This window comes from Saimiri boliviensis, chromosome 2, assembly GCF_048565385.1.
Source record: "Saimiri boliviensis isolate mSaiBol1 chromosome 2, mSaiBol1.pri, whole genome shotgun sequence".
Taxonomy (NCBI): domain Eukaryota; kingdom Metazoa; phylum Chordata; class Mammalia; order Primates; family Cebidae; genus Saimiri; species Saimiri boliviensis.
Genome location: NC_133450.1, coordinates 92,584,565 through 92,728,743, shown reverse-complemented (window position 1 = coordinate 92,728,743; position 144,179 = coordinate 92,584,565). Strand labels below are relative to the sequence as shown.

General features: G+C 40.6%; 1 protein-coding gene across 3 annotated transcripts; it reads left to right on the top strand.

The window, feature by feature from the left end:
* The first annotated feature begins 54,858 nt into the window (after positions 1 to 54,858).
* On the top strand, positions 54,859 to 129,327 carry TMEM260 (transmembrane protein 260). 3 transcript variants are annotated; one of them, XR_005579357.2, is made up of 18 exons: positions 54,859 to 55,145; positions 60,268 to 60,299; positions 61,029 to 61,180; positions 79,531 to 79,708; positions 81,285 to 81,398; positions 85,732 to 85,911; positions 88,463 to 88,503; positions 92,249 to 92,332; positions 93,471 to 93,585; positions 94,905 to 95,074; positions 97,833 to 98,004; positions 101,925 to 102,073; positions 110,187 to 110,363; positions 112,560 to 112,613; positions 114,087 to 114,177; positions 116,127 to 116,265; positions 116,888 to 116,983; positions 127,029 to 127,118. XR_005579357.2 is itself a non-coding variant. In XM_003930497.4 (16 exons), exons 1-16 carry the CDS (start codon positions 54,986 to 54,988, stop codon positions 127,281 to 127,283), a joined length of 2,124 nt encoding a protein of 707 aa, XP_003930546.1. In that variant the 5' UTR covers positions 54,859 to 54,985; the 3' UTR covers positions 127,284 to 129,327. The 3 variants fall into 3 exon arrangements, 1 of the variants encoding a protein (XP_003930546.1); XR_012516306.1 differs by having other exon boundaries at positions 116,076 to 116,265; XM_003930497.4 differs by lacking the exons at positions 116,127 to 116,265; positions 116,888 to 116,983 and having other exon boundaries at positions 127,029 to 129,327.
* The last annotated feature ends 14,852 nt before the right edge of the window (positions 129,328 to 144,179 follow it).

The following is a 144,179-nucleotide window of genomic DNA, read 5'->3' as shown; positions in this document are numbered from 1 at the left end:
TATATGTATGTGTGATTTGTATATGTTATACATAGATTATTTCAATGCTTTTGGGGTACAAGTGGTTTTTTGTTCCGTGGGTGAATTATATAGCGGTGAATTGTAAATTCTAATGTACTCAAGTAGTGTATGTTATACCCAATATGTCGTTTTGTATCCCACATCTCCCTCTTACTCTCCCCTTCTAAGTCTCTGAAGTCCATTTTATCATTCTGTATGCCTTTGTGTATCCATAGCTTAGCTCCTACTTATAAGTGAGAACATATGGCATTTAGTTTTCTATTTGCGAATTACTTCACTTAGATTAATGACCTCCGCGTCCATCAAAGTTGCGGCAAAAGACATTACTTTGTTCCTTTTTATGACTGAGTAGCATTCCATGGTGTATATATACCATATTCTGTTTATTCATTGGTTGATGGGCCCTTAGGTTGGCTGCATACCTTTGCAGTTATGAATCGCGCTCAATAAACAAACGTGAGCATGTACCTTTATGTAATGACTTATTTTCTTTTGGGTAGATACCTAATAGTGGGATTGCTCAATTAAATGGTAGATCTACTTTTAGTTCTTTAGGGATTCTCTATACTGTTTTCCATAGAGGTTGTACCAATTTATATTCTTAGCAGCAAGGTGTATGCATTCACTTTTTACCACATCCACACCAACATCTGTTATTTTTTTACTTTTAAATAATGGTCATTCTTTTTTTTTGAGACAGAGTTTCGCTCTTGTTACCCAGGCTGGAGTGCAGTGGCGAGATCTCAGCTCACCGCAACCTCCGCCTCCTGGGTTCAGGCAATTCTCCTGTCTCAGCCTCCTGAGTAGCTGGGATTACAGGCATGCACAACTATGGCCAGCTAATTTTTTGTATTTTTAGTAGAGACGGGGTTTCACCTTGTTGACCAGGATGGACTCAATCTCTTGACCTCGTAATCCACCCGCCTCGGCCTCCCAAAGTGCTGGCATTACAGGCTTGAGCCACCGCAACCGGCAGTTTTAAATAATGATCATTCTTATAGGGGTAAGGTGGTATCTCATTGTAGTTTGAATTTGCATTTCCCTGATGATTAGTAGTGGTGTGCATTTTTATGTATGTTTGCTGGCCATTCGTATATCTTCTTTTGAGAAATTTCTATTTATGTCATTTGCCCACTTTTTGTTGGAATTACTTGTTTTTCTCTTTTACTATTTTTTTTTTAAACCAAGTTTCACTCTTGTTGCTCAGGCTGGAGGGTAATGGCGTAATTTTGGCTCACTGCAATCTCAACCTCCCGGGTTAAAGCGATTCTCCTGCCTCAGCCTCCCGAGTAGCTGGGATTACAAAGATGCACCACCATGCCTGGCTAATTTTTGTATTTTCAGTAGAGGCAGGGTTTCACCTTGTTGGCCATGGCTGGTCTTGAACTCCTGACCTCAGGTGATTTACCTGCATTGGCCTCCCACAGTGCTGGGATTATAGCATGAGCCACTGTGCTCAGCCTATTTGTTTTGTTTTGCTTTTTTCTTGGTGATTTCAGTTCCTTGTAGATTCTGCATACAAGTCCTTTGTGAAATGCATAGTTTGCAAATATTTTTTCCCATTCTGTGGGTTGTCTGTTTGCTCTGATGATTATTTCTTTTGCTGTGCAGAAGCTTTTTAGTTTAATCAGGTCCCATTTATTTATTTTTGTTTTTATTGCATTTGCTTTTTGGGGCTTTAATCATGAACTCTTTGCCTAGGCCAATGTCCAGAAGGGTTTTTCCAAGGTTATTTTTTAGAATTTTCATGGTTTCAGGTCTTAGATTTAAGTCTTTGACTGATCTTGAGTTAATTTTTTGGTAAAGGAAGAGATAAAATTCCAGTTTCATTCTCCTACATGTGGCTGGCCAGTTTCCCCAGCACCATCTATTAAACAGTTCACCTCTCTTTTTACAAAGGAAAAAAATTATTTTTTTCAGACCTCTGCAGAAAAACAGATGAATTAGCCATAATTTTCCACAGGTGGCAACACATAAATACATTGCAAATTCCAGGTAACAGTCTTGTAATTTAACAGAGTCTTTCCAAGGCCATGGTTTTTAGCTGCACGTTGGAACTTAGCTGCACATTGGAACTTAGCTGCACATTGGAGTCACCTAGGGAAGCTTTTAAAATGATGCCTGCCTGGTCCTACCTCCCCAGAGATTCTGATATTTTATTAGCCTGGGGCACAGCTTGGGCACTGAGGACTTTTTTTAACTCCTCAAGGGATGCTGATGTGTCTTCAGGATTGAGAATGACTTCTAGGACACCATCTGAGAAATTCTGATGGTAGAGTCTTCAAACATCCCGACAAGTCAGTCCAGGGAAAGGTAGCTGGGGGAAGAAGAGCATATCGTCCTGCTCTGAGCTGCATTAAAGGGTGGCTCAGGAAAGCAGCTGCTCAACACCCTGCTAAAGTGTCTCTAGAAATGTAAGGAGATGGAGAAAACTAGACTCCCTTTTTAGGGAAAGATAGGCAACAGGTTGGAAGGAATTCTTTAATAAACAGCTTTAAGTATAAGCTTTAAGTAAGCATCCCCAAAGGGCATGTGATGAAGGGTAGTGGTGACTGCTAATTGTCTTCTAAGAAGCACGAATGCATTTATTCACAGGAATTTTGTTTTGCTGGGCAAAAATGAGAAGTTGGGGGCCAAAACTGAGGTGTTGTCACCAGGAGTTGGTGTTCTCCAACCTTCTCTTCTTAAGCTTTCAGCCATTCCTACATAGTGAGCCAAAATGTAAGGAATGTCAGTCTGAAAGAGATCCAAGTTATGAAGTCCTCTTTTCTGAGCCTGGACCTGACCATCAGTTCCTCTACCTTTGAGTAAAAAGGTTCAGGTGCTCTGCAAAGACAGGGCTGTCCAGCCCAGGCTGCTGCTTGATAATAAAGGGGGACGTTCAAAAGCATGCTTTCTCCTGAAATAGCAGTCTTATTATAACTACTATAAAACGTCTAGCCAATTTAGATTAGTTCTTTAATTACGCAGTCATAAAATATTTTCACCATATTTCAGCTTTTTAAATATCTTGACTTCTAATATTTAAGCATTTTAAAAAACTTGACTTCTTTGTTTAGTCAGTTTTTTTTTGTTTGTTTGTTTTTTTTTGAGACGGAGTTTTGCTCTTGTTACCCAGGCTGGAGTGCAATGGCGCGATCTCGGCTCACCGCAACCTCCGCCTCCTGGGTTCAGGCAATTCTCCTGCCTCAGCCTCCTGAGTAGCTGGGATTACAGGCACGCGCCACCATGCCCAGCTAACTTTTTGTATTTTTAGTAGAGACGGGGTTTCACCATGTTGACCAGGATGGTCTCGATCTCTTGACCTCGTGATCCACCCACCTCGGCCTCCCAAAATGCTGGGATTACAGGCTTGAGCCACCGCGCCCAGCTTGTTTAGTCAATTTTTAACCTTAACAGACAGATGAGTGAAAAGGTGCATTACCTGAAGAGGGATCTTAAGTGAAAAGAAGCATCACGGTGGCAATTAGTTGGATGACAAGACACCTAGAAGCTCGTCAGAGTTCTTGTAACTGCCATCTAAAGTCAGCCTGGTACCTGGATGCAACCACACACAGCTAGTGCATTTGCAGGTTCATCATCTATGTGCATGGGGCATTCCCCACAGGGCGCGCTATCCTCACATACCATAAACTGCGAAGTAACCTAATTCAACAAGCACTTATTTAAGATCAACCCTGGGGTTAGGTGTCTGGCAGTTGTGACCTTTCCTTTCTAGGTGTTCATAAACTTAATGAGGTGAGAAGGTACATTTCTCCATATGAACCAGTTATTTAGTAAACTGTTTCTCAGTATTGATGAAAATAGCGAGAACACAGACTTAACGTTTTAACTCAGTTCTTCCACCCGCACAATGGGACGATAGTACTTACCCAGAGGGTTGTCACTAAGTCAAGTAACTATACATCCTTGAAGTAAAATATTTAAACACCTGACTGTATAGTAGTAGCTAAAGAAATGTTACTTTCTTCCCAATTGGTTGAGTATGTTCATTTTAGAGATAAGGAAACTGAGACTCAGAGGGGCAAAATAACTTGTCCAAAGTCACACAGCTAGAAAGAGGCAGAGTTAATAACCCAAAAAAGAAATTGTATTTTTCAGGCCGGGCGCGGTGGCTCAAGCCTGTAATCCCAGCACTTTGGGAGGCTGAGGCGGGTGGATCACGAGGTCAAGAGATCGAGACCATCCTGGTCAACATGGTGAAACCCCATTTCTACTAAAAATACAAAAAATCAGCTGGGCATGGTGGCGCGTGCCTGTAATCCCAGCTACTCAGGAGGCTGAGGCAGGAGAATTGCCTGAACCCAGGAGGCGGAGGTTGCAGTGAGCCGAGATCGCGCCATTGCACTCCAGCCTGGGTAAGAAGAGCGAAACTCCGTCTCAAAAAAAAAAAAAAGAAATTGTATTTTTCTTTGAATTTCTCAGAACGTAATTGCCAGAGCTCTTCATAATTCCACATTGTCCTCTAAATGAATGTCCCAGAACAATGGCCTGAGGTTGTTTACATGACAAAATACAAGTCCCCCACCTAGGTTTAAAGCCACATTCATCTGTTTTCGGTTGAGAAAGCTGCTAATGGCTCTTACCATGCCTTTCCCAGCTGAAGCATAGAACTAAAACATTTGCAGCCTGAGGATTCCCTCCCACTGTTTGTAGATCAAACACAAACAGAAACAGTGGGAGGCTGGGCCATCTCTAACTGAGAGAATCAATATCAATGAAACAGACAAAATCCCAAAATCTCAAAATAATGAAAACAAAGATATCCACGTAATAAAATCTGCTAGAATCACAAAGACAACGCAACTCCATCTCAGCTGGCTCAAAGAAAGTGTCCATTAACAAGGGATTAACACAAGGGAAGTACACGACTAGTCAATAGGAAATGAAAACATTTCACACAGCCGAGTTGCATTTGAGCCCACCCCAGGATTATGGATGAGGGTGTGTTGAGATTGTGTGGTGCTGACTAGAGAGTCTCCAGAAAACATCGGCCATGTGCTGGCTTAAAGAAACACCCCGAACTGGTTTACGTTGGACTGAAAATTTGAAACTGAAAAGCCAGAAGATGAGACAACGCACTGATGACCTGCCCTCTTTAATCCCGTCTAATTATCACCAGATCCTTGGGAAAAATGTCACACTCACTACAGTATCTTTTAAAATATGGGTTTTAGTTGAAGTTCCCACATGCCAGAGCTTTTGGGAAGGAGGAAGGGAAAGAAACAGAACGACAACAAAACCAAAATTGTATTAGCATATTGCAAAATAAGTCAAATGGCCCTTCCTGTGCCCCGTAGGAAGACAAGGCAGGTGCTATGGCTTGAATGGTTTTGTCCTTCCAAAATTTATATTGAAACGTCATTCCCGAGGGAACTTAATCACTTCCCCAAAGGTCCCACCTCTTAATACTGAGGTCCCACCTCTTGATATCTCTTAATACTGAGGTGGGACCTTTGGGGAAGTGATTAAATTATGTGAGGTGATTAAGTCGTAACATGTAAGCATGGGTTTTGGGATAAGACCATCCCAAAGTGCCGTAGTGAATGGGAAAATGCCCTTATAAAAGAGGCATCAGGGCCGGGCACGGTGGCTCAAGCCTGTAATCCCAGCACTTTGGGAGGCTGAGGCGGGTGGATCACGAGGTCAAGAGTTCGAGACCATCCTGGTCAACACAATGAAACCCCCTCTCTACTAAAAATACAAAAAATTAGCTGGGCATGGTGGCGCGTGCCTGTAATCCCAGCTACTCAGGAGGCTGAGGCAGGAGAATTGCCTGAACCCAGGAGGCGGAGGTTGCAGTGAGCCGAGATCGCGCCATTGCACTCCAGCCTGGGTAACAAGAGCGAAACTCTGTCTCAAAAAAAATAAATAAATAAAAATAAATTAAAAAAAAATAAAATAAAAGAGGCATCAGAAAGCTGCCTGGCTGTTCCATCTCTTCCAACCATCTGAGAACACAGTAAGAAGGTGTCATCTTGGAAGCAGGGAGTGAGCCCTTGCCTGACACTGACTCTGCTGGCACCTTGATTTTGCGCTTTCCAGCCTCAGAACTGTGAGGAACTCATTTCTGTTATTTATAAATTCCCCAGTCTAAGGTATTTTGTTAAAGCAAAAGGAATGAACTAAAACAGTGGACATATTTCAATTTAAAATAACACGTTTGGATGAGGTGAGAAGCAAACGCAAAAAAGAATATAGTTGGCCAGTGGGCACACATTAGTACAACTGTGATATCACTAAAATGGCTGCGATATTCCTAGTTAATAAACAAGCAGCCTATAGACTTGAATTAAATGTGTGCTGTTTATATGATAAAAGTCAAATGTATCTGCAAGGTTTAAACACTTAAAAAGTAAGAGAGTTCTTTTGCTTATTTTAGTGTAAAGCTATTGCTATATCCATTTGATGAGTACAACATAATCAGGTGCAACTATTTTAGATAAAATGGACTTTGCATGTGTGTTCGTTAATCATTGGCAATTCTAAGAAGTGTCCCAATTTTAAAAACTGGCCTCATGAGCACAGCAAGCCCTGTGGTCTGCACTACACAAGTGTAGTTCAGGCCTGGAAATGTTAGTTTCACCCTTGAAACTTCCTATAAAGAACAGAAAAGCAACAGGAAAAGACAGAGAACAGGGAATGGCCAAACTAAGAATCTCTCACGGAAGTTTAATCCAAGGAGGTTTAAACCACTGTAGTAGAAAATGATCGCCGGCAGCTTACAGCTAAAAGCAAATCTTTCACACATGACAGTTCATGACACATCATCAAATATTTGGGCTGCAACAGGACAGCATATTTAAAATTGGGACTTCCCTAGAAAATCTCACTCTGCAAGGGTTTCCTTATGATGGATTCTGCGGCTAGCCTGGAAGAAAGTCATGCTTATGATGTCTTCTCTGGCTCCCTCCTTAGCTCTGTGATTTTCAGTCTACCACATCAGCTGCTGCCCTCAAAAACTTTTCCTCCGCAAGTGTATACACACCGGCTCATGCACAATCACTCATTTGTTTTCCAGTTACTAAAATATCCTGTATCTAGTAGCATCCATGTCTCCTAAGGAGAAAATGTGAGTTTAGCAAAAATGTGAAGCTTAGTGCCAATAACTTGCTGCTTAAAGGCAAAGGATTGGAGGCAGGTCTTAGGGGCTAAAAACATATTAGTAAAAGCTTAGATAGAGGAAGAGACATGAGTAGTCTGGGAATTGTTTTCTATATCTAGCTGTTGGAGAAATCTTTTCATGTAAATGGTCTCCAAACCTTTTAAAAACCACTTAGCAAAGCAGTAAAGCTTAGCATCCCTGCCTTTTTTTTTTTTTTCAATATCCCTAAGCAGAGACTTTAATGGTGTGCAGATGAACTGCAGCCAGTTGTGAGGCATTTGCTGTCATCCAGAGGAAATTACAAGGAAGGTGCTTACCTAGGAGGATACTCAGACTTCTCTATTTGGTGGGATTTCACATGGTGCCTTGGGTGGCTTCTATGTGCTACTCTACTGGGAAGATGATTAATAAGATAGGGTCCTTAGGAGGCGGCAAAGCATTTAAGATGTGATCATGGGTTTTGGGATGAAACCATCCCATGGTAATAGATCCTATAGTTACTTGCCTAATCGTTCTTCCTTTACTCCTCGCTAAAATAATCCTGCTTTGGGGTCTTTGTCCCGATGAAAATACTGTTTCCTGGCGTTTCCTGCAAACAAGTAGCCCTGAGACAGGTTCTGGCCAATGAGATGCTGGATGGGTTCTGGGAAAGCTTTAATTAGGAGAAGCAGCCTGAGCAGTCAGCTTTCTTTGCCTGTCTTTGCTTCTGTCTGCTGGAGGTGTAGCGGCCATATGGCAGCGACAAATCCAAGGACAAAACCCAACACACTCTGAAGGACAGAGTGGAAAGACACAAAGAGCCTGGGACCCCAAGAGCTTTGATCCAATACAGCAACCCTAGATGGTCTCCTCAGGAGCTCTTATTGCATGGGTCAAATAAACTCCAACTTGCTTAAGCCACAATTGTCAGGAATTCTGTTATTTGTAGCCCAAGTGCTTTCTGAATGATAAGCCAGCGATCTCTCATTACTCCATTTTCCTCATGAATGAAATGTGAATCTAATCTTTACCAACTCTGAAGCTTTGCTGTAAAGCCTAGTTGGTATATGTATAATTCCTAGCCCTGTGCTTGGCTCACAGCAATAATTGGAGATTATTATTAATAATATATAATGATTATTATTATTCAGATGAAAATGAGCATTTCTTTGGGGCGGGGGGGAACTTAAAGAGCGAAGCCAAACTTCTCTGGAGGTGGGACTGTCTTCTGGGCAAGATTTTAGGGCCGAATATAGGAGTGGAAACCAGCTGGCTGAGCTCAGCTTCATAAGGACGCTTACCTAGGATGGTTTATAAATAGTCAATATCTGAAAACCGTGTCCCCCTGCTCTGACTTTAGGAGCTGTCTCTGCTTATGGCTAGTGCATACTCGCTGTTTCTGACACTTGGAGAGCAAGCTGTTGCTTTGTTTATAGTGGAACCAAATCCCGTGGCTGCATTTTATTCCTGAGCAGTAATCACACCAGCAAACTGCAAAATTAGTATCTATGTGAGCATTTCAATTAGAACACAGAGAAACATTGGATGGACAGTTTTTGTCTCTAAACACTGAGCTTCCCACCACCTGGCCACCCCTTTTTCGGCCAGTTTTTTTCAGAGTATGTAAAATGGTGCTAATTCCAATTTGTTTAGTGTTAGATGCTTTTGGTCTTCAATTTAGTAGACAAAATAATCATTTGTCGTTCATTTCTTTAATCTGTTACTCCTTGTTATTTGAAGCCTGCTGATATTTATATCCAGCACAGTCAAAGTATACGGGCTTAGAGATGTATCCTGTGTCAGATTCACAGCATCCTCTGCCACGCACATCACAGAAGCAAGAGACAGGATTAACGCCCTACCTGGCACCCCTTCTGCTGCTTTGCCATGACACAGTTCAAAAAACTGGATGGGGAAACCTCCTTTTTCTGAACTTTCGTTAAGCCAATTTGGAATGTAGTAAATGAAGGCTGAGATTCAGTCAGGACCAGGAAAATACCCCACCTGTTTGTGAGGGGCCTGTGTGAGGAGTGATAAGTAGAATTAGTAGCTATGATGAGCTCTTGGTCAGTTAAATAGAGGTTTTTTCATGCTACAAAGATTTTTAACCAACTGTTCCTGAATAATTTGAGTTTATCAGTTTTCTAGAGTAAGGTCTATGGGCAGTGTTGTCCAATAGAAACATAATGCAAACCATAAATATGAGCCATATATGTAATCTTCAATCTTCCTGTAGTCATGTTTTTTAAAGAAAAAATATATAGGTAAAAATAATTTCAACAGTATGCTTTTCTTAACTGAAAAATATGTCTACAATATCATTCCAACAAGAAATTGATTTAAAAAGCAGTGAATTTTTTTTTTTTACATTCTTTCTTTTACATTCAGTCTTTAAAATCTGGTGTGTATTTTATTCTTGCAGCATATCTCAGTTCAGACTAGCCACACTTCATGAGTTTAACAGCCACATGTAGCCAGTGGCTAATATATTAATATGTCCTGTGCTGTCTTGACATCACTGAAATTTCTGGGGACTCCCAGATCGTAAATGCAAGTTCCTCTGCCCTCTCCCCCCAAAAATAGGAACAGTTCCCTAACCCCCTAGTTCCCATGGCAGCCAGGCCAGCCACTCCCCACCTGGTTCTCAACCTATTGAGCCATTTCCCTGCCAGCCTGTGGAATTATCCAAACAGGCCAGTTGCATCCTCCCGTGAGAACCAGGAACCATCTTCCTGTCTTATTACTACGATAGTCTTCCACAGCCTCTGCTGGTTCACTCTGCTCCTGAGTGCAACTCCTGCATGGCCCTGCATGGCCTGCAGCATCCTCGTCCCTAAGCATATGAGTGTGAGTATATGGGATTAATAAGCTGTTGTCAGTTTCACCTATCCAGTGTCCAGCGTCACGTATTCAGCTCTCTCTAGAATCCTAGGATGGCACTTTCTTCCGCACCCACGAGGTGAGGAAACAAAACATCATCAACATGGCTCTCTACTTTCTAAGAGAGTTTTATGGTCAACTTTTCAAAAATATTTGGAAGAATTTGGGCTTGTCTCTTAGCCCTCCTACACTGACATTGTCTAAAAATGTTCATTTGTAGCTCTGTCCATCATTTTTCTATTTTTGTTAATATTTTTAGTATTTCATGGTGCTTTTTAGTATCTCGTGGTGTTTACTCTTCAGGTCAGCTTTGCAGCTGATGTGTGTTGGTTGTGCATTACCTTATTACACATCTTCTGGTCTTCAGCAATCATGCTGATGGTGACCAATAAAATTATTATTAGACACTAACATGAATTTAATTCAAAGACATAGGCCTGCTCCATGGATGGGTTGACCATACTTAACCAGTGTGTTGCCACTGCTCTTGCTGTGCCTGCAGCAAGATCACCCAGCCGGTTCTCCACCCCAGCACCTTCTCGGCATTTGAGATGAAATCTGATGGTCCTATCTGGCCTCGAAACTCTGGGCTATCCTGGAGCCTTCTTCTCGATCCCTAATCTACACGCAGTGATTAGTGGACTGTCTCTCTACTCCCAAGGGAATCCTTCCGCCGCCAAAACCTCCTTTGAATGTGTGTCCTTTCCTCTCCATGAATGAAGGAAATCATGTATATAGTGGTCCATTTCCAAGCCAAAGTGCCTTATATAAGCTCAGTTCAGCAAACTACGGAAAAAACAAGATGTACTAGGGCCCTGGGTTAGATAACTGACACCTGTTTGTCGGGTCTCCCCACCCTTAGTTGCCCTCACCCGAACCAAAGAAGTTTAGTCTAAGATAAAAGTTTACTAGCCTGCAAAAGATCTCGCTTTGTCTGTTCTTATCAGCCTGCCGAGCTACTTAGCTCATAAGTCAAATACTTAAAAGGCCCCTGAGCTGACTAGGTGGCAAGGCATTGTGGGCTGCAACAAAATGCAGCAAGACAACCCTAAAGAAAACATCTAAACCCCCAACCCAACAACCAATAGGCGACGCCCAGGAAGATTGTGACCCCATAGTACTCAACCTACGAGGCACGTGGACCTATAAGGGACCTGAGCACTAGGGGATAAATGGCTTGTTGTGACTGTGCTGGGTGTGATCCCTAATCCAGGTTTTCATTATGTCTGAGGTGCTCTATCAAACTCGAGTTCCAGTGGGTCTTTCTGCCTCCAGACCCCCTGGGTTCCCCCCATCCTCCACTCGGCTGCCTCTGTGGTCCAAACCCAGAGCTCATTGATGACTTTCTGTCTTAAGCACCTCCGTCAGCGCCTTGCTGCTACCTGATATCTAGGTATCTTAGCCCGAAAGTCGGGACACTTAATTAAGCTCCCATCTGTCATTTCATTTTAACCTTCAGCTACATCTTCTCATTGATTCCCCTTCCAAACTATTTCCCATCCTCCAAACAAACCTGGCACCTTCCTACCCCAGTGCCTTTATGGAAGCTGCTATCTACTTCATTTGCCCCTAGGTGCTGCCTCAAGGAAAGAGAGAGAGATTGAATTAAATGTGTTAAAGGAAAACCTCGCATAACAGTGAGGTATGCCGTCCATCAGGGAAAGATGACTGGAGCCTAGTAACCCCCTGAAAGGTAAACTCTGTGTTCCTCACTAAGTCCTACCAAGCACCCAGAAGGCTGTTGTAGAATTGCACCTTCAGCTCAGGAGACATCACCAGCCACAATCCCTTGAGCTATGAGCAACCCAAACAAGGCAGAATGTTTTTATTTCTCTCATTCAAGACACCAAAATAGGTAACATAATTAAAAAGAATCTAGCCTTCTAAAAGACAAATTATGTGTGACTTCCTATAGTCTAGGCCAGGCGTCCCCAAACTACAGCCCGCGGGCCGCATGCGGCCCCCTGAGGCCATTTATCCGACCCCCCCCCCCAGCCCCACTTCAGGAAGGGGCACCTCTTTCATTGGTGGTCAGTGAGAGGAGCACAGTATGTGGCGGCCCTCCAATGGTCTGAGGGACAGTGAACTGGCCCCCTGTATAAAAAGTTTGGGGACGCCTGCTCTAGGCCCTAATCAATAATAAATAGTATGTCAAAAAAAAGGTATAAGACCCTAGAGAATTTAATTAGTTAATTAACTAGTTAAGTGCTTAGTTATTTAATTAATTAAAAATATGAAAGCCAAAACCTGCTTCTGCGATGCTGTTTTCTGCAGGCATTTCAGTTACGAGGCCTTGGGCAGACACCCGTGGGCAGGACAAGCCGTGGCCGCACGAGGAAGCTGCCCAGGTTCTTGTGCTGTGGTTGTGCGCATGTCCATTCACCCAGCCATGCCGCTGGCGGAAGTCTGTGTAAGCCAGAGGTAGTCCTGAGTCATCAGGACTAACATCAGCTGCTCCCAACAGATTTGTGTGATTTGCCCTATTGATGAAAGTAATGTAAAGAGAAAGTCCCTCTATCGACACGTAAGAAAACACATAAAATTGCGTTTAACTTCATATAGTTTACTGAAGGCCAACTTTGTGAGAAAGGATTCCATAGCACTGTAGGGTACAGAATACCACCTTTGTATTTATTCCAAAGGAGCTATCAATCTGGGCAAACAAGTTCGTTGAGTTATTTAGCCTTTCAGGCCTCAGTTTTTTCATCTGTAAAATGCAAACAAGTTAACTACCTAGAATTTTTAAAGGCTGTAATGAGAAAATCCACATTACGTAAATACACAGCATATACAAATATTACCAGTACTGTAAATGTAATATGCTTATATTTATATATTTTTAAATATTTTTGGTTTTGTTTTTTATAACTATCACAAAAATTTGCTTTAGAGAGAAAACTGTCTCTGATTGGAAAAATACTTTAGTAAATGCCTGCTATAGAATATTGAACGTCAAATGTCTTTTTTTATATTTTGGTCTTGCTTACTTTTTTATATCACAACCACACCAGTAACTAGAGCCAGAGGATAGAGGTTTTTGATATCTCTAGTTCCTGGCACCTAATAAAAGCAGAAGGCTTGTCTATCCACAGACTGGTAGCTACATTTTAGAGTTTCATTTCCCATGTCAGTTATTTACTCACATTTTTTCAACCTGGAGAAATCTTAGATTTTTGTCCCTGATAGTAAGTAGGTGCTTTAAACAGAAGACACAGAAGCACAGCACAGAGAGAGAGAATGTGCCAAAACAGATTTCTCCCATTTCACCACTTTCTAAGAAGGGAGTAAATATTTATTGGGTGTCTAACTCACACAGGTAGTTTGCTGAGTACTTTATATATTAATAAAAACAGCATTTGCTATTATTTATTAACTAATAACCACTTGCCAGGCATTGCACTTACTGTATGCGTATTTTCAGTTCATTCTTGTGGCAATGTTATCAGCACGTAGGTAGGTATCTTCATTTTATGGAGGACAAAAATGAGTCTCAGAGAAGCTAAATCATGTGTCAAGGTCATGCAGCTAGTTCTGATTCCAGCTGGAGCTCGACACTGGAGCTACCTGACTCTGATGTGTCTGCCCGCTCTTTTCCCTGTACCACGATCTCTCCACTAGAAAACACCTCCATAGGAAGCGCTGCCATTTTCAGTAACCTTCTTGGGCCCAGCTCCAGGAGATCCCTCACGCATAGTCGGTGCCCAGTTAATGTTTATAGAAAGTATAAAAGTAGAGAAAAGGGCTGGGAACAATGGCTCACATCCGTAATCCCAGCACTTTGAGAAGTCAAGGCAGGTGATCACTTGAGGTCAGGAGTTCTAGACCTGCCTGGCCAACATGGCAAAATCCCATCTCTACAAAATATAAAACTTAGCCAGGTGTGGTCATGCATGTCTCTAATTCCTGCTTCTTGGAAGGCTGAGGCAGGAGAATCACTTGAACCCAAGAGATGGAGTTTACAGTGAGCTGAGATCAAGTCACTGCCCTCTAGCCTGCGGGACAGAGTAAGACCATCTCAACAAAACAAAACAAAACAAAAGTAGAGAAAAGATCAGAAGAAAGTGGGTTGGGGTGTTAATACATTGCAAACGGAGCAACAGAGGGAAACGAGCAGGGACAAGTGGGTGTCCTTGAGAGTGACACTATTCTTGGTCAGCTGCATTTAACGATGCCCATACCTGATTTACATGGTCAGAAAGAAACTCATCTGCAGTGACCATCATTTTGTGAGCCTGGTTGGACTCTTCATACCTGCTGATTTCCATTAAATGCTGTTTAGAAAAATAATTGTGTGACTCTGCCCTGTTGGCATTAAATATAAATCATCGGTTTGGCTGCTAAAATAAAACATTCAAGGTGAGCAGAGAGACAAGCAATCTTTTTTTCTTCCCCCAATATGCTTTAACTCAAGACAGGAACTCCCGGGTGGCTTCCCATCGCAATTCGCCTCGTGTGCACTGACGGCTCTGCTGGGCTCTGCTGGCTGTGCTGGGCTGCCGACGTCACAGGGCCATCAGTCACAGATTATGGCTGCAAGGGGTGCCCAGGTTTAATCTCATTTCTGAATGAATTAATATTATTAGTTTTGAAGAATTAATGGTATTAAATGTGCAAGGTTAGTATAAATTATGTCCACATCCACCTATTACTAAATGTGTCTCATTCTTGTGCAAGAAAGCTTAAAGGAGCAATTCAGTGGAATCCGCTCTCTTTTCTATTTTTCTAAAATGCCCTCTTAGAAGACTTAGAAAGATGGACTAATATATACGTAGGACAAGTGCTTGATGATATAAATCTGTACTTTAGTCCATGCTGAAGGGGACAACATAACTGAGTCAGTTACCAGAGGAAGACATAACTTCGTGGTGGTTTGTTATAGGCCCTTACAAATGTAGCCATAAGTATACACCATCCAAGAAAATCCTATATTTTAAAAGAGCCTTGAGCTTCTCCACTCTCATTTCCCCCTTCAGTATACCCATTTTGTAGCATTAAAAGTGAGAGAGAGAGGATCATATATTTATGTGTATCTTTTTCAATCTGAAACCAATTTTTGTCCTTACCTAAGTCTAAATGAAATGCATATTGGGCTGGGAGCAGTGGCTCATGCCTGTAATCCCAGCACTTTGGGAGGCCAAGGAGGTGGATTGCTTGAGTCCAGCTGTTTGAGACCAGCCTGGGCAACATAGCAAAACCCCATCTCTACAAACAGTACAATAAATTAGCTGGGCATGGTGGTGCATGCCTGTAGTCCCAGCTCCTCAAGGGGACTGAGGTGGAAAGATTGCAGGAGCCTGGGAGGTTGAGGCTACAGTGAACCCTGACCATGCCACTGCATTCCAGGCTGGGTGACAGAGGGAGATCCTGTCTGTCTCACACACACACAAAGAACAAAGGAAAGAAAGAGGGAGAGAGGAAGGGAAGGGGAGGGAAAGGGAATGGGGAAGGGAGAGAAGGGGAAGGGAGAGAAGGGGAGGGGAGGGGAGGGGAGGGGAAGGAAGGGCAGGGAGGAAGAAAGGAAGGAAAGAAATCTTTAAAAAAAAAAAATCTATTTTTAGAATCCTATGCTAGCAAGACCAATATTCATGTGTATGGTTGAAGCTTTTGGGGAGATGATGGTCAAAGGTGAATGACTCCAATGCCTCTTTTTTCTAAATGATATTTCTGTTAACTTAAGGGATCTATAAAGTTGAATCCTGTGAAATATACTTATCTTTTAACCTGGATACTGTGACATACACTGATTGTTACATAGGCAATTGTCACCTTCGTTGCCTGCTTAAAAACTCAAATTTCATTCAGGTATATGGGTGAGATGACTTGATTTTGAGAAAGGTGGACTGAACTCTTCACCCTGGGTCCTTGGGATAATCCTGTTATCCTTTGCTGTGATTAATGACCTAATTCCAGCCAATGAGATGTAAAGAGATGGATAAAGTTCTTGAACCCCTGTGTGTCAAGCACAATGCCTCGTAGTCAATAATGATTACGTTAACAAGATATATTCACGCTGTATGTTGTCCATGGCCTCTTCGTTCAGCATCCTTGAGTGGACATGAACTCTTAATGAGTATTTAGCAGAAAGACATTCTGCACACCTATACTTTTAATAACTCTTGAAACCTTTTTCCTAAAGTGTGTCCTAATATGTACTGAAGTAACCACATCATTCCCTTTCAGGATTTCTGTATCTTCTCCTTAAAACCTTTCACCATCCACGTTGCCATGTGGGTACCTATGCAACAATCCTGCATGTTCTGCGCATATACCCCAGAACCTAAAGTACAATATATATAAATTTTTACCATAATTCACTTCATTAGAGCCTTCTGTCAAAGTTCTGTAATAATGCTTTTTAGTAGAAATCCAGTGTGGGCCACATATGTAGTTTTAAATTTACTAGTAGCTACATTTAAAAAGTAAGGAGAAACAGATAAAATTAATTTTAAGGTTATATTTAACCCAGTATGTCCAATATGATTTTGTTTCAACACATAATCAGTATTTTTAAGGTATTGAGGTATTTTACATTCTTTTTTAATATTAAGTTTGTTCCAGTGTGTATTTTATTTTATTTATTTACAGAATATAGGCATATTTCATATTACTGTGCTTTGCTTCACTGCACTTCACAGATATTAGATTTTTTTTTAACAAATGGAAGGTTTGTGTCAACCCCGTGTCAAACAAATCTATCAGCATGATTTTTCCAACAGCATGTGCTCACTTCATGTCTGTGTCACATTTTGGTAATTTTGTAATTCTTTAGACTTTTTCGTTGTTATTAAATCTGTTAAAACGATCTGTGATCAGTGACTACCTTTGATATTACTATTGTAATTGTTTGGGGGCACCTCGAATCGCACCGTGTAAGATGGCAACTTAACCAATGTAAGTTGCGTGTGTTCTGTCTGCTCCACTCACCGGCCACTCCCCTGTCTCTCTCCCTCCCCTCAGGCCTTCCTACCCTCGGGACTGGAGGCAGCAATATTGAAATTAGGCTGTATTTGTCAGCCCTTTAGTATGAAGGCCACTTTGGTTCCATCTGGTTCTGTCCCCCAAAACCTCGTTCAATTCCGTCTTTTCAGTTCAAAACAATTTGCCTGTGTGTGCACCACATGGGGAGATGAGCGTTTCAGCCTCGGCTCTCTCACTCTCCAGACCTGTGATCCTAGGCAAATCTCCACCTACTCCTATCCATAGCCCATGATCTGCTCTAGCACGTCTCATTAGGGCTCTATCAGAATTCCAGAATTCTGCCAGTCACAGTGGCTCACTCCTATAAAACCAGCACTTTGGGACGCCAGGTCAGGAGGATGGCTTGAAGCCAGGAGTTAGAGCCTGGCACCGTAAGGAGACCCCATCTCTACAAAAAGATTTTCCAAAATTAGCCTGGTGTGGTGGTGTGGGATTATAGTTCCAGCTACTCTGGAGGCTGAGGTGGGAGGATCCCTTGAATCCAGGAGTTCAAGGTTGCAATCAACCATGATCATGCCACTGTACTCCAGCCTGGGTAACAGCCCCATCTCCAAAAAAAAAAGGGTGGGGGAGGTGGAATTTAAAAAATAATTCCAGAATTCCTAAGCTAATCTTTCTATATTTTGCTGGTTGGGGAACTAATCGGTTAACTACTGTATAGGTAAATTCTACAATTCTCCAAGGAAACACAGGCAACTGCTCATTTCCATGGCTGTCATCTGTATGGGCCGTGTGTGTGTGTGTGTGTGTGTGTGTGTGTGTGTATGTGTGTGTGTGCACGCGCACGCACACGTGTATTCATTTTCCCAGAGCTTTTTCCAAGCTTGGGTTTTGCAATTCTTAAAGCCTGATTCGGTTCTTCTCCAAAGATTCTGAGTGTTCTTTTTGTACCAGTATATTTGTACCACACCTACCAACCCCCAAATAGGTGCTAATCCCCCACAGTAATTAGCCCTAACCAATATTTAAGTGCTTATTTTTTTTCAAGTTCTGTTTATTTTGCCCATGACACTAATGTATGGTTAGGTTATAATGATGGCAACCATAACCATTTAAGCTGCTAAGAAATTCATAAGCTTTTAGGGACCTTATTTTGGGGAGGCAAAACCCCCTAGAGTGTTGTTTGTTTTATCATTATTTGTGTTTTAAAATTCTCCCAGGATTTCCTCTCCACACTTTACCTCATTCTAGGTATTTTAGGAATAACTAACAGGGAACTTGCCTGGATAAAACTGCCCTGAGCTATTCTTTAAGTTAATTATCACTTCTTTTGCTTCTGTGAATGGCTGTTCAATGACACTGTCAGCAAGTGGAATGAACCAAATTACTTTAATTATGGAGTAATTGCACAGAGTGATGGTAATTAAATCTTGATCAGTTTAAGTGAGTGAATTAATTGCTCTAACTTGGAATGCATACCACAGCAAAAGGAGTTGTTTTGTAGTTTAATTAACACCATCCACTAAAGGCGTATCATAGCTAACATGTAGACAATTAATGAGTTTGATATTATTCTCACCTTTGCAAGAACTAGGACAGCATACATGCTGAGAAAGGCAGTGCACTAAGGGAATGACAGGAAACTTAATATTCTTGTCACTTGTGTAGATATATTGGTTGCAATCTCTACTTTGCCTTCTGGAGAAATGTGCAAATAGAAATATTTCCATATAATTAGCTTCTGGCCCCATTTCATTTCGATATTCCCTGATCTGTGCAACAGTATACATTTCCAAATTTGTTAATGTTGTAAATTTCTGCAGCCCGAATTTCTTTGTGAATCTAGCCATCATTTACTTCCTTTTTGTTTGGGAGAGTCCAGCCCTTGTGAAGGTGTGCTTAAGGTCTTCATAAAATGTGATCATTTGCCAATCATAGAAATAGATGTTTGTGGAAATAGAGTTATTGGAAATGGAAATAGATGTTCATGCTTCTTCTATTACCCATTCCCTAGCACTGGGAAATGCTTTATGTTTTTATAGAACTTTTCTGCCTTTATCTAGATCAGCAGTGCTCACCCTTGATGTTGCATTAGAATCATCTACGGAATTTTAAAAAATTGCCAGTGCCTAGGCCTCACTCCAGAATTTAGAGGGGTGAGTCCCAGGCATAAGTATGTTTTTAAAACTCTTTAGGTGATTTTAGTATACCTCTCCAGTTGATAACCACTGATTGAGAAATTCCATCCATCTCATCCCATTAACCCTTAGGGGAAGATGGTATTATCACAGATTTCCGGCTGGAGAGCACGCTGTGGTCAGGACAGAGTCTGAGGCTTGAGAACCGGACCTAATCCTCAGACAATCCTCCACTGCCTCTCTCTCTTAAGAGCTGATTTATCAGAAATATTTCACCACCATGGTCCAGAATAAGTCAAGCTGGTAAGTCCTAGTTTATAAACTAGAGAAGGAAAGAAGCAAAAGAAATAAACGTGATTTATTTAGCAGTCTTAGGCATTGTCTTATTAAGCTTCTAATAAGAAAAAGGTATGTTTCTCCCTGCCCCACAACTGTGATACGTGTACAGTTGCTTTATTAAGTGTCAGTGGGTGGTAATGACTGAGTAGAATTGATGGGGGACATGGCCTTTGTCAGTTCCGCCTGATATGAGTAATAAGTGAGCTTCTCAAGGTTGTATGCTGTCAAAGCCAGCAGGAATGAAGTCTTCTCTGATTTCTGTGTCTGTATGCATTGAGCCTCTAGACTATAGACTCCATCTCAGAGTAAACACAAGACAATGGAAACCTGACCCAATTCTATGCGTAGGTTCTTAGAAGTGTTCACATGTGGGCCGGGTGCGGTGGCTCAAGTCTGTAATCCCAGCACTTTGGGAGGCCGAGGTGGGTGGATCACGAGGTCAAGAGATCGAGACCATCCTGGTCAACATGGTGAAACCCCGTCTCTACTAAAAATACAAAAAAATTAGCTGGGCATGGTGGCGCGCGCCTGTAATCCCAGCTCCTCAGGAGGCTGAGGCAGGAGAATTGCCTGAACCCAGGAGGCGGAGGTTGCGGTGAGCTGAGATCGCGCCATTGCACTCCAGCCTGGGTAACAAGAGCGAAACTCTGTCTCAAAAAAAAAAAAAAAAAAAAATTAGAAAAAAAAAAGAAAAGAAAAATGAGATTTTTCTATGTGGACAAACAGAGAAAATGTCCTACAAACCAAAGACACTTCGGTATGACCAAACCATGCATGTCTGGGAAGCCTACCTCGTCCTCCTATGACTAAAGCATGCATGTGGAGGGAAGAAAGCTTATAAAGGCCAACAGACTGAAGCTGACAAAGACCCACTTCTAGGCTGAAAAGGTAAAAGTATTTAGCTTGTGGTAGCAAGAGAGAATAAACGGCAGAAAGTTTGTGAAGCAGCTCAGTAATACGGAGTTGGGAAGGACTTGTGGCAGGACTTGTGCCTCAGCTCAGTGGGTCTAAGGTTTAAGAAAGTGCAGGCCCGTTCCGGAAGGAGTACCATCAAGGACAGAGGCAATTCAGTCACTGGATATTTAATCATTTTATTTAGGAGGTAGAATAATGAAAACGAGGATAGCATCACCAATAGTAAAGTCTTTTGTGTTAGCTGGGAGAGGGGTAGGATTTTAGTCATTTTTGTGGTTGCAGAGTATCCTGGTCTCTGTTTGCTTTCAGACATGGTCATGGGGGGGAACTTTCTGATCCTTGTGCTGTGAGCGTAGTTTATGTTCAGCTGGGACGTCAATGCAGATGCTTTTCACTTTCTCAAGGGACCAGGCTCTTGATTGCTATTTTAAGGAGCTAGGACTTAAATGCCGAAAAGTTTTAAGGAGTGAAAAAACAAAATTCCTCAGGTGGCTATATGGAGGGTGGCTTTTAATATGAGACAAGATACAGATGGCCCCATAGGAACAAAAGAAAGAAAATGCTCCTGGCAGTGACCGTGGAGAGCAAAGGACTGAGAAGAGATGCTTTTGGGGGCAGAAAAGAGAAAACTTGTGCTGCTTAACAATTCAAAGAGAAAGAACAATACCAAGTTCCTTGGACAAGTCATAGGAAGCCTTTTTATCTTCATGATTTAATTGGGGAAAATTGCATTTTAAAGAGTTTTCTTTTTCTTGAAAGTAAAGCCCAGTGTTCACTAAGTTTTTGCATGAACAAATAGCTTCTGGGGTCACCTACAACTTCTGGCCTTTTGGTTTCAACTCTGGTAATACCCCTACAGTAGCCTTTTCCCCCTTAAGCTGGAAAGAGTTTGCCATATGTTCACCCTGGCACAATTCAGAGAAAATACACCAAAGCAAAGGGACAGCTGGTTCCAGATTTTCTTTGGGAGATAAAGTTTGTCTGTTTGTCCAGGGCTGTGAATCCTGAATCACCTGCCAGGAGCCCTGAGCAGCAGAGAGAGGGAAATGAGTCAGGTCACTCTGCTCAGGCCTGGTTCTCCAGCCCTCACTTCATCTGATTTTGCCCAAAAGGAAGAGTAAACGTACCTTTCTGGAGAAACAAGAAATTAGTAGAATACAGTAGAATCTTGGAAATGAGGAGAAAAAAAGGAGAAAACTTTGGTGCCAGGCAGGAGGTTGGCAGGAGCTGGGCATAGAGGAGAGGGAATGGCCTTATTTTTAAAAATAAGGACCTGACAGGGCGCGGTGGCTCACACCTGTAAACCCAGCACTTTGGAAGGCCGAGGTGAATGGATCAGAAGGTCAAGAGATGGAGACCATCTGGCCAACATGGTGAAACTCTGTCTCTACTAAAAATACAAAAATTAGCTGGGCATGGTGGCGGGCTCCTGTAATCCCAGCTACTCGAGAGGCTGAGGCAGGAGAATGACTTGAATCCAGGAGGCAGAGGTTGCAGTGAGCTGAGATCGTATCACTGCACTCCAGACTGGTGACAGAGACTCCCACTCGAAATACAGAAAACAAGAAGAGAAAAAAGAAATAGGGTCCTAATTATATTGTTTTCCTGATTTTTAAAAAATCCACATGATTGTCATTTACTGAGGTAAAAACAGACACATAGAGAAGACTCACAGGATAGACAGAAAAATGAGCTGAATGATGAAATCAGTAACAGCAAATCACGTAGTATTATAACTACTAATGACCATAAGGAATTTTAGTTCTTTGGGGGGTAAAAGGATATGAAGAGATCCCAAAGTCTTTTAGCATTTTTGGAGGGGGGTAAGGATTGCCTCAAGTCGCTTAACTATAATCTGTGATGGTGCATTTATGTAAATAGCTTTGAGCAGAGTGCTTCTCAACATTTACTTCTATTCCATTTAACATAAATGTTCTGAGGAGCAGATACTGGTTTGAGAGCAACATTTTATAAAATTTGGATGGCTTATTTACCCAGTACTTTTACAAGCCTATTCTGCAGATTAATTTTTCTAAAACTGTTTTTTTTTTTTTTAAGCCAAATGAAACCCTCAGAAAGTGCGGATTCTATTAGTTCGTGACCTTATGCTTTAGTGGCAAAAAAAAAAAAAAAGTGGCTTTGCAACCCATAAAATGTGTTAATGTAGGGATAGAAATCTTTATCCTTCCACTTATAGTAGGTCCAATCAACAGAATGGATTGGTCCTAAATAATCTGACATTAGTATTAAAACAAATATGAAAAACACACGTATCCATTACTGGTACATTATGGATGGAGCTTTAGTTCTTGGTATTAAGATACATCTTGACCCCAAAAACGTTCCGTAGAAACCATCGCTATATGTGAAGTTAGGTAGGGAATACAGATTATGATTTATATCAGGCTTTCAATTAATAGCAGAGAAAAGATTTGATGGCCATTTACGAATTGATTAGCGAGACACCAGATTAGAAATACGGTACCTTGTGGCATTCTTTGCTTTATTATCTTTGCCTGTGACCGGCTGCAGTGTTGAAGGATGCTTGCCATGAGCAAAGCGCGTATCAGTTTTCAGATTTCACAACTAAGAAATGCCAGCAGTAGCGCAAAAGGCCTGCCAAAGCTTCCAAAAACCATAAGCCAGTTCAGTAATCAACAAGGTGGAAGTAGCATTACCTGCGGCTGTCTGGTTCATTTTAATTGTTTTCCAAAAATACAGTTTTACTTATTTCAAAGTATATCCCACTTTCCATTCAGTTGCCCAGGTTTTCCAGCACCTAATATGTTAATTACCCAATAACTCAGAGGTCTCCAACCTTTTCCGCACCAGGGACCAGTTTAGTGGAAGACAATTTTTTCATGGTCTGAGGGGTCGGGGGGATGGTTTTGGGATGACGCTGTTCTGCGTCAGATCATAGGCATTAGTCAGATTCTTACAAGGAGCACATAACCCAGATCCCTCGCATGTGCAGTTCATAACAGACAGGCCAAGGACCAGTACCGGTTCAGGCCAGGGAGTTGAGGACCCCTGCAACAACTCGTTTCTTTAGCACAAATCATGATGAGCACCTGCCATTTGTTTTCATTCTGTCACACCCCGTGAGAGTATATACAGAGATGTGTAATACATGGCCCCTGCCCTCATGGATCTTATACTTTACATGAAGAATGATTCAACATCAAATGGTGGCCTGTTAAGAAGATAACACTAAGTCAATAACCAAAGCCACAGTAAATCGCTTTAGTGTCAAATAAGTGGAATAGATGTGCCCTCAGCTCATGTCAAGCAGGAAATCACTGTTGGGTTAGAGTTGTCAGCTGAAGCTTTATGAGAAAATAAGTAGCAAGCTGGTTCATGAAAGATGAATTGCGGCAGAGGTACGCTGGTAAAAACCAGCTCCTAGGCCGGGCGCGGTGGCTCAAGCCTGTAATCCCAGCACTTTGGGAGGCCGAGGTGGGTGGATCACGAGGTCAAGAGATCGAGACCATCCTGGTCAACATGGTGAAACCCCGTCTCTACTAAAAATACAAAAAATTAGCTGGGCATGGTGGCATGTGCCTGTCATCCCAGCTACTCAGGAGGCTGAGGCAGGAGAATTGCCTGAACCCAGGAGGCGGAGGTTGCGGTGAGCCGAGATCACGCCGTTGCACTCCAGCCTGGGTAACAAGAGCAAAACTCGGTCTCAAAAAAAAAAAAAAAGAAAAAAAAAAAAAAAACCAGCTCCTGGGCTGAGGAGCCTGATTTATAGCATTGGTCAATGTCCACGAATACTCCTACCGTGGCTGACTTAAAACTACCAAACACTAGTGAATGTGAGGTGGGAGGCCCACACTTGGCTCACATGAGCCAATGCAAGACAACTCCCACACCACTAAATGGAAGCTTGACAAGCGATCAAGATTCATTCAGTTCAACAAGTATTTTGAAAAAAACAAAGAATGATATGGTTTTGAATTCTCTCAGCAAGTAAAATAGCATTTGGCCTTACTTCCTTCTCTTCCCCAGTTCTCTCAGCTCAGTCCTAATTGTAAACTGAATACCTTTGAGAACTACACTGAGGACCTTTCGTATTAAAGGTGACGATGCTGACACAGCACCAAGCACGGCCTTTAAGGTGCTTTTCCCTGGAGTACTGGCCTCGCCCTAATCTATTTACTTCATCTTTCTCAGCATCTCTTATGAACAGGACGTACATTTCCAAGACAATGGGTCCAGATCAGAAGTACAGGCTGTGCCCCCGGAACCCATCAAAGTCGCAGACAAGCACAGAATTAGACCACATTTAAAACTTGGTAGAACTTGGCTAATTTGCTCCCTCTTGGCTATGCATTTAAAGTATGCAGTGAGGACCCCACGTTTTGATCTCATCATTCAAGAGATGTTAAAATGCCTGTGGTGAATCTGAATTTAATTTACCATGACTGCTGAAACAGAGGCTCTGGAAGCTAAAGCAGTAGCAAGTCCCCTGTGCGAGGCCAGAGCTCTTGAGGGGGCATATAGCAGCAGCAGATTTTACATGTATGAATCCAAATAAGTTACTGTGTGTTCCCAGTTCATGGCTCAGCAGGGGAAAGGCACGGGGCTCATTCGTTCATTCATTCACTCACTATAAAAGAATTAAAATAGACCTCGGTTTTTCTGGCTTCAACTCTTGTCTCCTTTTTCATTTTTCTTTTCCCACCCCTGCCCCACCCCCCACTTTTTTTTGCTACCTCCCCTCCCGTGAATCCTTCCTTACTAACAGACAACCCACATGCTTACAAAAACAGCTCCTGAAAGAACAGTCCTGACCATTACGGGGATGAGATTGCTCCAATGCTCCCAAGCAGGAGGCATAAAAAAACCCAGAGCCATCTCCAGCTGTTCCAAAGGCAGATTGTACAGCAGTTAGAGATACAGAAAATTGCAGCCTTGACCAGACCAAAAGGACACACCCCCACTCTTCTCAATCTTAGGGACCCCCAGTACTACTTCGTGTTGGGGAGTTTCTGAGTCTTCAGATCTAGATTCCCATCAGTTGAATAAAGCCTTTAACCTCTATTTGAATCACTCAAACTATTGATTTTTCCCCGACACTACAAGTGTGTATTGACCGTCTCTTCTCCTCAACTACTCATCCAGGTGCTTTGGGTATCTTGGGGCTCAAAAAAACAATATGCCAAAATGAAAACCTCAGAAGCAGCTCCAGAAGCAAACATTTTCCTCTGACCTTCTCCTGCTCTCTTATCCCTCAGTTCCATTCTTCCCCCCGGCAGGTCATAGAACCTAGAACCCCCTCTCCGCAGAGTCAGCCATATAACCTAAAAACCTAACTTTCCCTCTGCCTTTCTATGTAAAAACTGGCCATAAAGAAATTATCTGACTTACCTTGTTTAGGTCTTGCATGCTCAGAGAGGCCAAGAATCGAAACAGGCCTTCCCGGGCTTCCCAACTCCGTCTCTAGCTAGAGTTAGATACGCCCTTTCTGCCCAATCATATTTCTACACAGTTGTCCAGACTTTGTTGAACCTAAGCTAAAAATGGACAGTTTCCTCTGTATCTTTGAGTCTTCATTTTTAAGGGTCATGTATACACATTAAAGAAATTTTCATGCCTTTTCTCTAATTAATCTTCCTTTTGTGAGTTGATTTTTCAGCAAACTTTCAGAGGGCCAAGGGAAAGCTCTCCCTAGGTGCCCCCACTGCTCTATCGGTAAGCAGAGTAAAGAAAAGACTTCCTGCCCTCACGGAGTCTACCCCCTGAGCATCCACAAATACCAAGGGTTGCTGCTTTGGGTTGGGACAGCAGTTTATACAAGGGAGCCATAAAAGTGATGATTGGAAGTAGAATTCTAAGAGTCTAGACCCACAGCCCATTCCCCAAATATTGTTTATGACCATAATCCTCCCTCTGACTTCCTGTTTTCATTGTAAATTGGAATAATGACCTGGTCTTTACTAAACACTGCACATTTCAGAAAGGACTTCCAAAAGGACTTTTCAGAAAGTACCAGACTCAGCAATGGCATGAAGCGGGAAATTAAAAATACATTCTTAATTTGTTTGACAGGAGCAACGGGAAGGTCAAATACTTAAGACAGAAAGCTTCCTGATTTCTCTAAGTGTGTATCTAGATCACCCAATTCATTGTGTTTGCTAAGAATTAGTAAAACAACAAAGGATTACTAGCAGAGTGGTCTTTTATTGTCCAGCAGTTCCGGTATATGGTGATAATAAGAAGCCACTGACTTCTAGTTGGTTTTGTTTCTAAATTCTCTCCAGACAATGTACCTCTATTCTGCCTGCACCCTGATCTGACATTCCCACCCTTTCCCCTCCCTTGGGACACCACTGCTCATATTTCAAGTATTTTCTTAGATCTATGTCATCCAGAACATTTCTTCCAAGCAGCCCATGCCAAGCTGACTCCCAATGTCTGTTTCTTCTGTGATTTTTCTGTAGCTGTTATACTCTATATCTTTATAGCCCTTTTTTAAATGCAATAATAAATGTGTTTAATTACTCCCTCCTGCAAATCATGTTTCTCCTCAGACAGAAATTAATGAAGGCATGACTGGGTCTGACATCCGGCACCTACCAAATGATGAATTGTTGGTCAGTTGGTAGTGGATGAAGGTGTAGGTGACAAGTGCGAATCACAAACCGCTACCTCTCAAAGACCCTGCTCCCATCACTGCAGGAAAGCGTATCAATGCCCCAGCCTGGGCCCAAGTTGTGCTCCTTGCAGAGACTCAGCTTCATCTAGCAATGTCTAATGACCCAGCGCAGTAGCCCACCAAGTATCCCCTAGGAGGGCGTGGGGAGGCAGACCAGTGAGCATGATCTGGCAGCAACATTTCAGGAATAGCGGGCTGAATGATTCCGAGTACAGGGTGGGCACTTAGGCTTGGGTCAGAGGAATAACGGAAGGATGTCAAAGCTCAGTGAAACTTTAGGGCCCTGGTCCTACTGCTGGGGACCTCTGTAATGAGTCTGGCAAAAAGCTGGTTCTCTACCCTCCTTGGACACAAATTCTTGTGCATCTTCCACAGCGTGATCTCCAGATAATGATGGGAGCCCCGTGCAGAAGCAGTAAGATGGGGGAAAAAAATAGCATCAGGAAGGGGTTGTAGTGTCTGACAAAGGCAATGACTGGCAGGGAAGGTCAAGCCTGGTAGGTGCCACCTATTGATTGTAAAACCCTAATGTTTATTAAAAACATAACCAACCTCGCTCCCAGCACTAAGCTAGTGTACTTTACGCATGTTATTTTATTAATTGTTTACCATCCTATAAGGTAGTTTGATCTCATGGATACAGTGTTAGAGAATCAGCATGGCAGCTGACCGGATTTGTTCAAGAACACACATGAGGCACACCCCAGGAAGCAGACACACTTGTCGGGTGAGCTCTCCAGGAGCTGAATATCAGATGAGTGTTTTCAGTGGCTGTTTTATTCATGTGACCCCATTCAATTTCACAGGTTGTTGAACTCCTGGAAAATGTGGGTGGTAATAATAATGTAATCATACTGGGTTAAGGAGACGGTAGATAAACACAAATCATAAATAACACAAAGTAATCCGTGCTCAGATATCTGGAGGGATGGCACAGTCCTGATAACCCCAGGATAGCTCTGTAACTAGGAGGAAACTGATTAGCACTGATTGCTGGCAGATTACTGTTCCCTGCAGGGCCAGGAGAGAAGACAAGCCTTGGGGGTGTGCATGAGGGGTGGGAAGCCTCTGGCCATCCTCCCTCCCCTGGCTGCCACCTCTAGGGGAGGCTAATTAGCTGGTTCCTATTTCTAAGCCCCCCAAAAGTGACTGCTCCTTAGCTACACTTAGGTCAGTGGTTCTCAACTTCTGCTACTGGGTGTTGGAACCACGTGGGGGCTTTAAGAGTGGCCCCATTCCCCTCTCTCAGAGATTTATAATGCCGATTTATAATGCCATTGGTCTAGGGTATAGCCTGGGGACATCAGGAAGTTTCAAAGGTCCCCTAGCTGTTTCTAATGTGCAGTTGCCAAGATTGGAAACACGTAGGTTACAGTGAGCCCTGATAAAAGAGAATTAATTGCACCTACATTCATTGAGCAGCTGTTATCCCCAGTGGTTGTGTTGAGTGTTTTATACAGATCCTTTAAGACCCTTAAAATCAACTTGTAAGTGGCTATGATCATCTTCAAGTTGAGTCAAGGTCACAGACAGTGCATTCCAATTGCTAGTCCCCAAACCCAATCTTTATCTGCTAAATCTGCTGCCTCTCCTGGAAGGACAACATTCCAAACACGAAAGAGAGATTAGAAGAGACCACAATCTTCTCAAACACTCTTTGTTAAAGATATCCATGAAGGATTGTAAAGAAAGGCTCTATGACACCTTTTCCAGCAAGATTGTATAATTGCCCTTGAACCTGGCTCCTTCCTCACAGTTTTGCTGCCAATACCTCCAAAAAAGGGTCTGTCTCTGTTACTTGGTACTTACTTTTTCTCATCCTTATAATGGTGCTATGCTAGGTGCTAAGGGATACAGCAGAGATGGAGTACACAGTGCTTGCCTTCAGGAAAATCCCTTGTTGACTTGAGTGACAAGTATTAAATGAAACTACTTTGGAATAGTAATACAGGGCAGGGGGCTAATTATTTGAAAGGCAGTGAATTGCTCCAACCCCTTAATTAAAATGTGGCCCCTTAGACCAGCTGCACCAACATCACGTGAGAACTTACTAGAAATGCAGACTCTCAGACTGATTCAGAATCTGCATCTTCAACGATCCCCATGTGATACATTTGTACATTAACGTTTGAGAAGCCATGATCATGAGCCATAGCAGCATAATTTTGGTCCCATTTTGTTGCCTTAGGAACACCTGTTTTATCCTTTTTTTTTTTTTTTTTTTGAGAACAAGAACTCCTCTACACACACACACACACACACACACACACACACACACAAACACACACACACATTTTTTTAAGATCATAGTTGCAATTCTCCCTGCCCTTCTTAAAGAACAGAAAACCAAGATGAGTGGAGAACTGGGATCTTGTTCATAACTAAGTCTTTTGTCAGGCTTCCTTATATGGCCCCAGGTGCCATGGCACAGCTGCTGATATTTAGTTACGTTCTGCACCAGCAATTCTAGCATTTGGGAAGTGAAATTCATTTTTCTCTCTCTGGATTATGAAGGCCTGGGGCAAAGGAGGTGGAGAAAGCGGCACTCGGAGGAAATCAGTATTGGAAGTATCAGGTGTGGCAGCGAGGTCAGACGCATTTTCATTTTAGGGTCTGGCATTTTATTTAGGCCTTGGCAATCTATCCCTTTCAATGGAGATGGGAGAATTTCTTTAATAAGGACACAAAGAAAGATTTGTAGTTTAAAGGGCTCAACATTTGACTCACAAACTCTCATATTGAGTTACCCCCTAAATAGGGTTTGTGTTCTCTCTGTTTGCAATAATTACTCTCGGAAACATTCAGTGAAGTCTTCTCAATCATGATCTTCAAACACGTGTAATATTAATTGTTCCATTTAATAAGGAAATTGAAGCCCCATTTAACCTTATATCAGTGTGTGATTTTCATTTAGTCAAGTAATGAAGTGAATACATTTTTCAGATCCTGGATCTCTTTAACAAAACTGTTCCGCAACTTGTTTCACCATTAAGAATAAAGACCCACCTCTGTTATTGAACATAGCCAGAAACAAAACCTACTCAAAGTGAGGAATAAATTTTCACAGACTGGGAAACTCTGGAGTTCAAATGATGTGGGTGACTTTGTAACAAACTGGGTTGATTCTTGCAAAGTTGCAGAATTATGCTATATGATGTTTACATTTGGGAAAATTAATTATAATCCGAAGTCATGGGTTAGAAATATAATTAAACTGATTAGTGTCATAGGATAAAAATAAAAAGCGAGGCTGTGACAGCTTCCCGCGTCCCCCTTTCCCCTCCCCCAGAAAGGCTCTTAAAAGAACATTTAAAACATAATCCTTTGTTCCCTCCATCTATGGTGCCCAGGTCAGGTGGACCCTGCGGCGTGGCTAAAATATTTCAAATAGTCACTCACAAATGTGTCATTTGACCTGCTGTTCTTCCAAAGAGGTATGAAAAATATGTTTCTTGCTGAGGTAACTTGAAATCAAATAAACATAATCTCTTTAATTCTTTCTAAATAGTTCCATATTTTAAGTCTCAACACAATAGAACACAAAGCTTCTGGCTTTAAAAAAAGTTGTTTTATGTTTTACGTGGGTGGTGGTGGTGGATTTTTTTTTTCCTTCTAGTTTGTGTTAGTTTGAATTTAAGAGCATAATTTACATTCAAAATCATGGGAATATATTCCCCTCAGTTTGGAGACACACAGCTTATGGCAATGTGGTTACTTGGTTAAATGTGTAAGTTTGCTTTGATGAGTGCTATCTTCAACAACGGTAGATGTGATTATTTATATTAAGCATCACTTGATAGACCAGAGGAGTCTTCACCATGGCTTGCAACGAATTGAACAATATTTTCTTATGTAAAATTGATTCTGGTCCATTGTTTTTATTTATCTGAAATAATGGCACTCACTCAAGTTTGTAATAACACTGTCATGGCTGAAGGGAGTTTGCTTTAGGTATTATATCTATTATCTGCTCCCTCTCCTTTCTTTAAACAGAATCTCTAAGGGAAAAGTCTAAATGTGGCTCGGATTTAAGAAGAAGAAAAAAAACCCTAAAGCTTCCCTAAAACCTCACAGTGTAGGATGTTATTTCAGATTGTTTTAAGATTTTTAATAATTCTTGTTTGTTTGCCCTTGGCTTTGAGCATTGGATAAAACAGAACTTGCCTTACTCTTATGGGAGAATTACATGGCGCGGAGTTGCTACACAATGCTCCGTCCATTTTCTTTGCCGTTTTATGAGGCGAGCCTACCTAACCTTTTGCCCAAACAAGAAGTATTTACCTAGTACTCCCCAGCAATGGATACAGTCAGTAGTTGGGAAGTGTCTGCTTTTCTTCACCACCACTAGAGTATGCTCTAGTGCCATAAGATCTACGTGTTTTTTACTTTAGATCGTTGGCAAGGTGGTTGATGAAATGCCAAGAAAAAAAAAAAAAAAAAAAAAAAAACCTTTCCATCGAATTACAGAAATGTCCCTTTCATTGTCTTAGTAAGACTGAATTGCATTCGTCAGTTTGATTAAGGTGGAACTGAAGACAACGTCAACATTCACACACGACAATATTTTAAGTGAGTTTATATTTTGCATCTGAAGTTGCTCTACTTAGCTCCAATGCAGTGGTGAGAAATACTATTTGCCTTCCATCCACAAGCTATGTTTTTAGGCAATAACCCTTTTCACTTTACTTATAAGCATCACTGTGGTCCCAGCACGTGAATGTGTGGTGAGGTTACTTGGGCAGAATTAACTCCTCTGAAGAGAAAAAGGTGTCTGCAAGCCCAGAGGGATGTGTCTCCCATTTTTGTTAATCTCCATCATCTTTAAAACAAACAACAACAAAAACAACAACAGCAGCAAACCTAATCACTATCTGAGTGGCAGACCTTCATCAATGTTAATGCATTCTCTAGAATTAGAAGGCTTAGCTTGAGGGTCTGCTGTCCTCATCTCAAATCCCTGACAGATGCCCCTGCACTTGACCTTGGGTTCCCCGGGGCAGTGGTAAGAGCACAGTGTAGGATCCCCGTGGCGGCTGGCTATGCTGGAGAACTTCTCTATTCTCGTCACTGTGATTCCAGCACAGTTGAGCAGCGCCTCCTCCTTCATCCCTCTATTAGAACATCTTCATTTCTATCTTCCATCTTCCTTTCTCCCCAGGAAAAGGCAGGTCACTGAGATTCTCTCCTGATCCTGTGGACCTTCAGTTCCTTTTATGCCTCCAGTGACCTAACTCTTTTTGCTCCTGGACATTTAAACTGTTTCAAACCCGTAATAGCTTCCTCCCCAAGTACGTTAACTATAGTTTCTCCAGTGAAGGCTAAAACAAGGTCCTTATAGCGCGGACCATTTGTCTTCCTGGATGTCTAAGACTTCCTGCTCAGGGTTCAGTGACTCCGCCTCTGGATCTCACCTTCTCCTTCTGACCAGAGAAGGTAGCCCATGACTACTTCCCCAAAAGTATGTGACTGGGTCTGCCTGGACAGATGGAGGCCCAGCTCAAAGGGAAGCTTTGTGGTCAACTTGAACAGATTAGCTCTAGAGGGACCACAGCTCAAAGAGCCATCTTAGATGGCCCAGGGTGCCAGGCTTCCTTTGCCTCTCGATGGGCTGAAGGGATCCCCATAGATGTCATTTATCACCTGTGTGGTACTTGATGATCCTCTATGAACTTCAAACTGGATTCAGAGTAGACAGCGTTCCAGCCTGCTTTTCAGGTAGTGGTGGTAGTGAAGAGCCTTCAGCTGAAGCTTTCTCTTGCGCAATGGGTACACAAAGAGGTATTTTGGGAGATTTAGAAACACCCCTCCCAGTACTCTGCGCCCAGCTCCTTTCAAAGCCATCCCAAATAAAAGTAGATTCTAAACAAAAGCGGTGCACCTGCTTGCAACTTGAAGCCAAGTCACGTAAGTTTTAACTGCAGCTACATCCATATGGACCTCAAGTCATCATTCTTCCGGTGTGAAGACCGGACACTGACTCCTTCAGACTTCTGTTCCGGAGACTTAGGAGAGCCGACCCCAACTGGGCTCTAAGCCTCTGGGGACAATTGAGTATAATCTGCCCTATTCCTGATCCTGGGATTCTGTCCAGCCCAGGAGCCCCAAAGTGCCAGGTTCTGTGGACCTCAGAGGCCTCTGAGAATACTCATGAAGATGGCATACGTGGTTGACAAAGCTCCCACACTGACCCTGACTCTCTTCTTACTCCCTTGAAGTTTCTTCTGCCACTGTGCTTGTGTAATTTGCAGCCACTCTTTGGGCAGCAAAAGCAAAAGCAAACCCAGCAATCTACTTCCTCTCACCTGGGCAGCAGCGTAAAGTTATGCATAGAAAAACCACAAGCTCCGAATTCCTCCGCTTGTTAGTAGTGTCATCTAGGAGAATTAGTGCCAACTTGCCATGCCTCAGCTTTCTTTTTTTATAAAAGAAAGGTAATATGTGACAACAGGCTTAGTGTGGCATACTGCCATCCCAAAAGTGAAAATTAGTGCTACTAACTGAGGCAGAGAATTTGTCAAAAGTGCACTAACTGATCTATTCATCTGAAGTTGGTTTACTCAATCATATTTGTCAAGACCTCCTTTAAGAAGGAAGTAGCAGCCAAGTATCACTGATTACAGGTGGCTCACACCTGTAATCCCAGCACTTTGGGAAGCTGAGGTGGTCAGGAGTTCGAGACCAGCCTGAGATGGTGAAAATAATTCCTTCTTTTAAAATAATAATTATTATAATAATACTTCTTTTCTTGGGCATGCCTCTCTTCTCACTCTATTTAAAGAAATACCTCAAGAAGAATCAAGTTCAACTCATCTCTGCCATCACCTCCCTCACTCCTTGCTGACTGATTTCAGGACATGCTCCTTTGCACCTGCAGCCTTGGCCACACACGTCTGCTCCTCCTGTGTCCCTGGGCCCCTCCTCCACTGGGAGTCCCACGCTGTTCTCACTGCTTGGGTTCTGCCCCTGTAGCTCACTAATTCCCCTATCTGAAGCCACTTATCAGGATAAATCCAGTTCCTCCTGCCCCAGCCTCACCCCCACCACCCCTCTTATGTATACACTCAGGCTCTGGAGCCAACCCTAGCCCAAGGACACTTAAAAAACTAACTCCAGGACTCATATCAAATCAAGGGGTACAGATGAGATAGAATCCTATTGTGATTGATGTGTGGGCCCTGAGATGAAATTCCCGGGTTTGGATTCCTGCTCTGCTGCTCATTGGCTGTGTGACTTGGCCGTGTCAGCTAACCTGTCTATGGTTCCCTTTTCTCATCTGTAAATGGGAATGCGATGCTTTTCTATCTTTTTTTTAATCTTTTTAAAAAAATTTTTTTTAATCTTTTTTTTCTATCTTTTTTTTTTTTTTTTTTTTGTGATGGAGTTTTGCTCTTATTGCCCAGGCTGGAGTACAGTGGCATGATCTTGGCTCACTGTAACCTCTGCCTCCCGGGTTCAAGCAATTCTCTTGCCACAGCCTTCCAAGTGGCTGGGATTATAGGCACTTGCCACCATGCCCATCTAATTTTTGTATTTTTAGTAGAGATGGGGTTTTACCACATTGGCCAGGCTGGTCTCGAACTCCTGACCTCAGGTGATTCTCCTGCCTCAGCCTCTCAAAGTGCTGGGATTACAGGAGTGAGCGACTGTGCCCGGCCAATATTTTTCTATCTTACTGGGTTGCTGGGAACGTAAAATGAGATCATGTGTAACAGCTAAGATTTCTGAGTGCTTGCTTTGCAGCAGGCATTCTTCTAAGCATTGTAGGTCTATTAACCCATTTCACTGGTAGAGGTAGGTCGTAGACCCAGGCAGGCTCAGAATTCATGGTCTCATCCACTATATTATAATTTTTGCAATGTGTTTGATGAAGTACTTAATGTTAGTAGGAATGCAGTAAGTATGAATTTACAGAAAATCTGTCCATGTGTTTGTCCTGATTCTGATTCACTTTTTATTTAGGTTACAGAATCTAGTCTATTGCTTTATAAGTTATGACTATTCTTTTATCCTACAATCCAATTATTGGTAGACTCTGCAGTGTTCTCTGAGGCTCCAACTTACTACCGTGTCCAGGGAACCCAGGTTCCCTCAGGACCTGGGTTCTTCCTGTTTCGGCCATCTTCTTAAGAGATCCCTCATGGGAGGTCTTCCTTTCTGTCCCCTGTGTCTTTAATCCTAGCAATCTTTCTATTCTGGTTTCTGTCATCACCATGAGAAGGACATCGTTGTACTAATTTAATGGAAGATGAGAGATGCACAGAAGAGAATTAAGTCACTCTAGTCCTCCCAGCCAAAGTCGTCTTATCCCAGCTGGGAGCTAGCCAGCTGACCTCAGACAGGCCAGCAAGTTTAGCCAAGATCAGCAAAGTTACCTCGCCAGTTTCCCCAGATGTGGGGACGGTAATCAACCCTTCTTGTTGTATGCCGTTGAGGTTTTGTTATATAACATTGTTGAAGCAATAGATGCATCAATGTTCAAAGTGATATGACATGGATGCAATTGACAAAAACCAGAATGTGAAAAATTGTCCAGGATAAATAAAGCAGTTTCTTCTCTTGTCCTGTATATTCTCTTATCCCTGTATTCTGGAGGAAGAAATGTTATAGATTAAAGAAGACTTAAGAGACATATGAGCCAAAGGCAATGTAAGCCTTTGTGTGTGTGTGTGTGTGCGTGCGCGCACGTGCGACAGGCGACAGGATCTCACTCTGTCAGGAAGGCTGGAGTGCACTGGTGATGTGATCTCACTGTAGCCTCAACCTACTGGACTCAAGCAATCCTCCTCAACTTCCCAAGTCGCTGGGACCACAGGCTTGTGCCACGATGCCCAGCTAATTTTTAAAAAGTTTTTTGTAGAGACAGGGTCTCCTTATAGTGCCCAGGCTGGTCTTGAACTCCTGGGCTCAAGCAGTCTTCCTGCCTCGGCCTCCCGAAGTTCTGGGATTACAGGCATGAGCCAGTGTACCCTGCCAATGTCTGCAGCTTATATGAACCTTAATGCAAACAAAACTGCTATAAAAATATTTATGAAATAATCAAGGAAGTTTAATACTAACGGCTTAGTAGTATTAAGAAATTATTAATTTTTGCATGTTATAATTGTACCATGGTTATGTGTTTTTAAAGAAGACAATACTTCTAAGACATACATACTGAAACATTCATGGATAAAGTGATACGATATCTGGGATTTTCTTTAAAATAATCCAGTGAGGTAGAGAGTAGGAGAGAGGTATAAACGAAACAAGATTAGGCATGTATTGATAAGTGTTAAAGTTGGGTGATGAATACTAGAGACTCATTATACTATTCACAGTAGTTCTATGTATGTTTGAACATTTTTCTAATAAAAAGTAAGAAAGGAAAAAAAGGAAGGAGAGAAGGAAGGGGAGGATGGAGGAGGAAATCAAACTTCCCAGGGACAGAGGATGAGCCACAAACCGAGGTCAGGACTTGGGACTTGCCATGAAATATTACTTAGGATGAGAACTCCAAGCCAAGCCGTTAAGATAAGACCTACTTGTGCATCCTTTAGTGCTGAAGTAGGAGCAACCATGATACAGCCTAGAGTAAATGTGGGGAAAAAATACAGTAGGAAATATGCATGCAAGCAATAATCTTAAGGCCAAAGAAGATTTAATGGCACAAAATAGAGTCAGCAGATCTAACAAATGGGAGAATTCACACCTGAGGAAATAAACACAATAGAGCAATCCTTAAGACATTCAAAAGAAAATAGCAATAATACAATAAAAATAGGAAGTTATGAGAAAGAATGTGCAATTTCATATGCATAACATATAATTATGAAGTAAGAATTAAAATAGTGAAGAATAAGCAGCTAGAAATCATGCAAGTGAAAAATACAGCTGATTACTATACCACTAAAAAGTTCATTAGCTAGGCTAGCTGATTTATAACTGCTTACAACTGAAAAGACAATAAGCACATTGGAAGAAAGAACTAAGTCTCTCAAAATGTAGCTCAGAGAGAAAAGAAATACATAACAGATGTAGAAACAAGGAAAAGCTCAGAGTTCCAGAAGAAAAGGAAAGATGGCATGATAGAGAAACAATCTTTGGAAAGATAATGGCTGACAATTTTCCAAAACTAAAAGAAGACTTGAATCTTCAAATTGAAAAGAACAAATGAGTACCAAACAGAATAAATTAGAAAAAAAAAAAATCTATGCTCAGATACATTACAGAAAGTTTTAAAACAATAAAGACAAAGTGAAAAAAAAAATCCTAAAAGCTGCCACAGAGAAAAGGAAAAATAGCTAAGGGAATGACAATTTGATTAATAACAGATTTCTCATCAATAGATTCCACAGGGAAAATAAAATAGAGTGAAGAAAAAGCCCTGAGGGGCAGGGCACGGTGGCTCATGTCACGCCTGTAATTCCAGCATTTTGGGAGGCTGAGGCAGGTAAATCACCTGAGGTCAGGAGTTCAAGACCAGCCTGGCCAACATGGTGAAACCCCACCCCTACTATGGTGGGCACCTGTAATCTCAGTTACTCAGGAGGCTGAGGCAGGAGAATCGCTTGAACCCAGGAGGCAGAGGTTGCAGTGAGCCAAGATCACACCACTGCACTCCAGCCTAGGTGACAGAACAAGACTCTGTCTCAAAGAAACAAAAAAGCACCTAGGAGGAAAATAATGAATCTAAAATTCTATACCCAGCTAAATCATTAAAAATCAAAAATCAAGGTAAAGAAGAAAGAAGTTCAGACATATAGAGATTCAGAAGCTACTAAAGGATATATTTCAGAAAAAAAGAAAAATGAGCCCAGAAGGAAGTGGCAGATAAAATAAAAGTAAATCAAAAAATTGCCTGGAAAAGCAAAAGCATCTATATTTAAATATGAATATTATACTGCATTTAATTTTGTTTTTCTTCATTTCCACTACCGTTACCCTGAATAGGACCAAAGTCAGCTCTCAGATAACTAGGATGATTATTTCTAACCACTTTCCCTGCCTCTATTGTTACCTACCTTTTCTTCTCCACTCTGTAGCCACAGTGAACTTTCTGAAATGCAAATCATATAACGCTTTGAAAGTTTCCTAATGCTTTTGAGGATAAAGCTTCCAGAATAATATCTGACAAGATAAGTTTTGTTTTGAGTGTCACTTTTTGCCGCTCTAGGTATTTTTCCTTCCCCCATCCCGAGCAAGTAGTCAGATATTTGTGTTTTCCTGGGTTCTATGTTAAAGAACTAAAAGGAGAGATTACAAGAAGAAGATAACTCATGTCCTAGATTTTCTCTGTGACATTTGGGCTCATGGATGTTAGCTTGTCCCAGAGAAGGAAAGGAAGGGGTCAAGAGCTGGGTGTTCAAGAGAGACAGAAGTAGACAAACTGGAGGGCTGAGAGAGATTTCGAGTTTAATTTACAGATGGGTTTCTAGAAGGTTTTCAATCAGATGGAGACCCTGAGACACTTGTTAGTAACACTTGAGACTAAGGACTGATGGAGGATGTTGGAGTGGATGAACGGGAACTAGGACGAGGCTATCCCCTTGCAACCGGGGGGGTGAAATCTCTGCACGCCCAAACTCGGCACTGGTGTTGCTTGCACCTGCTTTGGAGAGACCGTATGAACACGGACGATGAGCACATCAGCATAGGCCACTGTGCAGATTAAGCCCAGAAAGCTGTGGCGGTGTAAGCTCCCAAGACTGGCATATGACCCTTGTGGGTTGGGGCTGGAGTAGAAAGGAGCCCCAATAATGACTGAGTGAATATTCTGATAACTAAGAGGGTCATGGATTCAAAATGGATTAAATTTGGCTTATTAAAGTCCATATGCCCTTGTGGTGTGAATTAAAATGCCTGTCTCTTCTACCTGGGTTACCATCTCTGCATGATGTGTCCTCTCACACCCTCAGCATCACCCTCGACTGCCTGCCCTGCCCTGTCCTTGGCACACAGGCCCACAGACCTACTGGCTTTAGTGCACCATTCCTCTTTAACTGTAAGTCTTCACGTGTGCTGCCCTCTCCGTTCTTCCCCTAGCAGCCCTTACCTGGTGAACTCCTGTTCTACTTTAGGTCTCAGCTTCTTTGAATCCACCTGTGATCCCATAACACCCTGCAATTTCCCAGTTATACCCTTTTTTAATACAATGTTGTCATTGCCAGATTGCTTATTATATCTCCCGCTGGTCTGTGAGCTCTGGGAGGACAGAAATAATTCATACCACACTTATAATTGTTTATCAGTGCACAGAGCCTGGCACGCAGTATACTCAACTGACATTTTAAAGTGAATAATGATAATAATAACCCACATTTGTTGCGTGCTTACTCTTTGCCAGGCTGCGTGTTAAACTCTGAATCTAGATTATTTTTATTTAATTCTCATGATGTCTCCATTTAATAGATGGGGGAAAATAAGGTAAGTGAAGTAACTTGTCCAACTAGCGAGTGATGGAGATGGGATATGAACTCGAAGTCTAACTCCAAAGCCCATAAATGTAACTATCACCCTACAGTCATGAAAGGAGCATAGCTCCTGGTAGGCCAGGTGCCTCCGGGCTGCTGGGCTCTAGCAAGAGTGGCATTCTGAGAAGAGAATGATCTTTTTACTAAGGACAGCTTCCTGCACCCCATGTGTGCTGCCCGCTCCTTCCCTGTTCCCACCCCTGCTGCTCTTGTGACCTTTCCCCACTTCTATAAACATGTGTGCTTCACGTACTTCTCTTGTGTCTAAGACGTTGCTTTTCAAGGTGAAGTCTCTAGAACTGACTAAACCTGTATTTATTCATGTACACAGGAAAGAAAATTCGCATGTGTCTCTTCAGTAGTATATTTGAATCTCAGTAACATTTGCACTATGGCCCCCTGGATTACCTCCACTGATTTATAATCTGCTTATTCCAGATATTCTGAGCCCAACCTCATGGTTCAACAGAATAACATACTCGATGTGAGGCATGACCACAGAGAAATAAAGCCCCTTTACTGGGTTTTTGGAAAAATAAAACATGAGGAAGGGCATTACGTGCGCAGTTTGCCATGCCCCTTCCAATGTCTGATAGAAGTCTTGCATATTCAGACTTTCTTCATTTCGGCATATCTCTGGTTTAATGCGGACTTGCTCTTGATATCCTTCCAAGATGAGGACTCAACTGTTGGCATCTCACCTTTCCCACCTGAGAAGATACAAACAGTAGGGTCTAATCTATGGCATCATCTCATATACATGATATAATGCCTGTCCCAGAAGCCTTGGTGTATGTGAGTCTTCAACCTCCTGAAATACTTCCCTCTCCCTACTCCATTTGCATTTGCATTCTTATTGCCACTCCCACTATTCCGAGAAAAGCCAGTTTCCCACTGGGCTCCGTTATGCAGGAAGTAAAGGGCTTCTCCCTCATTTATTCATTGCTAAGACCCCGGCAAATGGAAAATGATCTACCTTACCTTAGGAAGAGAAATTTCACTATGACACTCTTCCCATGGGCTATGAAAACACTAACTTGTGTTTTGACTCTTGAAACATTTTAGAGTCAGTATTTGCCTTCTTCTAAATCCCAACGATTAGTGTGGCTCTTTTCTAAAGGGGTAGGAAAGTATTAGTCTCAGAAAATCCTTAAAATACAGTCTAACACCTATTGTGCTTTTTTCTCTTCCCAACTTCCAAGATTAGGTAATCACAAGCAGACTGACACTTCTGGAGACAACATTTCCAACTTTGTGTTTAGTATGGCTGAATAATTCTAATCATAAGAATTCCAGGTCAGTGAGAAGGAGAGAACATTAGCATACAGCAACATTAACTGGCCACTGGGGTCTTGGATTATTGATGTTCAAAGAGCGCCATCCAGGAACTCCATTGCTGTATGGGTTGAGGCCACTGCATAGCCTATAGTAGCCAAACTTTAATTATGTGTGGAATTACTATTTGCATGCATACACATGAAACTATTGATTTTATCAACTACTTTAAACTAATCAAGATGTTACACACCTATCCTTTGGTTATTTTTCTTCACATCTTGACAGCATCAATGCAGGAAACATGAGACAGAAGAACATGTAATAGACCAGGAGCCATGTAACAGATCATTAACTACGTCTGTAATCCAGAGCACGTACATCTTGTTACATGGAAGGTCCTTTATTCTACTAACGAAATACTTTGATGATGTTGGGTCATCAAGGGTAATTTAGAGATAACTTACCCTAAGGTAAGCTAACATGTGGTGTACAAGGGAGGAGAAAAGAGAGATTGCAAGGGCAAGTTTGGGAGAAGAAATCAGGAGGAGAGTGAGCAGGAACCTGGGGAGATGGTTGATGGTTGAACACTCTTCTTTCCCACTCTCTTAGAAATAAGCTTGTTTGGAACCAGTGGGTTTCTCTGGTAACTGAAGAAAGGACTGAGTTTGAGCTGATGCAGAATAATTGAGGAGCTAGAGACGAATGGAACGAGGCAGCAGGATTTCCTAGAAATATTGGGATGGGGTTTGGACTTGCACAGACCACAGAAATGAAGTTTTATCCAAGGCTGACTAAGTCTCCAGGGAGCATGGAGCTTCCCAGTTCATGTCCTGGTTGCAAACGGATAGTTTGTCTGTCTGACATATTTTCAGTTCTAGCTAATTATCTTTGAAATGAAAGTAGAAAAGTATCAGTTTTACTTGCCCTGTTTTCAAATAATATCCAATAGAATTTCTTCTAAATGTTAGATAACAATTAATATTTATTGTGACTCACAGTGAGTCAAGTTCTGTCCTTTTTTTTATTTTACTTAATCTTCACGCAAAATTTAAGAAGATGGCACTGTCATAATTTTCAGTTTTCAGATGTGTCATATGAGGACCAGGTAATTTAGTAACTTTCAAGATCACCATGATAATTAGCAGAGCCAGGATTTGAACACAGGCTGCTCCTTGAATGACCATGAAAATGCTTAATATTTTATAAGTTCCATAATTACCTTCTAAATTACCATTTATAATTATATACCTCTTACGTTTCCTTTGTCATTTGGTTTATATCTTGGGTCTGGGTTAGGAGAGACTTTCCCTAGGGTGGGGGCTTTAGATGTAATCTTTTCTGAAAGCAGGTAGCAAGTCAGATACCCTCTCTGGGTCCCTTCTGCAGTCAGTCTTCAAATCATTTCCTGTACTTACTATGTTCTAAGTACTGTGCTAGATACTTAAATACATTCACAGTCTAGTATTCAATACTCATTTTCCATCTGATAGATTTTATGATCATTTTCTTGTTAAATGTAAAAAAACTTTATTCTTTGAACTTCAAAGGGAACAAAAAGATTTGGAAAGTAACACAAACCTTCTTAAACTCTAATTAAATAACTCAAATATTAAGTGCATCAGATTTTGAAACAGTATTACCTTAATATCTGTTAGAAGACTCTTCAGCGTTGAGGCCAAACAGTATTTATTTTCCAAACTGCGTATTGAGTTAATGATATGAATTTTCCCATAATCCTGATTCACATATGGTTTTTTCCCCTCAGGCAGAAAAAATTATTTGCCCCATATATTTTTTATTTTTGTATCATGGGTCTCGTTGGGGATGTATAAATTAAAGATAGCTGCAAATTCTTTACTACTCTCTTTGAGAGGTAAAGTCAAATTCCCCCCCACCCCTTGAATCTGGGCTAGCCTTACAGACTTGCCTGATCAAGAGAAAACAGCGGAAGCAACATTCTGGGTCTTCTAAGCCTAAGACATAAAAACCTTGCGGCTTCTGCCTAGGCCTCTTAGAAACCTCTGAAAACTTTGAGGTGCCAGGTAATTAGTTCAGCTACTCCGAGACTGCAATGCTGGAGAGCCGCATAGGACCACAGATCAAAAGTCTCAGCTGAGTCCGCATTCCAGCCACCCCACCAAGGCATCAGGCATATAATAAAGGCATCTTGGATTTTCCAGACTGGCCTGTCTACCAGCTGAATACCACCAAGTGACCTCAGTCAACGCTGCCACGTGAAACATAGGATCTCCTAGCTGAGCCCTGTATACGTTTTGGACCCATACAAACTATAAGATACAGCAAATGGTTGTATGTGCCACTATGGGGGTAGTTTTAACATAATAACAGAAAACTGGAAGAAAGATTTTTGAAATACTTTATGAACATTTAATTTCTCTAATGTAGAGAAAATTATACTTAGACATTGAAATAGAATGATTAAATAAGAGGATTTTTAAATGTAATTTGAACAGGAGAAAACTTTAGAGCGAACATTTTGTAGTTCCTACTGTTTCATGTCCCTCACATGCATTATAATGGCTAATTCAAAAGAGATGTAATTTGGCTTTTTTCCCTCTCATTTGCTACTTTACAAATATTTTACTTTTTTTTTTTTTTTGAGATGGAGTCTCACTCCGTCGCCCAGGCTGGAGTGCAGTGGTATAATCTTGACTTACTGCAACTTCCGCCTTTCAGGTTCAAGTGATTCGCCTCAGCCTCCCGAGTAGCTGGAATGACGAGCATGCGCCACCGTGCCCAGCTAATTTTTGTATTTTTAATTGAGATGGTTTTTCACTGTGTTGGCCAGGCTGGTCTTGAATTCCTGACAGCTTCTCAATATGTTGGGATTACAGGTGTGAGCCACTGGCACCTAGCCATACTATTTTTTATCAAAGTAACGCGACGCACATGGCAAAACAGAAGGATACAGAGCAACTTATAATGTAAGCAATATCTCCCATCTTTCTTTGCCTCTCCTCTTTTCTCAGGGGCAACCACTTTTAACTTTTCATGACTTTAGTTCTACTCATGATTACCTCCCTAAACAATAGACCCCCAGTGCCTCTAGTGCTATCTATCTCTTGATTTATCAATATAAGACATTATTTTTTAGGCTGGGCACAGTGGCTCACACCTATAATCCCAGCACTTTGGGAGGCCGAGGCAGGCAGATCACCTGAGGTCAGGAGTTTCACCAGACCACATGGTAAAACCCCGTCTCTTCTAAAAATACAAAAACAAACAAACAACAACAAAAAACATTAGCCAGGCATGGTGGTGCACGCTACTCGGGAGGCTGAGGCAGGAGAATCACTTAAACCCCGGAGGTGGAGGTTGCAGTGAGCCAACATGATGCTACTGCACTCCAGCCTGGGTGACAAAGCAAGATTCTGTCTTTAAAAAAGAAAAAAAAAAGGCATTATTTATTGAGTCCCCAGTGCCGGAGTTCATTACCACCGTCTTCACCTTCACCCCTAATTTTCATAGTTGTTATTTTGAATTTCTAATTGTATAGTTTTGTGCCTTTAACTAATATTTCTTTTTATATGATGTCTCGGAGTTTTATTTAGAAAAAAAAAATGGGTTTACTAAAACAATGAAGATTACTGACAAATATCAGACTATAAAACTGAGTCTTTTTTTTATTCACCAAAGTTTTGGAAGGGAATTCACAAAGTTTATGTCTGAAAAGTAAATTGGTTTTAGGAGAGAGTTTAATACTCAATTACATTAGATCACCACAAGGAATTTTGAAAGAAAATTTACTTTCATGCTGGAATCTACTTTCTTTGCATAGAAAACACTTCCACATAATCGCTTACATTAAATGGCACTAAAAAGATGCAGGAAAATTCATGAGTTATTTCATGTCAATTCAGGATAATATTCTGGTTAGTGTTCATTACAGGCTGGGCATAGTGCTTCATGTCTGTAATCCCAGCACCTTGGGAGGCCAAGGTGAGTGGACTGCTTGAGCTCAGGAGTTTGCGACCAGCCTGGACAACATGGCAAAATCCTGTCTCTACAAAAAAATACAAAATTTAGCTGAGTATGGTGGCACGTGTCTGTAGTCCCAGCTACCGGGGAGGCTGAGGTGGGAGGATCACTTGAGCCTGGGTGGGGCTAAGGTGGCACAAGCCATGATCATGCCACTGCACTCCAACCTGGGTGACAGAGCAAGACCCTGCCTCGAAAAGAAAAGTATTCATTACAAAACTCTCTATTAGATAACTTCAGAATCTTCCTTCACAGCTATTTTGAAAAATAAATGATATATAGGAGAAAAAAGTACATAAAGCATTTTTAAACGGTTTAAAGAATTATTATAAAAAATATACCCATGTGACCACTACCCAGGACGAGAACCCCAAAGCCCATGTGTACCCCTATCCAATCACAGCTGCCACTCACTCCCGAGGTACCGTTAACCTAACACCTGCAATCTTGATTTTATTTTCTTCATAGATTTAAACACTGTGGAGATACATGTTGAGAGATACATGATATATACAATTTTTCAATGTATATCTATTGTTTTGAAAAACTGTATATTGTTCAGATATACATTGTAGATATATAATATATACTACATAATATATGCTATATATATCACAATATATATCTAAACAATATTCTTTAGATATATGTAGCATATATAGTAACATAACAATAACAGTATTGTTATAACAATAACATACAGCATATATTGTTATAACAATAACAATATTGTTTAGATATATATTGTGTATATACAGCATATATATTATATAAACACAATGTATATCTAAACAATATAGTTTAGTTTCACTATGGCTCATGTCTGTAATCCCAGCACTTTGGGAGGCTGAGGTGAGTGGATCATCTGAGGTCAGGAGTTGGATCAGCCTGGCCAACATGGTGAAACTCCATCCCTACTAAAAATACAAAAAATCAGCCAGGCGTCGTGGCGCACACCTGTAATCCCAGCTACTTGGGAGGCTGAGACAGGAGAATCACTTGAATCCAGGAGATGAGGTTGCAGTGAGCTGAGACCATGCCATTGCACTCCAGCCTGGGCAACAAGAGTGAAACACCATCTCAAAAACAAACAAACAAATAAATAAATGAAATAACTAGAATAATTTCATATGTGTTCTATCATAACTTCTTCCTTTTGCCCAATATTTTGTTTGTGAGAATCATCCGGATTGTTCCACGGTTTGTTCATTCTCTTTGTTGTATACTATTTCATTGTATGCGTATGAGAGGATTTATTTCTCTATTCTGCTGTTGATGGATGTGTGAGGTTGTTCCTATAGGGGGCTATTATGAACCACACTGCTATGGACCTCCTAGCTTCTCTAGGTATACACCTGGGGTAGAATTACTGGGTGGTAGACTCTAAACAGCTTTGACTCTACTAGGAATGTCTGTTTCCCAAGTGGTTGGAGGTAGATTCCAGGTGGTTATACTCCTGGTAACATTTCTATTGTTCCACACACTTACCAACATCATACAGAGTTAAACTCTTAATTTTTGCAAACCTAGTAGGTGTGCAGTATCTCATTGTGGTTTACATTTATATTTCTCTGATTATTAACAAAGTAAAAGATGTATACAAATCTTCACTTACAATTAATTCTAGGTAAAATTATATGAATATTTTTACGCATTTTTATACACATAGATAAACTGACCTCTAAAATGTTATACCAAATTCCTTTATCACCAATACCCCATATTCGTTAAATACCTTTGACACTTGGAAAGGTGGAAATGGCCTTCTTTTATTTTTATTTCAAATTCTTTTGGTTACTAATACATTTAAATGTTTAAAATTACTTTTCTGAGGCATTTGACAGGGGTATGTGTATCTCTTGTATTTTCCTGTCATAGATGGATGACTAGATAGTATTCTAGGTATCTGATTTCTAGTCTAAAGTTTCTAACCTTAAATTTCACTGATATTAGAAATATTAAGACATTGACTTTATATCAAGTCAGGTGCGGGGGGATTAGACTTCTAAGTGGTAATTTTTAGGTGAATTTCTGTACATTAATGTTTGTGAAGCTACTCTGAACTCTCAGAAAGAATAAAACAAAGAAGAGTGACTTTTGCTTTCAGAAAGATAAAATAGGGGCATTTTTGGAATTCTTGCTAAGCGCAACTAAACACCCTGGACATTATATATAAAATAAAGATAACCAAACTTTGAAAGGTAAAGAAAAAAAGGTAGATGAGACAGGAGCTCCGAAATCTGAAGAACAACCCAGTGGTAAGGTCCCTGGGCTTCTTTTTGCCTCTTATATTGCAGATAGGTTACTGAAGAGCTGGCAACCCAGAAATGCCAATGGCCACAGATTTAAAAAAAAAAAAAAAAAAAAAAAAAAAAAAAAAAGCCCCAACAAAAAGCCTTCTCTATCTAAAAGACCAAGAAAGGAGCAAGACAGATATGTTTAGAAAACAGCCACTCTACTGTAGCCAAAACCAAAGAATAAACCATGAGAAAGGCTGAGTGGACAGCCCAGCCTTCTCCCCTCTCCAGGTGCCTCCGCATACTTACCAGGGTCATGACAAAGAAGGCAGAGGAAGAAGCCAGAACTTTCATTCTGGTTGGGTGATAAGGAGACTACTCTTCTCCATGGTGGTAGTGGAGACCACATGGGGATCCCAGACTTCCACCTCTGCCCAAAAATAATGAGGTATCCCTCTCCCTCCCTTCTGGGGCAGTATCAGAGGGAGCCTAGTGAGAGTCAGGACTTTTACCACTATCCAAAAAAAAGGGGGCCATCTCCCTACTCCCATAACCATGTGGTGCTAGTGGAAACCACGAGTGGAACTCCTTCCCCTCGCAGCAGGGAGGCAGCCGTTCAGGTCTTGTGGGTAGCTGGAATGCCCACCTCTGCTCAGCAATAATGAGGAGCCACTTCCTTGGTTTCAACAGAAGCTAGATGCTGGCCATAAGTCCCAGGAAGACTCCCAGAGTCAAATTGAGGGTACCATAGGGCCACAGATCTATGTATTTGCTGTCCATCAGTCTGATGTTCTAGATCTAATTCATGTGTTCCCTGGCCTCCATGATGCTCTTTGAATGTGTCGGCGTGGCTTGGCTATATTCCTCAGTTTTTCAATCAAACATGAATCTTGGTGTTGCTGTGATGGTATTTTGTAGATAAGACTAAAGCTCATAGTCAGTTGACTTTTTTTTCCAAGCAGAGTATCTTTCCTTCACCTAGGCTGGAGTGCAGTGGTTCGATCTTCGCTTACTGCAGCCTCCGCCTCCCAGGTTTAAGCAATTCTTGTGCCTCAGCCTTCTGAGTAGCTGGGATTATAGGCATGGGACACCACACCTCGCTAATTTTTTTGTGTGTGTATTTTTAGTAGAGCTGGGGTTTCCCCAGGCTGATCTTGAACTCCTGGCCTCAAGTGATTCTCCCACCTCAGCCTCCCAAAGTGCTGGATTTACAGGTGTTAGCCACCACGCCCGGCCTCTGTTGATTTCAAAACAGTGAGATTATCATAGTTAATCGGGTAGACCTGATTCAATCAGTTGAAATGCCTTAAGCAGGGGTGTGGGTCCCCTGATGACAAAAAACTGGTGGCAGTAGGCAGAAGCTTTCTGCCATGCCCAAGAGTTCCAGTCTTTCCTCCTGAGAGCGTGTGCTACGGGCTTCAGAGTTACTTAGCCAGCCCTCACAATTACATAAGACAATTCCTTGCAATAAATTGTATCATACACATCTCCTATTAGTTCTGTTTATCTGGATGAATCCTAAATTACTTACATATTTTTTTACTTTATGGTTTGTATGATAGTGACTAACTCTAGCCATCATAGAATGACGTAGAGCATAAACAGTAAGTCAGTACTCCTGTGTGTCTTAGCGGTCTGCCTCAAGATCGAGTCCAGCAGTCGTGTGTTTACAAACCATGTGTAAAGAGAGACATCATGAGATCTCTCTCTTTATCTCTAACATTTTCTCTCTTCAGTCCTTCTCCTCTGTCTTCCTTGATTCTGTCCCCTCCAATAAGTTGTACGTCGTTACTTCATCACTGTCTCTCTCCAAATCCTCCCTTGAGTCACAAACAAAACAAGATACTCAAAATGTTCACTTGACCCTTCAATCCCTGTGAATTTTCATGCTATTTCCCTCTTTCCCTTCACTGCCAAACTTTTTGCAAATGTATTCTCTTTTCATGTCTTCCATTTGCTCACTTCTTAGTCCCCTGGTACCTCGTTTTCATATCTCCTACTCTACTGAAGCTGACCTCTTAAACTTTCAAGGTTCAAATACCTCCAGGCCACCCAATCCATGCAGAGCCTACTAGTTGCCCCTCAATATCCATTCTCCCCTTTTTCCTTTGTAACAGAATTCCGGGTAAGGTGTCTAGCTGAGAACTCCATTTCCCAGCATCCTTTGCCCCTAGGAATGACCTGTTACTCCATTTTGGCCAATTAGATGTAGCATAATTGTGGAATAGCTTGAAAGGGGCTGTTTCAGCACTTTCTTTTTTTTTTTTTAAGGCTGGAGGAGACCTTCCTCTTCTGGTCCTTTCTTTTTCTTCCTGAAGAACAGATGTAATATCTGGAGCATTAGCAGCCACCTTGGATCAGTAGATGACCTTGAGGATGTAAGCTGAGTGGGATGGTGCAGAATGATATAAGGACTTCAGCTTTGTCCTTAGTGGAATCAGGGAGGTGCACAGCCAGTATTCGACTGTTTTCCTCCAGACTTCTGACTTCTTTCACATAGGAGAATAATTGTTTTAATGTTGAAGCCACTGTAGCAGGATCTGTCACTAGTAGCTAAATACAATCCCTAACGGATACACTGATGATCTCTGATTGTTCATGCATTCATTTATTACATAAATATTTGTTTAGCACTCATTTTGTGTCAGGTATAAGTTTAAATATGGTAGAAATTAGACAAAATCCATCAGGTTTGAAAGGCTAGATACAGAAATGGAGAGGTCAGGGGGCAGTTGGGTTAAAAAACAAACAAACGAACAAACAAAAAATCTGTTGCTTAAAAAAGAAAGACAGAGGAGGTGTAGTTTTTAGATATATTGCCCCATAGTTGCCCCCTTTTTTTTTTTTTTTGATGAAGATTTGCTCTTGTCACCCAGGCTGGAGTGCAATGGCACCATCTTGGCTCACTGCAACCTCCGTCTCTCAGTTTGAAGTGATTCTCCTGCTTCAGCCTCCCCAGTAGCTGGGATTACAGGCCTCCACCACAACACCCAGCCAATTTTTGTATTTTCAGTAGAGACAGAGTCTCAGCATGTTGGCCAGGCTGGTCTTGAACTCCTGACCTCAAATAATCCACCCGCCTTGGCCTCCCAAAGTGCTGGAATTACAGGCGTGAGCCACCACACCCAGCCCATAATTGCCTTTTAAAGCTTCAATATTATCATCTTCATAAAGAAGATAGAAAGAGAGGAAAGTGTAGAGCAGCCCAGGAGCATGCCGGCATTTGGACGACTGACAGAAGCAGAGCCAGGGCAGGGGGGCCGCTGATAAAATAAAAACCAAAGAGGGTGCTGTCATTGAAGACAGAAAAGAACATACTTCCGGGGGAGGAAATAGTCAGATGCTTACTGAGAGGTAGAATCAGACACAAACGGAGAACTGGCAGTTCTTAATCTTCAAAGGAAAACAACCGTGAAGCTAATGAAGCTTAGGTTTCCCCAGTTTCTCTCTAGCCCAGGCATTTTCCAGTATCTTGTGCTTAATTCTGTATCTGCAGTTTTACGTTAGTTTGCTTACAGACAATTCTCCAAGTTTTATACATTTGGGCGTCATAAAATCTAGATGTGCCTCTCTTCATTGCCCTTTGCCTCTCTGTGAACATCCTGACCACGTGTACTTCATTGACTTTGCTTTTTTAGTTTCCAGTGACGCCTCGTTCTCTTCCACTGTTCTCTCCTCTTCTCCAGCCACTCCCTAAATGAGAATATGGTCTGATGTTAGACCTCAACCTTGTTCTCTCTACACTATCCCTTTATCAAGTAAATCATTTATCTCATCTTTATATGAACAACTCCCAAATTTGTATTTCCAGCACTGAGCTCTATCTCCCAAACATAGACAAAGAAGTATTCCCCTTCAAAATAAAACATTTTAAACTAAAACTCATGAGCAAAAGAGGAAATGCATAAAATGCATTTCAGCATTTCTGAATATGTTCTTTCAGCGAAGAAATAAGAGACAGCCTATCTTAGTTATCTAGTGCTGATCACTAACAAATTTCCCCGCATTTATCAACTTAAAACCACTTAAAACTTATTATCTCGCAGTTTCTAGAGGACAGCAGTCTGAATGAGGTGTAGTTAGGTTCTCGGCTTTAGGGTCATTCACAGGGTGGAATCAACATCTTGACAGGAGTTCTAATTAACTCAAGGCTCATGTTGGGGAGAGACCCACACCCACTCACACGGTGCTGCCTGGATGCAGTTCCTCTAAGGTAGCAAGCCTCAGTTTCTTGCCAGCTGTTGGCTAGAGGCAGCTTTCAGCTTCTTGCCACGTGGACCTTTTCACAGGGCAGCTGACACCATGGTCGGTGGCTTCATCAGAGAGAACAAGTAAGTGGACAAGAGGGAGTGCCAGCAAGATGAAAGTTAGTCTTTTATAACCTAATCTTGAAAGTAACATCCATCACTTTTTTTTCTTTTATAAAAAGAAAAAAAAAGAAAGAGAGAGAAAGAAAGGAAAAAAAAAAAAAAGAATGAAGGAGAGGAAGAAAGAGGAAGAGGAAGAGGGAGAGAGACCAGAAGTGTTATTGCCCGGGCTAGAATGCAGTCTAAAGATGGGTATTGAAAAACTCTTTTATGCTTAATAATGGAAACAAAAAAAAAAAAATGAGGGAAGAAAATAACAAACAAGCAGCCAACCAATATTTCATTTAAACCTGTGAGTACGTGTGATGTGGTACTGATAAGAGTGTCTATTTTGTGTATTTAAAGTGGAGAGTTCTATAAATGTTTATTAAGTTCACTTGTTCCAGATCTAACTTCCAAGTCCTGGATATCCTTGTTAATTCTCTGTCTCGTTGATCTGTCTAATATTGATGTTGAAGTCTCCCACTATTATCGTGTGGGAGTCTAAGTCTCTTTTATAAGTCTTATGTGTCTGGTTGTTCCTGACTTGGGTGTGTATATATTTAGGATCGTTAGCTCTTCTTGTTGCATTGATCCTTTTACCATTATGTAATGTCCTTCTTTGCCTCTTTTGATCTTTGTTGCTTTAAAGTCTATTTTATCAGAGGCGAGAATTGCAACTCCTATTTTTTACTTATTTATTTATTTTTGCTCTCCATTTGTTTGGTAAATCTTTCTCTATCCCTTTGTTTTGAGTCTTTATATTTCCTTGCGTGTGAGATGGGTCTGGATGCAGCATACCGATGGGTTTTGGGTGTGTCTTTTGATTGGGGGATTTCGTCGATTTAAATTTAGGCCATTTGTTGTTAGCTGGCTGTTTTGTCCATTAGTTGATGTAAATTCTTCATTATGTTGATGCTCTTTACTTTTTGGTATATTTTTGGAAAGGCCGATACTGGTTGTTCCTCTCTATGTGTAGTGGTTCTTTCAGAAACTCTTGTAAAGCAGGCCTGGTGGTGATGAAATCTCTGAGTGCTTGCTTGTTCACAAAAAACTTTCTTTTTCCTTCACTTATGAAGCTTAGTTTGGCTGGATGTGAAATTCTGGGTTGAAAGTTCTTTTCTTTAAGGATGTTGAATATTAGCCCCCACTCTCTTCTGGCTTGTAGGGTTTCTGCTGAGAGATCTGCTATGAGTCTGATAGGCTTCCCTTTGTGGGTAACCTGACCTTTCTCTCTAGCTGCCCTTAGTATTTTCTCCTTCATTTCAACCCTGGTGAATCTGGCGATTATGTGCCTTGAGGTTGGTCTTCTTGAGGAATATCTTTGTGGTGTTCTCTGTATTACCTGGAGTTGAATATTATCCTGCCTTACTAGGTTGGGAAAGTTTTCCTGAATAATATCCTGAAGAGTATTTTCCAGCTTGGATTCATTCTCTTCGTCACATTCAGGTACACCTATCAAACGTAGATTAGGTCTTTTCACATAGTCCCATATTTCTTGGAGACTTTGCTCATTCCTTTTTATTCTTTTTTCTCTAATCTTGTCTCCTTGTTTAATTTCATTGAGTTGGTCTTCGACCTCTGATATCCTTTCTTCTGCTTGGTCAATTCTGCTGTTAAAGCTTGTGCATAGTTCACAAAGTTCTCGTGTTGTGTTTTTCAGCTCCATTAATTCATTTATATTCCTCTCTAAGTTGTCTATTCTCATTAGCATTTCGTCAAATCTTTTTTCAAAGTTCTTAGTTTCTTTGCATTGGGTTAGAACAAGTTCTTTTAACTCACAGAAGTTTCTTATCATCCACCTTTTGAAGCCTACTTCTGTTAATGGAACACACTCGTTCTCCATCAGGTCTTATTCTGTTGCTGATGAGGAACTGTGTGCCCTGTAGAGGGAGAGGCGTTCTGATCTTGGGTATTCTCAGCCTTTTTAGTCTGGTTTCTTCCCTTCATTATAAATTTATCCATCTGTGGTCTTTATAATTGCCAACTTTCTAATTAGGTTTCTGAGTGGATGTCCAACTTGTTGATTCCCAGCACTGGAATCTGAACAACCCACTGCACCAGCCAAAACAGCAGCATTAAGATTCCTGGTGCTTTTCTGCCTGGGAATCTCCGATCTCGCTTCCATCTTGAGTCCGTCCTTCAATCAGCTGAATACGCCGACTCTGCCTGCCCGGAGCTCCAAACGACCGAAAGGGGACCTAGTCCCGTTTACTCTGCACCAAGAACTGCCACTCCGAGGCGCCGCAAAACCCGTGGGGCTCCTCCGCTGGGAATCTCCTGGTCCGTCAGTAACAAAAATTCGTCGGAAAGTGTGGCGTCCTCTCGTTCTCGGCGCTTTCACCTGGACCTACAATCCCGAGCTGCCAGTGATCAGCCATCTTGGATCTGTCTCCAACATCCATCACTTTTGCCTTATTCTGTCGATAGAAGCGAATCTTTAAGTTAAGCTCCTCACGTAAGGGGTGCAGATTGTACAGGAAGTGAGTGAGGAGGCAGGGATACCTGGGAAGCCGTTTTAGAAGCACTCTACTGCTCAGCCCCTGTCCTCCGGGAACTCACAGTATAGCTGACAAAGTGCCGGGAAAAGACTGGAAATTATCTAAGTACCTGGAAAAGACTAAGGTGTGCTGGCCCCATGACTGTCATGGTAGGTATTTGTTACTCTATGATTTCGTCACTGTGTCCTTATCAAATTGCATGTAACTTTTGAGATTGTCACTGGTTTTCAGTGTGTGTTTTTGAGATACATTCTATGGGGGCTGCCCTCCTCCCATCCCACTCCAGAGTAACTGCTTTAATAACGTAAAATATAAGCTTTAAAAACGTATTAGCTGTGCCGTTATGTGATTGTTCTGTGTTCATAGGATCTGATTCTTTTTTGCATTACAGCTCATTGTAGAGTATGGTGATTCCATTTCGTTTCCACTTTGTTGTGTTGAAAGCTCCAGGAAAACACCCCTGCTCATTAAACTAGGAGACACCCTTATCAAAGTATGAGTTATTTGCATGAATACAGGAACTCAAATTTCCCAACTCATCTACAGAGTTTTCATCATGCTATGGAAGAAAAACAAAATTGACACACTAGCATATTCTAATCTCTAAAAATTACTCAGTAATAAGTAGCACACAGACTTATTGTAATTAATCATAGTAACGTAGTAAATCGTAATAAATACATAATTGCGGTTCATGTATTTATTGGCTTACTTTGCACATACAGTAAATATACCATCCTTTGGGTTAAGCACAGGTAGGGGCTCCTGACTGATCCCTTTTGTGCAGTTCCACCCCGCACCGTAGGGGGCAGGAGCAGCCCTTCCTCGCTCGGATTTTCCAAGCTGCTTTGGTCTCTGTCAGACCCAACCAAGTCAGTATGAAAGGGGGGAACAGCCATGGAGACGGTAGGCCTGTGGCCAGGCTTGCTTTTTAAACGGAGCGCTCACCCTGGTAATTAGGGACCTTAAAGCGCATTCTAAGTAGTTGAACGCCAATGCGTGGTGCACTGCGAGAAAGCTCCCAGGACCTCGCTCAAGCGCGACCTGGCATTTTCTCCTCCCCGCGCTCAGGCGGAGAAAGGTGCGGTCCGACCCGCGGAGGCTCGACCCGGAAGCCGCCGTGGCCACCGGACAGGCTGAAGTTGCCTCTCGGCTGCTGAGCTTCGTGTGGCACCGAGTCCTTGGGTCGGCGGCGTTCTCCTCCCTCGGTCGCCACTGGCCCATGAGTCCCCATGGCGACGGCAGGGGTCAGGTCCAGGAGCGGGCAGTCCGAGTGGGGCCGCGGCGCTCCGGGGGCCTCTGCGGCGGCTTGGCCGTGTTCGCCGCCGTGGCCGCCGTGTTCACGCTCACGCTGCCCCGCTCGGTGCCGGGGGGAGACTCGGGTAAAGTACTAGCAGGGTGACCCCTCCTGCCCCTCTGCTCTGGTCCCGGAACGGGCAGGGGCCGCGTCTGGCCTCCGCTCTTAGCGTTGCTCTGGTCAGCTCTGGGCCTCCGTCCGCCCGCCTGTGCACAGCCCAGTGTTGTTGTGTGTTCCCGAGCCCGCTTCTGTTTCCATCCTTGTCGTTCTCGTTTCTTTAGTTCTCAGGCTTTCGAGGTGGGGTTTAACGACCTCTCCACTATCCCCTGTCTTTTTTTCCTGGTCCTGAGTATTTCCTTTGCATTGTTTTTGAGTCCACAAATACTACTCACAGAGTCCTGATGATGTTTCAGACGAAGGAGCAGTAGTGGTGAACAGATACTGCGAGCCTACCAGTGCGGTTAGACGGTACACAAGTCAATGAATCAACAGCGTATTAACTGGTGATAAGTTACGGAGACAGTAGGCGGGACATGTGATTGAGAGTGGGGTAAGGAGTGGGTCCTTCCGAAGGGCTGTTCAGGAAAGGCCTCTGAAGAGGTGATGTTTTAGTTGAAGCCTGAGTATTGAGAAGGAGCCAGCAATGCAGGATATTTGCAGAACTCTTAGCAAGGTGGAAGCCAGGTGCGGCTGTTTCTATGAAAAAGAAAAGCATGACTCATTGGCCATTAAATCACATTAATTGTTGTGTATTTGAAGCAAGAAACAAGATCCCGATTTGGGATTTGGATTCAACGATGCCATATCATGGCCAGTAATTTTGTCGGACTGGTGCTGTAATTTCCGGTGGCGAACCTCTGGACTGAAAAAGCAGGTTTGGGTGCTTGACCAGTTATCTCCAAGTGGAGCAGCTTAAACAGCAAACATTTATCATCTCCCGGTTCTGTAAATCAGGAATCTGGGTGCTGCTTAAGCTAGATGGTGGTACTCAGAACAGGGTTGCTGTCATGGTGTGGGCTGGGGCTGCGGTCTTCTCAAGGCAAAATTTGGGGAGAAACGCAATCCAGTTCTTTGCTTTGTGGGTCTCCATAATTTAACTGACTTCTGTCAAGAAAAAGATGGAGGACACCTCTGTCACTTTGTAACCTAATATTGTAAGTAATGTACCTCTTCCCTAGTTTATTCCTGGATGTTTGTCAGTAAACCCAACCCATATTCAATGGGGAGAGGATTACACAAGTGAGAATACCAGAAGTTCGGGATAGTGGAGATCATCTCTAGGGCTGCCTACCACATTGAAGATCGTTGATGTTCCGTTTTCAAATTGTTACCTTTCTTCTTTCCGGTCCTGTTGCACAAATAGGGATAGTGTTTCATTCGTCTAGTAGGGAGTTTTTGTACCATGTTTCCAAGATTTGTATTTCATGATGGAAGTAACTTTATAATTGTGAGAGTTTTGATGCTGGAGAACATTATTCAGAGGTTAGATAGTTCCGTTACCGATAAAAAAATTAAAAAATGAAGAGTGACAGCTACTTACGGTTGGTTGAGTGTCAAGGATGGGAGGGAGAGTAATAATCACTACATTTATTGGGCACTTACTGTGTGCCAGGCATTGTTCCAAGTGCTTTATATAGGTTGTTTTAACCCTCCCAGCTACCCTTAAAAGGAGGTGCAATTATTATTTTCCTTTTATAAGTGAGAAAACGAAGGCTAAGCTATGCCCAAAGTCAGGAAAAGAACCCAAGTACATTGACTTTAGAATGTGCCCTCTTGACCTTTACTCTTTGCCAGAACATTTTCTGAAATTCTTTTCTAAATCCACCATCACATATGTAGTGATACTGAAAATCTGTTTAAAATTATGATTGCCTTCCCCTTATTAATACTGTGTTTTTCCCCAAAAGAATAAAGTTGTATATTTACCTTGAGTTACTAAACTTTAGGTGCTTTAATTTGGTTTGATGTTAAATAGTGGTTGCTTCTAATACTTTTATGTTCGTTTTTGGGAATGATTAACTGTTTTCCAAGTATATGCCAATATGGAAAATTTGCTTAATCATATATTTGAAAAATGTTGAGTGTATTATTCTTGAATGTTTATGAATTACATTTTCATCAGTAAACAGAACACATCTCAAAACCAATGTAAAGCATGTATTCTTCCTGATAAGTCTTACATTTTACTCCATAAATTTCTCACATTGTGTGGTTTTGCCAAAATTATTCTTTGTACCACTAGACACATAGTTCATTTATGGGCGGGGTGCTCATGGTGCTTTTACGGGCACCATTAGTTTTATACATGAGTTTATTTCAAAGATACTGTCTTTAACAGAAGTGACGTGTGACAGTCTAGCCTAGTTAATATTGAGAAGTATGATGAAAAAGGAGCTGGTTTTTCTTTTTCTTTTTTTTTTTTTTTGAGACGGAGTTTCCCTCTTGTGACCCAGGCTGGAGTGCAATGGCGCGGTCTCGGCTCACTGCAACCTCCACCTCCTGGGTTCAGGCAATTCTCCTGCCTCAGCCTCCTGAGTAGCTGGGATTACAGGCATGTGCCACCATGCCCAGCTAATTTTTTGTGTTTTTAGTAGAGACGGGGTTTCACCGTGTTGACCAGGATGGTCTCGATCTCTCGACCTCATGATCCACCCGCCTCGGCCTCCCAAAGTGCTGGGATTACAGGCTTGAGCCACCGCGCCCGGCCCGGGAGCTGGTTTTTCTAAAGGTTAAGCACCTGCTGACAACTCTGGTCTTGCCTTGCAGACAACAGAGCTGTGGTTCTCAAATGGGAAGTACTTCAGAATTACTTGGGAAACTTGAGCCATAGTGTCAGTGGGTCTTACTAGATTAAGGAGTTTGGAAGTATGGGCAAGGAATCTTCACTTTTAAAAAGCAGATTAATTCTGATGCAGGCAGACACAACTCTGAGGAACCCTTCATGTAAAGGGTTGGGAGAAAGCCAGGACTCAGGAAGTTTTGAGGGTTTTTTTTTTTTTTATTCACTTCCTCTTTATCACAATCAATGTAAGAGTAGTATTTCCCTTTCAATCTTTATCAAAGATAAATTTAAAAGCTTCGAATGGGGGTATCTTTTCTATTTCGATTTTAGTTTAATATTTGATGGGAATTGATGGAAGTTTGTCACATTCCAGATTTTTCTTTATGGCAGCAGAACTCCAGCAAATAACCACATACTGCCTTTCCCTGGTAAGGAGAACTTAGAGAAAAATAGGCTATTTTTCTTAACATTAAATATAATTCTGAATGAATTTAAAATGAAGGAGAATGAATAGTGACCTTGAAATTCTGAACTTTTGGTGGCTTTGTCACAAAAAGATACAAGAACAAAAAAATTGATGAAAATAGTTTGGAGCTAAAGACATAAGAGTGAATCCGTTGTGGAGTAAACTATAAAATCATATCCTTTACAGTACTTAACAAAGGGAACAGCTCTTTCATACACTGTGAGGCCATAAACTATTTAAAAAGAAACATTTAGGTTATAAAAAGCACTACTGGTTTCTAAGGTGCTCTTGGATATCTCTAACAAATGTCCTTAAGTAATTGACTTAATCTGTCTTCAGGTGCCCTTATAGGACTTCCATGATGCAGTCATTGATGTAAGACAGGGATGTCTTAGTAGCAAGGATCACAATGTGATGTGTCTTTTTGTTAACCTCTGTGTGCATGGCTTGAATTGATTCTTGGTGTGTGGCCAGAGGGGAGAGGGGATGATACCTTGGCAGGATCCTGAAATGGATAGGATAATGTTTTCAAACTTAATGGGAGAGAAACGAAAACAACTAACCAGAATATAAGGCAATCTAAAGTGCTAAATAGACTCAAGCAGGTTCTATGGAGGAGGAAGAAGTGATTAAATCTGATGGAGAGGCTGGGGAAGCAGGTGTCTAAGGAAAGGTGTTACCAAGAAGGTGGCGATTGAACTAGGCTTTGAAGGATTTAGGGAGAAAATGCTAGGGAAAATACTCCAGGGTGAGAAAATGAGTGAGAAGAAGTGCGAAAAAGGGCCGCTCCAGAGAAACAGTGGATAATCAGATTTGACGGGAGGGAACGTATGTTTCACGGGTATAAGCCTAGAAAAAGGACCTTGAAAGCGTAGAAGGCTTGAGTGTCATGCTGAGGAATCTGAACTTCATTCAGAAAGCAGAGAGCAACCGTTGAGAAATTGTAGACTAGGGATGCAATCCAGCTTTTTATTTGTGTGTGTGTGTGTGTGTGTGTGTGTGTGTATGTGTTTGGGGAGGGGGACGGCAGGTGTTAATTATAAGCGATTTCAGTATGAAGATGAAATAGAAGATTAGTCAAGTCTGTTGCCATAGTCCAGGCCAGAGAAGAAAGGTCTAAATTGTAGCTGGGACAGAAATTAAAAGTAGAGTATTGGCATCTATGAAAGGATAGGGAACAGACAGTAGTACATTTCCTAATAGGTACTAGTAACTTTTCATGAGTCATTCATCGATATTGATTCCTTACATTGTACTGTGTTACAGTGTATAGGGATGAATCAGAAAATGTCCCTGAGCTCTGAATGCTTAAAATATTAACAAATAGGCATTAAATTACTGCATCATAATTTTAGATATAGTCACTTTACTATAAAGGACTATGTAAAAAGAATATTATTTGAAAAATATGTCTTATAGTAGACCTTACCAAAATAACCTGGAGTTAATAAACAGTCGGAAATCGACGAAAGATATCCAATGCAATTAATGCAGAGAAGATATCCAAATGCCAGTTTTAGGGTAGTATGGCATATTTTATGGAGCGTCCAAACCTCAGATGTCTGCACATTTTATGTTATCGTAAGGTTGCATCTTTATAAACTTTCATGCTAATTTCTTCAGGGATAATAAAGCATATTACACTCTAATGCCCCAACAGTAGTTGTATATTTGCATGTGGATACAACATTCGAGAGGGAAAAATGAGCATTTTTAAAAACCAGAATTTACCTGTATTTCCAGTGACCAGTTGGTAAAGACTATCAAAGATAGTTTGTTCAGTAAGACCTAAGGGAGAAAATATTCTTAGACTATTTCATGCTGCTAAATCTCTACAGATTTACAGTTTTATCCAGTCAAATTAATGCAAAACCCCAATGCAAGCATTTGGATTTTGGAAACTTTGGAGGAGTGTCATTCTCTAATAGTAATTATTGGTTTTACATTATTTTTTCACAGGGGAACTGATCACAGCTGCATATGAGCTTGGAGTAAGTATTAGTTTTATTGTTTAATCAATGCTCTCATTAACAGTTTTAGGAATTAAGAAAGTTTAATTAAGCATGGAGTAAAGTAGATTAATTTATTTTCAAACCCTGGTTTTTAGTAACTTATAAGTACAGTACGTGACAATTTACTTGAAGTTTTAAATCCAATTAAACTAAATTATAAAGCAAAGCCTTTACTGTATATACAGTAGCTGCCTTATTATCACCCCAAATTTTGTATAAGCTGTGGAGAATAAAATAAATCGGGTTAACAGTTTTAATAAGTTTATTATTTAATAAACTTTATTATGGTGCATGATCCCTTTAGGCAAGACCTTAGGACTGTCAGCGTGGTGGTAATCCGATAGCAGTGTGGTCTTTCAACTTTCTAACCAATATGGTATTTCAGAACCTGCTTTTTTTTCAATAGCCTTTTAAATGACCCTAATGTACTGTGAACCCAGAGAACAAACTGCTTAAGAACTAACAATGAAATATGTCACCCTTTCTCAGGGTGGCACACCATGTGATACACACTGCCAAATCCACTAAAGAAAATATTTATTTGTATTGCCACAAGAGGATTACAATAGAAAACCACTATTCATACGTTTAGTCATTGGTGCATGATCTTCAGAGTTGCCTGAGAAAAGGGCTACTTTTCACTTAAAGTCTGTGTGACTCTTCCTTTCCTGGATGAAAACCTTCTAACTGTTGCTAATTTTTCCATAGGTTGCCCATCCTCCTGGCTATCCTTTGTTCACGCTGGTGGCTAAACTGGCAATTACACTGTTTCCTTTTGGTTCAATTGCCTACCGCGTCAATCTTCTCTGTGGCTTATTTGGAGCAGTAGCTGCATCGTTACTTTTTTTCACCGTTTTCAGGTAAAGTAGTTGATTAGTTAAAATTAATTTTGAGCAGCTGGAGATGGTAGCTTTCTTATGGCTCAAGTACATACATTAAAAAAAAAAAGTCTTTTGCTTGGTTTCCCTAACACGTGATTTCACTTTCTTAATTTATAATAATTTTATATGCCTTTGACCCCTCATATGATTACACACTTGGTTCTGTTTTGTACAATGGAGCGAAGGTATCACCAGTTCATTAATACAGTTCTCTGGTTAGGCAGAACTAATAAGGTTTGTCATTTTACCAAGATGCAGATGGGCCAGTTTACCTCAACAATGTGAGGTTCATCTTTTGGTAAATGGTAAATATCATTTAATTACTCACAGTATTGCTGATGGGCAGCTGCCTGTCAGGTTCAGGGCTAATATCTAATTATGTTGTATTCTAAATATGAACATGTTGTATACTTTTTGAAATAAGGCTATTAACTAAGGAAATCAATTTGGGATGTGGTTTTTAGTAAGGTTTCACTCAACTCCATTATTGCTGTAGGGAAGGCAGGCAAATTAGATCTCAAATATTTCACTGATAGAAAGCTTTCTTAGTTTGGAAGGCTACCCTGCTTTTAAAACACTGCTCATTAGTTTAGAATGTTGGTAACTCATTTGTCTTTGATGTTTCTGTCTCTGTCACCTTCATTCTTAACTCAGTGTATCCTATACTTAAGAGGATTAGAGTGAAAAATACAAATTATGCTTTCTGCAAAAGGAAAAACCAAATTAAAACACTTATAAAAGCTTTTGCACGTCTTACAAAACAAATGGTTTCTATATGTAAATATAACTTGAATAGGCACAATTTCAGATGTTATTTTTGAAGACTAATATTTTTATTTGTGTTAGTCATAATACTGCCCTTTAGCTAAATTCTAAATTCTCTTTTAATTATTTATAGAAAGATAACAGTATTACTATAACTCTGAAGTTTACTTTTAATCTGTGAAAAAACTTTCAGATTCAGGTATTATAACTGTTGCTCTTTTCTAGAATTTTTATATTATTAAATTTGTTGTTATTATAGTCTTACAGGTTTACAGTAATAGCCAAATCTTTAAGTATGAAGTAATTAAAATAATGTCTTTGCTTAGATTCATTAACACCATGAATATTTTTCTGTTTCTCAATGGTTCGAATAATTTTTATTAGACTTGTGGGTTTTTTTGAGTCTTTTGTAATTAAGAATCTGTCAGTATTTCCACTGAGAAAATGTTTTTTGTTTTTAAATATCTGGATTGGACAGGAACTTCCTTGTTCTGTATTGAATTAGTCATTATTAATTTTCACAAGATACTTTAGAACAAAAACATTTAAAGAAAACTATTTATTTTGATAGTCTGTATTTTAGATCATTTATGTAACATATGCATATATTTAAATATTACGTAGCTCTAAATAGTCCTTCGTGCAAGTAAGGGATTCATTTTCTAAAACTTTTTTCTGTTTTTCAACATATTAATTGTTGATGCCATTCCACATGAGAACCACTGTAAAAATCATACATAAAAATCTTTAAAAAAAATTTACAGAATCCAGATAGCTCTGGACAGTATTTACCTATTTAAAAATAGCTTTTATTATTATGCTTGATTATAATGGGTTTAGATTAGCACACTAGCCTGTAACACTTTTCGTTTAATATACGTGGCTAATGATAATATTTTATACTTGCTGACATGTGCTTTAAATCCAAACTCTTAATATGAGTAAATTAGGTGTTTGAGTGGTTTTAATAATATAGTATGTGCTTTGGAAAAGTTGCTTTCTTTCAGAAAAGGGATCTAACAATATTATCTCTTAACATAATTTTAATATGAAAATACTTCATTATTTTGAATACAAATAATTGACAAGGTACACACACGTCTTTTGGGAATAACCTAGTTCAAGTGGCAAATCTGTTTTGTCAAACAATAGACACCCTTCAAAAAGGAGAAGCCATCTCTATGGTAATAGGACTAACAGTAGCCTATTGATTGAGTGGAAGAAGACATTATACAATGTCAGCTGGCTTGTTACAATTTCATTTGTTGTATGACCCGAACTTAACCTTTAAAACCTTTCTTCTGTGAATATAAACCCAACAGCAGGACACAGTTTCTGTACAACCATTACAGTGATGGCTTTTTTCCTGTCCTAGCATACAGTAAATGCGTTTCTTTGCAGGTTGACTCCCTTATCAGAATTTGTTTAGGGGACATTTCACTACTTTATTCATTTACAAACCAAATCATCATTCCATTTTGTTGTTGAATATTGAAGGGTTTTGGACCAGGAAACAGTTTTATTCTTTCTTTCCCCCATCACTTAAGAGACCATTACTGTACATGTAGGATTAGTGCTGACTGGTGTGCAGTAAATTAATTCTTTTAACAGGTTTAGGTTTTTTTCAGGTAATTGTTCACATAGCATTCACTATATTTAGCTCTTGGGGTGGACATAAAGACCTTCTGTACCTTTTAAACAAAGATTTTATTTCAAAAGCAAATTTCTGTTTAAATGTGTTGATGTAAAAAGCTCCATTTTTTCAGTAAACATGACTTAGATTGAAAGACCAATTTATGCGTTGTTTCCAATTACTATGTAATTTTTGCTTTTCTTGCATCTTTCTCTTGCTTTTAAAAGCTGAAAGATGTCATTAACACTGCATTTTTTGTCAATCTTTCCTAATGGTTGCTAAGAACTCATTTATATTTGCTTTTCTCTAACGTAGAAAGCATATGAGTAAAACAGCACATTGAAAGCCGTATGTGTCACTATAGTTTATTGAATTAAAAATAGTAAGATTGTGGCAGCTGTTTCTGTATGTATTTATTTATGTATTATCCCCTTCAGGAGTATTTTTAAGCATACATTATGTTAGGGGAGTTTAGTACATTTCATTTATATGAAATAGTATTCATTTTATTAATGTGTACATCTGTGTTTCTAAGACTATGTAATATAGTTAGTGATTTCTGGAAACTGGGGTTTTCTTTTTTAAGGCTATTAAATGATTTTTAGATTTGATAGTATAATTAAAATGTCCTGTTCTATTTGAAATTCACAAATCCTGTTAATATAAAATTTTAAAATTATAAATAGTATAAACCATTAACATGAACACCATTTAACATTGTTTAATGCTTGAATTTCAAAATGGTTCTAGGAAATAAACTAAATCTTAATTACTGAATAAAGAAGGAGTACTGAATTCACTGTCATTAAACATCTGTATTCTCACTCTTCATACGTTCTGGTGTCACTAAAAGAGAAGAAAGCATGTTGATAGCATTGTATACAAATTCTTTCCCTCAGGGAAGATTTAAATTGCTTATGATATCAGAGGAGGGTATATGTTGTGTCATTTATTTTGATAGTTACAGTGCAGGGGATGTATTCTCGACAGACCTGACAGTCAACCTAGCCTTTTCAAACCATTACGGGCCAAATGGAACTATAGAAGAATTCATTGCACAGTATTTGTTGAACACTCATGTGAATTGAAAGTAAAGCTTTTCGTTTTTGTAATCAAAATTCAGTGCTTATTTTAAAGAAAGTAATACAAAGTCACTAACCATTAAATAGGCAGTTTTTCAATTTTTTTTTTTTAAAGATACAGTTTCAGGAAACTCATAAAATTACTTTCTAATGTAATTAATATTGTACAGTAAGACGTCACATCTCTTAATGTCAAGTGGATTACCTAAAATATTGGACTATTAATAATAGTGAAGGTGTATTGAAACTATGGTTACCACAGAGAACGTGTGATCAATTTCAGTAATCCTTTAATATCTTCTGGCAGATTGCTTTGTGCCAGCATTTAATTCATGGACTTTGTAATTTTATAATTTATATATTTTTAAACATTATGTTGCTGCTAAAAATTAATTTGATTAAACTTTTGAAAGGCAAAGACTTGATTCCGAGCACTGTGTCTGCTATTCTTATAGCTTCAGCTAAGATTCCATTCAATAAAGAATAGAAAATTAAAATGCCATACCTTAGAGAATGCAGAATCTCCTGCTTAAGGGACATTTGGATTTTCCAGCTCAGAGAGTATTTTAGATTATTGCCATAGAGAATAATGTGAAGCTCTTCCTAATTTCAGAAGTAACTATGCGTAAGTAACAAATAGTCACCAAGTTTTTGTAGTGGAAGAAGAATGGAAAGTACTGGAGCATTAATTTCCATTCAGGAGAATATCTGTCTTGATCCCTGGTTAATTGATCATATATTTCTCTCGTACTTGTATTAAAATTGCATTGACTTAGACTGCTTAAGCATATTAAGAGCTTGGTTCATTTGCATTTTCTTATAAGTAGAGGGACATATTAGGCTCAAATAGTAGCCTTCAATTTTAAAGGGAAAAAAGCAGGGCAAAAACTCTTTTTTAAGACTGTAGAGTCTTTTCTGACAGCTAGTCAGAGTTAGAATTAGTTCAAGGAAATGTTAATAATGCACTGCCTGGCCTAATCCCTTTGATATCACCAGGTATCCTCCTGTTCATGGGTTAATTGCTTTAAAAGCGAAAGCAATATTCTGAGCGGTGGGCCGCTTCACCTTTTCACAGCTGTTACCATTGAGTGACAACTAAATCCCATGTGTAAGATGAGGAAGAGCTCAATCTCCAATTGGGAGAAAATTTATGTAAACCACAATCCCTTCAGAATGTGCGGAAGTCATAGACTTTCTTGATTTACTCTGCTTTTCCCAGAAAGCTCTATTGTTCACTTTCCTAAGTCCCATCAACCCTTTGTAGCAGAATATCACAGCGGCAGCAGATAGCTTGAAATATATAAATGCTATCATAGCTCTGATTAATAGCAGTGCTTATGAGTCAAGTCTGATAACAGTGCAGCTCTCCACTCAATTTCAGATACTGCTAATGGAATCTGTCTTCTCCAATTGTAATATGAGAAGGCCTAATTTGCCATGGAGCTTGGAGCTGTCACCAGTAGGGGATTGTGGGGTCAGATGGGAGCTGCCAGGTTTTTGCCCTGCAGCTTGTATCTCTCACTTTGAATAGAGCAGCCCCCTGCCTGCCAGTTAGCTGATAGGCCGCCATGGGGTTTATGCCACTGTATACAATAGGAAAGGGCTACATAGGCTGACTTCATAATTGTGAAGCCAGCTCATATTTCCACAGCTACTGTGCCGCATAATTTCTAATAAGTGGTTTTAACAAATGTCAGATTATGAAAAGTTTCCTCAATTACAAAAACTTATAAAACATTTAAATTGCTAAATCTGTTTCCTGCCGAGATTTTGCCACTGGAACTAGTCATCAGTTATTATGGTTGTAATAATAAACGCACATATTTCTATAAATTACAAATAAAATTATAGGTCATAATTCATATAGATTTGGTACTTTTCAAAGCCATACAAATAGACAGTAGTCTTAATAAATTGAGATATTAAGATATACTTCATGACTTTACATAAGACTAATGTTAAATCTCTATTGTTTATTAAGTTGATTAGTACTGCTGATGAAAGTAGTTTAATACCCCCATTCTGTTGACTTTAGTTATCTGGATGCTTTACATTTATTTCCTATACTTTTAATATCTTAACATTGTAAGAATTATACAGCGTCTTCTAAGTTTTCAATTAAAAAGGATATAGTGTGATGATACACTTTGGCCAGTGTCTTTGAGGATACTCCGATGGAATATACTTTTAACCAATTTCAGTCTTGCTACTGAATGCCAAATACATTATAAAGATTGAGTAACAAGCTAATCTTGAGGTTTTTTATGCTTTTACACATTTTAAACAAAATTGACTAAAATCTGTAATTGGAGAGTTATTTTAAACCAGGCTGGACCATTGTGCAGGTTATCCGGCATACTGTAAAAACTTAGTTAAAACGTGAGGTAGATTGTGGTTGTTCCTATAAATCCTAGCTCAATATTTTCTTCTGTGTATTCAGGAATAAGTTGATGGAGTACAATAAAATGAACTGTTTTAAACTTTGATAGCTTTATCATTTAGTAGCTAATGCACAAATCTTAATTCTAATGGAAATTGTGTGATTACATTTTTTTAATGGAAGCTATTCCTAACCTCTCTTGCATTTTAGTTTGCATTTTTCCTTTTTGAAGGCTTTAAGTTTTTTTATCCTAATTTTATTTAGTGGTTTTGAATCAGAAATAATACTTTATACTTTTCCTTTTAGAATACTGGTAGTTAATATTTATATAGCTGAAAATTCTGAGCAAAACATTTCTCCTTTTGGTTAAACCTCATGAAGTAGAACTGACCTTAGTAGGATTTTATCTGGAATCACAGTACGTTTTTGTAAAATGTGGAAGAAAGGACTCATTTGCAAATTTATTAAAGATGGAAATGTTTTAAATTGTTTTAGGTTCAGTGGTGATGGTTTCAGAGATGTATTTTTTATACCATGTCCTAAATTATTGATTGATGTTCTTAGGTCTAAACTTGACAGTGAAAAGATTTATATTCTACTGCACTCTCAGTGGCCTCATTGTAATTTTCCCACAAGCACCTGGCACATACTGATACCCAGAACATATTTGTCGAAAGAATGTTGAGTGAGCTGCCACCAAAAGGAGGAGGCTTAGCAGGACTCCGGTTTTCGGTAACTTAGCTCCCTAGTTCGACCGTTCTCCAGGTAGACTGGAGAGAGAAATACATGGTGTTGATTATGTGAATGAGCCTGAAGGGAACTTTTATATCATTTTCATGAACAGGACCCAGAAAGATAAGAATGTGAAAGGATGAGAGTCGTCGATGTGCTGTTTGTTTTATCCTCCTTTGCCATGCTTCTTCCCTGTAGTCAACTGCACGATTTTAGTTGTCACTATGAATTGACACTAATTGTAATTTATTAAACAATAATGCTCAGATGCTGCGCTGTGGCCTGCCCAGTCAGATTCTGCTTACTTCAAGTAGGACTTCTCAGTACACTCAGAATAGACGTAGGGCAGTGTACCCTCCATGTTGGGTTCTTTGCATGCAAGTAACACTGAGGACAAATACATTCATGAATTTTATGAGGCATGTCAAATGTGTGTTCGGAAAGAATTTCAGGTTTCTCTTATTTGCCTTTTGATTAAGGGTTAGACAAACATGGGACTACACATGAAAATCAAATACTGTGTAGTGGAAAGAAAAATATACCTTATCAATAGCAAACCTGTGTCAATGGTGTAAATTGTAACCTCGTGATTTATCCATTGTGTCAACAGATGAATAGTATTCCATCAGTGAGAAAACTACTACACAATCAGTACCTTTCTTAGGAATCTTATCTTAGTGTCATGAATTTTGTGGACCAAAAAAAAAAAAGACAGGTTTTAAGCAGAATTCCGATGCTCACATCTGATGCTTAATAGCATCACATCATCCCTACTCCAGTGGAGGATTTCTGTCATTTGCATGATCTGGGTGAGATTTTAAACACTTGACTACCCTATCTATCATACTCTTGGTATGTCTTTTTTATTGACTAAACACTGTGCTCTCCTGGAATGTGAACCACATGGTTTTCGTGTTAACCTAAGTAAAAAGCAATCAGGAAGATTTATCTCCTGCAAATATACTGTAAAGTATACTTTATATAGAGAGTATAAAGTTATTTATATAAAACAAAATGCACTTCAGTGACTTTTGGATTTGATATTTTGAATAATCCGTATCAGTGCTTTCCTCCATTATTGTGAAACCGTAGAATTAGGTTTACCTCTTTAACAGTGTAAGAACTTGATGTCGATTGTTGATATTGACAGTTGACTATCCTCTCTTTTATAATACAAGGGTTGTGTTATTAAAATGATCATAGTGGTGGAGTTTGAAGATTGTGATATTTTTTTCATATGATCTATTATGATTTTTATTTTTCTGTAACTCAGGTTAGATGATAAAACTGTGTGTTTCATTTGAAGGAACACCTTATTTGACCTTGCTCTGTTGGGGCTCTGTGAGAATTAAACTGAAAATGGAAAACATCTTTTCTCATATCTAATTCATCATTATTCTTAAACTAGAAAATAGTTTAAGCTATTAACTGTATATTAGCAAGTTCTCATGAAAATAATTCTCATTTTATTCACTACCTAGTTTGAGTTTATCTTCTGTTTCTCCAGTTTGCTTTTATTTGGTTGAAGTGATAATTTCAATAGAAGAAATATGTCTTTTCATTTTAATGGGCTAATTTTAAGATTCTGCATTAGCATATTATTAACTCTTAGTTGCTTTTTAAAAATAATAATTAAGAATTATTCAAATAAGAATTGTATTAAGAGCTGTTCAAAAGAATAAAATGGAAATTGAAAATAGGTCTCCAGGATTGCCAAGTGAAAACACAATGATGTTTTCGATTATGTCATTTTATTTGAAAAAAAATCATCAGACTTACTCTACAGGTAGACGACAATTGTTTGTCTGATTTTGGTCATGCTTTTATTTATAGCTCATCTATACTTTAGATTTTATGGATTATACAAGATAGCTTGTTTTGTGAACTCGGATCAACAATTTAATTTAAAGCTCCAAATTAAATAGTGTCAGATTGGACATTCCTTTCATTTATTTTTAAAAGATTACTTAAGTCAGAAATTTGGACTACGAATTCATTTAATAGTATTGTATGCAAAAGATTTATGAATAATGTTTTGCTCTACTTATGTAATTTAACTCTGCCAACAAAATTTTAAATATATGTTGTAGCCTTTTCAGGGGAAAAACTTTTTATAAAGTATGTCTCCTGATTAGAGTTATTCCCAGAAAGAGATTGCAGCTAACTTGTCTAATCACTCATGGGTTCCCTTCATTGATAGGGATGATAATTGGCCAGAATCGTAAGATAATAAAGCCTCCAGCGATGAAAAAGGATAGTGGATTAATTGAAGGTGCTAGGAATTCTGTAGTCTCATAGGAAAATGCTTTTCTTTTATACTCATGATAAACAGATAATAAAAGTGCTTCTCAGTAGTCTCTCTTAGCAAATGTAAGACTAGATATGCCTTTAGATATATTTGTTGTTAAGATTTTTGTAGCATCACGTAGGTAAGCCTTCTGCACTTTTAATATTTTTAATATTTTTATTTTGTTTTCTAGCTCCAATATGTAGTGCCTTATTGGTATGGAGGGTTCGTTGTTATTTGGCTCAGTAAAATGTAAGATGGGAAATTTGATGTGTTTTATTTGAAATTTCACAAAAATTTGAAAAAATTAAGGAACTTTTTTTCCAAATCAATATGAAAGGCAATATGAGTAATTGTGAACCTATATTTTATTTTATTGTTTGGAGACAGTCATGTCGCTCTGTTGCCCAGGCTGGAGTACAGTGGTGCTGTCACAGCTCACTGCAGCCTCAACCTCCTGGGCTCAAGCAGTCCTCCCACCTCAGCCTCCCGTGTAGCTGGGAATACAGGCATGCGCTACCGAACCCAGGTGTTTTTTTTTGTTTTTGTTTTTGTTTTTGTTTTTTTCAGTAGAGATGAAATCTCACTATGTTGCCCTGGCTGGTTCTGAACACCCAAGCACAAGCAATCCCCTGCCTCGGCCTCCCAAAGTGCTAGGATTACAGGGATGAGCCACCATGCCTGGTCTATATTTTATTATTCTCTTTGAAATACTTGTCTTATAGACAAGGAATAAACTAATATGAAAATAGAAAGTTTTTAAAAATAAATTATTCTCTACCCTTGCCAAAAGAATATTTAAACACTTGAATTATTCAAGTACAGAAGGATAAAATAATATTCCTTAGTTTCTGGAAGATCTATCCATACAAACGTCATATTATGTAAGATAAAAAAAATCAATGTAATAAATTAAAATGAATTCTTTAATGTATCCCTTAATAACATTTGTTAACAAGACACCATTTATAAAATAGTAAAGGACAGCAATAATAAAGGACATGGGTCCTAAACAAAACTTACTCCAAGACCAAAACATTTTTTGTAATTTTTTGCAGTTAAAAAAAATTTCTTTCCAAGTAACGGTGTAAGTAATTTTATCAAGCATTGTTTTAAAATGTTTAGATTTGTATTGAGGTCTTTAGAAACCATTGCTATTTGGAGAGCATTAAAAACTAAAAGTGTGTCTAAAATAATATATATGGGAAACAGGTTTTCAAAAAATCAAGTAGTTTTTCGAAGGACACACATTCAAATAATACATATGTACATAATGTGTGTGTGTGTGTGTGTGTGTGTGTGTGTGTGTGTGTAGAGAGAGAGAGATAAATTTTTAATTAAAAATATACCAGTATGCTGACAGGTTATTTAATATTATCAGTGGTTCAAAAATTATTTGTTGACTTTATAATACATTATATAGAGGATTTTAAGTTCTTCAAGTCTCGTTTCTTCACAGTGTTTCGATTAGGTCACAGTGAACCATTCATATTCCTCACAGTCGTTTTTTTTTAAATATAAAAGAATCTATTTCATACTCATTTAATGCATTTAATTTGATGAGAACCAGAGAAGGGGCAAGTATGCTAGTCTTAATGAAAATATTTCAGGGAAAAGTTGCAAAAGGCAATGCTTATACTGAGCGTAAACAGTTAAGTGGGAGTTAGCCAAGTGAAGGCAAAACAGTGTTCCACATACAGATTAAGTGTCCCTAATCCAAAAATCCAAAATCCAGAGTGCTCCAATATGTGAAACTTTATGAATACTACATGATGTTCAAAGAGAGTGCTCATTGGAGCCCATCAGATTTCAGGTTTTCTGATTAGAGATGTTCAACTGACATGTGTTCTTGAAATATTCCAAATTCTGAAAAAAATCCAAAATTTGAAACACTTCTGGTCCCAGGCATTTCAGCTAAGGGATCCTCCACCTGTATAGAGAACCTCATTTGCAAAGAAACCACAAAGTAGAAAAACAGCTTTTAAGTATAGGGACTTGCAAGTCATTTAGTATTGCTGAAACATAAATTTTGATGTGTTATGTTAAAAGACATGATCATGAAAGGCTTTTTATGTCATGATGAGGAGCTTATATTATGTTTTATCATCAAAGGGGAGGTCGTTAAAGGGTTGGAGTCAGATAGGAGTGAGGTCAGATACGTTTTGGATCTCTTACATCTTTGGCAATGGTGGGTATAGGACTGGAGGCAGATGGCTTACCATGTTGTTGGATTGATTTGGGTCCGAGGTGATGATAATAGCTAAAATGGGATGGTGGTGTTATGAATGGAGAGAAGATTAGCTTTAAAAATTATTAAGAAATAAAATTGACAGGATGTGTTACGTTCGACAGAGAGAGGGAAAAGAAGCTTTGATTGTCACTATCAGTTCTCTTAACCAGGCAGATAATGAAAGTCACTAAAAGAATACAGGAGGAGGAAATCATTTTTAGAAAAGAGAATGAGAAATTAATCTTATACATGTTGACATTCAGGTTCTACGGGGCATCCAGAGTTGCACTGGCATTGGGGTGTACCATAGTTGGTTGGAGATATTTAAGTCCAACAGTACAGGAGAATGCAGTGCTGGGAACAGATCTGGTTTTTTCAGTTTGTGGTTAGCAGTTGAAATCAGGATAGTGGATAAAATTACTCTAGCCACTAACCAGCTTTAAAGAAACTAATGGAAAAAAGAGACATTCAGAAAAAACACAGAAGGAAGATCCAGAGCCATAAAAGAAAAACCAGGGGATGTGGTCCCAGACATCAACTCAGTAAAGCGTGTTTAGGGAGGGGAGTGATCATCAACAGGGTCAACACAGCAGAGAGGTTCAGAAAGCCTGTTGTCACTGGGGACCTCAGCAAGAGCAATTTCAGTAGAAGGCTGGAGTGAGAACAGAAGTAGAGGCTGCAGATGTGGACATGTAAGGCTGATACTGAGCCTCACCCTTAATCTGAAATGTGTCTTCATGAGATCATCCCTGATGCCAACCTGCTTTGTGGTCATTTATTTCTGAAACGAAGCATGCTCAGATGATGCATAGGAAATTTCACTTGAGCAATATAATGAGACTGCTTTCTTAAAGAATTAGTGAATTAACTGAAGACTTCCAAAGTCTTCAGAAACATCGTTATCGCTACTGGCATCATCCCTTGATGTGTTGATGTGTCAGCGCAAATCACAGACACAACATGCTGTGTCCTGATGTGGGGGTCACAACAGCATGCATGTGAAGTCATGGCCCTGGGCCACAGACCTATATTTCTACATTGCACTCAGCCTGCAGACTGATTAATGGACGTGTACCAATCACTGGTAGACTTTCAGGACAAATAATTTGAAAAATCTTAGGATTTTGAGAACAGCTTTTTAAAAACTCTTTTCCATCACTGGCTGCTTTCAATATCAGAGTCTAATCTTGCTTAACTGGCCTGTTCCATCTGCTAACAATTTGATGTTCCCTTCCCCAACTGCTTTCACTCCCTGGTATGACTTTAGCTTTCATTTCACTCATTTCATTGATGGCTCACACGGTCTGTGGTACAGTTGGCACCCACAGCCCTTTGCTCATCCTCCTTCGTCCTCCCTTAGCCCCCTACTGGCTTTACTTCCTCTTCTGTTCAGTCTAGGTCCCATGATTCATTCCTTTAACTCTCCCTCTTCTCCTTCTGTCCTTTTGCCCTCCTGTCCCTCTGACCTAGTAAAGCCCCAAAGGATGGCTCCATCCAGCTTCTCCAAGATAAAATAATATTTATTATTGTAATAAAGCCTGGCTCAGGCTGCTACAGACCTGTCCACAGCTGTGTGGACTGATGCTGCTGCTCCATCTCCACAGTCTCTGTAGTCTTCAAACTCAGCTGAGCATTAATTGCCACCCACATAACCTCGTATATATCCCTCCTGAGCTTGCGGCATTTTTCCACCACAGAAGTTTCAGCTTAGGCCGGGCGCGGTGGCTCAAGCTTGTAATCCCAGCACTTTGGGAGGCCGAGGCAGGTGGATCACGAGGTCGAGAGATCGAGACCATCCTGGTCAACATGGTGAAACCCCGTCTCTACTAAAAAAATACAAAAAATTAGCTGGGCATGGTGGCACGTGCCTGTAATCCCAGCTACTCAGGAGGCTGAGGCAGGAGAATTGCCTGATCCCAGGAGGCGGAGGTTGCGGTGAGCCGAGACCGCACCATTGCACTCCAGCCTGGGTAACAAGAGTGAAACTCCGTCTCAAAAAAAAAAAGAAGTTTCAGCTTATCTCAACTTTTTTTTTTGAGATGGAGTCTTGCTCTGTTTCCCAGACTGGAGTGCAGTGGTGCAATCTTGGCTCACTGCAACTTCTGCCTCCCTGGTTCAAGCGACTCTCCTGCCTCAGCCTCCTGAATAGCTGGGATTACAGGTACCCGCCACCACACCCGGCTCATTTTTTGTATTTTTAGTAGAGACAGGGTTTCACTGTGTTAGCCAGGTTGGTCTCAGTCTCCTGACCTTGTGATCCACCCGCTCTGGCCTCCCAAAGTGCTGGGATTACAGGCATGAGTCGCTGCACCCAACCTGTCTCAACTTCTTAATCCACTAGTTTGTATATGTTACATGGCAAGTAACTCTTTATTGATTCTGAGTCTTAGCATAAAGTAACTTTTTTTTTTTTTTTTGCTTTTAGCTTTTTATTTTTATATTAACAGGGAAGTCTTATACATATAGCTCTGATAAAACTGAGTCCTGATCTTCAGTCTGTTTTTGTTGCTGCATAACTGGATAAGGAATGAATGAAAAACAAAAATAAAAACAAAAAACCCGATTTGGAAGACTTAGCTGAATCTGTCTTTGGAAATAGAATCTATTAAACATGTATGTGTTACTTGGACTAAAATACAACATAAACCCGTATAAATGGTAGTTCAGTCATCTCAAGTTTTTTGAAGAATGTTAGAATCTGTTGTTTAAATTGTCTATCATCCTGTTTACAAAAATCCAAAGTCATTTAGGTCTTAAAAATTATTTGGCCGGGCGCGGTGGCTCAAGCCTGTAATCCCAGCACTTTGGGAGACCGAGGCGGGTGGATCACGAGGTCGAGAGATCGAGACCATCCTGGTCAACAAGGTGAAACCCCGTCTCTACTAAAAGTGCAAAAAATTAGCTGGGCATGGTGGCACGTGCCTGTAATCCCAGCTACTCAGGAGGCTGAGGCAGGAGAATTGCCTGAACCCAGGAGGTGGAGGTTGTGGTGAGCCGAGATCGCGCCATTGCACTCCAGCCTGGGTAACAAGGGCAAAACTCCGTCTCAAAAAAAAAAAAAAATTATTTGGATAATTTTTCTTCCAAAGTGAAGAGAGTTGATGATTAGGCAGATATGGTAGACAATTTGGTCAACGTTTAAATAAGCAATGAATAGCCCACATATTAACTGTCATAAAGCAAACTTTTAATAAAGGCAGTATGTTGAAATATGTGCATTTTAAGGAGCATTCAAAGTTTGACTTATAAAATCCTATTGAAATAAAAGAATTCATACAGGCTTACCCCATAGATTATTGTATGAAAACATGAATACTAAAACAGATGGGTCCTCCAAAATGTTTCACATTCTGTATATCCTGTGTATGGACATACGCATGACTTTCTGCTCTTAGAGGCGTGCCTCCTCTCCTGTTTTACACAACACTAGGAGAACATTAGCATTTTATTTTCAGAATTTCTTCACACAGTTTTCTTGAAAATACTATGGGAAGTTATACTAAAGGGGGAAGACGGTGTGTTCCAGTCAGGGTTCTTGGTTGCAAACGGGTGACTGGCTGTGGTTAGCCGAGAAGAAACAGTAAAAGAAACTTGGAAAAACTCTACAATTCAATAATAAAAACACAAATAATCCAATTTAAGAAATGAGCAAACGATCTGAATAGACACTTCTTCGAGGGAGAGAATAAACACAGAAGAGGATACTCAGCAGCATTAGCCATTTGGAAAATGCAAATCCAAACTTCAGTGAGATGCCACTTCACACCAAGTAGGATGGCTAGAATTAAAAAGCTATATAGCAAGTGCTCACTGGGATGTGGAAAAATCAGACCCTCATATGCTGCTGTTGGGAAACAAGCAGATGGAAAGATGCACGACGCTTTTGTGTGCAATACATTAGGTCTACTGTAGACTTAGTTTGATTTTTGAGCAAGTTCACCTGATGCTAAAAAGGTTGAGATTTTAGATTTGATTTCCATTACTGGTTTTACAATCTGTTCGTTACCTTGTCTTCTACTATTTTACTCAGCGGTCTCACAAATTATTTTTCTAATGCCGAGGAAAATCAGGTGAAGGAGTACATGAATTATTTATTGCAAAACCATCTTGACCTTAGTGGGGAGATGGAGAGAGAGGATTCAGATTATAGACCTTGCCGATATGGGATTAGTCTTCAGTAAAATACTAATGTACCTAATTATAGTAATCTAAGGTAACTAGATAAATGTTATTGAAGCCAAAAATTTTACCTTATATTCTTCAATTTTTAAAAGCTTATGAAATATTTGAAAGGGCAGTTAACATAGTTCATAATTCTAATAATTAATGTCAACAGTTCAAATGCTTTAGGATGCCTTTCTGAGTGAAAGAATGTGTTAAAAATCATTGTAGATTAGTGAAGGTTAAGTTTTCTTCCTAAGGATTCATTTATATCAGAATTATCCTCCTTAGTTTCAGCTAACACATTTCTGCAGGAATACTGTAGAAACGATGTTATATTATTTTCACTAGAATAGATTGGGAAGCATGTAATGTTTGTCCTGTTACTGCTGCTGTTTATTTTGGTCATGTGGTTAAGTTTGTGTCTGACAGTTTTCATTACTTTAAAGTTACCATTTTTCCCTTAGTATTTCATCAATTTATAGGGAGGTGGCTTGAGACTATACATATTCTGTTACTCCAAAACCTTTACCCACTAGTTTTGGTATTCATTGATAATTATTAAGATGGCTGCCAAATGGTGATTTCTAATTCAGTCATTTTTTTCTACAGTTATTAGTTGATTTTCTGTGGAAAAGCCAATGATATTCTCTTCTCACCTATTTATTTACATCAGTAGATGCATAGATTTTTGTGTATTCAGGGAGTTAGAAGCTATTATAATTATTTCTGATGCTTAAATTATCCCAGATTTGGCCAGTGGGAGCCTTTTTAAGTTGGCTCCTGTGTCCTTCTGTCATGCCCCCATCATTTTTGAGCACTTCTTTACTTTCCAGCACAAGCTGTTTCAGACTAATATTGTGCTAGAGCTATCCCAGTTCTAGAATGGGCCATTTCTCCAAGGATGCTAATTTCGGTTTTAAGTGGAGGAAGTAATCTTGTATCTTATGCTGACTTTCAAAATAATATTGACATATGAAACACAGAAGTTCCTTTAGAAATTTAGAAATATTTTAATTTGTTCTCTCATTCACTAAGTTTCCTTTGGGTGCTTAGGGCTAGATATTTCCAATATAAATGAAATATAACTCCAATTCACATTTCAAAAGCAATGTTAAATTAATTGTCACAGACAATTAAATACTGTAAATTTACAGAATGGGCTAAAAACCTAGGAACTGAAGAAACATTTGAGAAAGAAGTAGGATTTAAATAAACAGAAGGGAAGACATTGGATTCACTGCTACAGAATGAGCAAAGGTATAGTGCTAGGTGTAGGCGTATCTTAGGAGGAGATTCTGATGAGCCTGACTGATTGGTGGAGAGAATAATGTTGATCAATAGTGAATGAGTGGAATCCAGCTTATTGGAAGCCTAGATTCCAGGCTGTCTGATTTAGAACTTATCCTTCAAAGCAGCCCAGAGTCCTTAAGTTTTTAGGCTGAGTAGTCATAAAGAGTAGGTTTTAGGAAACTTGATATGATATTATATTGCAGAAAAGATTGAAAAACAGAAGACAAATTCGGGAACTCTTAAAATAATTAAGTCGAGGCCGGGCGCGGTGGCTCAAGCCTGTAATCCCAGCACTCTGGGAGGCCGAGGCGGGTGGATCACGAGGTCAAGAGATCGAGACCATCCTGGTCAACATGGTGAAACCCCGTCTCTACTAAAAATACAAAAAATTAGCTGGGCATGGTGGCGCGTGCCTGTAATCCCAGCTACTCAGGAGGCTGAGGCAGGAGAATTGCCCGAACCCAGGAGGCGGAGGTTGCAGTGAGCCGAGATCGCGCCATTGCACTCCAGCCTGGGCAACAAGAGTGAAACACTCCGTCTCAAAAAAAAAATAATAATAATAATAATTAAGTCGAAGGCAGTAAAAGTACAAATAGAAAGGAGTGAGTAGATAGGAAATTAATTTGAAAGGAAGAAATAGCGATGTGTTGAATTAGGATCAGTGGGAGACTGGGAAACTGAAACAGGAAACTGCGGATTTTTGTAAGAGAAAGAAAACAGAAATAAGTTGCAAACAGAAACTCAAAAGAAAAAAGAGGTTTGCTGATACTGAGATTTTTATTTAATCATTTAAAAATAATGACTGATTAAAAGCTGTAGAACTACTCTGTAACTTCTTATACAAAAGAATATAGTTGAAAATTAATGATTCGGAGCTATAGAAATTGTTAGACACAGTAATGCTTGTCGAATTTTCTAACACTATTAGAAATAGGCATTTCACAATAGCTTTCATTTTCATATTTTTAGATTTATAAGGAAATGGAAAGTTGTTTTGGTTTGATACGCGCTAGTAAATTTAACCACACTACCAGTCTCAAATCAAGTCTCTGAACTGAGATCCAGATCCCTGATTGTTTTGAAGGTACATGGTTTGTTGGCATTAATGAGTGAAAAATTTGTTTCTAAGTGATTCTTCTGGTGCTATTGAAATTCACATTTCTATCTTCTTCTTTAGAAAAAAAAAAATTAGTTTGAACTTCAGCTTTGTCTAAAGAAAAAAACGCAAACTAAGAACTGCACTGTATAGGATATTAAAATCATCAAATCTTGTGGTCAAGACATTCTTTGCCATGTGCTAAGAGATGAAAATAGAAGATGTCTAGGTTCAGACATTCTACCTGAAGTGAGAATGCATTTTTCTGAATAAATATTTTTTCATTTCATTAATTTTTACAATCAAACATTTAGGTCTTAACTAAATCATCCTTCTTCATGGGTAGAGCAGTAAAATGACATAGGTTTGTTCTCTCTCTAGCTGCTGTGTCTCAGGTTTTCTGAACTGGCGTGAATCCTAGCAGTACATCTGAGGACTGACTCTCATTCTAGCTATAGGTTTGTTAATTTGTTCATTAATAGGTTAACATATGAACTTCCTGATTAAAATCCGTTGAAAGAAATTATTATATGAGGTAATGTATCAACTGTATAATGTGTTGGAATAGTGCTGGGTGACTGTCATAATTTGTTGGTACAGTTTACAAAAAGGAAAATAAAGTTAGTTCTTTTTGTTGGGGAAGAAGATTTCATGTTATCTGTGTTTGCAGACTTTCTGGCTCATCTGCTGGAGGAATCCTTGCTGCGGGGGTGTTTTCATTTTCTCGTCTAACATGGCAGTGGTCCATTGCAGCAGAGGTTTTTAGCTTAAACAATCTGTTTGTGGGGCTGCTTATGGCTCTTACTGTACATTTTGAGGAAGCAGCAACTGCAAAGGAGAGATCAAAGGTAACCTATTTTGATCAAAGTGTAATCAGTTTTTGTTTTAATTTTTAGACGGTTGTGTTTCTTTTTAATATTGGCTTAAATACCATTTATCTGTTCTGATTACTGTCAGGATAATCTAGCATGTTGAGAGAGAAAATGATCTCAGTCTTTTTTATTATGGATGGAACCACGACAACCCTTGTAAAAACATGGTGCTTTTTTTCCCTCAGAGTTGAGAAGGTTTTTGGCGAATGAGAGGATTATGAACTCTGTGTGTGTCCCATGGGAAAGAAAGGCTTGTTGATTAATTCACCATCATTGGTTTATGTTACCAGAAGTTGCCAAACTCTGGACCGGACCCCTTAAATTATAGTACATTGACTCACTCCTTAATTGCCAGAAAAGGTCAAATTTGTAATTTATTTACCTAAAAGAAGAGTATCAAATGTAAAACATGAAGTAGTTCAGATGAGATTACAATGAATTTTAAGGTAAACACTATCATCAAAATCACTTGACATGTAAAAGAACACTATCTTCTAAAAACTTAGTCTACACATTGGGAAATGCCAAGTCATCTTAGTATAGGCAGCCTTGTGTTGTTCAAGAGTGTAGAAACAAAAGAACATCATGGTTTATGTGTGGTTTCCTCTGATGCTATTAGAGGGGTTTTTTAGGCTTAAAAAAATGTCTGATTATCTTAAAAAATCATTCAATACACCTTTTAAAGAGTGAGAAGGCACACTATCAGGTTCAGGTGTAGGGACAGCTGCAAGGGGGTTTTGCAGTAGGGGAAAGAAATCAGGCTCAACTCAAAATACAAGGAAAAGTGGGAATTTATAGCCAACGAGCCAGGGTGGGAGTCAGTGGATAGAAAATTACTGAGAGGAAATCGGGGTAAAGGGGGGTTATAGCTAAACCAATTTAACTGAATTCTGGCTGAAAGCAGGCCAGAGGGATTAGACATCACCTAGGGAATGGTAGTGGATAAAGAACTTGATCAGATATTGAGGATGAGGGTTCTAGTGAAACTGATTTGGCAGGATTCATGCTAAAATTGGACAATGCAGAGATGAGCATGGATCCCCAAAAGTCAAGGCTCAGTTGGGAGGAGTTCAGAGGAGCCTGACTTGAATTTGGTTAAGGAGAGAATCTTTGTTGATTATGAAACTAACACACATTCAGAAAACTCAAAAACATCACCCAGAGATAACCAGGCTTCTAAATAAAAGAAGTTATATTTGTTTAATAGGAGAAAAAGCAATGGCTGAATTTCAATTATAGATTTTACTTCAATAAGCATTACGTAATACCCTGTTACTATTAAAACTTAGCTGTTTATCATGAAGGATTTTCTAAAAGTTGGTTTGAAAACAGTTAAGATTAAACTGCAATTATTTGATGAACATGGAAACTATTAACAAAAATAGTGATAAATATTAGGGACTATTAAAGGTGTAACTACTTGTGTTTTAGAGGTTGATTTTTAACCTAACTTATGAGACAAATGCTTGGTTTTAATATAAAAATGGCTTTTTATTATTGTTCTTAGAGTTTTAGGTGAATTTTTTACTTAATTTTTAAAATTTATTTTCAGATAACTAAAATTGGTGCTTTCTGCTGTGGCCTCAGCTTATGTAACCAGCACACAATAATACTCTACGTTTTGTGCATAATACCTTGGATTCTCTTTCGACTTTTAAAAAAGAAGGTAGGTTTTTGAATTTTGAAAAATAAAAATGTACAATATTTTACTTAGGTCTAATATAACATTTTTGTTATAAGAAAATTTCAGGCTTTAATTTTTCTTAGGTTTCATGTAAAGCATAAATAACCTTAGGGCCTAACAATATTGACTGAAAAAAATAGGATTTCCAGAAATTATGCAGTATTGATTGCAGTGGCATCTGGCATGTTCCATAATTTTGTGACTGATTCTGAACAGCACCTCAGTGAAAGTGAGCTCAAAGGTCCTAAAGCAACAATATCACATTTTCTTATTGTTTGATACCTTCTAAGACACAGAGTGGTGTGCCATCATACTTACTTGCTCATTTAACTGTGTACGGAGTCCCTGCCCTGTGCCATTTGCTTGTTCCAGGTGCTGAAGAGTCAGCCCTCAACAAAACAGACATCACTGCTATTGTGAACTGAATAATAAAATCTCTGCTAAATAACAGTTCTGTTTTCTCAAAATGGATTCCCTAGACTTAAAACTGATTTATTGTTATTTTTTCTTTCTCTGAAAGAAAAAAATCAAATATAAAGCAACATAGGAAAATGACTTCATTAGGCATTGAGAGATTTAGTACCCAGAGGTTAAAATAGTCTATATACAAAGCCAGTGCTAGAGTCTTTTTACCATATTGTTTGTTTGTGTACAGACCCAGCTTTATTTATCCTTTTATTATTTGTTCATTATACCTGGCTATATTCAGAATTATAATAGAAAACACATAAATAAAATTATTATCTAGAAATGAGAAATAATTTTACCAAAGCTTTAGATAACTATATTTACTATACTTGAACACATTTTGCTTCTTAGCTTCTTAACAGCAAACCAAAAAGGATAACCTGGAGGTTATAAAAGTTTTACGATGTGATTAAAAAGTAAGTAAAAGGGGCCGGGTGCAGTAGCTCACGCCTATAATCTCAGCATTTTGGGAGGCCCAGGCAGATGGATTACCTGAGCTCAGGAGTTCAAGACCAGCTTGGCAACACAGTGAAACCTTCTCTCTACTAAAAATGCAAAGCAATTAGCCGGGGTGATGGCATGCACTCGTAGCCCCACCTACTCAGGAGACTGAGACAGGAGAATTGCTTGAACCCAGGAGACAGAGGTTGCAGTGAGCCAAGATCCATCCACATCACTGCACTCCAGCCCAGGCAACAGAGCGAGACTCTGTCTCAAAAAAAAAAAAAAAATTAAGAAAAAGAAAAGGTCGGGTGCGGTGGATCAAGCCTGTAATCCCAGCACTTTGGGAGGCCGAGGCGGGTGGATCACGAGGTCAAGAGATCGAGACCATCCTGGTCAACATGGTGAAACCCCGTCTCTACTAAAAATACAAAAAAAAAAAATTAGCTGGGCATGGTGGCGCGTGCCTGTAATCCTAGCTACTCAGGAGGCTGAGGCAGGAGAATTGCCTGAACCCAGGAGGCGGAGGTTGCGGTGAGCCGAGATCGCACCATTGCACTCCAGCCTGGGTAACAAGAGCGAAACTCCGTCTCAAAAAAAAAAAAGAAAAAAGAAAAGTTAAATAAAAGGGAAACATAGCAGCTGACAAGAAATTACTTTTCCTTGACACTGAATTTTGTGAAGTCAATCATGTAAGTCCTTATATAAAGCTTATTAAACAGCATAACAGGCGGTGTCTTTAACAGTGTATACAGCAAATTCTTTATATGGCCTTTTATTATATAAACCCTTGATTAAAAATGGAGATAACAAATATAACTCAGTGAAGCTTTCCTATGGAATATGAGAAGGAGGCCCAGATATTTCTCTTGTGAATCAGTGGGGTAGATGGATACATCTCCCTCTAGTATCAGTCATCTCACCCAGGCTTCTGACCTGAACAGACATGGGAGGGATGCATTCTCAGCTCATATTTCATGTTCATTGATTGAAAGGAGAGGCATATACTTCGTGTAAAACATGGAGGATTCAGAGTTGATAATTTTGGATCCTGGACTAAGGGCACATTTTCCCTGTACTGAGGTGAGCTACCAGACAGTGCTGAAATTTTGAGAACTGTGACTGCTTATTTTCCATTAGTTAAAAAGCAGAGGCTAGAAAATAAGGCCTACCAATGAAGTAACAGGGTAGTTGGATTTCACTGTGAGGTAATGTGAGACAGAGCAGAAAGTCCTGAGTCAGTTGGTTTTAACCCTGAATGCTTATTACCTGAGAAGCTTTTAAAAAGTCTGTGTTTAGGCTGGGTGCAGTGGCTCACATTGGTAATCCCAGCACTTTGGGAGGTGGAGGCGGGCGAATCACAAGGTCAGGAGTTCAAGACCAGCCTGACCAACATGGTGAAACCCCACCTCTACTAAAAATACAAAAATTGGCCGGGCATGGTGTTGGGCACCTGTAATCCCAGCTACTTAGGAGACTGAGGCAGGAGAATCGCTTGAACCCAGGGAGCAGAGGTTGTGGTGAGCTGAGATCATGCCATTGCATTCTAGCCTGGGCGACAGAGCAAGACTCCATCTCAAAAAAAATAGAAAGTTAGTGTGTGTTTGTGTGTATTTATACATAGATGTACATGCATATATAGTAATGTAGGTATATACGTATATATGTATCTGTATGCACTTACATACATAGGTGTATATATATACACATATTTATGCTAAAACTTGATTCTACCCCAAAAAATTCTGATATAAGTGATCTAGGGTTAGGCCCAGACATCAGTGTTTTTAAGAAGCTCCCAGGTGATTTTCATCTGCAGTCAAGACTATGAACTACTTATTCCCCAACTGTCTGCAATAGCTCTCATGTAATTGTCTCCCTTTTTATTTCTCACACAAAAGGAAAATTCTGCAGCAACTGCATCTTAACATTCTAAATTCAACTTTATAATATGCAGAAACTGTGCAAAAGTAAGCATGTACTTTCTTTAAAACCACTTTTTTTTTTTTTTTTTTTTTTTGGTGAGATGGAGTTTCGCTCTTGTTACCAAGGCTTGAGTACAATGGCGCGAATCTCGGCTCACCACAACCTCTGCCCGCTGGGTTCAGGCAATTCTCCTGCCTCAGCCTCCTGAGTAGCTGGGATTATAGGCATGCGCCACCATGCCCAGCTAATTTTTTGTATTTTTAGTAGAGACGGGGTTTCACCATGTTGACCAGGATGGTCTCGATCTCTTGACCTTGTGATCCTCTCACCTCGGCCTCCCAAAGTGCTGGGATTACAGGCTTGAGCCACTGCGCCCAGCCAAAACCACTTTTAAGAATAGCAAAGGCATGCTGTGAGATTATTTCTCACACTCCTTTCATGCCATCATTTTTTATGCGTCTCATTACTGCTATAGAAATCTCAAATGAAATCAGTACTATAATAAAACACTTCATTTTCAATTAAGAATGTTTATTTGAAAATGCTAATATAAATCAACTGCTTGTTCTACTTCTGGTGAATGTGAACCTTGATTCTTGTATTCATTCTTACATATGAATTTCTCTTTTTTGTCAAGGAAAAATTGGCAATTTCCAAATATGATATTTGTAGGAGACCACCTTTTCCAGTTAACTAACCAGTATTCGAATCTTGGTTCTAATATGCAAGAATTGATTGAATATACCAGAATTCATATTATTTTGGATTTAATCTTTATAAAACATTGTCGATACTGTCCTTTGTTTAAGAAAAGTATTATACAAATGAGAAATGTATTTTTTCTAAATAAGGTATATGAAGCAGCATTGTTAAATATAACAAGTAATTTTCTTTAGTAGTCCATCTTGTATGTAAATTGAAGGGGAAAAAAAGCATTTGGTTGAGCTTGGAGTTGATATAAAAGCTAGTTTCATTTATGCCAAACATTTCTGTGAAATGTTCAAAATCATTGTTGAAAGAATAGTCAACGTATAATCATAATAATATATATAGTTGAAGTCTACTCCTAATGATGATGATGAAGTGAATTGGTCTTAGAATAGTATTTTGGGCATATTCAAAATCAGCCAAACAGCACATAATCACTTCCAAGCAGGTTATCTTAGCCGTGCAATGCTGCTTGTCATGACATGGTTTTAAATGTAAGTGATACAATAAACATGATACTCATGAGCCTTTGCTAATATTATTTGCTTCACTCAGCTTTCACCTGCCATGCAAAGGAGTCCACGCTGATGCAATTTTCTAGTAATCCATAGTAATCAGAAGGTTTAACATAGTATTCTGTGGTGACTTAATATAAATTGGGAGATCAGCTCTGAGTAAACATATTTCATGTTTTCCTTGATATGTTCTTGAAGTTCCAGGATGAATCTACTAAAATAAACATTGTTATACCACTCAATGTGCTCTGATGCAGGAACTCTCCCTGGGCTCTTTGTTGAAGTTGAGCCTGTACTTCTCTGCTGGTTTGCTGCCCTATGTCCACCTTCCCATCTCATCTTACCTTAATCACGCCCGGTGGACCTGGGGAGACCAGACAACACTGCAAGGATTTTTGACACATTTTCTCAGGGAAGAATATGGAACCTTCAGCCTGGTAAATTCATATTTAAAGCCCTTCTAAGGAAACAAGTGGCAAAACTTTGGTGCTCTGCCTGGGCCTTGATTGCAAAAACAATATTTATCAATGACAGTGGAACGAATTTTTATTTTGGTTATTTATATAACACACTTGCCCCTCGGAATATGACCTTTGATATAAGTTAGAGGAAAGTCAGAATCACTTAATTTGACATCATATAGTTGTATATCCTGAATATATTTTTTAGGATAGCAATCATTAAAAAGTTTTCCATCTACATTTGAAGCATTTGAGTCTTCTTAGCACTGAGTCACTATGGGCACTTGATCTGTGAATAAAACTATCTGGAAAAGATTGAAGGAAAAACATCCTCAAATTTTAAAATTTACCGTGACCAAACCACTTCTTCTTCTTCTTTCTTTTTTTTTTACATATTTGATGAACAGTGTTTATGTTAGTATCTAGTTATTAAAACTGAAGACATATCTGTAAATGCCTCATAAGATACAAGTTCACTAAATGGAAAAACAGTGTGTTCCAAAGAAGTTCAAAAGGCCTTGCTTTTCCTAAGACATGTTAGGGGAACACATTAAATGTAATCTCAGTAAAACTTATCTGAAAAATGAAAGGATAAGCAGAAGGTTTTTTATTTTCGTATAGATAGTTATATCAGGTTTTTCTTTCTTGGTTTATACTTTTGTGTCCGGTTTAAGAAAGCAAGTCTCAGAAGAGTACCTAGTATATAATACCACTTACACAAAACTCTAAACCACGTGAAAACTAAACAATCTATTGATCAAGGATACATACAAAAGTGGTAGGACCATATATTTATAAAAAAGAGGGAAATAATACCAAATTCAAGGTAGTAGTTACTACTGTGGGATGAGGAAGAAGTCTTTGAGGACTTTGTGAGATACCTTAGGATACTGATGAGGTTTTGTTTCTTAAATGAATGATGGATCTATAGATTTTTTAAAAAGCACTTTGAGCCTTAGATATGTATTCTATATGTTTTTTTAATGTAGGAGATATTTCACATGAAATAGATTAATAAAAAGGAAAATTATTAATTATTTTGACTTAGAGAATTTGATACTTTACATTTATATTCTGCTTTACTTATTTGGTTATTTCATAAAAATATCATCTAAGGACCATTCTAGATTTGAAATTTATATTATTCATACATAATTGTGAAATTGTAGATGAACAGGTTGTAATGAATTTTAATCGAAGTGCTATAAAGAGCTTAAGAAAAGTCTATAATAGAAGTATAAAAAGGTTATTAATTTATTAACATGTTAATCACTTTTGCTGGAATAGTTTTGCTGATTTCTAGCCAATTGTTACTTGTTTTTTTTTTTTTTTTGAGAGAGTCTTGCTATCACCCAGGTGGGAGTGCAGTGGCGCAATCTTGGCTCACTGCAACGTCCACCTTCTGGGTTCAAGTGATTCTCCTGCCTCAGCCTCCCAAGTAGCTGGGATTACCATCATGCTCTGCCTTTGTTTTGTGTTTTTAGTGGAGATAGGGTTTCACCATGCTGGCCAGGCTGGTCTTGAACTCCTGACCTTGTGATCCAACCACCTTGGCTTCCCAAAGTGCTGGGATTACAGGGCTGAGCCACCGTGCCCAGCCTGCCAATTATTATTTCTGAAATTCTTCCTAAAGGATGTCTCAGTTAGTTTTCACTGACTTCTTTAAAAATTCAGTAAGACTCTTGATTAAAGACTTTGAGAGAAGAGAAATGTTGCATTGTACATTTAAAACCTGTATCTTTTAAACATACACACAGCCAAAAAGCATATGAAAAAGTGCTAAATATCACTAATCATTAGAGAAATGAAAATCAAAACTGCAGTCTCACACAAGCCAGAATGGCTTTTATTATATGAAAAAGTCAAGAAACATGCTGGTGAGGTTTCGGAAAAAAGAATACTACTACACTGTAGGTGGGAATGTAAATTAGTTCAGCCACGTGGAAAATAATGCAGCGATTTCTGAAAGAACTTGAAACAGAATTACCATTCAACCCAGCAATCCCATTATTGGCTGTATACCCAAAGGGATAGAAATTGTTATACTAGGAAGATACATGCACAAGTATCTTCATCACAACACTATTCACAATAACAGAGACCTAGAATTAACCTAAATGCCCATCAGCAGTAGACTGGATTTTTTTTAAATCCGATACAAAAACACCATGGAATATTATACAACCGTAAAAAAGAATGAGTTTATGTCCTAGCAAAGTAATGCAGAAACAGAAAACCAAATACCACATGTTCTAATTTATAAGTGGGAGCTAAACATTAAGCACACATGGATACATGTACTTTAGGGCAGAGGGTAGGAGGAGGGAGCAGATCAAAAAAACAATTGGGTACTATGCTTATTACCTGGGTGATGAAATAATTTGTACACCAAACCCCGTTGACATGCAGTTTACCTGTGTAACAAACCTGCACAGGCATGTTTTAAGTTAAGATTGTCAAAGTACAGTAGCCTAATAAAGCTTCAGTTTAATGCTTATGCAAATAAACGTTTGTTTTTTGTGTTTAGGCCAAATCTGAAGTAGGATCCAGTATGTCTGAAATACTACTGTGAGTATAAAATATTTGAAACGATTTTAAAATGAATTCTCTGTTAGTTCCTTTAAGTGATTTTAGGGATTTCTGAGTTTATCTCTTTGTAGCAAAGTGTGTCTGAGAAGTAGTTTTTGCCTCTGCAGTTAACAGTTGTTTGTATTTACAGTTGTCCCTCAGTATCCATGGAGTATTGGTTATAGGACCTCCTGAGGTTATAAAAGCCCATGGGTACTCAAGTCCTGATACAAAGTGACATAATATTTGCATATGACCTGTGTACATCTGCTTGTATACTTTAAATCTTCTCTAGATTATCATACCTAGTACAATGTAAATGCTATGTAAATAGTTATGCTGTATTGTTTAGGAAATAATGACAAGAAAAAGCATCTGGGGGCGGGAGGAGAGAAAAAAAAAAAGCGTCTGTGTATGTTTGTAAAGACAGTTCTTTTCCCCAAATATTTTTGATTTAAGGTTGGTTGAATCCACAGAGGCAGACCCATGGATACCGAGGGTCAACTGTACCGTCAAATATTTTTTAGCACCTCCTTCAGTAAGAGCTTAAAATGAGCAATAAACACAACAGTGAATGAGAATATTAGGGTACCATATAGAGCATTTGTAGAACTAAAATGTTTTTTAACCTTCAATTGGATATAAAATTACCCAGTCAATGTAGTATTGTTTTATAAATAATGTATTGTTTGTTTTGGCTTTTACATTGTCTTTATTTTATGTACATTGTATTCAGCACAATTTGAACAATTATTTTCTTGTTATTTTGGTTTTTAATTCTTCAGAGCTTAATTTATGTAATGTCTCCTATGACTTCTTTAGGCTATCCTTGCCATAAGCTCTGTCTTTAACTTACATATTTTTAACATCCAACCTTATTAGAGCTGGTTTAAGCAAATATATTTCTATCTATATTATTCAGTAGTGTTCTTTGAAAACTGGGTTAATATTTGCTTTAAAACCTACAGATTAAGACAAGTGGAAAGATATCCATCCCAACTTGATAAAAAATTTTGGAAGAAAATAGGTTTCTATAACACAAAAGTAATCCTAACTAATTACTAATTTAGAACTCTTGGGGCTGTTTGAAAAAAACTATGAGGAGAATATTTCAACTTTATATGTGAGGCAGTTCATGAGTTCTCACGATTTTGGTGTAATTTACTTACTAGCTTGCTTTCTTCCAGCCATCATTCCTTCCTTTCTTTTTAAACTTCTTTTTTCTACTTCCAAAAAAGATACATAATCTTTATAGAAAATACAGGTAAGCAAAATTAAGAAAGTAAAAACTACCTATAAATCCAACCTGTAGAGATAACCACTATTATTAATCTGTTAATACTTTGGACTATATTTTTTCTAATAGTTTTAGGATTTTTGTTTATTTTTAAAAGTAGGACCACAGTAAACCTACTGTTTTATTGGCCTTCTGTTTTTCACTTTACATCATATCTTGAAAATATCTCCCTGCCATCAGTTATTTTCACATAACCTTTTGATGGTTCTCACCATTGGTTTTTAATATTTCTTTTTATGTGTGAGACTTTTGTGGCTTTCTCCTTTTCGTTGGGGGAATGGAACAGGAAGCTCAGTTTTCTTTTCAGAAATAAAGATAGCTCTGGGTACAGTGGCTCATGCCTGTAATCCTAGCACTTTGGGAAGCCAAAGTGGGAGGATCGCTTGAGCCCAGGAGTTTGAAGCCAGACTGGGCAACTTAGTGAGACCTTGTCTCTGCAAAAAACTTTTTCTTTTTTGTGAAAGAGTCTTGCTCTGTCACCTAGGCTGGAGTGCAGTGGTATGATCTCTGCTCACTGCAACCTCTGCCTCCTGGGTTCAAGTGATCCTCCCACCTCAGCCACCTGAGTATCTGGGATTACAGGTTCGTGCCACCACACCCAGCTAATTTTTGTTATTTTTAGTAGAGACAGGGTCTCGCTATGTTGGCCATGCTGGTCTCAAACTCCTGACCTCAAATCATCCACCTGCCTCAGCCTCCCAAAAAGCTGGGCTTACAGGAGTGAGCTACCACACCCAGCCTACAAAAGATTTTTTTAAAAAATTAGCCAGGCATGGTGGCATGTGCCTGTAGTCACAGCTACTCTGGGGGCTGAAGTGAGAGGATCACTTGAGCTCAAGGAGGTTGAGCCTCCAATGAGCCATCATCGTGCCACTGTACACCAGCCTGAGTGACACAGTGAGACGCTGTCTCAAAAAATAAATAAATGAAATAAAGATAAAGACAGTCATATCAGTGTCTCTGGGCTTTTACTTTATTCTGCTTTGCTCCATGCAGGACTCACTGCCTTCTCTTTTCTGTCTACCTTCCAGAGATTCTTATAGCATTAAGGATAACTGGTATAGTTTTGCCTTAGCAAACCCTACATGAACTCCAAAGAACTCTCAGAGTAATCCTAGACCATATGTCTAACTTTTATTAGTTGCATGTAAAAGTCATCTATTGGGAGACTTAAAGGCCTCCTTTACATTAAAATAATAGCAGGTTGTATCCCCAGAAAAAAGACTTGACAAAAGTGATGACCATTCACACTCATACTTTTGTGTGGACCAAGTCATCATGTAGAATGAAGGTATAATTTTAGCATTCCCTGAATGAGAATTTCTAGTCTTGAATTTTTTTGGGTGGGCAGGAGTGCTGAAAAATGCAACTTGTGATTAACTGATGAGAAAATCCTTCAAAATGATAGGAGCTCATCATCTGCCCTTTTTCAGGCAAGCAAATTAAATTTTTCCCCATGCATATCTCTAAATTACAATCCTGTACAAGGAAATTATTGAATCTAACCTTAGGCAGTGACCATCTTTTTGCACTTACACTTAAGCAATAGATCTCCAAGAATTAATTTTGAGACTGACTTTATTCCTTTTGAAGCGTGGTTTGAAATGGGCCTCATGCTGGAATCAATTTTTCAAGTGTATTTGAAAATGAGTATCTCATAGTAGATGAGTCTTCATTAGTAAAATACACATTGTGTGGGGTCCATAATTATGGTGTCACATTTTCTCCAGTAAAATTGCCGGTAGGGAGAAGAAAGTTCTTTGAGATGATGTATAGAGTCATTTTTTTTTTAAAAATTGGAGACAGCTAGAACAGAAGCTATTTTAAACTCAGCATCTGAAAATGCATATGTGTTAATGGAAGAATTTAGTTTAATTGTAGGAAAAAAAAATAATACATTTCTCTGAGATTGCTTAAATGTTTTTCGAACTAAAGCAAATAATATAGAAAACAAGGAAGCCATGTAAGAAAAAAGATAACCTGCAAAAGAATAGCTGGGAATCATCTCTCATGGCCTTTGTTTTCTTCATATTAGATCTCCAGAAAGCTATTCGAATTAATTTTATAATCAGTTGCTAAATCACTATTGACCATGTCTACACTGCCAACAGAAAAAAATTCAAACTCATTTCAAAGAGCTTCCTACCAAACCAGTCAGGGATATTCTGTACAGGAATCCAGTATCAAAACTACAGAAGCATTATTTGTTCTGATCTTATTCCAAATTAAGTAAGTTGGTAACCACATGTTACAATTAGAAAACATCTTGGAACTATTTAACTCTTTCTGTTGCGCTTTGTCTTCCAACTTTAAAAGACAAAATTTTTAAATCTGACCGCAGCCCTTATGTTTGTTCAGTATATAATCAAATGTATCCTACAAAGTATATTTTATTTGGAATTAATCAAATTGTTTTCTGCCAACAATAAGTTAAGTTGTTTTTTACAGTTCTCAGGTCACAAATATGAGGACCGAACTCTCATTCAACATCCAGGCCCTTGCAGTTTGTGCAAATATATGTTTATCAAGAAAGTAAGGAATAGAATGCCCTTTTCTCTTATTTTTCTGTGTTCATGAAATGAATTAATGTTTTCATTATGTCACTTTAGGACATTGCTAGTATTATTTTATACTTCAAATAAGTGAATCTCCTAGCTGTCTATTAAGATACATATGTATTGCTTTCTTATTTTTATTCTGATTCTAAATCAATGATTTCAAGAAATTGAGCAATATATTACTAAGTAGGCAGTCATTTGATGTCCTAAACTTCAGGCTTGATCTCTTACTTTGCCGTAACCGATTATTAGTGCTGATCTTAAAAAGAAGCAATTATTTAAATTCCTCTGATGATAAAAGTAACCTCTGATGAGAAAAGAAACCGTGAAAAATGTAGCACTGTAAAACCTATTAATTAATTAATTATCCAGTCTTTTGAATGTGTATATTTGCATACGTGTCTATAGTTTTGTTTACTTAACACTTAAACATGGTATTATGAACATTTTTCCATACTATAAAAATACTTAAAATCATTTAAATGTCTAAATAACATCCTATGACCACAGGAGAATTAATTTAAATCTTCTATTGAGAAGTCTTTAGATTGCTTCCACTCTTTCCACTATTATAAGTAATACCCAAGCATTTTTATGGATTAATCTTTATTCACATTTCTGGTTATTGCTTAAAGATTTATGCCTGCATGTCACATAACTGAGTCAATGATTATGACTATTTTTAAGGCTCCTGATATAGATGTTATTAAAGTAACTTTTCTGAAGGATTATACTGACATATACTGTCATACTGCTGCATTCACACCAGCATTGAGATTTATCATTCTTAAATCTTTATTATTTCAAGCATGAAAATATTTGTTTTGCATACATTTGATCACTTCTGAAATTTAACAAAATTAGTAGTTTGTATTTCTTCTGTGAATGTTAGCTTTATATTCTTTTACTGCATAGTTCCAAGTTGTGGTTCATATTTATTACTATATTTTGTTTGTTTCAACTCAGATTTTAAACAATGGCATCTCTATTTGATCCTAGTTAAAAATGGAAAGTTTTTATAGATCTAATAGCTTACAGTCCTGTGATATTATTATTGATATTCCTGTATATGTATATAAATATTTTAGATATATTTTTATTATCTTTTGTAGGGACAGGCCGAATCCATCATTAGTTTGGCTTTTTACCGGAATGTTTTGCATTTATTCATTGTTCTTTGCTTGGAGAGCAAATTTAGATATTTCAAAACCACTTTTCATGGGTGTGGTAAGTTTTACTTGGATATAGATATATTATTGACCAGAATGTTTGAGAAGAATGTACAAATTTGCATTTCATGAATCTTGTAGAAGAGCAGATTACTTGAGGAATAGTTAAAATTGTATGTACATTAAGTTAAATTATTGAGTCAGTACAGCTAAGGCCTCTTTTTAGGATGAAAAGAATGCAATGTTTAATTAACACACTCGTTAAATAGAAAAATAAATGTAAGGTAGATTTAAGTCAGTCGTGTGTGTGTGTGTGTGTGTGTGTGTGTGTGTGTGTTTGCACATATAGGCAACACAGCATTTCTCCTGGAATTTTTTAATAGCAAAAGAAATATGAATTACAATTGAGGGCATTTAACCACATACTGCCTTATTTCTTATCTTCCCCATCCCAGGCCTAGGCAAAAGAGCAACTGTGTTTCTGTTTTCCTTGGCAGCAGTCTCTGAGATTAGAGTATTTCTTCTACTTATAATAAAATCTCTGTAAATATCAATAGCTTTTTTTTGACAGCTGAAACCAACTGGTCTTTTTGTGTGTGTGTCTGTGTTCAGGAAGCCTAATAAATAATACCCTACTTGATCACCTGAGTTCTGAATCAATTGAGAAACAAGGTAATCCAGTATAACGGGTGAGAGAATCACCTTTATTACTGATAATACTGAGACTTGAAAATGTGGCTTATATATTTGGCCAAGAAGGCTTCCTCTTTTAGCATCTCAGAATGAGCAGATTTACCCACTAGTCACAGGCAGTACTGTGCAGGGCAGACCTCTTCCCATGTCTCCCCCACCCCACTGGTGCCATAGAGACAGACTCTGTCCCTGGTCAAGTGCTTCCTGTGGGTAGCTCAGTTCTAGGAAAAGGTGAGAGGAAAAGGGAAGGCCCTGCAGGCTGATTCCCAGCTCCCAAACTCCCCAGTTGGATCAGTCCCTACATCCCACAGGAGGAAATACGTGAGGGGTCCGAGAGAGGCCAGGACAGTGGAGCTTCTCCCTGTGGAAGGAAACGTCAGGAGTAAAGCAAAAGCATTTCTCTACCTCTTTCAGCCTGTGTATTACTGGAGTTCAAGAGTAAGGCCACAGTATTGAAGTGAATGTGTGGATCTAAAAAGGGAGATGCACCTGTCAAACTGAGAAGGAAGAATGTTTGAAAATAGAAAAACAATATGACCTGGGCTTGGATGGGGGAAATCAGCTAACAAAATCTGAATGACAACAGGCACATGCAACTAGGTTTATGCAGTATATTTTAAAAATCTGTAAGTACCTGATCGATAGCATAAACTAGTCAACTGGACCTACTGGTCTCTTTCACAGGTGGAACGATTCTGGATGCAGAGCAATGCAGTAGTGGCTGTCCTCGCTGGCACTGGTTTGGCCGCACTTGTGTCTGAGACTAACCGAGTGCTGAATAACAGTGGGCTTCAGTGTCTGGAATGGCTTTCTGCAACTCTTTTTGTAGTTTACCAAATGTATTCTAATTACAGGTAACACATGGTTCTTTTTGTGAGAAGTAGCTATCAAGCCAGAGATAGCTGAGTATTTAGATTCAACCAGTTTATTTCATTTTTAACTTCTACTGGTTTTCAAGACTCAAAGTGAGACAGCTTGGTTGAATGCAGTCGTTCTTTAACTTTTGGGATTGTTAAACCTCCAGAACCAGAGTCAGCATGGCTGATGTATGGTTTCAGGCCATTGCAAACAAGAGTTTAGGTGGTGCATGTGGACTGTTTGTATCTTTTTCTCTCTTTCTCTCTAAAGAACGCTAGAGATACTTTTAGAATCCATAGTATAGGTAAAATTCCATGACCTGAAATAACACTTAGGTAAAGAGTAAAATGATTTAGGGTCTTTTTGTATATCCTAAAATAATTGACTTTATGCCTTACTTTATGTCCACTTGACTCTGTGGTAGTAAATAATAATTTTTGTTGAGACAAGGTCCCATTCTGTCCCCTAGGCTGGAGTACAGTAGCATGATCGTAGCTTACTACAGCCTCCAACTTCTGGGCTCAAGCAGGTCTCTGCCTCAGCCTCCTCAGTAGCTGGAACTATGGGCACATGCCACTATTAGCATGCCTTTTTTCTTTTGTCTTGTCTTTTTTTTTTTTTTTAGTAGAAACAAGGTCTCACCATGTTGCCTAGGCTGGTCCTGAACTCCTGGCCTAAAGCAAGCCTCCCAGAGTGGTGGTTACAGGTGTGAGCCACCACGCCAGCCTTAATTATTTTTTAAATTAAGTTCTAAAAGTTTCTTAACTCATGTATTACTAATATTACATGTATTTCTCAAAATCTAATAATCATTACAATAAGAATCTCAGTCTAACATAAAAGATGTCTTAAATTATAGTTCATTTGTTTCCAGCAATATCAAGTACACATTATGGAATTGGAAGACAGTCCCTTGGAATTTTACTATAGTGAGATTTGACTGGTATTGTTTTAAAGGATTAATTTTTAACTTTAAAAACCAATAAATGATCTTATCATTCAACCCTGTAATCCTATTACTGGGTATATACCCAAAGGAATATAAATCATTCTGCCAAAAAGACGCATGCATGCAAATGTTTATTACAGCATTGTTCACAATAACAAAGACATGAAATCAACCAAAATGCCCATCAGTGGCAGGTAGGAAAAAGAAAATGTGGCACATGTATACCATGGAATACGATGCAGCCATAAAAAGAATGAGATCATGTCCTTTGCCAGAACATGGTTGGAGTTGGAGGCCACTATCCTTAGGAAATTAACACAGCAACAGAAAACCAAATACTGTGTCTTCTCACTTGTAAGTGGGAGCTAAACGATGAGAACTCGTGGACACAAAGAGGGGAACAACAGACACTGGGGCCTACTTGAGAGTGGAGGCTAGGAGGAGGGAGAGGGTCAGAAAAAAAAATAACCATTTGGAAACCAGGCTCGGTACCTGGGTGATGAAATAATCTGTACAACAAACACGAGTTTACCTATGTAACAAATAACAAACCCGCATATACACTCCTGAACCGAAAATAAAAGTTTAAAAAAAAAAAAAAAAAAAACCACATTGTTCTTTATAATACTGGAATACAGCTGGTGGTAGAAAGGCCACTAGGAGGCCTTGAGAGAAGGGGCTGCATGTCCTGGGCACATCTTCACTAGCTCAAGAAGGTTCACCAAGCCCACAGTGTGTGTCCCAACCTTTTTTAATCCCAGTTATCTCCTGGCTCAGGCTATTAGGGCAGTCCAAGTTTAGCATGAGACATGTTTGCACAGGCTAGGTGTTTTTATCTTCTTTTGATTTTTTTTTATTTGCCTCAGGGGAATGGAATACGTAGCACCTTTGCTAGGTGGCACAATGTGCCTCATCACTCTGTAGCGTAGGGAATCAGGTAGGAAACAGTGATTTTTACATGAATTGCAAAGGCAGGGATAATATTCTGTTCCTGGAGGTGCTCATTTGCTTCATGATACTAACCTGGTGATTCAGCTTTCGGCTGTGTTTCTCAGCTCCATCCAATGTAATGGACCTGGTCATAACAGGAAGGACATTGCTTGTCTGATTTTTTTGATACTTACTACTGTCTTGTCATCGTCTTCTGTTTTCATATAATGGACTCAGAATTCATGCCAGTTTTTCTTTAAAGTTAGAAAGTTCACTTTATTCTTGAAAAGAATGGAGTTGTTGGCAGTAGCAAATAATGCCTGGAGAGAAGTAAACCACTCAGTAAACTCTTCCTCCCCTTGCTTCTCATTGGTCTCATCCCCTTAGCGATTTCTTGATCTCGAAAGGCAGAGAGGAACACAGGAGGCCTGTGATTCATGGGGAGAAGTGGAAGGATCAACTGCTGCCTGCAAGAAAATCATACAAATTCAAGTCAGAAATGGGCAGATTTCCTTTTGCGTTTCTGAAAGTTCCTTTGAGTAAATGGAATTAACATGAAATTGCCTTAAATAAGATTGGGTTGCACTTGGGGGGAAAAGGGACCTATTCTTATACACTAATTCCGTTTTTGTGGAAATGATTATAAATTCCAGAAGTAAGCAGTAGACTGATTTTTTTCAATTACACAATTAGCTGCTGCTTTTTTTTTATCAGACGATAGTGTTCTCTTCAAATTATGTATTATTTTAGAATATATTGAAACACTAAATATTGGTTGTATAATAGGAAAGGAATGACATAGAAAATAAGCCCAGTGTTAGGAAAACTGTAGCAAAGTGTTGCTATTTTAATTTTTTTTGGATCATTTTATTTAGCGTTTGTGACCAAACGACCAACTATGTGATTGATAAATTTGCAAAGAACCTTCTCACCTCCATGCCTCATGATGCAATTATCTTACTCAGAGGAGATTTGCCTGGGAATTCTCTCCGTTACATGCATTACTGTGAGGGATTGAGACCTGACATTTCCCTAGTTGATCAGGAAGTAAGTATATGAAAAATACACTTAGAATATAGCAATGATTTAAAAACGTATGTTTTGGAAAAAACTGTCTTCTTTAAAACAGTGGATGGGTACAGTTTTCATGATCACTGTTAGGTAGAATATGACATTCTTTCGTTTAACAGTGTAAATCACACTAGTTGCCTCTTTCTCCTTTCAAAACATCTAAACTGAATGTTTTAAGAATTAATGTTTTCATGTTAGAGTCATAATATTTTAGGTCTCTAGTTCATGTGACAAACCATAAAATCGTTTGCTGTATTGTAAATCTATTTTAAAATTGTTATTTTACATTCAGCTAACTCAGCCATTCAAATTAACTTTGCTCATTGGTTCAAGGACTAAAAGAAATGATACTGAGTATGAAATAAATCATACTGTGGGTAAGTAAACATTTCACTCGAAACAAATTATTCACCACAATTATGCTATAGAATTTTTACGTAAACTTTGTAATGCTATGACAAAAATACATTAGGAGAGGACTTGTGAAATTTTGAGGGCTATGAAAACAATTTTTTTAATTGAACTATTTAAACTATAAGATTTATTATTTAAGCCTTAGATAGATAAAAGGGAAGAACACCTATCTCTGGTGTTTTTAGAGTAGTCATTAAGAAAAGAGGAATTCTAATCTTAAAAGACTAATATGAATTCAATTGAACAAATTATTAGGCATAGTACTTACTGCATTTTGTTGAATTAATGAATAATTACAATTTTTAGAGAAAACTTTATCAACAGATTTATAAATACACAATTTTATGTTTTTACATGCAGTTGCATTTATATCATGTATGCAGATTGATTAATTTGATCTTCAGTCTGGTGTCTGACGGAAGCTAGGTTACGTGTTAATAACGTAGTTCCACACTGTGATTTTAAATACTGTTTAGGATGTCAGCTACTGTACTTGAGAAGCATGGATTAGAAAGTGAATTAGACCTAAACTCAAGTCCTCATTCTGTCACTTCCTGGATATGTGACATGGGGCTAATGATTTTTCTCCTCTCAGAGCTTCTGTTTCCTTGTTTATGAAATGGAAGTCATTATTAAATAAATTAGGATGCATCTGAATGCAAGACACAGAAATACCTGAGTTAAATTACTGATTTTTTTTTTTTTTTTTTTTGTGAGACGGAGTTTCACTCTTGTTACTCAGGCTGGAGTGCAATGGTGCAATCTCGGCTCACGGCAACCTCTGCCTCCTGGGTTCAGGCAATTCTCCTGCCTTAGCCTCCTGAGTAGCTGGGATTACAGACACGTGCCACCATGCCCAGCTAAGTTTTTGTATTTTTAGTAGAGACGGGGTTTCACCATGTTGGCCTGGATGGTCTCGATCTCTTGACCTCGTGATCCACCCGCCTTGGCCTCCCAAAGTGCTGGGATTACAGGCTTGAGCCACCGCGCCCGGCCAAATTACTGATTTTTTTAGCCTCACACAACAAGCAGTCTGGAGATAGGTGATGTTAGGATTGATAATTTGAGCAGTTCAGGGACGTCCGTTTCTGGGGCAGCTTTTCTGCCATTCTCTTGACTTTTTTCTTCCAGTCACAGGATGGATGTCTAGTTCCAAACATCGCAACCTAAAACAAAGCATCGTGCTTCTTCTGGGGCATCTCCCACTCTTTTTCTACTTAATGAGACTAACATGTGCTCCAGAAGCCCCCCAGCAGACCTCCACCCAGGCCCCACTGACCAATACCTAGTCATAGACTCACACCTAAACTGCTCATTAGCAAAGGAGAATGACTAGACCTGAGAGCATTGCAGCCTCAGCCAGCTGATCAAAATCAAGTTTGCATTAGTGAGAAAGAACAGGGTATTCACTGTTGATGGGCATTCAACAGTGTCTGACAGAATTATTCTCACATAGCAGGGTTATCATGAGAATTAAATGAGGAACAATAAAATCCATAGCACACAGTGGGTATGTAATTAATATCCTCAAGAACTGGAACTATTGGGTAATGAAGCCTCATTCAGTAAGGATTTTTGAGTATTTACAATTTATACTTAGATTAAAATTTGTCATTCACTAAATGACTTAATGCTTTAGCGTAAGTAAAACATAAGCACAGTTTCTCCAATGATGAGATCCAAACATAACAAAGCTTTGGTGATGTAAATGAGGGTCACTTTAAAAAGAGTTAATAGATACACATCAAAGTATAGAATTAAGTATAGAATTAAGTAAAATGATTTTTTCTAATATAAGCAAATTTTTTAAATCAAAAGAACTTGTAAGGATATGTAATTAATATAGCAGTACTAATAAATTTAGGTAATTTGAAATACCAAAAGAGTTTCTAAGTTTGAGGCCTAGATTATTATATGACTGAGCTTCTCCAGTGCAGGGATTATATCTTATTCATTATAGCTAAGCATACTTGTTTTTTTGAATGACTAAAGGAATGGCTATTTTGTCTACGTTGTCTAGTCTGACTGTCAAAGGCATTTCAACTTCAGCAAACATAATTTGAGAACTGGCTGGGTGCAGTGGCTCACGTCTATAATCCCAGAACTTTGGGAGGCCAGGTAAGCAGATCACTTGAGGCCAGGAGCTCGAGACCAGCCTGGCCAACATGGTGAAACACCGTGTCTATCAAAAATACAAAAATGAGCTGGGCGTAGTGGTGTGTGCCTGTAATCCCAGCTATTCAGGAGGCTGAGGCAGGAGAATTGGTTGAACCTGGGAGGTGGAGGTTGCAGTGAGCCAAGATCACCCCACTGCACTCTAGCCTGGGTGACAGATGAGAATCTGTCTCAGAGTAATAATAATAATGAATTGAGAACTATTCTATGCCAGGCAGTGTGCTAGGTGCAGGGACACAGAAGAAAAAATACAGTGCCTTTTCTCTGGGAGTTCACAGTCTGGTGAGAAACAGGCTATAATAAAGCTAGGTACAGAGTGCTAGAGGAACATGTCATTCCAGCTATGGAGACAGAATAGGGCTTCAGAGGAAGTGATATTTACACTGGTTCTGAAAGTTGAATACATGTTCTCTAGGTTAGTGGTCCCCCACCTTTTTTTGTTTTGTTTTGTTTTGTTTTGTTTGTTTTGAGATGGATTTTTGCTCTTGTTGCCCAGATTGGAGTGTAATGGCGCAATCTCGGCTTACAGCGCCCTTTGCCTCCTGGGTTTAAGTGATTATCCTGCCTCAGCCTCCCTAGTAGCTGGCCACCACACCCAGCTAACTTTGTATTTTTAGTAGATACAGGGTTTCTCCTTGTTGGTCAGGCTGGTCTCGAACTCCCGACCTCAGGTAATTGACCCGCCTCGGCCTCCGAAAGTGCTGGTATTACAGGCATGAGCCACCATACCCACCCAGTCCCCAACCTTTTTTACACACTGGGACTAGTTTCATGAAGAACAATATTTCCACAGACTGGTAATTGGGGGTGCGGGTGGGAGTGGGAAATGGTCTTGGGATGAAACTGTTTCACCTCAGATCATCAGGCATTAGATTCTCATAAGGAACATGCAACCTAGGTCCCTTACATGTGCACTTAACAATAGGTTCATGCTCCTGTGAAAACCAAATGGTGCCACTGATCTGATAGGAGGTGGAGCACAGGTAGTAAAGCTGGCTCCTGCTATGCAGCACAGTTTGGGGACCCCTGCTTTAGGTATAAGAATAGGGGAAGGTCCTTCTGGGGAGTCAAACACGGGAGGTAAATTGGAAGAAGGTACTAATGTGACTGATGACAGTCATCATAAAATCTAAGGTTTACATCACTAAAAAAGTAATCAGTGCCACATCTTCAGTTGTGCTTATATTTTCAATTATGTACATATTAGGTTGGTGCAAAAGTAATTGAGGTTTTTGCCATTACTTGATAAACTTGATTCTTATTAAGAAATATGTTAAAAGGCTGACATTATGTGTGACTTTTGGCAGATGATGACTTACGAGTGGTATTTACCCAAGATGGCAAAGCACTTGCCAGGTGTCAACTTTCCTGGGAACCGGTGGAATCCTGTGGAAGGAATATTACCTAGTGGAATGGTCACATTTAATCTTTATCATTTTCTTGAAGTAAATAAACAGTAAGCATTCTTTTTATATAATAGCTTTTCTAAAATCTTAAGCTTTTCTAAAATTGTTTCTGTAGCAGCTGTGCCTTATCCAAAAGACCAATTTTGTATACCTATTTCCCTGTCATTGGTGAGATTATCTTTGTAATTAAATTGAATATCTGTGCATAAATGAGGCCGGGCAGAAATGTTATTGTTCTGGGTAAGGAAAAAATAAAGACAGATTAGCAATAACAGCAAATAAGATCTTAGTACAATTCACAGAAATTGGAGATGTGCCTGCCTACTTGAAATCATTGCAGGTGGATGGCAAGCAGTTACAGTTCCCCCTGATCAACGCCATGGCCCCCCTTTTAAGTATAAAGCAAATATTGTCAGGAATAATCACTATATAAAAGTAGCTTAGGGATTTTTATAAAGGATAAGACATTTTTATAAATAAGAAAAACACCTACGGTTTATACTAGCTGAGATAAAATTGTGAATCCTATACTCGAGAACATAAAATTATTTGTAGTTAAGGTCAAGACTAAATAACTCCCCCAATGGTATAGTGCTGAACATTTCTCCTGCCATGAAGTGCTTGAGATTGTCCAGAGCTTGAAAAAGAAACACTTAGTTCACAATTTCTTTTTTCTTATAAAGAAGACTTCAGCATGTCTTTGTAAATCCCAAAGGTAAATTATCCCTTGCTAAGAACATAATAATGTGGTATTTTGAGTGTTTAGAGCTGAAGTTTATGTGGCTTATGGAGTAAACGAAAGTAATGGTATAAATGTGCTAGGAGAGTAACATTTAATTATTCTATTCTAGAATAAGATATTAGGAACCATTAACATCCCCAAATAGGCATTTTTAGGAATTTTCAAGAATTCAGTCTCACAAGCGTTTACTGAATGTCACCTATGTTACAGCTTGTATTAGGCTCTGGCAGTAGAAAGATGAATGAGACTCAGTTCCAAATCCAAGTAGAACACAATCTAGTTGCATACATACCTAGATGTGAATACGACTAGCCATAATTTGGTGGGATAAGTTCTATACTAGCAATGCTTTGTAAAGTATCAGACATAGTAAATGCTCAATAGGTATTTACTGAATAGATGATTTAACTGACAATAAATGCCAAGTGTTCTGGCAGCATGGATGAGGAAGCCATGAGTTCTGCTTGAGGACATTCATTCAGCATTTATTTAATAAAACTTGGATGTCTAAAGTGATCCAGGAATGAAATCATGGAAATATCCTATGTTCTTTGGGGAACTCTAAACAACACAGAAAAGTGTAAAGACAATGAGTATCATCTGTCTCCCAAGGATAGCTACTGTTAATATTTGCATAAATATTTTTGGATTCCACTCATCTTTAACATAAATTACTTACTTTTAAAACACATACAGGGCGGGCGCGGTGGCTCAAGCCTGTAATCCCAGCACTTTGGGAGGCCGAGGCGGGTGGATCACAAGGTCAAGAGATCAAGACCATCCTGGTCAACATAGTGAAACCCCGTCTCTACTAAAAATACAAAAAATTAGCTGGGCATGGTGGCGCGTGCCTGTAATCCCAGCTACTCAGGAGGCTGAGGCAGGAGAATTGCCTGAACCCAGGAGGCGGAGGTTGCGGTGAGCCGAGATCGCGCCATTGCACTCCAGCCTGTGTAACAAGAGCTAAACTCCGTCTCAAAAAAAAAAAAAAAAACAAAAAACAAAAAAAACCACATACACATACTTATATGTATGTATCATTTTCGGTTCAATTTTTTTTTTTTACCTATCATTATATTATAAGCATTTCCCCACACATATTATTGTCATTTTTGGCTAATATTCTCATAAGATGCATAATAATTTAACAGATATTCTATTTTTTGGATATGTTCTTTGTTTCTAGACTTTTGCTATTAAAAGATGATATGAACATTCTGCCCCATAAAGTTTTGTTAATATTTTTGACTATCAAAGATTGCTGGATAAATGTGACTTATAAATATCAGTTTTTTAAATAGTTTTTAACTTAAAAAGTTTATATTGGCCTATTTCACTTAGTGTAATGCCTTTGAGAACCATCCTAGTCACTGTGTGTATCAATAGTTCATTCTTTTTGTTGCTAATATTTCTTTTTTTTTTTTTTTTAGACGGAGTTTCGCTCTTGTTACCCAGGCTGGAGTGCAATGGCGCGATCTCGGCTCACCGCAACCTCCGCCTCCTGGGTTCAGGCAATTCTCCTGCCTCAGCCTCCTGAGTAGCTGGGATTACAGGCACGCACCACCATGCCCAGCTAATTTTTTGTATTTTTAGTAGAGACGGGGTTTCACCGTGTTGACCAGGTTGGTCTCGATCTCTCGACCTTGTGATCCACCCACTTCGGCCTCCCAAAGTGCTGGGATTACAGGCTTGAGCCACCGCGCCCGGCTGCTAATATTTCATTATAAGGATGTACCATAGTTTGTTTGGGTTGTTTCCAGTTTGGGGCATCTATAAATAGAGCTGCTATAAACATTCATATACAGATTTGTGTGTGAGTGTGTTTTTCTGCATAGGGTTAACATTGAGTTGTTTTCTTATTGTTGAGATTTGAAAGTTCTTTATATATTCTAGGGACACAACCCCTGTCAAATACTGTCTCACAGTTAATTGCTTGTCTTTTACAAGTGTCTTTTGCAGAGTGAAACTTTTTTATTTTTATGAAATCCAAATCCAATTTTTTTCTTCTATGAATTATATTTTTGGTATCACGTCTAAGAACTCTTTGCCTGATGCCAGGTCACAAAGATTTTCTCATGTTTCCTATTGTGAGTTTTATAGTTTTGTTTTTGGGAATGGATGTCAAATTGTCCTGACACTATTACTACAAAGATTCTCCTTTCTTCTTTGATTTGAATTTACACCTTTCTATGTCTCTACGAAAGCAAAAAATTCTTCTGAGGTTTTTGATTGGTCTTAATTTAATTAGTGTTTTTGTGGGGTTTTTTCATCCTTTTGTCTCTAACCAACCTCCTATATAATATTTATAATGGGTTAATGGGTGGTTTTTTTTTTTTTTTTTTTTTTTTTTTTTTTTTTTTTTTTTTTTGAGACGGAGTTTCACTCTGGTTACCCAGGCTGGAGTGCAATGGTGCAGTCTCGGCTCACTGCAACCTCCGCCTCCTGGGTTCAGGCAATTCACCTGCCTCCAGGCAATTCTCCTGCCTCAGCCTCCTGAGTAGCTGGGATTACAGGCACGCGCCACCATGCCCAGCTAATTTTTTGTGTTTTTAGTAGAGACGGGGTTTCACCATGTTGACCAGGATGGTCTCGATCTCTTGACCTTGTGATCCACCTGCCTCGGCCTCCCGAAGTGCTGGGATTATAGGCTTGAGCCACCGCGCCCGGCCTATAATGGGTGTTTTATAGGCAGCATATATTTGAGCCTTATTTTACTATCTCAAATATATCTATGTTTAATTGCTGTGTTTACACCATTTGTATTTAATGTAAATATTGATATGTTTAGATGTATGTCTTACTACTATTAGCTTTTTTTATTGGATTAATTGACTTTTTTCTTTTGAGACGGAGTCTCACTCTGTTGCCCAGGCAGGAGTGCAGTGGCACAATCTTGGCTCACCGCAACCTTTGCCTCCCAGGTTTAAGCAATTCTTTTGCCTCAGCCTCCTGAATAGCTGGGAGTACAGGTATGTGCCACCACGCCTGGCTAATTTTTGTATTTTTAGTAAAGATGGGGTTTCACCAGGTTGGCCAGGCTGGTCTCGAACTCCTGAGCTGAAGTGATCTGCCCGCCTTGGCCTCCCAAAGTGCTGGAATTACAGGCGTGAGCCACCATGCCTGGTTGACTTTTTATATTTCTTTTAAAAATGTTTATTGAGTCTTTTTACTGTATCTCTTGGTAAAGTGTTTGTTGTTGTTGTTTTGGTTTTTGTTTGTTTTTTGTTTTTTAAGCTGGTTGCTGTTAAGATTACAGCATCCATACTTAACTTTTCATTGTCTTCTTAGAAGAAATATTTTACCACATCAAGCAGAATGTGGAGCCCTTACTGCCATAGGAGTCTTTTACTTTTGTATTATATATTATGTCAGATGTAGTCGTTTTTATTTCAGTTGTCATTTTTATTTCAGTTTTCTCTTTTTTTTTTGAGATAGAGTCTTGCTCTGTTGCCAGGTGCCAGGCTGGAGTGCAGTGGCGTGATCTCGGCTCACTGCAACCTATACCTCCCAGGTCCAAGCAATTCTCCTGCCTCAGCCTCCCAAGTAGCTGGGACTACAGGTGTTCGCCACCACACCCAGTTGATTTTTGTATTTTTTAGTAGAGGCAGGGTTTCACCATGTTGGCCAGGGTGGTCTCAATCTCCTGACCTTGTGATCCACCCACCTTGACCTCCCAAAGTGCTGGGATTACAGGTGTGATATTTCAGTTTCTCTTAAAGAACTTAAGAGAAAAAAACAGTCTACAATTTTATTCGGTTACTTACCAGATCTGTTGTTCTTTCTTCTATCCTGATATTCCAGATTTTCCTGTTGTATAGTTTCCCATTATTCCGAGGATATTCCTTAAGGATTTCTTTTAAACCAAGACTGTTAGAAATGAATTCTTTGAGTTTTCGTTTATCTGGAAATGTCTTTATTTCACCTTCATTTTTGAAGGATGTTTGTGGAACTAGAATTCTGGGTTGATAATACTGTTTTTCTCAGCATTTAAAAAATGTTACTTTGGGCTGGGCACAGTGGTTCATGTCTGTAATTCCAGCACTTTGGGAGGCTGAGGCAGGAGGATTGCTTGAGCCCAGGAGTTCAAGACCAAACTTGACTACATAGGCAGACCCTGTCTCTACAAAAAAATAAAAATAAAAATTAGCTGGATGTGGTGGCACACACCTGTGGTCCCAACTACTTGGGCAGGTGAGGTGGGAAGTTTGTTTGAATCCGGGAGTTTGAGGCTGCAGTGAGCTATGACTGTGCCACTGCACTCCAGCGTGGGCAACAGAGCAAAACGCAGTCTAAGAAAAAGAAAGAAAAAGTTACATTTTTTTTGTCCTGTGTAGCTTCTAAATAGAAATCCACAGTTATTCAAATAATTGTTCCCCTAGGTGAAATGTATTGTTTTTCTCTGGCTATTTTTAAGACTTTTTATTTGTCTTTAGCTTTTAGCAATTTGATTATGGTATATTTTAGCATGGATTTATTTGAGTTAACTCATTTGGAGTTCACTGAGTTTCTTCAACCTATAAGATTATATCTTTCACAAAATTTGAGAATTATTTCTTTAATTAATTTTTCCTGTTTCACAGTCTTTCTTTTCTCCTTCCAAGATTCTAATGAAATGAATTTAGACCTTTTGGTATTGTCCCGCAGATGACTAAACTCTATACGTTTTAGTCAATTTTTTGTTTGTTTGTTTAAACTGTTACCATTTTTAAAAATCTATCTTCAAATTCCCTGGCATACTGTCTCGCCAAATTTATGTTAAGCCATTTGGATCCTCTTTGTATATTTTACTTTTTTGTTGAGCTTCTCCATCTTTCCAGCTGTTTCTAGAGTATTTGCCCTCCTTCTTGATGTGTGGTTATAATAGTTGCTGTAAAGTCTTTGACAATTCTAGCATTTGTGTTATCTTAGAATTGACATCTGTTGATTCTTTTTTCCCTTATGAGTTGACATTTTTCTGGTTCTTCATATGCTGAGTAATTTTGGATTGAATCCTGGGCATTTTGATTATTTGGGTCTTATTTAAATCCCAAGGAGAATGATGACTTTTTGGTTGGTTGGTTGGTTGGTTTGTTACCAAGCCTTTGGCCAGGTTAACCTCAGGTTGCAAATTCTGGCCTGCCTTCTGTGAACTGTAGTTCTAACCCCAATTCTGTTTCCAAAGCATTTGCAGTGCGACTGGATCAATCCCATGTACATGCTACTGTTACCAGTGGCAAGTATCCAAGTTACTGGTTGCAAATATATACAGGTCAGCAGCACCCTCAATGCTTGCCTCCTCAGAAGAAAGAATTCAACTGAGGGGTATAAAGCAGAAAGAGAGACCAAGGCAAGTTTTAGATTCGGAGCAAAAGTTTATTAAAAGTTTATTAAAAGCCCTAAAGCAGAAACAAAAGGAAGGAAAGTAGACTTAGAAGAAGGCCAAGCAGGCGACTTGAAAGACAGGTGCCCCGTTTAACCTTTGACTCAGGGTTTTATATGATGGCTTACTTCTAGGGTCTTTTGTCCTGTCTCCCCTGATTCTTCCCTGGGGGTGCCCTGCCCGGATGCACAGTAGCCTGCTGGCACTTGGGAGATGAGAATATGCAGTGTGGGCCGGGTGCAGTGGCTTACGCGCATAATCACTTTGGGAAGCTGAGGTGGGTGGATCACCTGAGGTCAGGAGTTCAAGACCAGCCAGGCCAACGTGGTAAAACCCTGTTTCTGATAAAATTACAAAAATTAGCCAGGCATGGTGGTGTGCACCTGTAATCCCAGTTCCTCGGGAGGCTGAGGAAAGAGGATTGCTTGAACCCAGGAGGCAGAAGATGCAGTGAGCCAGGATCACGCCACTGCACTTCATCCTGGGCTACCGAGCAATACTCCGTCTCAAAAAGAAAAAAAAAGAGAGAGAAAGAGAATGTGCAGTGTGTTTACTGAAGTTGTATGCATGCTCACTTTAGGCATTCTTCCCTTACTGGTGGAATGGGCCTGCAAGGTCATATACCAGTTAAACTCTGCTATTTTGCCTTTTATTGCACATGCTTGAGGCCACTCGCCCAACTCCCGAGATCTTTTTGGGAGGCTGCTGATGACCAGTTTATATCTATTGGGAAACTGCCTTTTTCTGGTGCTGGCTGTGCAACCTGTTACTGTTTTAGAGAAGCAGTGTGGCAAATGTCTGACCATCACCTGATGGTTGTCTGAAATTCCTGGTGGGGTTGGGGCGAGGTGGTGGGGAGCCCTTTTCTGCCCTGCTCATGCCTATGGTAACACTACCAGGTACCCAGTCTGGAACCTGGGTGGTGGTCTGCCCTGTGGTTAATTTTACAAACTCTGTTCAGGGTCAGACCTGTGCATGCACAGCTCAGAGATAAGCCAGGAGCTTATATACAACGTTACGGGATCGCTCTCTTTATCGCTCTCCTTTCTCTGGTCACCCCGTCACTTTCCAGTTTGCTAGGGCCTTCCTTTTTGGTTCTCTGGCCAGAAGGCTAAGGCTTTAATCTCTTCTTCTGCCATGCACTTCCTGTGACTGTGTCTGCATCTGGAGCCAGGCTGAAGGACTGAGAGAAACAAAAAGCAATGGAGATGAGCTCCACACTCTTGGAACCACAGTGCCTCTGCTTAGAAAGAAGGGTTCCCCTCCCTCAGAGTCACTGTGCTGCTGCCTCCACTAATGCCGTGGTGTTGGCTGGCACCTGGGAAAGAAGAGAAGGAAAAAGACCTGGGAGATTTCCTCCACTCTCTCCAAACGTTCGGAGTCCCCTTTTCTACTCCTTGGGCTACAAAAAAGGGGGGACTTTTCTTGGAACTCTTTTTGTCCTTGTTTGAAACAAACTTCTGAGTTTAGAGCTTCTTTTTCCCTCCCTGAAGGGAGAAAAATGGTAAACTTATCCCTGATATGGTGGAACATCTAATTCTGGTCATTTTTCTCAATCTTCTTTCTGCCTTTTACTTTTGGGAGTCCTCAGATGGCTGCTCCACATATTCTGTGTCCGGGAGTTATCGCTGTGTACAGTGGGAGACACAAAGTAGACTGTAGTTACTCCAGCTTCTCCAGAACTCTTTTTTTAGTAAATAGAGGTGGGGTCTCATTGTGTTGCCCAAGCTGGTCTCAAAGCCCTGGCCTCAAGTGATCCTCCCTCGGCCTCCCAAAATGCCGGGATGACTAGTGTGAAGACCCACGTCTAGCCTCTATTATGTTTTGAGTCTGCAAATTATATCAGATACCTCATTAATCTTAAACAGCTCTGAAAGATAGTTGTCGTTCCTGTTTCACAGATGAGAAGAGTAGACACAGGTAGTTATTTTTCCAAAATCATGTAAGTAATAAATGGTGGGGAAAAAAAAAAAATCTAAAAATGATGTTTCATGAATTATATTTACTTAACATTTAGAACTTTAAATTTTAAGTACATCATGTATTTTTCTGTTTTCAATAGAAAAGAAACGTTTGTTTGCATAGGAATTCATGAAGGTGACCCATCCTGGAAAAAGAACTACTCACTTTGGCCATGGGGGTCTTGTGACAGATTGGTTCCTTTGGAGATTGTATTCAACCCCGAGGAATGGATTAAACTTACAAAAAATATCTATAACTGGACCGAAGAATACGGAAGGTATGAACAGCAGTTGCCTTTTGGTGCATATAAATATAGCAGTTTTGAGTACCCCCAAAGACATTTTGAGATGCTTTTTAATTTGTTTTACTTTTTATTGCTAATATTATTAGTTGCTACCCACAGAATACCATAAAACAACAAAAAAAGAACATGTCTTTATCATCCTCCTATTTACAGAACAAGGGGGAGAGAGGAGGAAACGGGGTGCTGTGGTTGCATGGATTCCATGATGGTTAGATGCATGGCACCTTCTACTTCCGGGTCTTTGAATGCTATCTTGTCCAGCATCCTATATCTCATTACCCTAAAAGTGGAAGAGGTTCATTAACTGCAGTTGAACTTTAAAAGGCAGTCTTGTTTATGGTAGTTTCCATATATACAAACTTGTCATATTTTTTCTTTAAGAATGGCAGATAACTTCTCTCTGAGGGACGACTCAGATTTGAGTAGCTCTCTTTTCACAGTTTCTTGGCATCAATCTGGTTATGTTGTTGGGGCATTACTAGCCTTCCTGTAAGCATTTCTTTTTTTTTTTTTTTTTTTTTTTTTTTTTTTTTGAGACGGAGTTTTGCTCTCGTTACCCAGGCTGGAGTGCAATGGCGCGATCTCGGCTCACCGCAACCTCCGCCTCCTGGGTTCAGGCAATTCTCCTGCCTCAGTCTCTTGAGTAGCTGGGATTACAGGCACGCACCACCATGCCCAGCTAATTTTTTGTATTTTTAGTAGAGACGGGGTTTCATCATGTTGACCAGGAGGGTCTCGATCTCTTGACCTCGTGATCCACCCACCTCGGCCTCCCAAAGTGCTGGGATTACAGGCTTGAGCCACCGCGCCCAGCCCCCTTTAAGCATTTCTACATAGACTTCACTCTTTCCTATATAGAAAATGAGTCACTATCTAGACTGCTCTACCTATGGTGTAGCCGTTCTGGTTTTTGGTTTTGTTTTTTTTTGAGACCGAGTCTCGTTCTGTCTCCCAGGCTAGACTGCAGTGGCATGATCTTGGCTCACCACAACCTCCATCTCCTTAGTTCAAGTGATTCTGCTGCCTCAGCCTCCCCAAGAGCTAGGACTACAGGCATGTGCCAACATGCCCGGCTAATTTTTGTATTTTTAGTAGAGACGGGGTTTCACTATGTTGGCTAGGCTGGTCTCAAACTCCTGATCTCGTGATCTGCCTGCCTATTGTTTATAATTTCAGAGCAACAGACAAGATTATATTTTAAAATGCTGTAAAGGTTTTTTGAAAAGTCAATATGTACACATGTGGATAATCAGAGCACTGTGGGAGCATCATAAGAAAAAGCCAGAATAGCTGACAACTACTGCCCATACATAACATTGCTCATTATCCCCATTCTATCAAAATATATACATAGGAAACTTTTTAATTAAGAGAAGGAAAAATCAGATGTCTTGCCCATTGTTCTTTGAGCAGCAACATAGCTCCAGCAATGATTTTCCAAGCCAGGAGTCCCCTCTCTTCAGGCTGATCCTCTTGTTTCACAGCTCTTTGGCTCTTACCTCTGTCCATAGAGTGACCTGCACCTCACCTCTGCCCTGCTGCCATCTAACATATCGTTCTTAGGAACAGCTGGCTCCCCGAGTACTTGCAGTGTCTTTCTATTAATCTGTTTCCTCTCTTGAGGCATGGGAGCTCACTATGCAGATTAAGAACCCATTTACCAAAACTCAAACTTCCTTTTAATTCAGCTTATTCAGGAGAACAAGTTTGTTGATTTGACCACTATCAGTATTTCAAGATTCAGCTTCCTTTGTTGGCCTTGTCAGATTATAAAAGTCATGGTGTATCCATTGCAAAACTGTGGAGGATGGCCAGGCATGGTGGCTCACACCTGTAATCCCAGCGCTTTGGGAGGCCGAGGTGGATGGCTCACCAGAGCTCAGGAGTTTGAGACCAGCCAGCATGGTGCCACTCCATCTCTACTAAAAATACAAAAATTAGCTGGGTGTGATGGTGGGCGCCTGTAATCCCAGCTACTCAGAGGCTCAGGCAGGAGAATCATGTACACCCTGGATGTGGAGGTTGCAGTGAGCAGAGAACGCACCATTACACTGTAGCCGGGGCAACAAGAGTGAAATTCCATCTCCCCCCCCTACCCGCCACCCCGCCAAAAAAAAACCCTAAAAATGTGGATGACAGAAAGGTATTACTGTTTTTTTGTAACTGCAGGTTTGATCCGTCTTCTTGGGAATCTGTGGCCAATGAAGAAATGTGGCAAGCAAGGTAAACTAATCTATGTTTTTGTATTTGTAGTCTGTTTTTAAACGTAGCAGAGAAGTAGCCTATGGCACTTTTAATTTTGACAGTAGGGGTGAGTAGTGATCATAAAAATAGCATATATGAGCATTTATGTTTTTCAGGCACTGTACTAGTCCTTATACATGAATATCTCAGTTCATCCACACAGTAACCTATGAGGGAGTTATGATCCCCGTTTTATAAAAGAACACACTGGATGTGGAAGGTTATTTGTCCAAGGACATACACCTGCTAGTGATGAAGTCCAAATCTCACATCTGTCTGCCTCTGGAACACTCATATCTCCTATCCTTTCTTGCCTTAACTAAAGTGAGTGTAATCCATTGATTAGAAGTTAATCATTACAACCTTGCCTCCATTTGTAATGTGCCCGTTACTTAGTTAAGCACTTAATACTCACTAGATGCCAGGCACTGTGTTCGGCATTGAAGCTACACATTTGAATATGACACAGTTCCTATCCTCATGAAGCTTATGGTCTAATAAGCAGACAGACATATTAAAGGAGATTGAAATATTAATCTGATGGATGCTATACTTTCCTGTTGTTCAGAGAGGAGAGAGGTCATCCTGTCCTGGATGGAACATTTCATAGTGATGCTACTGCTTTTGGTTCCTCTCATTGTTTTTTTTTTTTTTAAATCAAAATAACACTAACAAACTTTGGCCTAAGTATTAACGTAAAAGTCCTAAGTCATGTAGACAGTAGTATCTTGTACATATGGAGAGCTTCCTTCAGCAAAAATGTATTGATGCCTAGTCTGAGCTAGGGACTGTGCACTGAGAACAGTGACGATATAAAGAGCTTACATAACTTTAAAGAGGTCCTTGCAAATAAATATATACTATAGTTTATGCAATAGTATTTTAAGTCAGAAAATGGCATATTTTGTCAGTCTAGTCGTGGGAACAAATTTACACAATTCACTGTGATTGGGTGTGGGAAAGCTGGGAAGAAATGACATAAAAGAAGAAAGCAGGTCATTATTTGGGCAGGTATTGATTTAATTGGTGTGCTAAATACAACCTGGATTAGTTCATGGGGTCTAAGGGTCTAGCAGCCTTTGAAGAACTGGGCACACATGGCATGAGCTTCGTGATGGGTACCTTCAGGGATGTGTTGGCAAACTCAGCAAGTTTCCCTTTTCCTGGCTTCTCTTGCATAATAAGTATGTACATTTGGAGGCAGAATGATCTGCAATAGTGATGATGAATGTAAGCTTTCATTCTAAAGGATTAGTGTGAAGGCAGCATCTTATGGGGTGAGTGGAGGGATTGTTGTTGGTTCAGAGCAAATGTCCATGAATATGAGAGCATTGAAAATGATACAGTAAAGGATTTTGTATATCCCTTATCAGTGGAGACGCCTGGAAGATTTAGCCCTGAATGTGCAATTGGCTGTATGATTTTAATGAAGTTTCCTATCCCCACTCCCAGGATGAAAACACCGTTCTTCATCTTTAACCTGGCAGAAACTGCTAACGTGCCTTCGGCAATGAAAGCTCAACTCTACACTCAAGCATATGACGTATGTTATCCTTTTATTATTATACTTTAAGTTCTGGAGTACATGTGCAGAACATGCAGGTTTGTTAAATAGGTATACATGGTGACTTGCTGCATCCATCACCCTGTCACCTACATTAGATATTTCTCATATTGCTCTCCCATCCCTTGACAGGCCCCCTGGTATGTGATGTTCCCCTCCCTGTGTCCATGTGTTCTTACTGTTCAACACCCACTTATGAGTGAGAACAGGCAGTTTTGGTTTTCCGTTCTTGTGTCAGTTTGCTGAGAATGATGGTTTCCAAATTCATCCAAGTCCCCACAAAGGACACAAACTCATCATTTTTGATGGCAACATAGTATTCCTTGGTCTATATGTACCACATTTTCTTTGTCCAGTCTGTCATCGATGGGCATTTGGGTTGGTTCCGTGTCTTTGCTATTGTACACAGGGCTGCACTGAACATACATGTGCATGTGTCTTCTAACTGGTGTGAGGTGGTATCTCAATGTAGTTTTGATTTGCATTTCTCTAATGACCAGTGATGACGAGCATTTTTTCATGTTTGTTGGCCTCATCTATGTCTTTTGAAAAGTGTCTGCTCATATACTCGCCCACTTTTGAATGGGCTTGTTTTTTTCTTGTAAATCTGTTTGAGTTCTTTGTAGATTCTGGATATCAGCCCTTTGTCAGATGGGTAGATTGCAAAAATTCTTTTCCCATTCTGTTGGTTGCCCATTTGCTCTAATGATGGTTTCTTGTGCTGTACAGAAGCTCTGAATTTTAATTAGATCCTTATCTTGGCGTTTGTTGCCGTTGCTTTTGGTGTTTTAGTCATGAAGTCCTTCCCTATGCGTGTGTCCTGGATGGTTTTGCCTACCTTTTCTTCTAGTGTTTTTATGGTGTTAGGTTTTATGTTTAAATCAATCCATTTGGAGTTAATTTTAGTGTAAGGTGACAGTAGGGGTCCAGTTTCTGCACGTTGCTAGCCAGTTTTCCCAACACCATTTATTAAACATGGAGTCCTTTCCCCATGGCTTGCTTTTCTCAGGTTTGTCAAAGATGAGAGGGTTGTAGGTGCGTGTCATTATTTCTGAGGCCTCTGTTCTGTTGGTCTCTATCTCTGCTTTGGTACCAGTACTATGCTTTTGTTATTATTGTGGCATTGCAGTATAGTTTGAAGTCAGGCAGCATGATGCTTCCAGCTTTGGGTTTTTTGGTTTTTTGCTTAGGATTGTCTTGGCTATACAGGCTCTTTTTTGGTTTAAGGTGTTTTTTTCCAATTCTGTGAAGAAAGTCAATGTGTAAATTAATTTCAATTACATAATGGTAAAGGGATCTATTCAACAAGAAGAGCTAACTATCCTAAATATATATGCACCAGTACAAGAGCAGCCAGATACATAAAGCAAGTTCTTAATGACCCACGCCCACACAATAATGGTAGGGGACTTTAACACCCCACTGTTGATATTAGATCAGTAAGATGGGTAATTAACAAGGATATCCAATACTTGAACTCAGATCTGGACCTATCTACAGAACTCTCCATCTCAAATCCACAGAATCTACATCCTTCTCAGCACCATATCACACTCCTTAGTAAAACACTCCTTAGCAAATGCAAAACCTGCCAACACCGCGAACCTCAGCCAGAACACCCTGAACCTCCGCTTTTGATCCCTGCTCCAGCTCTCCACTTGTCCCCTTCCCCTTCCCAATTCCTACCTTCACCCCACACCTGCTCCTGAACACGGCATCCCCCACAGCCAGCTCCCTCACTCCCCCTTGGAGAAGTGGTTGGAAGTCATTGTCCATGTTCATGTCTTCTATCTGATCCCTCCCAAATCAAAAAGCACCTTAGGTCTTTCTCCTCTGATCTAGACACTTATATCAAATAATTTAAATATCTTACCCAGTCTTATGAACTTACCTGGTGTGACCTGCATATTCTCGTCTCCTCCCCGAAGAAAAGGAAAGAATGTGGCTTGCAGCGCAGGCACATGCTGATGACCATTACTGGCAGGACCCTACTAAACCTGTAGGGGCGGCTGTTGCCCCCCGAGAGGAGCCAGCTTGGGAATATCAGCCTACAGATCTGAGCATCTTGTAAGTACATGATTACTTGCCTCATGGCAGGTCTTAATAAAGCTGTCCATAAGGCTGTAAATTTTGAAAAACTCCAATTTCCCGGAAAACTGATGAAAATCTTGCCCAGTTCCTCTCCTGTCTGACAGAGGCTCTCCAGAAATATACCCACATTGACCCTGCCTCCCAAGAAAGGACAATTGTCCTTAATACCCATTTCATCTCCCAGTCTGCCCCCAACATCCAGCATAAATTCAAAAAGCCTGAAGATGGCCCTCAAACCCCACAACAAGACCTCCTTAACCTGGCTTCAAGGTCTTCAGTAATAGGGATGAACAACGTAAAATAGACAAGGCCCAAAGAGACGGTGCTAAATACCAGCTTCTAGCAACAGCCATTTGCCAACCTGGCTATGGTACCTAGGAGTACAAAATCCTGACAGCAGTGCACTTCCGGGGGCATAGGCCATTGGGCACAGGCATGTCCCAATCCACGGGTGCCAGAAAGCCCTTGCTCCGTCTGCCAGCAGACAGGCCACTGGAACTCTGACTGTCCTTTCAGCAGGCAGACAGAAAAGCCTGTACCGCCAACCCATAACCCCTTCACCACGATAAAAGGTGAAGAATCCCTTGCACCCTTGCAGCTCCTGGGCTTGGCTGCTGAAGACTGATGAGGCCTAAGGCCCGCGACCCCATCTGCCATCACTACATCGAGCCCAGGGTAACTCTACTAGTGACAGGTAAGCCGATCTCTTTTTTAATTGATACCAGGGCCACATACTTAGCTTTGCCTGAACGCCCAGGACCAACTCCTCTCTCTCCAGTCTGAGTTTTGTGAGTTGATGGACTTGCCTCACATCTGCAGGCCACCAAGCCCCTTACTTGTTCTTTATTTAATACTGTTCTCTCCCTTTTTTTTTTCTTTTATCATGCCTTGCTGTCCTACTCTGAATCTAGGCAGGGACCTCCTAGCCAAATTCAGAGCTTCCATCACCTTCCTCTGGCCCCCACAACCAGACTCTCTCCTCCTCTCCGCTACCACAGCAGCCCTTGACCAGTACCCACTCCCCACCTCCCTTGTTAATCCAGTAGTGTGGGATGCTACCATCCCTTCTGTAGCAGTACACCATGACCCCATCAAAATCCAAGTAAAGGACCCTCCAAATTTCCTAGGATTCTTCAATGTCCCATCTCATTAATTCATCAAAAAGGCTTACAGCCCATCATAAACTCCTCTCACACAGCCGTCTCAGACGAACTCATTCTCCATATAATTAATTCTCCCATACTCCCTGTCAAAAAGGCAGACAGTTCTTCTTGACTAGTCCAGGACCTCAGGGCTGTCAGTCAGGCAGCCCCTCCCATCTATCTAGTTGTTCCCAACCCTTACGTGCTCCCCTCATCCCTTCCAACCCAACCCGCTATACTGCCATCAATCTGAAAGATGCCTTTTTTACTATTCCCCTTCATCCTAACTCCCAGAATCTTTTTGCCTTCACTTGAACTGATCCTGACTCCCTCCAGTCACAACTCGCATGGACCATCCTCCCCCCAGGTTTCAGGGACAGTCCTCATTTCTCCTGGCAAGCTCTGGCTCAAGACCTCACCTCTAGACCTTTCTCCTAGTCGGCTTCTCCAGTATGTGGATGACCTTCTTCTCTGTAGCCCTTCCCAAGAGGACTCACACCATTACCCTTTTGAACTTTATCGCTAATAAGGGATACAGGGTCTCCCCCTCCAAAGCACAACTCTCCACTTTAACAGTAGCGTATTTGGAGTCCAACTCCCGCCCCTGGGACCCGAGCCATGACCTCAGCCCAGACAGCACTAATAGACAGCCTGCCCCCACCCACCTCAAAAAATGAAATCCTTTCTTTCCTAGGGCTAGCAGGTTTCTCAGAATATGGATTCCCAATTTTGCCCTCCTAGCCCGCCCCCTCTGTGAACCTGCCAAAGGCCCTCTGAATGAGCCCCTTCACACCACATAATCCCAAGCTTTCACAAACTTAAGGCTGCTCTGGTCACCCCTCCTGCTGTTTCTGCCTGACGTCTCTCCTTCATTCACTCTGCACACAGCTGAGAAACATGGAATAGCCCTTGGCATCCTTGGCCAACAGAAAGGAAGTCCCCCCTCCTTTGCTCCCGTAGCTTACCTCTTTAAACAACTAGACACCACTGCTCAAGGATGGCCAACCTGCCTCCGAGCCTTGGACAGCAAAAAACTAACATTCGGTCAAGACACCACCGTTCACAGCTCACAGAATTTCTAAGATATCCCCTCCTCCCGAGCCCTACATACCCTTTCCCCTTCTTGTATCCGGCTACTCCGTGCCCTCTCTCGAAAAACCTGAGTTCTGCCTCTCCAAAGGTGCTCCCCCAACTCCTGCATCTCTGCTTCCACTGTCTTCCTCCCCTCCTGTATTGAAGTCCTTGATCACTTACAGCCTCGTTTCCCTAACATCTCCCCTGAGCCTCTCCCCGATTCTGACCATCAGTTATTCATAGACAGCTCCTCTTCTAAACCAGCCAACTCCCATGAAATCGCTGGGTATGCAGTTGTCACTCTTTACTAAACCCCTACCCTCAGGGAACCTCCTCCCAAAAGGCAGGAGCTGTAACCCTTTCCAAAGGCAAATGCGTCAACCTTTTCACAGACTCCAAATAGGCCTACTACATCCTTTACTCCCATGCCGCTGTTGGGCAGGAAGGAGGATTTCTTACTGCCAAAGGGACCCCCACCACTAATGGTCCCCTTATTTACCAGCGCCTTCAAGCTGCACGCCTCCCAGCTACGGCAGGAGTTACACACTGCCGAGGACACCAGACAGGATCAGATGAAATCTCAGGAGGGAACGGAAAGGCCAACAAGGCAGCAAAAGCAGCCTCTCTGTCCTCTGTCCCTGTTCTCATCACTTCCACAATCCAACCCCAGCATGGCCCTACTGAATTGTTCACTACTGCAAACAAGGAGCCTCCTTCCAGAGGAGCTGGATAGTCAAAAATCACAAACTCATCCTCCCTCAAGAGCAAACTAAGGAAATTCTGACAGCTCTTCACCAGTCCTTTCATACCGGTGCACACCCCCTGAACCTTCTCCGTCCCCCTTATTTCTCTTCTCCCCACCTATTTACCACACTAAAGGACGTACCCTCCAACTGTGATGTATGCTCTAACTTCCTCTCAAGGGGCCCTCCACCCTCCTCCCATCCCCACACAGCAGCTAAGAGGATCACTCCCAGGAGAAGACTGGCAAGTAGACTTCACCCACATGCCTCCTGTCAAAATAAACTAGGTTTCTTCTTCCCCTATAGACACCTCCTCTAGGTGGGTGGAAGCATCCCCACCTCCTCAGAAAAGGCTGCAGGAGTCTCCCAAATTCTTTTAACAGAAATCATCCCTAGATTTGGTCTCCCGCACTCCATACAAGCAGACAACAGCCCTAGCTTCATCTCCCAAATCACCCAACAAGTCTCTCAGTCCCTCAGCGTTCAGTGGTGCCTGTGTATCCCATACCGACCCCAGTCCTCCGGAAATGTAGAAAGGGCAAATGGGATCCCTAAGACTCAGCTAACCAAACTCATTCTCGAAATCCAAAAGCCCTGGACCTCCCTTCTGCCCAAAAGCACCCTCCTTAGCCCATTTGAGTTACTGTATGGATTCCCTTTCCTCTTATAAAACAGGCCCCCTCTTAACTCTCCACTAGGAGAGTATCTCCCAGCACTCCCCCTCATCCAACACCCCCTCCACGAACACGCCGGCCGGACCCTCCCAAGGCCTCACAAAGGCCCAGCTAACCAGGCCCTACTCCCAAGAGAGTATGTTTTGTAAAAACCCTCAATCCCACAAGCCTTAAACCAAAATGGGAAGGCCCCTTCCAGGTTCTCCTCACTACCCCCACGGCGGCCGAACGCTCAGGACTTACTTCTTGGTCTCATCTTTCCACGTTAAAACAGGCCCCCAAGGCCCCCACTGGTCGGTCTGCTCCTTCCTCGCCAACCACTGGTCAATACTGCAGCGTCATCCTCGGGCCAACCGGACTCCACCTCACATCCATTCCAAAGACCTGCCACCAGACAATCAGGCAAAATTACCCCCTTTGTTCCTGCTCCTTTCTTAGAGATCAACGGTTATAACACCCTTAAATGGAAATTGCTTACCACATCCTCCTCGAGGGCACGGCCTCACGCCCTCCCTTGTTGGCAGTAGGTGTCTGTACTGTAGACCCCTCAACATGGAACAGCAAGCAGAGAGCCTTCACTGCCATAATTTTTTGCCTCATCATTGCACTAATAGCAGGAATAACAGTCACTGGGAAATAATTACCGCTTTTTTATGTCCTGTCTCTGTTCTTGTCGCTTCACTGTCTTCCTTCACTGTCTCACAAAGGATATTACGTGGTTCTTCCCTGAAGAACCTACTCTCTCATTTCTAGATTGCATAACTGACCTTACTTTCCAAGGCACCCTGTGCAATTTCACCCCAAATGAAGTCCAGTTTTTTACCTTCATCCTTACCCTTTGCTTATTTGCTACTCCTGCCCCCTCTCACCAACACCTACCGCATCTCTCCCCACACTGCCTTCACCACACTCTCGACTCAGTTCCAACTCAACAGTGTAGCCTGGCTCTGGCAAGCAGCTGGTGGCGGTGCCTCTCTGTCTCGGACACTGCCCACACTGCCGTCCCCGTCCCCACACGAGACTGGATCCGTACCAGAGTAACCTTTCACCCCCACTTTCGATTAGGGGGACTTTTTCAATATAATTTACAGCAACTAATACAACTCTCTAAATCCTTCAGAGAACATAACAAACCTCAGTCTCCCGCTGGACAAGCAGTTCTGTTATTACGCCCGTACCTCACCTTCCTTACTCCCTATGTCAGTCAAGCTCAGCCTCTACTAAACCCCATCACCACACACACAGCTCTGCTCTCTCAGGCCCCACTGTGCATTCAGTGCCATTCCCCCACCGGCCACCACGTAGGCCACCTGCCCCCCAACAGTGTAACTTCACAACTCAAACCCTCCACTGACCATACCAACCAAAACATACTCAAAACTCCTCTCTGCTTTTTAAGCCCCCGAGAAGTCAACATCACCCTACTCCTTAATAAGAAGTCAGGCTTCTGCAATGGCAGACACTGTCCCTGCTCCATCCCTGGCTGCCCTCCTATGAAACGGAATCACCTAAAACTCAAGACTGTCTCCTCCACCCATTCTGTACCAACAACTCCTCTCACTGGATTCTGGTAGACACCAAACGCTTCTTACTGCACTGGGAAAATAAAGCACCGCAGGGCACTCAGACTCCTCTTAATGCACCCCGGCAGCCACTCACTGCAGCTGCACTTGCAGGGACGTGAAAAAACAACAAATTTTCACATCTCTTCAACATACACAGCCAATTCTGTCTGCCAAGCTAAGGTGTCTTTTTATGCGACACCTCCACCTTTATTTGCCTCCCCACTAATTGGACTGGCACCTGTACCCTAGTATTCCTCAGCCTAAAAGTGAGTATAGCCCCAGGTAACCAATCCTTAACCATCCTAGTCAGCACTCCTAACCAGCATCGTCGGGCGGTGCAGCTCATACCCTGCTGTGGACTAGGAGTAGTTACAGGAACTGCAGGGCTTTCCAACTCTCTCTCCTACTATGCCTCCCTCTCCAAAGTCCTTACAGACAATGTAGAGGACATGACCAAATCCACTTCTACCCTCCAAACACAAATGGATTCACTGGCTGCAGTTGTCCTCCAGATCCGCAGAGGCCTCAATCTACTTACCCCCCTGAAAAAGGTGGTCTCTGCGTCTTCCTAGACAGACAGTGTTGTTTCTCTCTCAAGCAATCCAGAATAGTGCAAGATGCAGTCAAAAGACTCAAAGACTGAGCCCAAAAAAGATGTCTGTGTCCTAATCTCCAGAACCTATGAGTATGTTACCTTTGTAACAAAGCGGGGTTTGGGAGGGATTAAGTTAGGAGTCTTGAGACGGGGATTATCCCAGATTATCCAGGTGGACCCACCATAATCATAAAGGTCCTCATAAAAGGGAAGCAAGCAGGTCAGAGTCAGAGAAGGGGACGTGATGCAGAAGCAGAGGGCAGAGAGAGACAGACACGCGAAGATCCTACACGCTGACTGCAGATGGAGGAAGGGGCCAGGAGTGAAAGAGTGCAGGCCACCTCTGGAGGAGGCGGGAAAGGGTCAGGAAACAGATTCTCCTCTAGAGCCTCCTCAGGGAACACAGTCACGCTGGTTTTATGACTTCTCACCTCTGGAAGTGCAAGATAATAAATACATGTTGCTTTAAAACACAGCTTTAGCCGGGCGCAGTGGCTCAAGCTTGTAATCCCAGCACTTTGGGAGGCCGAGGCGGGTGGATCAAGAGGTCGAGAGATCGAGACCATCCTGGTCAACATGGTGAAACCTCGTCTCTACTGAAAATACAAAAAATTAGCTGGGCATGGTGGCGCGTGTCTATAATCCCAGCTACTCAGGAGGCTGAGGCAGGAGAATTGCCTGAACCCAGGAGGCAGAGGTTGCGGTGAGCCGAGATCGCGCCATTGCACTCCAGCCTGGGTAACAAGAGCGAAACTCCGTCTCAAAAAAAAAAAAAAAAACACAGCTTTAAACCACGCATAATAAACGTATGTGGTAATTTGTTACAATGGCAATGAGAAACTAATATAATAGCTTCATATAAAACAAGGTCTAGCAGGTTGCTCTCTATGCAAAAGTCATGACGTGGCTACACTTGAAATGATAAGGCCATGGCTTGTTGAGATTTCATGAGAGGAGATCAGCAGTCATGGAGGTGGGCTCTGTCTTCTAACTGTGGCCCCAGGAAGGCAAACGAACCTTTGAAAGGCACAACCACACTGAAGCTCCTGCACAAATCTGTCCTCTCTGATGAGAAGCAGGAACTGATAAAGGAGACTTGCTTTGACACTAAGAGTCTCTGCTTTTCTGTGACTTACGGCACTGGGCACTTTGGACACTTGCACAGTCTGCTATGTAGGAAACTAACACCCTGACAAGGGACAATGAAATCAGAGCATAGGACCTGTGTGTCTGAGCTGCTATTTTTGCTATCTCTGGACTGCTGTCTTTCTACTCAGCCAGGGCAAGTGTTTGGTGCTAAATCAAAATAGCCTGGTGTCCAATCAGCGTGACCACTTTTATTCTGAAACTGTGGTCACTAGTTCCTTGTTTATTCACTTATTCATCCACTTACAAGGCATTTTTTTTTTTGAGGCGGAGTTTCGCTCTTGTCACCCAGGCTGGAGTGCAATCGGCTCACCGCAACCTCCGCCTCCTGGGTTCAGGCAATTCTCCTGCCTCAGCCTCCTGAGTAGCTGGGATTACAGGCACACGCCACCATGCCCAGCTAATTTTTTGTATTTTTAGTAGAGACGGGGTTTCACCGTATTGACCAGGATGGTCTCAATCTCTTGACCTCGTGATCCACCCGCCTCGGCCTCCCAAAGTGCTGGGATTACAGGCTTGAGTCACCGCGCCCGGCCCACAAGGCATTTCTTAAGCACCCACTCCATGCAAATAGTGTTTTGGAGACAATCAAGTCTTATCCCTGCTATCAAAAAGCTGTCAGGCTAGAGAAGGAGACAGAAGATCAGGTCCTCAGTCACAGTTCGTTCTTGTGAGTTCTGTGAGAGGCATGCAGAGGTGCACTGGACCAGAGCAAGCTGGGGAGTAGGCTGGCGAGGGAGGGAGGAAGGAAAAGCTTCCAGAGGGGACGTCATGGGAGTGTCATCTTGAAAGATCAGAAGGAGCTCACCAGACAGATGGTGGGGCAAGGAGGCAAGAGAGGGAGGGGAGAGCAGTCCATAAGGAGCGAGCCACGGGGGCAAAGGCAGAACCCTCCGAGGTGCCCCACTTGTGGACAGCAAGATACCTGATTATAGAAGGCAGCATGCTGGAGTTCTCTCTGGCAGTAGGGAGGCCCCGCTTCTAGGCCCACTCTGCCATTAGTTGTCAACTGTGAGTCAATGAACCTTTCCAGGCCTTGATTTTTTTTTTCTTCCTAAAAAAGAAAAATCGAAGGGGGCTTTAAACTTTAAAACATTGTCCTTCATATCCTGTTCATAGCATAATGCTGTTTATCTCCAGTAGCTTGTAATTCTGTGAAAAACAAGCAATATTTAGTTGGGAGAGATAGGAGACTTACTGTTTTCTGTTCTCATCAGTGATCTCTCCCATGGTCAGTTGTTAGGCTACTACTAAAGCTGGTTTGTGGATTTGTTACTGTCCCTTCTGGTCAGCAAGGGTTATTTTTTTCAGTGAACACAGATGATTGGTTTCTCCTTTGCACAGTCTCCAGATGTATGACAATGTTTACAAGACAAGTGAAGCCAATTACTTGGTGATAATTACTTAATTACCACCCCCCGTGCTAGTTTTTCAAGACTGTTCTTGTTAGGTATAAAAAATATTTTTGTTGCGGGGTACATTATCCTACTCTATAGCTCATACCGAACATTAAGTTCAGGTGACTTAATGTCAGCACGGTTGGGAAGCAGGACCAGGAGTAACCAATGTTATAGGAATAAATTGGATAATTTGAAGGTGTCCCTAACTAACAGAATACGGTCCACTGAGACTAATGTCACGGTAACACATAAATATAGAGGAAGAAATATAATGCCACATAATGAGAAATGATGGGCTTCTTAAGATATGGCACATGGAGCTTAATAGGACATCTAAAATAAGTTGATAATGCGTCAGTAACAAAGTGTTCCAGATGAAGGTAGTACAGTTTTCCTGATGCCTGAACACTAGTAGGTGGGTTTTGAATGAGCCTCCATTCCCTGGAGTAGTTGGGGAAATGTTGCTGGAAGTGTTGGCATCTGGTTTGGACTTCAGCACCTTCGTGTGGGGTGGTGGGCTGGGGATGGTTAATGGGTACAAAAATATAGTTAGAATGAATACGAATCTAGAATCTGATAGCACAGCAGAGTAACTACAGTCAACAGGAATTTACGATCCATTTAAAAATCACTAAAAGAGTATAATTGGATTGTTTGTAACACAAATAAAAGATAAATGCCTGAGGTGATAGATACTCGATTTACCCTGATGTGATCATTATACATGGCAAGCCATATCAAAATATCTCATGCACCTTATAAATCTATATACCAACCGTGTACCTACAAAAATTAAAAATAGAAAAGTAACAAACATCAATCTAAGTGGCATAGATTTGTAAGGAAATGTGTATTATACTTAATTTTTTTAAAAAGCAACACTTAGGATTTTGAAAACTGAACAGTTCCTGAATGCCTCCTTTAAGCGTGAGGCAGTGTGCTACAGCCTTTACACCCGTGTCTTATGGGGAGGGCTCGTGAAGAGAAACCACCGGAGAAAAAACGATGGTGAGGAAAGGGTAAAGACGCTTTGAAAATTTTACCAAGAGGATAAAGGGTAGGAGTCTGACAGTCACCTTGCTGTATATGAAAGTGCGTGATGATTCTTTCCCATTTTCTTCTTTATTTTTTCTAACTAGAGATGGGGTCTTGCTCTGTGGGCCAAGCTGGTCTTCAGCTCCTGGCCTCAAGCAATCCTCTGGCCTTGGCCTTACAAAGTGCCAGGAGTGCAGGTATGGGCCACCATGCCCAGCCTCTTCCCTATGGTATAAAAGGAAGGGAACTAAGGGGAAGTTTGCTGTAAAAGGCAGCTGGAAGACCAAGGGTTATTAACTATGGAAAGATATATCAAAACATGCATTGTGGAATTTTTCATGAGGGTGCTATTTTAAAATAGGTATGCATTTGTCTGCCCCGGAGTGGGAAATTGGAAAAACAGACAATATGATTGGGTTTCTTTTAACTAACTGATGTCATGTCTAATTCAAAAAGCACTTGTTCCTTGGAGAAAGCACTGTTGCTTTTCTGTGCTCTCAGAAAGCCTACAGGTAAACGGCTTTGAATACATCTGCAACCTGACAGTCTCCAAGAAAGCCGTGACATTCCCAAATAAGCAACTGTAATATTCTGTTTTACAGATTTGTATCTGCCTTTTTACCTGTTAAATTTTTTGTGTTTTCTCTAGAAAACTCCCTGTCAAAAAAAAAATCTAACTCTATCCAATTAATACTCTCTGATGTTGAAAAAGGAAATTCTAAATTCCTATGGGCAAACTTTTAACTATCAAAATTGTAAATTACAGGATACTCTGAAGCTTTCCAGTATCTCACTTTAGGGATGTCTCTTAAATTCTGTCACACCCAGCCTCTATGATAACGAATTTGTCTGGATTGTTTTATCTTTGCCATTGTTATTAGTGTTGTTTTTAATGTAGAGAGAAATTTCTGTCAAAAATATGGGACAAACATTTAAATTCCTTCAAGTTCTTTTTCTGGGCAGTCTTCTAAAGAAAGCTTTTTTTTTTTTTCTCCAATAGCTAAATCTAGAGTTTCAACCCTTCTAACCTGTTGAGTAAATAGCTTTCCATGAATTAAAATTAAATCACTTCCCCAGAACATCTTTCTGAAGGAAGAGCATTTTGTCCTGACACAGTGTGTCTTAGGTTTCCCCTGCAACATCCGAAAACCTCAGAAGCAGTTTTAGATGCAGCATATTTACCTCCCGCTACTGTAATAATTACAGTAACATCCTTGCATTTTCTGCATGGCCTAGCAATCATTAGATTTTTACTGGAGGCTGCTTGGATTTTTTTTTTTCTTGTTAATTCCTCTGTGTTTGTTTTTGGGAAAAAAAAAAAAAAAGAATTAACAATGGAATACCAACATTTCTGCTGTTTTCTAGCTTTATAAGGAGATTGTCTATTTACAAAAGGAGCACCCAGTGAATTGGCACAAGAACTATGCCATCGCCTGTGAGCGGATGCTGCGCCTTCAGGCACGAGATGCCGACCCTGAAGTCCTGTTATCTGAAACCATCAAACATTTTCGCCTGTATTCTCAGAAAGCACGGAACGATCCACAGCATGCTGATATTTTAGGTGCTATAAAGCACCTAAGAAAAGAACTGCAAAGTCTGAGAAGTAGGAAAAACGTCTGAGACAGCAAAACTTGAAAAACCTGCTTGTCATTCAGCTTCCAAAATTCTGAAGTCCCGAAGTTTTTCCTTCAAGAAAAGAAACTGCATAAAACATTTAAAACTGAGTCATCTCTGAGATACAATCATCTCCCAGATATAGGTAACATGGTCCAGCAGGACTGTTTCATGGGGTGTTGAGTGACTAAGATCTCCCCACTCATGCAAAATTCTGTTTATCCCATGTTACCAAATTAACATTTCAGTGAGAAGCTTTTGAAACGTCTTCTGACTTTCAGTCTTTCACCAGATGACTGTGCTTTACTAGATTCTAGAAGAGAATGAACTATTTTCATATAACTAAATATTGACCATGAACTGTTTAAGGGCCATGCTTATTGGGATCAGTTTTAAAGGTTAAAATTTTTTCATAGTAATACCAGACCAAAGACATTTTATGTTTTCTGGAAAAAAAAAAAAAAATGAATCTTACTAGGCTTTAGGTGAGAGTACATTTTTTACAAAGTAGCTATAGTTGTTAGTCTTACACTTCAAGCTAAACACCAAGTGGATGATACTTTGAAAAAAGTTTGTGTTTTATTGTCTTAGAACATTCTCTGAAATCAAAAAAAAAAAAAAAAAAAAAAAACTAATTTGATGTTTGCTTCTTTCAGTTGCAGAAACTGATTGGCAAGTAAAAAGGATTTTGCATTTACTTAATTTTATATTTATGTTTTACTTCTATTTGAACTCAGAGATCTAGGCCCAATAATTAGTAGGCTCCTGCTGCCAAAATGCAAAGGGGAAAAAAAAAGGCAGGGACTGGGGGGGATGGGGAAGGGGCTCAATAAATTCATTTCTGTTACAAGCATCTTTTATACATATTACTAAAGAGAACATAGTAAGAAATGCAAATAATAGTTCTTTATTTTATTATGACAGTTAATTAATAGCAACCTGTTTTAATGAATAAAGTCACTCAGAGTCCTTCAGCACTTCCTAAGTAGAGGCCAGAATCTGTAGGACTTCTTTTCCCCCCAATTGTATAGCTCCTAGACTCCAAGCACTATATAGGCCCCTGTATAGAAATGCTCACTAATGAAGAGGGAGGGCTAGAAGCTTGTCTGCATTCAAAGATCACTGGCGAGTCATTCAGCAAGAAAAGGCCCCTTACCAGGAATAGTCACAGTTCCGTGGCATTGTACTAGCAGAAGGGTCTGATCAAAGGTCTCCTGTGGAGCTTGCATGGTTCCCTTTCATACTACGACCATAATTAAAACCACTAATTCTCTTTTAAAATGCTGCAGGATGCCATGTAGGCATCTGTCTGGAGTGTCCTTTGTGATGTCATAAGCTGTTAAGGACCAGTGCCGAGGGCTTTTGAGTGAAATGCCAGTCATGAAGGTGCTTCAAGACAAGGGTGCCTCTAAAAGCTTGACAGGGCCTTGACTGCACAATTCGAGCTGAATTTGCCCCTTGTCAGCTGCCAGTAAATACATCTCAAAGGGGGAAAAGCTGAAGTTTCATTACCTGATCCATGGGGCTTTGTTGGTTTTGGCATCACACAGGGGAAGCTCTTGCCCCTCCATTCTCTGGATTTGAAGATGTCCATTGGAGCCTGCAGTGCCTGGACAGGGTTCAGAGCGGAACCTTTTGAAGAGTGTCAATAGTTGTAACAGTTCAGCTGTTAGGAAGACAAATAAATGGAGGAGCTCATTAATCCGCTTTTGGCTCTCGGTGCCTTTTGCCCTTTTATCACAGCCTTATTAGGCTCCTACTCATCTTGAACCAGAAAAAAATGAATTGAAGTTGTTGAGTACTAATTGGCAAAGACTTTTAATCATGGGCCAAGAACTTTCACTGACTTGAAAGTAACTTCTCCACAGGGAAGAACCGAAAACCTGGTTTACCTTAAAACAAAAACCTGTTGGAGTTCAGCGTGGTGTAAAAATGTAAGGAAGCGTTGATAAATTGTCTAAGTTTATCCATTTGAAAGAAATTGTTTAAGATTATGATATTCTTTTCTTTTAAAAAAAAGTACAATAAAATTCAGACATTCCTTAGCAAAGCACTGTCTTTATTGGTTCAGAAGAGAGATTGCATGCATGTGTGTGGTGGTGGTGTTTGTTTCTGAACCTCTACACACAGGTATGTGAGTATTCATCTCTGCATCTACATATGCATGTGATGTTTGAGGAACCTTATTAAAAGTGATACTTCCTATTAGTAGCCCTAAGAATGACAGCTGAAGACCTCTCCGTTTTAAAAAACTTTTTAAATATATGTCTGTACTGTGGAGATACGTGTATGGCTGAATGTGCTTTGTGTATATATTATTGTCAAATGGTACACAGATTATTTTGTATGTGTCCAACAATGGCTTTGGGCCACTCTCTGTTAGAGAAACCAATGATACGATAGCCCAGAGTAGACAGGATCTTAATGATTTAAGTTTCTAAAAACCGTGGGTAAATGAAAACCTAGTACCCTGAGCTGAGATTTAGAGACGTTGGGCTTCGTTCCCAGATCAACTGCTTTGGAGAATCCTTTCCTTTCTATTATATGAGGTTAAACAAGTTGCTTGCTTTTTCTTTCCCTTACTTTCCTTGGCTAGTGTACAGACACCATAAAATCTGATAAAAGGGGTTTCCTGTAGTCTGACCCCCGACATTGAGGAGATTGTGATGGAGGTGACTTCTCATGCAGGATTTGGCCAGTGTTTTCCTAGCAGTGTCCCAGGAGTGCCATGGGTTGGCAGGACGACAGGAACCCCACAAAGCCAACTTCTGGCTGGACTTTGGCCTGAGGAGCCAGTGAAACTGTCTGCCTCTCCACGTTTCAGGGCCCTGCTGCCCTGGCATCAAGGCTGACACGCACCAGTGGGCACGTGTGGCACCCATGTTATCTAACCACTGAGTGGACTGCACTCCCCAGGCCTCCCTGTTCCCTTTGATGGGAGTATGCTTGGTTCTTGGTATTGACTTGCCTTTTTGTTATTTTTTAAAAGGACCCATTTTTTTTTAAATGCTTCTGTTCTCTTATTCAAAATGTAGCCAAAATAGAAAGGAATCAATTACTAGTGTATTATTTTAAAAGCTCCAAACAGAAATTGTGAAATGTTATTTCTGCTCATATTCTTAGTGTTTTATTTTGGTATAGCCATAATGTTTAGCCTTTATGATATTTAAATAAAGCCCATTTTGAGTGTTCAGATTATTTTTATGATACCCTGCTGATACCTTTAAGTCATCAGGCTAGGATATGAGGAGTGGTTTTTTATGTCTTAAAAGTGAAATATTGTGAATCTTTAATCAGTAGTTCTCATCAGTATCCCTCAGAATTTTTAAATGTTAATGCTGTAATATTTAGGAAGAAAGGTTGAAAAACAAAGGAATCCTATTACTCTGACTTCTGGTATGTTTTACTTAAAATTCTGTTCCAACAGGCTGCAAGTCTCATGATTAGGTAGAGAAAACAACTTCAACCCAGTAAGAGATTCACATTTTGTTGTGAATGCAAAACCATTCTAATGCTGACACAAACAAATAAGTAATGTTTCCAGGGATTCTGGGAACATGTAAAGGCCAAGATCTTGGCACAGCATTACAGAGCAAACAAGGAGCTAAAGCTTTAGCAGTGATCATATTCAATGAAGACATCATTGTCAGTACCCTCTAAAGGTCTGTTTGATTTGGATCAGCACAGACAGTTTTTAAAACAGCCCCAGCAATAGTACAGAGTGCTTACCCAGCTACAGAAAATTAAACAGGAATATATCCTAAAAAGGGGGTTTTTCAGGGAAACAAAAAGATCTGATTGCGCTTCAACAATGTAATCTACATTTGATGGAAATTGTATATATTAGAAAGATTAGCTCATGCGATATTAAAAAAAAAAAAGTGGTGATGCCACATGAGAAGGACAAGTAGTAGCAGTTCCAACACTGTGAATGTGAAGCCAACAATTTTTGGCCTGAAAGTGGAGTTGTCTGACTCTTTGCTGCAGATCCAAAGTTAGGTGTAATGTTTAATTTTCAATACAGACATTGTGGTAATATTAGGAAGTTGGGTTGACAAGGCTGAGAAAGTTACAAGATAAAGGTGAAGACACAAAGGCACATAATTGGGCCATACTCCTATCCCAGTGATCCCGCATCACAAAGCAACTGGAGAGTTGCAAGTCTTGTACATAGTTGCCTTTAGATGAGGATAAAAGTATAATAAAAGGTGGCCGGGTGCGGTGGCTCAAGCCTGTAATCCCAGCACTTTGGGAGGCCGAGGCGGGTGGATCACGAGGTCAAGAGATCGAGACCATCCTGGTCAACATGGTGAAACCCCATCTCTACTAAAAATACAAAAAATTAGCTGGGCATGGTGGTGCGTGCCTGTAATCCCAGCAACTCGGGAGGCTGAGGCAGGAGAATTGCCTGAACCCAGGAGGCGGAGGTTGCGCTGAGCCGAGATCGCGCCATTGCACTCCAGCCTGGGTAACAAGAGCGAAACTCCTGTCTCAAAAAAAAAAAAAAAAAAAAAAGCGTAATAAAAGATAAATAGAAATGAGCCAAATCTAAGCTTTAACCCTTTCAAAACTTTGTTTAGGATTTGTTGTAATTCTCACAAGTAGCATGGGGTGATGTATAATAGATGGAAACGGCATTTTTTTTTTTTTTTTGGACGGATTCTCATTCTGTCTTCCTGGCTAGAGTGCAGGGGTGTAAACTTGGCTCACTGTGACCTCTGCCTCCTGGGTTTAAGCAAGTCTTCTACCTCAGCATCCCAAGTAGCTGGGACTACAAGCGTGCACAATCATGCCTGTCTACTTTTTTCTTTTAAGTTAGAGATGGGGTTTCACCATATTGGTCAGGCTGGTCTCGAACTGTGACCCTGTGATCTGCCCACCTCAGGCTCCCAAAGTGCTGGGATTACAGGTGTGAGCCATCATGAGTGGCCAGAAATGGCGTAAAATCTTTTTAAGTTCATTGTATAATAAACATTGCAAACTAAATGGAGATTATGTCCTGTTTTTAAAATAACAGTCATAATCATCTATTAGAAGTGTTACCTGAAAGTATTTGTTGGGATGTAACGTATTAAGGAAGGTACTTGATACTTCTCTCAGCTAAGTGAAATAGTCCCTTAGGTAGTTGAACTGCTGAAGGTGTCTTTAATGCCAGTGGTTGTTCACATATAAAAGTGTGTGTGATTAAAACTGAAAGGGGAACACTGCTCAGAAAATCGGACCCAGTTTTCTCATCCTTGGATTATGGTGTTATGAGACCTAAATGAATCACACATTACCCTGGATGCTTGCATATTATCTAAGACACAAGAATTCAGGGCCAGGAGTGATGGCTCCTGCCTGTAATCCCAGCAATTTGGGAGGCCAAGGCAGACAGGTCACTTGAGGCCAGGAATTCTAGACCAGCCTGGACAACATGGCCAAACCCTATACCTACTAAAAATACAAAAATTAGCCGAGTATAGTGGCACACATGTAATCGCAGCTACTCAGGAGGCTGAGGCATCAGAATCACTTGAATCTGGGAAGTGGAAGTTGTAGTGAGCTGAGATCATGCCACTGCATTCCAGTCTGGGCAACAGAGTGAGACTCTGTCTCAAAAAAAAAAAAAAAAAAAAAGGAATTCAAAAAAGAAAGCATTCCCCATGATGCCCTGGCATGCCAGAACTTAAACCAAAAAACTGTAGTAGTGTGTCCATTGAGGATTTTGAGGCTAGGGTAAAAGATGGAAAGAGTAGAATCTACTTAATAGTATCTTCCCTCAAAACAGATTTTGAAAGTAGAAGGGAAACACACAAAAGCTCATTCTTAGAAACATAAAACACTAGAATTCAATTTATGCAGAGCTTAAAACAAGCAAGTTCACTGATAGAGAATACTTGTACTGTTTTTATTTAGAATGTCGTAATTTTCCACTAAAATTATAGCATATTCATTCAACATATGGATTGTATCTACACAGTTAAGTTTCTCTTTCAGTGATTAGAATTTTGGTCATTAACCTATGCAGTGCTGTCTCTCCACTCGCAGGATTGTGCTTTATTTAGACTGATTGTCAAACTGTGGGTCATGAAGTCAATTGAGTGGGATTTGACCAGCTTTTTCTTAACGAAAATAGAATTAAAAATACCACAAGGGACTGGGTGCCGTGGCTCACACCTATAATTTGAGCACTTTGAGAGACCGATCACCTGAGGTCAAGAGTTCAAGACCAACCTGGCCAACATAGCGAAACCCCGTCTCTACTAAAACACACAAAAATTAGCCAGGTGTGGTGGCGGGCGCCTGTAATCCCAGCTACTCAGGAGACTGAGACAGAGAGAATTGTTTGAACCCAGAAGTGGAGGTTGCAGTGAGCCAAGATCATGCCACTTTAGCCTAGGCAACAGAGCGAGACTCCCATCTCAAAAAGAAGAAAAAGAAGAAAAAAAAATGCGTTCAAGGTAACAAAGGTAAGCATTGTTTCATGGAACCTTCAGTTTCATATATATGTGTGTGTATAACATGTCATGCTTGTGTATGTAAGGACATTGATAAATGTGTATACTGAATCACAATATAAAATTTACTCATTGTAGATCATAGTAAAAAACAAATTTGAAAATTAGCTGGGCATGGTGGCACGTGCCTGTAATCCCAGCTACTCAGGAGGCTGAGGCAGGAGAAGTGCCTGAACCCAGGAGGCGGAGGTTGCAGTGAGCCGAGATCGCGCCATTGCACTCCAGCCTGGGTAACAAGAGTGAAACTCTGTCTCAAAAAAAAAAAACACAAATTTGAAAGTCACTGGTTTAGAAGAATTTACCACCAGGCTGGGTGTGGTGGCTCACACCTATAATCCCAGCACTTTGGGAGGCCAAGGCAGGTGGATCACTTGAGGTCAGGAGTTCAAGACCAGCTGGGCAACACAGCAAAGCCCCAAATATACTAAAAATACAAAAATTAGCCAGGCATAGTGACACACACCTTTAATCCGAGTCACTCAGGAGGCTGAGGCTCAAGAATTGCTTGAACCTAGGAAGCTGAGGTTGCAAGTGAGCCAAGATCACGCCACTGCACTTCAGCCTGGGTGACAGAGTGAAACTCTGTCAAAAAGAAGAACACTAAAAAGGTCAGTAAGGCATCATCCAGTGTTAACTGTCACAACTAATCTAGTTTAAGAAACAAACAGGTCTATACTAAACAAGTGACTTGATTAATGTCAAAGCTAGGTAGTAACAGCACTGCTAAGATATAAGCTTCTTGGCTCAATTTGGTAGTTTTCCCACTTCAGTCCCAATTAGATGAACACAGCTACATTCCACCATCAACTCTCTGGCACATTAAAGTCCTCAAGTAAGGGCCGGGTGCGGTGGCTCAAGCCTGTAATCCCAGCACTTTGGGAGGCCGAGGCGGGTGGATCACGAGGTCGAGAGATCGAGACCATCCTGGTCAACATGGTGAAACCCCGTCTCTACTAAACATACAAAAAACTAGCTGGGCGTGGTGGCGCGTGCCTGTAATCCCAGCTACTTAGGAGGCTAAGGCAGGAGAATTGCCTGAACCCAGGAGGCGGAGGTTGCGGTGAGCCGAGATCGCGCCATTGCACTCCACCCTGGGTAACAAGAGCGAAACTCCATCTCAAAAAAAAAAAAAAAAAAAAAAAAAATGCTAAATGTCCACAGGGCAGAAACCTGTTTGAAGACCTAGGTGTCTGATTTTCTAAATGTGAACCTTACATATTCAATGTGTAGGTGACAGTGAGTTCTCCCAAATTTGACTCTTGGTTCTTTTTTTTTTTTTTTTGAGACGGAGTTTCACTTTTGTTACCCAGGCTGGAGTGCAATGGCGCGATCTCGGCTCACCGCAACCTCCGCCTCCTGGGTTCAGGCAATTCTCCTGCCTCAGCCTCCTGAGTTGCTGGGATTACAGGCACGCGCCACCATGCCCAGCTAATTTTTTGTATTTTTAGTAGAGACGGGGTTTCACCATATTGACCGGGATGGTCTCGATCTCTTGACCTCGTGATCCACCCGCCTCGGCCTCCCAAAGTGCTGGGATTACAGGCTTGCGCCACCGCGCCCGGCAGACTCTTGGTTCTTATGTATGATTTGTGAAAATATATACCGTAGTAAAAATAATAATAGCTGTTATTATAACAATCTTGGTGAGGTGACATTTGTTATCCACTGAATTGCTTCACCAAAATCTCCTTCATTTACTCTCAGAATTAGAAGTAATTTGGCCCTTCATCTTTAGGAGGCAACTAAGTTTGGCACCTCTCATGAAATGAAAATCCCTTTCTGATGTGACCACACAAACCATGCTACATGCACTTTGTGCAGTTGATAAAGATACATAGATGACCTTTTTCACACGGTCAGCTTTTTTACTATGACAGAACTTTTCCTCTTTCACTTGTCCCTTGCTGAATAGTTGATTTAAAGAGCCTAAACCTGGTAAATACTTGAGCTCACTTGTACCGAGAAAATGTGTGATCCTATACCAGAAAAGAACTTTATTTTATGGGATCGCATAAAATCCCATAATTGTGCTTATATTGTCATGTGAAACGTGACCCGCTTATACTTTGGATACAATAGATATTCTATTTTCCTTTTTATCATCATGCACCTGGATGAGGTCAACACCTTAACACCTTCATCTCATCTCTTAAAAGCTCCCATAGGCCGGGCACGGTGACTCATGCCTGTAATCCCAGCACTTTGGGAGGCCGAGGCAGGTGGATCACGAGGTCAAGAGATCGAGACCCTCCTGGTCAACAAGATGAAACCCCGTCTCTACTAAAAATACAAAAATTAGCTGGGCATGGTGGCGCACGCCTGTAGTCCCAGCTACTCGGGAGGCTGAGGCAGGAGAATTGCCTGAACCCAGGAGGCGGAGGTTGCGGTGAAAACTGCACTCCAGCCTGGGCAACAGGAGCAAAACTCCGTCTCAAAAAAAAAAAAAAAAAAAAAACTTCCGCCGGGTGCGGTGGCTCAAGCCTGTAATCCCAGCACTTTGGGAGGCTGAGGCGGGTGGATCACAAGGTCAAGAGATCAAGACCATCCTGGTCAACATGGTGAAACCCTGTCTCTACTAAAAATACAGAAAAATTAGCTGGGCATGGTGGCACGTGCCTGTAATCCCAGCTACTCAGGAGGCTGAGGCAGGAGAATTGCCTGAACCCAGGAGGCAGAGGTTGCGGTGAGCCGAGATCGTGCCATTGCACTCCAGCCTGGGTAACAAGAGCGAAACTCCGTCTCAAAAAAAAAAAAAAACTCCCATAGCTATGTGCCATCTCCTGTGGGAAGTCACTATGACTTCCCTCCCAGGAAAAGGGATAACTCTAGTTTATATTGCTTGCACAAAGAAGCACATGCAAGGATGTGGGTCTAGAGTGTTCATTTTTCCCCTAAAAGAGCAAAGAGCTGGCTCAGTGGCTCACGCCTGTAATCCCAGCACTTTGGGAGGCCAAGGCGGGTAGATCAGAGGTCAGGAGATCGAGACCATTCTGGCCAACATAGTGAAACCCTGTCTCTACTAAAATACAAAAAATTAGGCCGGGCGTGGTGGCTCACGCCTGTAATCCAAGCACTTTGGAGGCCAAGGCGGGCAGATCACCTGAGGTCGGAGTCCAAGACCAGCCTGACCAACATGGTGAAACCCCATCTTTAAAAAAAAAAATTACAACATTAGTCGGGCGTGGTAGTGCACACTTGTAGTCCTAGCTACTCGGGAGGCTGAGGCAGGGGAGTCACTTGAACCCAGGAAGCAGGGGTTGCAGTGAGCCGAGATCACGCCGCAGCACTCCAGCCTGGTGACAGAGCGAGACTCCTCTCAAAAAAAAAAAGCAAAACGCAGAAACTGAGTCATTTCCAGACCATACGCTTTTTCTGGATTGTACCAGAAGCACTGTATTGTATAGTGATTAGACTCCCAGCCCTGTCACTTCCTAGCTGTGTGACTTGGAGTAAGGTTTTAAAGTTCTGTGTGGGCCAAGCGCAGTGGTTCACACCTGTAATCCCACAACTTTGGGAGGCCAAGATAGGAAGACTGCTTGAAGCCAGGATTTTGAGACCAGCCCGGGCAACATTGTTGAGACCTCATCTCCAGAAAAAAATAGTTAAAAATTGCCGAGCTTGGTGTTGGGTGCCTGTGGTCACAGCTACTCAGAAGGCTGAGGTGAGAGGATCGCTTGAGCCCAGGAGGTTGAGACTGCAGTGAACTGTGTTTGTGCCACTGCACTCCAGCCTGGGCAACATAGTGAGACCTTATCTCAAAAAAATAAAAAACAATAAAGTTCTGTGGACCTTAATTTCCTTTTCTGTAGAATGCAAATATAATAGACTAACTCATGATGCAGCTGTAAGAATGAAAAAGGGTATTTATGAAGTGCATTGACCAGTGCCTAGTATCGACCAACTGCAAGTAATGTTTGCTGTTTTCATTAGTATGCCAGTAATAATAGTTCTTATCGACCCAGCATGGTGGCTCACACCTGTAATCCCAGCACTTTGGGAGGCCAACATGGACGGATCAGGAGGTCAGGAGTTCAAGACTGGCCTGGTCAAGATGGTAAAACCCCATTCTTACTAAAAATACCAAAATCAGCCGGACGTGGTGGCAGGTGCCTGTAATTCCAGCTACTCAGAAGGCTGACGCAGAGAACTGCTTAAACCCAGGAGGCAGAGAATGCGGTGAGCCAAGATCACGCCATTGCACTCCAGCCTGGGCGACAGAGTGAGACTCCATCTCAAAAAATAAAACACACCAAAAAAAAAAAAAAAAAACGCACAAAAAACAAAAACCGGTTCTTATCTACTTTCTACTTCTCTGTAAAATAAATGTTCAAAGCCTCCTGGTACTTTCTTGTATGTTTAAAAACGTCTTTACGAAATATGCATCTGGAAATTTTAAATAATTCAAATTACAATGAAACTTATAAATTACTTTAATTATATGAGTACCTGGGAATTAGAAGAGAGTAACCAAAAGTACTAAGCAGTTGAAGAAATGAAATCAGTCCGAATAATAAGGAAAACACATCTCAATGTGTGCGCACACACAAAGTAAAAGTCATGTGCTCACAACTCATTTTCATGAGACCTCATTTTCATGAGACCTCATTACCATGACTGTCCTTCCCTTTCTACTGGCTTCCCCAAACCATGGCCCCTCTGGAATGAGGCATCTGCATTATCTCCTCTTCCCAAACTTAGATTTCACCGTCTATATATTTGATCTCAGTCTACCTTCCCCTTCTGCTACAACGAAGTGTAGACTTTGTCGGTCTCAGGGACTTAGAGAAGTCTCCCGGCACAGCTGCTGCAGGGGCTTACAGGACTGACATGGGGCAGGAAGCTTGCACTGCAGAGCACAGGGCCCCTGCTGGACGTTCAAAAACATCCTGGGGGATAGGATCGTAGATCACCGAGCTGGGGTGAGTGGAGAAGCCAAGAGCATGTTTTGTAAATGAGCGCCCCCTGTTTATTCACTTCTTTATTAATTTTTTGAAAACAGGTGAAATCTTGCTATGTTGCCCAGGCTTGTCATGAACTCCTGGGCTCAAGCGATCTCTCACCTCAGCCTCTCAAAGTGCTGGCATTACAGACACGAGCCACAATGCCCAGCCCATTCACTTATTTTTAATACATTTAATCAATAAACATTTTTTGAGTTTCTACAATGTGCCAGGCCTGAATACAAGGTTTTCAGAAGAGAGCCAGACAAGGGCCCTGTCCCCTACAGAGCTTCCATTCCAGAGTGGGAGAAACCCAAAATGCAAGTCTGAAAATCTGCCCAAGGATCTTCTCTCACCACTACTACATTCTACCCAACCAAGGAATCAAACTCAAACTTGCTTTCTCATTGTTAAAAATGATGCTTCCAAAATGTTTGCCACCACCCGCTCAACACAAGTTAATAAGTTTCCCACCTGTCGAGATGTCTGCATCTCATTCTTGCGCTATCTGGAGCCCTGCTGAATCCACAAAGGGCTTCACCGGACCCTGAAATGGTCACTAGACCACACTTTCGTTTGGCACGTCCCTCCCCACCTCCCTTCCCACACCAACATGCATGATTTCTCTGCTTTCCTTGGCTACCCTTTATCTTTCTGCTGGTCTCAGCAACACCGGATTGAAAAAACATTTCTGGTCAGAGGCAGTGGCTCACGCCTGTAATCCCAGCATTTTGGATGGCTGAGGTGGGCAGATCATGAGGTCAGGAGTTCAAGGCCAGCCTGGTCAATATGGTGAAACCCTGTCTCTACTAAAAATACAAAAGTTAGCTGGGTGTGGTGGAGCACATCTATAGTCCCAGCTACATGGGAGGCTGAGACGGCAGAATCACTTGAACCCGGGAAGTGGAGGTTGCAGTGAGCCAAGATTTTGCCACTGCACTCCAGCCTGGGCAACAGAACAAGACTCTGTCTCAAAAAAAAAAAAAAAAAAAAAAAAAAAAAAAAAAAAAAATTGTGCTGTCTACCTGTGGCAAAGAAATACTCCTGCCTTATCCACTGCCACCCTAGTAACAGAGGAAGGAGGCAAGAGGGAATAAAAGTATGTCACCTGCCCTTAAGCTTGGTGCCTAACTCTCCTTAAAGCTACCACTCAAATTTCTAGGGGGATGCCGCTCTCATTCAGGCTCTCACCCCATGCCCCTGCTCAGCTTCACTGCTAGGAAAGCAGGCCCGCTTTCACCAAGCAATGAAGAGAATCATTGCTTCTGCAGCATTCTTGCCAAAAATAGAGAACCTCACTTTAGCTCGTTTGTTTCTGAGACAGAGTCTTGCTCTGTTGCCCAGGGTGGAGTACAATGGGGCAGTCTCGGCTCACTGCAGACTCCACCTCCCAGGTTCCAGTGATTCTTGAGCCTCAGCCTCCGGAGTAGCTGGGATTACAGTGCCCCCCCCCCCCCCATAGCTGGTGAATTTTGTATTTTTGGTAGAAACGGAGTTTTACCACGTTAACTACGCTGTTCTCAAACTCCTGACTGCCCGTCTTAGCTTCCCAAAGTGCTGAGATTACAAGCATGAGCCACCAAAGCCAGCCTCGATTTCATCATGAGAAAACATCTCAAAAATCCAAACTGAGAGACGGCCTGCAGAATACCTGAGCAGTACTCTTCAAACATGTTAAGGTTATGAAAGGCAAGAAAAGACAGTGTCATGAATTTAAGGGGACAGGACAGCTACATGCAGTGTGGGATCCTGGCCTGCATCCTAGGACAGAAAAACACTATTGTTAGAAAGAGTGGTGAAATCTCAATTTAAATCTCTAGTGTGGTTAGCAGTATTTTACTTAATGTTAGTTTCTTGGTTCTGATCATTACATAAGATATTAAGGCGAGTGAAGTTGGGTGAAGGGTAGACAGGAACTTTCTGAACTATTGTTGCAACTTTTCTGTAATTCTAAAACTAGGAATAAAAGAGGTTTTTTGCGTTTCCTTTTTAAGGGTTTTTTAAAAAAAAAAAGTTTTAGGCCGGGTGCGGTGGCTCAAGCCTGTAATCCCAGCACTTTGGGAGGCCGAGGCGGGTGGATCACAAGGTCGAGAGATCGAGACCATCCTGGTCAACATGGTGAAACCCCGTCTCTACTAAAAATACAAAAAACTAGCTAGGCGTGGTGGCGCGTGCCTGTAATCCCAGCTACTCAGGAGGCTGAGGCAGGAGAATTGCCTGAACCCAGGAGGCGGAGGTTGCGGTGAGCCGAGATCGCGCCATTGCACTCCAGCCTGGGTAACAAGAGCGAAACTCTGTCTCAAAAAAAAAAAAAAAAGTTTTAAAAACAAGGTACTCCTTTTCCCCCTTACTCATTGTCATTCTCTGTTAACTATTGCTTTAGGCCTTGAGAAAAACAAAAGCTAGAACAGTAGTCTTTATGACTTGGGTGCACCAATGATCAAAGAGACACAATCCCTAAGGCCAAAGGCCACAGGCCTGCCACCAGCCCAGTCGTTAGGGTAGGTAGCTCTAGCTCCGAGCCTGAGCCTCCTCCTAGTGGCTATCTAGGTGGACCTGGGTGAGAACTGGGCAGCCACAGGGAGCCTGAAACTCTGTTTTCAGCACCTTGGGAGGCTCCGGAGAGGCCGATGGGATTAAATTTCCCTCAAAGCCACCAGGCTCACACCCAGCTTGAAGACAGCAGGATCTAGTCAGGGATTATTCCTCCAGTCCGGGTTTCTCTCTTCAGGCAGCCACTGCAGAGAGGAGGGAGTGAAGGCGAAGCACCCTTAATACCCTACTTCTTTCAAAAGATGATTCAGGTTTTTGTAGCTTCATTAGCATTTGCAGATAAAAATACATTTTAAGTGGCATTATGCTAAGTAATTATTCTTACAAGATGTGAAATTAAACACATTTTTACTCAGCATGAAATTATTCCTGCCACGTACTGAGTTTTGTGACAGCTTGAGAGTTTGGACAGTGGCTTGTAAGGAGGAGAGAGGCAATCTATGTACTTAAGAAAACCAACCCAAAACATCGCACCGAAGGTAAGTCCTTGTAGCGAAATGATTTTGGCTGGATGGAATATTAAACCTGCTACTATAAATTTCACGCCTTGCATTCTTAAAGCAGATGCAGAGTGATGATGCCAAAAATTAATCGGAAATAATGCGACTTGCCTTGCGTACTGCATCCAGTAGAGGGCATAGCAGATAAGCATTGTGCGCGCTGGTGACTTCGCACCAACTGATAAGGCTTGTTCGTAATTGCTTCTGTAAAGATATGTAGCAGCATGCTTGGATGCTTATTTACATTTAGGAATGTGTTTCAGAATAGGAGGTTTAGATTTATAACTTTGCTTTTGTCTGTCAATACATGGGAGACTTTTAGTTGTTGCGAGCATTATATTTAGTAACGCGCAACGTTAAATTGCTGGATTTAATTGTTACAGTACAGTGAATTATTCTATTATTTCTTACTTTTTATCCCAAGGAAAATTCAAACTTTCCAGGCTTAAGGGCAGGATAAAATGGCTCTGAGCATGTCAGCGTCTCAAGAGCACATTATTTTCTTATTGGATTGTATTAACTTTACAGATGGAAATTTGAAGGAGAATTAGAAGGCTTAGAGGTGGGAAATTTGGAGAATAAAAGAATCATGTCCTAAGATTTCTGGAGGGGCTAACTGGTAAGTCATTTTGAAAGCCGCTGATGCTAATTCTCATAGCAAAAGACACAGCGGACCCTAAAATTATCAGGAACGAGGCACAGAATTGCTAAGAAGGAAGCGAATCTTGTGTCACAGTAAGAATTGCCAAGGGCTTATTCAGGTTCTCCTTCTCTCATTCTCTCTCCCTCCCTCCTTCCCTGTTGTAATTGGCACAGATTTTTCTTATGTAAACTCCTAATAGTGCACCTGTCCACAAGCTGGGCGGAGAGCGTTTGACAGTTCCACTTAGTTTAAAAACCAAACAGTCTCCTGCCTCAAATACACACATTTGTTCTGAAGGGACAGCAACATGACATATATAAACAAACATTCATCCACAGGCACTCCGACTTGCAGCCGAAGGAGAAGTTGGAGGGGGAGTGAGGACACAACAAAATAAAACCAAACAGACAATCGTGCTAAAGAGAAAGGCACCAGCCTCCCTCCCGCTACTGCCAGGTGTCAGGTGGCTGCAGAGGGCAACCACAGGCTGTCCGGTCCACGCCGGAGGATTCAGCCCTGGGCCGGCCACCAGCCTGGTGGGTGTGGAATCCTGGCAGTGGCCACCCCTCCTCCTAGACTCCACCTCTCCTTTGGAATGTTGGATGCTTCCATGGGATCTGAGGTGAGAGGAGCCCAGCCACAGAGCCTGCTTCTGGGAATGCCCCCGGTGGGAGGGGTGGGGGCGGCAGAGGAGACTTGCTTTGCACTCTGTGCCCTTTTTCGCTTTGAAACCTGAGCAAGTGTTACCCCATCTTAAAATCGGTAGATAGACAGGTAGTTGGTTAAAGAAAGAAAAAAAGAGAGGAAAGGAAAGGCAGGAGAGAAGGAAGGGAGAGAAGGGGAGAGAGAGGAATCTAAAAGGGAAAATTGTGGAGCAACAGGACGTGGCCTAAAGAAGCAAGGAGCCAATTCCTGGACTGGTTCTCAAGGTCAGCCTCTCCTGCCATGTGAGTGACTTTCCCCCTCTTGTGCTTGTCATAAAGGAGTCATTGTCCTTTCTCCCAGGTGTCTGCTCTGTCGTTATCTTTCTCCTTTGAAACTTGAGTTTGTTGTTTATATGACTACTGTTTCCTTAAAACGGCCTTCTCCGGCCCACACGTGTGTATGCTGGAGTCGGGTGGGAGTCCTTACTCCTTTGGGAAGGGAGAAAAACAGGCAGAGACTGGAGAGAGGCTGTTCACCATTAGAAAGGTTGTGACAGAAGAATTAGACCCTCAGGATTTTAAGTTTAGGTCACAGGGTGAGTTCAAATTCAGTGTGAAAGTTGGGGCCCCGAGTTCTGCCTTTCATTCACCCCTCAAAATCCCATTGTTCTTACTGTCACAGAAAGCTGTACATGCGCCCCAAGTGGAAGGAGCCAAGATTTGGCTTCTACATCGCTGCAGCTATTAAGAAAAAGTCTAGGCCGGGCGCGGTGGCTCAAGCCTGTAATCCCAGCACTTTGGGAGGCTGAGGCAGCTGGATCACGGGGTCAAGAGATCGAGACCATCCTGGTCAACATGGTGAAACCCCGTCTCTACTAAAAACACAAAAAAATTAGCTGGGCATGGTGGTGCCTGCCTCTAATCCCAGCTACTCGGGAGGCTGAGGCAGGAGAATTGCCTGAACCCAGGGGACGGAGGCTGCGGTGAGCTGACATCGCCCCATTGCACTCCAGCCTGGGTAACAAGAGTGAAACTCCATCTCAAAAAAAAAAAAAAAAAGAAAAAGAAAAAGTCTAGATCTTGCCTGTCTTCTCAGATAGCTACTTTTCCTGTCTAAAAATC

What these genes read in the sequence shown, in the direction of transcription:
- TMEM260 (XM_003930497.4), top strand. Translation starts at nt 54,986, where the DNA reads ATGAGTCCCCATGGCGACGGCAGGGGTCAGGTCCAGGAGCGGGCAGTC. An exon ending in GGTGCCGGGGGGAGACTCGG is followed by an intron (nt 55,146 to 60,267) that starts GTAAAGTACTAG and finishes ATTTTTTCACAG; the next exon opens with GGGAACTGATCACAGCTGCA. An exon ending in TGGACCGAAGAATACGGAAG is followed by an intron (nt 110,364 to 112,559) that starts GTATGAACAGCA and finishes TTGTAACTGCAG; the next exon opens with GTTTGATCCGTCTTCTTGGG.